Source organism: Phodopus roborovskii, unplaced genomic scaffold (assembly GCF_943737965.1).
Source record: "Phodopus roborovskii unplaced genomic scaffold, PHOROB, whole genome shotgun sequence".
Taxonomy (NCBI): domain Eukaryota; kingdom Metazoa; phylum Chordata; class Mammalia; order Rodentia; family Cricetidae; genus Phodopus; species Phodopus roborovskii.
In genome coordinates, this window is record NW_026126514.1 from 13,915,397 (window position 1) to 14,056,593 (window position 141,197).

Sequence of the window (141,197 nt, forward strand, 5' to 3'; positions counted from 1 at the left end):
TTGCAGAGAAGGAGTGATAAGAAAAGGGGTTAAGACCAGGCTACAGAAACTCACAGAGACAGTTGACCTGAACAAGGGGAAACTAATGGACCCCCAGACTGATAGCTGGGAAACCAGCATTGGACTAACCAAGACCCCCTGAACATGGGTCTTAGTTAGAGGCCTGGGCAGTCTAAGGGATCTCTGACAGTGGAACCAGGATGTATTCCTGGTGCACAAAAGGACTTTGGAAGCATGTTCCCCATGGAGGGATACTCCCCTAACCTAGAGGCAGGAGGGAGAGCCTAGTCCCTACTCCAAATGACTTGACAGATTTTGATGATCCCTCCTGGAAGGCATCAGTCTCCCTGTGGAGTGGGGAGTGGGATGGGAGAGGGTTCGGGGGGGCATGGGAGGGAGGGAGAGGGAACTGGGATTGATAAGTAAAATAAGAAAAAATAATATATATATGTATAATAAACACTTAATCTATAGTTTTGACTGCTTAGCTGACAAATAAGTTACAAGAATAGTTACCAGGTCAAATCTTCCCCTGAACTCTGAAGGGATGGGAATGCCTCAGATGTTATAAGGCAATCAGAATGCCTCTACATCCAGACTGACAGTTTTATTCATTGTCTAGCTTTAGTAAACTGCCCCTCATTATCATGGGTGGCTTGCTATCTGATGGCTTCCTTTATCAGAAAAGCTATATTAAGTACTCCAGTCTATTCTTAATCACAGGACAGCCAAATCAGTACGGAGACATGAATATTCAGTGAATGTTTGGAGAGATGACAAAATGCAGAAGCACAGGGAAGTAGTGAGAAACAGACAACAGGGGAAAGAATCATCTGTAGGGATAGAGTCAAAGGTAAGCGGTAGGTGAGGATGCTTTTCCTCTGCTCACATTCTTTTCCTCTCCACCCATAGGGGAACATCTTTTTAGAGCAGGCACAAAGCTGTCTTGCCCTATTTTCAGCAAAAATGCTTCCTGCTGGCTCAGCACCAGGGTCATCAGAACAGAGACATGTCTGATGAAACAGGACTCTGCTGTTTGGATAGATTGTGTTAACCCCAAACACATGCTACCTGCAAAGGATTTCTTTGATGACAGCCTAAAGCATCTTCCTTTGAACATTTTTACTTTGCATTCAAACTGTTTTTTTTTTCTGATCTGTTTTTTCTTATTAATATCTTGAAACTCCCTTATTACTGAAGGCCAGAGACAGCACTCTCAATCTGGAACTGCGTGTGTCCTTTCTCTCGTTTCTGGTTTTCGGTGTTTTAATCCATGAGTGAATCAACTGCACAAGAAACTGTGTATTCAGCTTCCCCATCCCTCCTCCACTTATTCTGAAACCACTCCGTGTGCCCCAGGGACAGAGAAGAAATGCTGGCAACATTTTCCATGATTTACTTCTGTTTCTAGAAAATTTCTAAAACATAACTTCTGAAGTTTTTTCCTTCCTAACAGCTATTTTGGTCCATGGGGGAAATGACCAGAAACTAGGAAGTTAGAAAATTGCATATTGTAGAGTGTCTTTCATAAGGGTCCTAATTGGAACTTTTTTTTTCCCTTCACAGTTTTACATCAGGTGGTAGTGGTGGTGAGAGAAAGGTGGCAGGGAAATGCCTTCTAAATTGCTTTTGGCTCATATGATTTTAATGAAAATAGTACAATAGAAGTCCCTGTGTAGGTATAAGTGAATCGTGTGTGTGTGTGTGTGTGTGTGTGTGTGTGTGTGTGTGTGTGTGTGTGTGCACAAGTGTGGGCATGTGCATGTATGTCATAGGACAATGTCAGTGTTGGTCCTTGGATACCTTCCACTTTTTGTTTGAGATAGTGTTTCTCTTGGTCTGGAACTTCCCCGTATAGACCAGGTTAGCTGGACTTAGAACTCCAGAGCTCCATCCCTCTCTGCCATCCATCTCACCATGACTGAGGTTACAGGCACATGCTGTCATGCCTAGCTTTTTATATGGATTCCAGAGATCCAAACTCAGGTAGCCAGGCTTGTGAAGCAAATGTTTTGAACTACCTTTCAATCCCCCCAAAACTATATAACACTGCATCTAAATTTAACATGTGAAGACTTTTTTCTTTTCAGCATCCCTTAAACAATCTAGCATAACAACTGCATAGTATTTATATTTTCTTAGATAGTGAGTAATCTAGAGATGTCTAGAAGTATAAGGGAGTGTGATGGCTAATCTGCACATTCAACTCCAAAGGAATTAGACTCATCCAGAAAAAACATATTTGGGATGTTTAGGAGGGTTTATTCAGAGAGTTTTAACCCAGCCAAGAAGATCCACCCTGAATGTAAGTGGCACCATGCCAGAGGCTAGGGTTCCAGGCTAAGTAAAAAGGGAAAAGAGGAAACGTGAAAAGTGAACTGAATCTTGACTTTTTCTTTCTCAGCTCCTGGTTGGTACCATAAACCAAGCTGGGCCTGTGGCTGTGCCTTCTTTGCTGTATTGACAGCATTCTTTGGAACTATGAGGCAAAACAAACCCCTCCTCCTGTAAGTTGCTTTCTTGTCCATATTTGGTTGTACCAATGAGGAAAGTTAATGGATACAGAATATCAATGCTGCCAGTGGAATTGTTTCTGTAGCTACTTGAATGTGGCCTTTGGAATTGTTTGGCACCAGAAATTTATGATAGTTTGTTTCCTAGCCTGGAGAAGCTCTAGACTTATAACTTATAAGAAAAGCTTGATGGACACTGCTCAACTATGTTCATAGCAGTTTTATTTCTTTTTAAAAGTTTTTTATTCATCATTTAAAAATTTTATTTTACATAGCAATCACAGTTTTCCCTTCCTCCTCTTCTACCATTCCCTTACTCTACCTCCATTCTACCCTGCTCCTCCCCCAATCCACTCTTCCTTCACCTCCATTCAGGTAGAGTAAGGTCTTCCATGGGAATCAACAAAGCATGGCATATCAAGTTGAGGCAGGACTAGGCTCCTCATTCTTGCATCAAGGCTGAACAAGACATTCCACCACAGGGAATGGATTCCAAAGAGCCAGCTCATGCATCAGGGACAGGTTCCACTGCTAGGGGCTCCACAAAAGACCAAGCTACACAACTGTCACCCAGAGGGCCTAGGTTGGTCCCATGCTGGCTTCCTAGCTGTTCGTCCAGAGTCTATGAGCTCCCACAATCTTTGGTCAGCTGTGTCTGTGGGTTTCCCTGTCATGACCCCCCCCCACTTTGCTCATATAATCCCTACACCCTCTCTTCATCTGGACCCCTGGAGGTTTGGCTGTGAATCTCTGCATTTACTTCCATCAGGTACTGAATGAAGGTTCCATGGTGATAGTTAGGGTAGAAAGTTTTATTTGTAATAGCCTGAAATTTGAAATAACTTAGGTGTCCCTCAACTGAGGAATGGATAATAAAATGTACATTTACACAATGGAGTATTACTCAGCTGTAAAAAGCAATGGCATCATGAAATTTGTAGGCAAATGAATGAAACTAGAAAAAAAAATCATCTAGAGTGAGGTAACTCAGACCCAGAAAGATAAACATGTTATATAATTACTTATAAGTGGATATTAGCTGTTTAGTAGAGGATAATCACACTATAATTCACATACCCAGAGAGGCTAAGTAACAAGGAGAGTTCAAGGGGTAATGCATAGATCTCTCTGGGAAGGGGGAATATAATAGATTTTGTAGGTGGACTGGGGGAAAGTGGGAATGGGAACAGGGGTGATCAGGTCAGGGGGATGGAGGGAAAAGATACTGGGAGAGACTCTGGAATTGAGGGACCTTTGGGGGAAATGTGGATACCTAGTACCAGGGAAACTTCCTGGAATCTGTGAGGGTTACCCTAGTGAAGATTCCTAGTAATGGAAGATACAGAACCTGAAATCTTTTGTAGCCAGGCAAGGCTTCCAGTGGTGGGACTGAGACCCCAACATGGCCACAAAAACTTTGACCTACAATTTGTCCTGCTTTCAAGATATTCTGGGATAAAAGCTGCCATAGAACTTTCGGGAGTGATCAAGCAATGACTGGCCCAGCTTGAGACCCATGCCTGACACTGTGTTGACTAAGAAGACTTAGTCAGGGGAGGAATTGACGAGAGAAAAGAGAAGAGAAGAGATAGAGAAGAGAGAGTGCATAAAAGTAGGAGCCATTATAGGTTTGAAGAGAAAACTGAACCTAGAGAAATGTCCAGAGACCTACAAGACTGACCCCAACTAACAATTTGAAGGGCTATCATAAATGCCCTTCCCTGATAATAAGATCAACGACTAACTTATCCACCATCATAGAGCCCTCATCTAGTAGCTGATGGAAACAGAAGCCGACACCCACAACTAAACACTGAGCCGAACTTGAATCCAGATGCAGAGAGGACAAGACCAGGTTGCAGAAACACATAGAGACAGCTGATCTGAACAAGGGGGAGCTAATGGGCCCCCAGACTGATATCTGGGAATCCAGCATGGGACTGACTCAGACCCCCTGAACATGGGACTCAGCTAGAAGTCCTGGGGAGTCAAAGGGACCTCAGACAATGGAACCAGGATGTATGCCTGGTGCACAAAAGGACTTTGGGAGCACATTCCCCATGAAGGGATAGTCTCTTAATCTAGAGACAGGAGAGAAGGCCTAGTTCCTACTCCAAATGACTTGACAGATTTAGATAACCCCCTCCTGGAGGGCATCACCCTACATGTGGAATGGGGGTGGGTGGGAGGGGAAGGTGGTTGAGAGAGGGGCATGAGAGGGTGGGAGAGAGGGAAAGAGAAGAAAAGAGAGAGAGAGGAAGGGAGAGGGAACTGGGATCGATATGTAAAATAGATAAAAAATTGTTATGTCATGTTTGGTTGCTATCCCTGGGAGGGCTGATTGTTTCTGAAGGGAAATGGAGGAGGAGTGAATCTGGGGGATAAAGGAGGTGGGGAGATGGGAGGAAAGGAGAGGAGGGGAAACTGCAGTTAAGATGTAATATATGAGAAAATACATAAATTTTAAAAAGAGAAGAGCTTGAGGGTGGGAATATGGAAGAACAGCATACCAATAAATTGTTATAGAGTGTGTTAATGAGATCTAAGAGCAGAATGAAAACTCTATGTAACTGGATCAGAGTCCTTCCTGTTACATTTTGGCAAGAAATCTAGCCTCATTATGTCCATGTCTTGATAATTTGAGTGACAATGGATTTAAAAAACACAGGTTAGTTTGTTTAGTGGAGGGGATTCAATACAGAATAGCATTCAGGCTGTGGTATGGTCACTGTCCACTGCTCTTTTTCTTTGTTTATAGTGAAAGAAAGCAGCAACGTATAAAAAATGTGTAGTTTGGGGGAAGAAAAGAGCATTTGTCAGGTTAAAAAAAATAGGATAAGAAGAGTACAGAGAAAGCATCTGAGGTTGTTAATAATGTTATTAAAATTAATAGTTGTGCTTGTACTGGGGGGCCATTGGAGGAAAAGTTCCTTAAGGGCAACACTACTCTTGAAGAGTCTAGTGTATAAAAATGCAAATTACTTTGAAAGAACAATGAAAGAATGTACTGAAGGGGTTCCCTACTCAAAACCAATCATCTAGGACAGTGTTTTCTCAGATTCCCAGTCTCTTGGATGAAAAGAGGCACAGAGGTAGAGGGGCAAGGCCATATTTAAAGTTGGTGGCAGAATTCAGTAGTGCCATCCATATACTGCTGGTTTTGTAGTCATGTAAAATGGAGGAATTACAGTCATAGAGACTTGCATCAAGGTTTCAGAAAGCCACTGAGATCATGGCTTGTATGGCATGGTGAGAAACTCTACAAGAAGGCCCTGGGAAGCCATTCCATGAAGCTGAGAAGATGAAGCATACGTTGCAGTAGAGATTCTAGGATGGTGGAGATGCCAGGACCACACAATATATTGTAGGCAGCAGAACTTGTTACATGGAATTGGAGTTATAGTATATTGATTTGACTTACAAGGTTATTTCAACCCAGATGTTTCCACCAAAAGCCCTAGATGTCTGACACTGAGCTGTGGGGCTTGGTGTTTGCCCTACTGGGGTTCCATTTTGCTTTGTTTGATATTTTCTTGCTCTTCCCCCATTCTTCTCTTTGTGAATGGGAATGTTAATTCTGTGCAATTGTATGTTGGAATATGTAACTTAGTTTTCGTTTTCTAGGTGCTTAGTTAGGGTTTCTATTGCTGTGAATAGATGTTATGACCACAGCAACTCTTATAAAGAAACATTTAATTGGTGGCTGTCTTACAGTTCAGAGATTTAGTCTATCATCATCATGGTGGGAACCATAGGGGAACACAGGCAGACATGGTACTGGAAAGGTAGCTGAGAGTTTTATATTCAGATTGGTAGACAGCAGGAAGAGAGAGTTAGACAACTGAGCCTAGCTTGAGATCCTGAAACCTCAAAGACTACCTCCAGTGACACATTTCCACCAATAAAGCCACATCTATCCCATCAAGGCCACACCTTCTAATAGTGCCACTCCATATGGACCTTTGGGGGCCATTTTTATTCAAACCACACAGAGGGACCTATAGCTAATGGATTTTCTTTTGTGCATCTCAGAGATACTTCAAATATCAGAAACTATTACAATTATTGAAACTGTTATCATCATGGGAACTTTTAAAACATGAATACATGCATTTCATATCATGAGATGGCTATGCATTTATGAATGCCAAGAGTAGAACATTACAACCTAAAATGATGTGTTTTGGGTATAAAGTTGGTAAACATGGACTTGTGATGGTTAATCTTCACTGACAGTCTGACTTGATTTGGAATCACTTAGGAGATATAACTCTGGGTGAGTGTGTGGGGATGTTTCCAGAGAGGTTTAAGAGGGGGAGGAAACACCCTGAATGTTGGCAGTAGTATACCAGGGTCTGACGTCCTGGACTAAATGAAAAGGTGAAACTAGAAAGCCTGGTAAGCACCACCATTCATCTGTCTCCTCTTCTTGACTGTGGGTGCCATGAGATCAGCCCCTTCAAGCTCCCACCATTTTGTCTTTCTACCACAATGGATGGTATCCCTTCTTAATCTGTGAACCAACAACCTTTTCCCTCTTCTGCAGGTATTTTGTTACAGCAAAGATACAAAAAACAAAAAACAAAACAAAACAAAACAAAAAAACAACTAATAAAGAGCGGATGTGTAAGGGTTACATACAAATGCTAAGCTATTACATTCTTTTATTATATGTGTATGATAATTTTGCTTGTGTGTATGTTTGTACACTATGTTTATGCTGGTACCTGTGGGGGTCAGAAGAGGGCTTTGGCTCCCCTTGAACTGGAGTTTACAGTCAGTTGTGAGCCATCATGCAGTTGCTGGGGCTTGAACATGGGTTTTCTGGAAGAGTAGCCATTGTGTGCTCTCTCTCTCTCTAAAATTAAATTTATTTTCAAGAAGTATATTTTGGTTCTATTTCCCTCTCCTTCTCAACTCTCTACCCACACAACTTTATGCTTTTCCCTCCTCTTTCTTCAAAATAAAACACAACAAAGCTGCAAAACAGAAAAAGGAAAATAAAAACAAACAAGAAGATTAAAAAAAAATCCCAAACAGGTAAAGTGGAAGAAAAGCACTCTATGCCACAAACAGACAAACAAATGAACGAACATGAGATTTGTTTTGTGTTGGCTAGCTACTCCTGGATGTATGTGCTGCCCAAGAGTGTGGTGATATACATAGTGACACTCCACTGGAAGAAACTGATTTTCCTATTGCCAGTGGGTGTCAGTTGCATGTACCTTCTTGATTGGGGTGAGAACCCATGTCCTCTTCCTTTCAGGCAGCCAGTGCTTTTAACTGCTGAGCCATCTCTGTCTAAGGTAAGAACCTTGGGCAACCAAGAACTTTATATACACAGTGTCCTATCCTGTTGTATCCTATGATGTGTCCCTAGAATATCTATGTTATGAAGTACAATGTAGATGCTACACAAATAATTTTTATGTGGTATTATTCAGGGATTAAAGGCAAGAAAAATGTCTCCAATATTAATGTGATTAAATTATTTTTGACTCACAATTTTTGAGTTTATAGATAGAGAACTGGTAAGTACAGGCTATAATTATTCAACACAGTCTGGGAAAAGGCATTGTGTAGTTCACAGAAACGAGTGCATAGAAACCAGGTTTGTTTTCTTAGACAAAGCTTGGCTCACTTTCACTGTGACCTCAGTTACAGAAGAGTTAACAATTAAAGCCTCTCTCAGCCTGTTGTCATCTCCTTTTCTTGGTGTGGAATGATGGAGGTGACACCTTGCTAGAGAGAATTCATGTCCAGAAACATTCGAGAGATGAGTGGCTCATAGCCCGGGAGCCCTATTTACCAGACCGGTGAAGACAGCCTTGATTCTCATTTGGTTAATCAGCAATTCTTCTCTGTAGCAGAGGTAATTATAGCAAACAGTAGTTAGGCAAGAAATAAAAAAGGCTTGAGGTGAGGCTGTTATGACTCTGGCAATATCATTTAAGATTTAATAATGACATTTGGTACTTTATTATAGAGAAGTACCACGCCGACCAGCTGACATCAGCATGGAGGCTTGTTCTCATTAGCTTTATGGCTGACAGGGCTGTGACTTTTAATTTTTGCCCTTCACCTCCCTGTGAAAGTCCCAGTACATAGAGCGGAGAAAAGCATTAACTTTCCAGAAGGCTTCAGTGATTGGAATCTTGTACTCATAGATTTTCTTTTGAAGCTAGATGTAGAAAAGAAAAATAGCGCTTTGAAGGAGTTGTAACTGAGGTAGGGATGGTATATTTGAGTATTAACTTAGGAAAGAGTGATTAGAAACTCAGACAAAAGTAAGTCATTATCTAAAGGGTAACTGGATCCTAAAATCTCTTAGGATTTTAAATTAAAGTTTAATTAAAAAATTAATTAAAATGTTGTTTTCATATGGTAGAAGTATATTCATATTTATGAGAAGTTGGTTTAAATTATGTAAGAATATTATTTTTCTTTAGTGGGAGGACTTTTACATTTAAGTATTACAATATTTCTGAAATGTTGCCTAAGTTCCTTTTGTATTAATGCTAGGCGATTTAACCAAGTTTTATTCTTTTTCTTTTTCAGGTGCTCTGTTTTACTTGTAGGAGAGGATTTCCTGTTAAGCCATTCCAACAGATAGTTTGGAAATGTATTTGGCGATTTTTTTGTTCCCCAAACAAGAAGCATAACTTACTACAGAAACCACATCCGTGGTAATAGGAGATCCACAGAAAAACAATTGAACACGCCAGTCAAGGATGTGTTGGGAACAGGTCAGAAAAGGGAATACATGTGACCACGTGTTGCATAGGAGAATATTCCAGATGGACGATGGAATAGCAAACACTATTCAGCAGCGCATGGTCTGATGACCCGAGGGTTGAAAAACAGTACAACATTGCCCAATGATGAACACTTCTCTTTTAAGAGCCATGCTTTGTTGATTACAGATTAAATGGCATCGCCGAGATTAAATGGCATTGCCAAGATTAAACAGCACCGCATTCTACAAACTTGAGTTCATGGCCTGTGCAAAAGTCACAGGCTATTTCGTTCGAACCATGGTCTAACCCCACAGAACCAGTCAGTTTCTGATGCAGACAGTGCTCGGGAGTGAAGTTAAGCGTTGTGGACAGGAGGCAGGGCTGCAGATTCGAAGCCTGGCTTCTAGATTCATTCCAGTGTGTGGTGTGACTAGTTAGACATGTCTAGCTGGACGCAGAGAAACTTCTTGGGTTTCGGCGACCTCCCTGGTGGAGTAATATGTGTTCCACCAGCTGCTGAAGTTCTGTGGGCAGTGTGTGATATGCTACAGTACTATGGGTGTTGTGAAGGCATATCTAAGGCCAGCTACCACGGAACTTTGCCGCCTCTGCTTCTAGTTTTTTTTTTTTTTTCCCCGCTATAGGGTTTCCCTGTATTGCTTTGGAGCCAGCCTTGGAACTAGCTCAGCAGACAAGGCTGACCTCGAACTCACAGAGATCCACCTGCCTCTGCCTTCTGAGTGCTGGGATTAAAGGCATGCACCATCAACACCCAGCCTCTGCTTCCAGTTTAATGCTCAGCTTGCTCCTTTGTCTTAAAACCTGTAATGTTAAGCCTGGCAGTGGTGGCACACACCTTTAATCCCAGGACTTGGGAGGAAGAGGCAGGAAGGAGCATCTCTGAGTTTGAGACCAGCCTGGTCTACAGATCAAGTTCCTGGATAGCCAGGGCCACAAAGAGGAAACTTTGTCTCAAAAAAACCAAACCAAACAAAGTCCTAAAAAACAAACAATCAAAAAACCTCTAACGTTGGTAATATAGGTGAAACATAGCGGGGATATTCTAACTGGTAAGTTTCGATGCTGACACAGAGACACAGAATCATTTCGGGGAGGAAATGAAAGCTTATCTATCACACAGTATTAAAAGAAGTCAAAGGGATTTAATAGACTAAACAAAAATCAAGTCTGTTGTTACTTCCATGTCATCAAGATTCAGCATTCTTCAGGAAGCAGGTTTTGTTTTTCGAGTTTGGAATGTGAAGAGAGATGCTGGGGATGTCCTGAAGTGTGACTCTGGGGGCTCAGAGTTCTGTGACAGCTCAAATAGCATGTTTTTTCAATATGACCAGTAGGTGGCACCAACAACACACCTTAAACTGCTTTTGACTTTGGCAATGAATTTCTTGTAGACAAATTTGCTCAGGGGCCACAAAAGGAGAACCTACTTTCACACTAATCCCTCAAGGAAATATTCTGGATACGTAGCTGAAGTTGTTAAAAAAATATGGTTGGGTTTGTGCATTATAATCTCAAAAATATAAATTAAAAGCACTTATAGTTGATCAATAACAAAATCTTGATATTAACGGGATAGTCAATGAGGTTTCTATACATGTACATATTTAAACATTGTATAATGTTTAAGTCAGGGTAGAATGCTTCCTCAAGTAATCATCATTACTGTATGGTAAACACTGTCAAGATTCTTTTAGTTTTTTGAAATGTACAGAAGTTTACTGTTATCTATGGTTGCCCTACTGTGCATGGCACACCAGGGTTTCTCAGTCCTAACTCTAACTTAGTGCCCTCTGACAAGCCACTCTCCCCTGCTGTTGGCAACTACCACTTTGTCTTATAGCTGAGTTGAAATGTTTTTCTTGATAGTAGGTCTACTTGATTTAATCAGCAGCTTGATAGTCATAGAAAAACCATATTGATTTATGTACAACTTTTACACACAGGTGTTACTCTTTTTTGGAGCTTTCCCCCTTGTAAACATGATGTTTGTAGTCTAAGTTTTAAATTGCTTTTCTTTCCATGGTTGACACTTGGTAGATACGTTAAAGTTCTCCGGGGGGGGGGGGGAACCAATGCAGGAGATTCTATTTCAACCTGTCTTCTCTCTCTCTCTCTCTCTCTCTCTCTCTCTCTTCATTCATCTATCATCTATCCATCATGTCTATTTATCTTCAATCTATTCTGTAATCTATCTCTTTCTTTGTATCTATCCACCTTTCATCTATTTACCTATCATTCATCATCAATCTGTCCCCTATATATCTAAGTAATTGTGTAACTATCATCCATCTATCTTCTATAATCTTGAATGCATACTAATTATTTCCTACAGGCTTCAAATCCAGGCAAGTCAGTGGTAGGTTTGAGGGACTAAAGACAGGACAGATCACAATGTAAATTCTAGTCAGCATAGTACAAAGGCTTGAGAACCAGGATCTATGAAGGCAGGGGAAAAGTGCTGTCCAAGCAAAGGCAATCAAGGAGAAAAAGAGAAAATCCAACTTTTGTCCTCTTTTCTATTCAAACTCCCAATGGATTGGATAATGGTCACTTACACTGTCTGAGGCATCTGCTTTACTCTGTCCACTGATCCAAATTTTAATCTGTTCCAGGAACATTGCACAGATAAAACCAGAAATAGTGTTTTATCAGATATTTAGGCATTTCCATTAACCAACTAAGTTGGCATATAAAATATCGGAACACAATAAATATGTACTGGCATTCTTTATTATTAGAAAGCCATCTTCTACTCTGTAAATTGTCCCAAATATCCATTTGTAAGTGAAATAAACATTTCTGTAATATCATTTAGCATGGAAAAAGAACTTCTCTCTCTTTCTCTGGCTTCTCTCACTGAACTATATTTCCAGATCTTTTTTTTTTTTTTTAACTTTTTAAAAGGTTTATTAATGTACATTAATTATATATGATAGTGGGTTCATTATGACATTCTCATATGTGTACATATTGTATTTTGTTCATATTCACACACATATGTTACCCTCTCATACATCCCTCCCAGTTCTGCTAATCTTCCTTTTTCCAACTAGCCCCACTCTGCTATCACCACATGTGACAATGAACATCCCAATGAACGTCTTCCTTTCTTCCATGAAGTGATAACTACTTATAAATTCTCAGGTAGGGCTCCACATATCTTTCTTCCTGTTGTAAAAGGTTTCTGACTGGCTTAATCTAGTAACGATCTCATGCAGAAAAACACTGTAGCTCTGAGTTCAAGCGTGCAACAGCCATATTGTGTCAAGTGAGACAAAACTCCTTCTTACTCTGGCACTTACATTCTTTCCTCTTCCTTTGTGATATCGCTGAGCCTTGGAGGGGGTGATGTGTAGATTTTATTTATGATTGGACATTCCAAAGTCATTTATACTCATAGTTATACATCTTTGCAGTCACCACTGCCATTTAAAAAATGTTTTGTGTCATCTATTCCTCCCCTGACTTATTCTTCCTATCCCCACATGCTTTTCTCTTCTCCCCTTCTTTTTCTCCTAGTTCCCTCTCTACTCTCTGCCCCCTCCCAATATGCTCAGGAGATTGTGTTCCTTTCTCCTTCTGTGAGGGATCTTGTATGAATCTCTTAGGTTCCTCTTTGTATCCTAGTTTCTCTGGCGGTGTGAATTATAGGCTGGTGATGATCCTTTGCTCTATGTCATAGAGAGAGAGAGAGAGAGAGAGAGAGAGAGAGAGAGAGAGAGAGCATAAAAGAGGGAGCCATTATAGGTTTGAAGAGAAAACTGACTCTAGAGAATAATGTCCAGAGACCTACAAGACTGATCCCAACTAACAATTTGAGCAACAGTGGAAAGGCTACCATAAATGCCCTTCCCTGATAATGAGATTAACAACTAACTAACTAACTAACCATCATAGAGCCTTCATGTAGTAGCTGATGGAAACAAAAGCAGACACCCAAAGCTAAACATTGAGCCGAACTGGAATCCAGGAGCACAGACAGAGGACAAGACCAGGTTACAGAAACCCACAGAGACAGCTGACCTGGGAGCTAATGGGCTCCCAGACTGATAGTGGGGAAACCAGCATTGGACTGACTCAGACCCCCTGAACATGGGTCTCAGCTAGAAGTCCTGGACAGTCAAAGGGACCTCAGACAATGGAACTAGGATGTATGCCTGGTGCACAAAAGGACTTTGGGAGCACATCCCCCATGGAGGGATACTCCCTTAACCTAGAGGCAGGAGGGAGGGCCTAGTCCCTATTCCAAAGGACTTGTTGATCCCTCCTGGAAGGCATCACCTCCCTGTTGAGTGGGGGGGGAATGGGATGGGAGAGTGGTGGTGGGGGCATGGGAGGGAGGGAGAGAAGGAAGGTGGGAGTTAGGGAAGGAGAGGGAACTGGGGTCATTATGTAAAATAAGAAAAAAATAAAAAAATTTTCTTGTGCTAATATTTTCATGTTTTCATTGTGTGTATGTGAGTGTGTCCGTGTGTGTGTGTGTGTGTGTGTGTGTGTGTGTGTTTATATATCATACATTCATAGGAACATATTTTTTCTCATTTATATGAGAGTAAAGATATTGTCTCATATAATGAGAGTACCTTCATCAAATTTAGGAAATTCAGTATTGACTTAATTCTATTACCTAATTGAAAGATCATTTTCAAAATGCGTCTACTCTTTCAATACATGCTGTAAATTGCCTTTATTATGTTTAGGTATATCTCTTGTGTCTCCAAGAGTTTTATCATGAAGGAGTATTAGATCTTGTCAAAGGCCATTTCATTTCTACATATAATGAAATAATCATGTGATTTTTTTTCAGTTTGTTTATATGGTGGATTATATTTACTGATTTTTACATATTGAATCATCTCTGCATGTCTGAGGTGAAGCTTACTTGATCATGGTGGATGATTCATTTGATGTGTTCTTGGATTTGGATTTCACATATTTATTGAGTAGTTGAGTAGTTTTGCATAAGTGTTCATAATGGAAATTGGTCTATATATATCTTTCTTTGTTGAGTCTTTATGTGGTTTGGATATCACAGTAACTGTAGCCCCATAAAATGAATTAGACAATGCTTTCTGTTTCAATTTTGTGGAATGATTTAAGGAATATTGACATGAACTCTTCTTTGAAAGTCTGGTAGAATTCTGTACTAAAACGTTCTAGCCCTGAGCTTTTTTTTTTGGTTAGATTTTTAATGATTGCTTCTATTTCACTCAGGATTATAGTTATATTTAAACTGTTTATTTACTCTTGATGTAACATTGGTAAGTGGTACCCATCAAGAAAATCTTCCATTTCTTTTATATTTTTTCCAATTTGGTGGAATACAGGTTTTTAAAATATGTTCTTATAATTCTCTGGATTTCCTTGTCTGTTGTTCTGTCTCCCTTTTCATTTCTTGTTTTGTTAATTTGGATCCACTCTCTGTATTTCTTACTTATTATGGATAAATGTTTGTCTATCATGTTGATTTTCTCAAAGAACCAACTCTTTGTTTTATTGATTCTTGTATTGTTCTCTTTCTATTTTATTGATTTCAGTCCTCAGGTTGGCTATTTCTTGCCCTTGGGTGTGCTTACTTCATTTTATTCTAGAGCTTTCAAGTGTGCTGCTAAGTTGCTAGCATGAGATCTCACCAGTATTTTTCTAGGTCCTCAGTGCTATGAACTTTCCTATCAGCACCGCTTTAATTTTGTTGAATAAGCTTGGATATGCTGCGTTTTCTTTGAATTCTAGAAAGTCTTTAATTTCTTCTTTATTTCTGCCTTGACCCAGTTTATATTCAGTATACAGTTCCTAAGTTTCCATGAATGTGTAAGTTTTCCCTGTTTTTGATACCTAGCTTTAATCTATGGTAGATTGATAGGATTCAGGGTGCTATTTCTACTTCCTTGTATCTGTTGAGACCTGTTTTGCATCTGAGTATATGGTCACTTTTGGAGGAAGTTCCATGAGGTGCAGAGTAGGTGTATTCTTTGTGTTTGGGTGAAATGTTCTGTAAAATATCTGTTAGGCCCATTTGGTTTACTATGTATGTTATCTCCAGTATTCATCTGTTTAGTTTTGTCTTGTTGACCAGTCAATTGGTGTGAGTTGGGTATTAAAGTGAGGGTCAGTGTGTGATTAAGCTGTAATAGTATATTTCTTTTACAAACTTAGGTGCCCTTTTGTTTGAAGCATAGCTGTTAAGAATTGAAAATGTCATTTTGGTGGATTTTTCATATGATGAACATGTAATAGCTTCCATATCTCTTTTGGCTAGTTTTGGTTTGAAGTCTTTTTATTAGATATTAAAATGCCTATACCAGCTTGCTTCTTAGGTCTATTTGCTTAGAATATCTTTTTCCAACCCTTCATCTGGAGGTAATGTCATTCTTTGGTATTGAGGCATATTTCTTGGATGAAGCAGAAGGATGGGTTCCATTTTTGCATCCTAGTTTTTGCCTTTTTATTGGGGAATTGAGACAATTGTTATTGAGAGATAACAATGATTATTGATTCCCATTATTTTATTGTTGGTGGTGATGGCAGTGGTAGTTGTATGTGTGTGTGTTTCCCGTCTTTTGATTTTGCTGGTGTGAAATTATTTATTTCCTATGTTTCCATGTGTATAATTAACCTCCTTAAGTTGGACTTGTCATTCTAGCACCTTCTATAGGGCTGGATTTGTAGATAGATACTGTTTAAATTTGACTTTATCATGAATTATCTTGTTTTCCCCACCTATGGTAATTGAAAGTTTTATTGGGTATAGTAGTCTGGGGAGGCATCTGTGGTCTTTTAGAGTCTGCAGGACATCTGTCCAACTCTTTCTGGCTTTTAGAGTCTCTGTTGAGAAGTTGAGTATAAATCTAATATGTTTGCCTTTATATGTTACTTGTTCTTTGCCACTTTTAATATTTTTTGTTCTGTATGTCTACAATATTGATTATTTTTTGCATTTAATATTTTTATTTAAATTAGAAACAATCTTATTTTATATACCAATCCCAGCCCCTCTTTCTCCTATTCTTCCATGCCCCCCCCCCCACAAACCTCCATCCCATCCCTCTTCTGCTCCATAGAAAGGGTGAGGCCTTCTACGGGGGATCATCAAAGTCTGCACATCATTTGGGGCAGAGCCTAGGCCCTCCCCTGTGTGTCTAGGCTGAGAGAGTACCCCTCTATGGGGAGTTGGCTCCCAATGTCCAATCGTATACCAGGTATGAAAGCTGTTCCATTACCAGGGGCCCTACAGACTGCCCAGGCCTCCTAAATGACACCCACCTGCAGAGGGCCTGATTCCATCCTCTGCTGGTTTCCAAGCTGTCAGTCTGGGGTCCATGAGCTCCCCCTCGTTCAGGTCAGCTGTTTCTGTGGGTTTTCCCAGCATGGTCTTAACCCTTTGCTCACTAATCATTCCTCTCTACAACTGAATTCCAGGAATTCGGCTCAGTGCTTACCTATGGATATCTCTGCTTCTATTTCCATCAGCTGGATGGTGGCTCTCTGATGGCATATAAAGTAGTCATAAATCTCATTATATGGGTAGGGCATTTAAGATAGCCTCTCCACTATTGCTTTGACTCCTAGTTGGGGATCTTTGGACATTTCCCTAGTGCCAGATTTCTCTTTAAACCTATAATGGCTCCCTCTACTGATGTGTTTCTTTTCTTGCTCTCCTCTGTTCATTTCCCCGTTCAATCTTTTTGATCCCTCATGCCCTCCTCTTCTCCTGTCCTTATTCTCCTCCCCCCTCTTCTCTCCATACATGCTCCCAATTTGTTTAGGAGCTCTTTTCCCTTTCCCTTTCTCCATTGGACCATGTATTTCTTTTCTTTTTGGTTTATAATTTATACATCATAGCTCTCCTTTTTTTCCCTATTTTTTAAAAATCAATTTATTTTTTACATTCCAATCCCAGTTTTCCCTCCCTCTTCTCCTCCAACTCCCCTCACTCCCCCTCCCATTCTGCTCCCCAGAGAGGGTAAGGCCTCCACTAGGAAAACTCCTAAGTCCTCTCATCTTGTTGAGGCAAGACCAAGGCACCTCTCCACCCCCACATGCCTGTGTATAGACTGGGTAAGGCATTTCTCTATATAGAATGGGCTTCACTAAGTCAGTTTGTGCATTAGTGTTAGATCTTGGACTCACTGCCAGTGTCCTCATATATTGTCCCAGCCACAACATTGTCATTAATATTAAGAGAATCTAGTTCAGTCTTATGCAGGTTCCCCATTTGTCAGACCTGAATCAGTGATCTCTCACTAGCTTGGGACAGCTGATTCTGTGGGTTTTTCCATCATGGTCTTGACTCCTTTTTTCATATTATTGCTCCTCCCTCACTTCAATTGTACTCTAGGAGCTTGGCCCAATGGTTAGTTTTGGATTTCTGCATCTGCTTCCATCCCTTTTTGGAAGAGGGCTCTAGCTTCTCTGGGGTTGTGGATTATAGGTTGGGTATCTTTTGCTTTATGTCTGGTATCCACTTATGAGTGAGTACATACTCTATTTGTCTTTCTGGTTCTGGGTTACCTCACTCTGGAAGTTTTCTTTCTTTCTTTTTTTTTAGTTCTGTCCATTTGCCTGAAAATTTTGGGATACCATTTATTCTTACTGCTGAGTAGTACTACATTGTGTAAATGTACCACAATTTCTTTATCCATTTTTCAGTTGAAGGGCATCTAGGTTGTTTCCAAGATCTGGCTATTACAAATAATGTTGCTTTGAACATAGTTCTCGTGGCATGAATGTGTGTCTCCTTTGTGTATATGCCCAACCATAGTATTGCTGGGTCTTGAGGTAGGTTGATCCCTAATTTTCTGAGAAATCACCATACTGATTTTCACAGTGGCTATACAAGTTTGCACTCCCACCAGCAATGGAGGAGTGTTCCTCGTTCTTTATATCCTCTCCTGCATAAGCTGTCAGTAATGTTTTTGATCTTAGCCATTCTGATCCGTGTAAGATGGATTCTCAGAGTGGTTTTGATTTGCATTTCCCTGGTGTCTAAAGATGTTGAGCATTTCCTTAAGTATCTTTTCACCATTTGAGATTGTTCTGTTGAGAATTATCTGTCTAGATCTGTACCCATTTTTTATTGGATTATTTGGTAGTTTGATGTCTAGTTTCTTGAGTTCTGTGTATATTTTGGAGAACAACCCTTTGTCAGATTAGGGTTGGTGAAGATCTTTTTCTGTTCTGTAGAGAGTCGTTTTGTCCTGTTGACCATGTTCTTTGCTTTACAGAAGCTTCTCAGTTTCAGGAAGGGACCATGTATTTCTCTTTTACAAGTCCTCCGTGTTTCCTAGCTTCTCTGGTGGTGTGAATTGTAGGCTGCTAATCCTCTGCTCTATGTCTAATATCCTTATATGAGTGAGTACATACCATGTTTGTCTTTCTGTGACTGGGTTACCTCACTTAGGATGGTTTCTTCTATTTCCATTCATTTGACTTTGAACTTCAAGATTTCATTGTTTTTGTTTTTCCACTGAGTAGTATTCTATTGTGTAAATGTATCACATTTTCTTCAGCCATTCTTCGGTTGAGGGGTGTCTAGGTTGCTTCCAGGTTCTGGCTATTACAAATAAGGCTGCTATGAACATAGTTGAACAGATGTTGCTGCTTGAATGTGCATCCTTTGGCTATATACCTAAGAATGGAATTATTGGATTGTGAGGTAGACTGATTGCCATTTTCCAGCGAAAGCGCCATACTGATGTCTGAAGTGGTTTTACAAGTTTGCACTCCCACCAGCAATGAAGGAGCATTCCCCTTTCTCCAGTCCTCTCCAGTATAAACTGTCTTTGGTGTTTTTGATTTTAGCCATTCTGATAGGAGTAAGATGGTATCTCAGAGTTGTTTTGATTTGCATTTCCCTGATAGCTAAGGATATTGAGCACTTTATTAAGCATCTTTCAGTCATTTTAGAGTCCTTGATTGAGAATTCTCTATTTACTTCTGTAACCCATTTTTTAATTGGATTATTTGGTGTTTTTGGTAACTAGCTTCTTGAGTTCTTTATATATTTTGGATATCAGCCCTCTCTTAGATGTGGGCTTGGTGAAGAACCTTTCCCATTCTGTGGGCTGCCATTTTGTCTTGTTGACTATGTCCTTTGCCTTACAGAAGCTTCTTAGTTTCAGAAGGTCCCACTTATTAATTGTTGATCTCAGTGTCTATGTTACTGGTGTTATTTATGTTCAGGAAGCAGTCTCTTGTATCAATTCATTCAAGGGTACCTCCCACTTTCTCTTCTAAGAGGTTCAGTGTGGCTGGATTTATGTTGAGGTCTTTGATCCATTTGGACTTAAATTTTGTGCATGGTTATAGATAAGGATCTATCTACAGTCTTCTACACACCAGAATCTAGTTATGCCAGCACCATTTGTTGAAGATGCTTTTCCCCCCATTGTATAAATTTAGCTTCTTTGAGGTGTGTGGGTTGATATCAGGGTTTTCAATTTGATTCCATTGGTCTACCTGTCTAATTTTGTGCCAGTGCCTAATTGTATTCAGGACTATAGTTTGAAGTCAGGGATGGCGATGCCCCTGGAAGTCCCTTTATTCTACAGGGTTGTTTTGCTTATCCCAGGTCTTTTGTTTTTCCATATAAAGTTAGGAATTGTTCTTTCAAGGTCTGTGAAAAATTGCACTGGGATTTTAATGGCAATTGTAGCTTGTTTATATGGTGGATTACATTGATGGATTTTCATTGTTGAACCATCCCTGTATCTCTGGGATGAACCGTAGTTGGTCATGGTGGATGATTTCTCTGATGTGTTCTTGGATTCAATTTGCCAGTATTTTATTGAGTATTTTTGACTCAATGCTTATGAGGGATATTGGTCTGTAATACTTTATCTCAGTTGTATCTTTGTGAGACTTGGGTACCAGGGTAATTGTAGCCCCGTAAAAAGAATTTGGCAATGACCCTTCTGCTTCTATTGTATGGAATAATTCGAGGAGCATTGGTATTAGCTGTTCTTTGAATTTATTGTAGAATTCTGCACTGAAATAATCTGGCCCTGGGCTTTTTTTTTGGGGGGGGGAGACTTTTGATGACTGCTTCTATTTCATTAGGGGTTATAAGTCTATTTAAATTGTTTATCTGTTCTTGATTTAATTTTGGTAAGTTATATCTATCCAGAAAATTGTCCATTTCCTTTAATTTTTCCTATTTTGTGGAGTATAGGTTGTCAAAATATGACCTGAAGATTCTCTGGATTTCCTCAGTGATTTTGTTATTTTGCATGTTCTCTCTCTGCCTTTTGGTTAGTTTGGATAAAGGTTTGTCTATCTTGTTGATTTTCTGGAAGAACCAACCCTTTGTTACATTGATTCTTTGTATTGTTTTCTTTGTTCCTACTTTGTTGATTTCAACTCTCCACTTGATTATTTCCTGGCATATACTTTTCCTGGGTGAGTTTGCTTCTTTTTGTTCTAGAGCTTTCAGTTGTATTGTTAATTCTCTAGTATGACTATTCTGTATTTTCTACATATGGGAACTTAGCGCTATGAACTTTCCTCTTAGAACTGCTTTCAAAGTGTCCCGAAATTTGGGTATGCTGTGTCTTCATTCTCATTGAATTCTAGGAAGTCTTCAAATTTTTCTTTTTCTCCTTGTTCCAGGAATGGTGCAATTGTATATTGTTCAGTTTTCATGAGTTTGTAGGGTTTCTGCAATTTGTGTTGTTGTTGATTTCTAACTTTAAAACATAGTGGTCTGATAAGATACAGAGGGTTATTCCAATATTTTTGTACTTACTGAGATTGCTATGTTGCAGAATATGTGGTTAATTTTAGAGAAGGTTCCATGTGGCACTGAGAAGAGGGTATATTCTTTTGTGTTTGGATGGAATGTTTTATACATGTCTGTTAAAACCAATTGTGTCATAATTTCTCTTAGTTCCTTTGTTTCTTTAAGTTTCTGTTTGGTTGTCCTGTGTAGTGGTGAGAGTGGGGTGTTGAAGTCTCTCACTATAAGTGTGAGAGTTATTTTTGTATGATTTGAGTTTTAACAATGTTTCTTTTACGAATGTGGATGTCTTTGTATTTGGGGCATAGATACTCAGAATTGAGGCTTCATCTTGATGGATTTTTCCTGTGATGAATATAAAATGTATAAAATGACCTTCTTCATCTGTTTTGGTTGATTTTAGTTTGAAGTCTATTTTGTTAGATATTAGGATTGCCACGTATGCTTGCCTCTTGGGTCTGTTTGATTGGAAAATCTTTTCCTTATCCTTAAGTGTAAGTTGACATCTGTCTTTGAAGTTGAGGTGTGTTTTTGTATGCAGCAGAAGGATGGATTGTGTCTTCATATCCATTCCATTAGCCTATGTCTTTATAGGTGAGTTAAGACCATTAGTATTGAGGGATATTAAAGACCATGATTGTTAATTCTTGTTTGTTTTGAATTTGTTGTGTTGTTGGTATTGTATGTGGATCCCCCCTGTTTTTCTTTTGGATGTTGGTAATGTGGAATTATCCATTGCCTATGTTTTTGTGAGTGTAGTTAGCTTCCTTGGGTTGGAGTTTTCCTTCCAGAACTTTCTGTAGGGATGGATTAATGAATATGTATTGTGTAAATCTAGTTTTGTCATGGAATTTCTTGTTTTCTTCATCTATAGTGATTGAAAGCTTTGCTGGGTATAATAGTCTGGTCTGGCATCTGTGGTCTCTTTGTGTTTTTAGAATATCAATTTAAGACCTTTCAGGCTTTCAGAGTTTCCATAGAGTAATCAGGTATAATTCTGACAGGTTTGCTTGCTTTATATGTTATTTGGCCTTTTTCCCTTGCTGCTCTTAATATTCTTTATTCTGTATGTTTGGTTTTTTGATTGCCATGTGGCAAGGGTACTTTTTCTTGTGGTCCACTTTGTTTGGTGTTCTGTAATCTTCTTGTATTTTTATTGGCATATCTTTCTTTAGGTTGGGAAAGTTTTCTTCTATGATTTGGAGTAATTTGTGTTCTGCACTTTTGAGCTGGGTTTTTTCACCTTCTTCAATTTATTCTTAGGTTTGGCCTTTTCACAGTGTCCCATATTCCTGGATATTTTGTGTTAGGGATTTTTTTGGACTAAAGATTTTCTTTGGTTGATGAATCTGTTTCTCCCAGTGTATCTTCAGTGCCTGAGATTCTCTCTTCCATCTCTTGTATTCTGAAGTTCCTGATCATTTACCCAGCTTTTCTATTTCCAGCATTCTCCTTGACTGTGTTTTTTTTTTTTTTTTTTTTTTTTTTTTTTTGTTGTTGTCTCTATTTCAGCTTTCTAGCCTGCACTGTTTGAATTGTTCCCCTCACTTGTTTTGTTTTGTTTTTCTTGGCTTTCCTTATTTTCTTTAAGAGATTATTTTATTTCTTGCAATTTTTTTTTGGTTTGTCTTTTCCTCCATTTATTGATTCTTTTGTTTGTTTTTTCCATTGACTTACGGATTTTCTTGTTTCCTTTTGAGTGTCTCTATCATCTTCATAAAGTTGTTTTTAGAGTCATTCTTTCTGCTTCATCTGTGTTGGGATGTTCAGGTGTTGCTGGTGTGGCATCTCTAGACTCTGGTTCCATCATACTGATTTTATGTTGTTGAATGTGGTCTTATACTGTCATCTTCCCATCCCTTCTTCCAGTGGGTGCCAGAGGGGTCTCTACCTCTCCTGGTGGGTACGGGTCCAAGATTCTCTTCTGGTGGGTACAAGCATGTCCAATGCTCTGATGACTTTCCTCTTCTTGTGGGTGGAGGCAGGATTGGCACTTTGAAGTAGGCAGATTCTGGATGGCCTGGTCTGCTGGGACAGGTTCCCCTGTGTGCAGTCTCCAGTCCTCAGGAGGCTCCAAACCTCGTATTTTGATTATTAATGTAGTGACAGGACTTTCTTTTCTGGTCTTATGTGTTTGATTTTCTGTAACTTCTTGTATCTTTATAGGCATTTCCTTCTTTAGATTAAGAAAAATTTCTTATACAAGATTGTTGAAAATATTTTCTGGGCCTTTGCCCTGGAATTCTTTGCCTTTTTTTTTATTCCAATTATCCTTAGGCTTCATTTTTTCATGGTGTCCCAGATTTCCTACATGCTTGTATCAAGAGTTTTTTAGATTTAACATATTCATTGACTGATGTATCCACTTCTTTCTATTGTATCTTCAGCCCCTAAGATTCTTTCTTCCATTTCTTGTATTCTGTTGGTGAAGCATGCCTCTGTAGTTCCTATTTGAATCCCTAAAATTTTTATTTTCAGAATCCCTTGAGTTTATGCCTTCTTTATTGATTCTATTTTTATTTCTAGGTCTTGAGCAATTTCATTCAACTTTTTTTTAATTTTTAAAATTATTTATTTATTTTTACTTTTATTGAGTCTTTGTGGAGTTCACACCATGTATTCTGACCCCACATATCTTCTTGCCCCTTGCACCTGTTTTTTGGCTTTATTTAAGGGATTTATTCATTTCCTTCAATTGTTTGTGGTTTACTGATTTTTTTTAAAAATGAGATTTATTTATTTCCTGCATTGGTTTGTTTGTGTTTTCCTGGATTTTTTAAAGGGATTGATCAATTTTCTCTTTTAGGACTTCTATTATTGTTATATAGTTGGTGTAAGGTATTTTTGTGTGCCAGCTATGTTGGGATATTCAGGGTCTGCTATGGTAGTACAATTATGCTCTAGTGGAGGCATATTGCCCTGGTTGTTATTGATTGTGTTTAAATACTGGATGATGAAAAGTCTAGGTGCTGATTTCTGGATTTGTCTTTGTTGGGTAGGTGTTTTGTTCCTTATTTTCTATGGGGTTTTGGAGAGTTTTATGGCTCCATGTTGCCTGTTTTCCTGGCCTGTTTACAGGGAATACCTGCTGGTATGGGAAGCTGGGATGAGTGGAGGGAATGAATGAAGGTTGGAGGAGGAGGTCTTTGCCTATTGGGCATGGGGTCAGAGAGGAAAAGGAGATCACTGTGGGTTTCTTGCTACAGAGCTGGGGATGAGATTGGCTGAATTGGATCTCAAGAGCAGTAGGAGAGGTGTGGGTCTGCATGTAGCCTATCTGTTACCCTGGAGGAACTGCCCTTGGGTTAGCAGTGATGGCCTGCTGGAGTTGGGGTCTGGGTTAAAGAAACAAGTGGGATGAGAGAAGTTAGGACAGGATGTCCTGTGGGGTATACAGGTGAACAGATGTAAAAGAAGGTTACAACTGGTGTTTTGTTGCAGCAGTAGGCAGGAGTCTGGGGAACAGAGAGACTGGAGAGCATCTGCAGGCAGCCGTACTGATTTTCTGGCAGGTGCAACCTATTGTTTAGCAAAGGGGGGGTACTACCATTATAAAAAGAAGCTTCTCTGACCAAAACTGGCAGTATCAGTAACCTATGGGTACAAACAGTTATTTACAAGGCAACTGGCAGACATATCATGTTCATTTAGCAAAACAATTGTTTAGTCTTCCCACTAGGTCTTATTAATTTCTTAGCTATGGGCTTTTGATTCGATGTACAGTAACAGATGAGATTTCTTTCCCATGAAGCACGCATCAAAAAAAATCAGAAATTTGTTGGTTTCCTCCACAACACTATCGTACCAGTGTGTTCATATTGTTTGCCTGGTAGGTATTGTTACATATGGAATCTGCAGTTGAATAGGAAATGACCAAATACTTCAAGGAGTTAGCAAGGAGGTAGATAGGCATAAAAGGAGGAAAGGAAGATTAAGGTCCTACATGAAAGAGAATAATAATCCCATCTGGCAATGAGATAAATTTCCCATACAACATCCAGAAAGGGCTAAACGTACAAGACCATTCATTAATCATGGCTGACTACCAAGTCAAGCCATATTTTGTTTTCCCATTTCAGTTGAACAACACCATCTGTTTTAGGGGGTACTTTCAGTCTGGGCAGAGGAACCAAATGTGGTGAAGGGGATCAAAGGGGAAACTGTTCTGGGGGCCCTATAATGGAGTAGCTCAGAGTCTGCTTGGTAATCTATAAGCTCTGGTAACTCCCTGTTTCCTGATAGGCTGCTTTCTGTTCTTTGTTTTCTACCTCAATAAATTTCCATTGTTTCCTTTCCTTAATATTTACTTCTTTGTTCCTGGATGTTTGAGTCTTTGTTTGCCCCTGGGAAAAATCTAGACACTTAACCAACCATGGCATTGGCATTCTTGCAAAAATACTTGTGTTTCATGCTGATATACTTAAAACAACAATAGCAACAAACCCTCAAACTTCTACTTTTTACTTTCTCCCAATGTTCTTGTCTCTACTCAGTCAATTTCAAGCTTCAGAAGAAATGTGAAGTGGCAGAATAAGAAATAGATATACATCGTTAAAGCTTTGAATTTTGTGTTTCAAGTTCTTTGTGCACAAAGAGGGTATATGGAAACAGAGCAAATGTGTATCACAAGCTAGGAAGATCACACAGGTGTATAGCATCCTACCAGTCTATAGAACATTCCTTAGGATAAGAGAAAGGAAGGTACAGTGGCATAGTGGGCCCAATGAAAGAGGGAGCTGGCAAGCCTTTCCCCGCCAATGTTATGAGGGTGTTGCACTTCTCTAAAGAAGAAAATGGAAATCCCATTGATCATATGGATCTCTCCCTCACAGTTAAATATGAAAATGGCAGAGATAGAAGTTGAGAGGAAAACATCCTTAGAAACACTGGGTGTTCCTGAACATGGGTCTCAGTTAGAAAGCCTGAGCTGTCTAAGGGACCTCTGACAGTGGAACCAGGATGTATCCCTGGTGCATGAAAGGACTTTGGGAGCACATTGCCCATGGAGGGATACTCCCCTAACCTAGAGGCAGGAGGGGGGCCTAGTCCCTACTCCAAATGACTTGACAGATTTTGATGATCCCTCCTGAAAGGCATCACCCTCCCTGTGGAGTGGGGGGGGATGGAATGGGAGGGTGGTGGAGGAGGGCATGGGAGGGAGGGAAAGTGAACTGGGATTGATATGTAAAATAAGAAAAAAAAAAAAAAGAAACACTGGGTGTTATAGTAACACACTTGTGTGGGCTGGAGTAAGCCTTACTAATAACATCTCAAACCCACCATGCTTCAGTACTTCACAGAGGTTTGGGAAATGGTGAGACTGTGTTCATAGAGATCACAGAGTTGAAGGATTGTGGAGGGAAGGAGGGAAGTGGAAATAGAGTATGTTGACTAGGTTTCATGCCCCCCCTTTTTTTTTCAGGACTTAGTATCTTAGGATTCTTCCAGTAAGTCCTGCTTCCTTTAAATACCTTTGGTAAATAGTGCTGTAAGTGACCTTCTTGGAATTTGTATGACATGCAAATTCTCTCATAGGCCATGCTATTAATCTGTCTTTTATAGGGTTAACAAGAACATAGATTTATGCCTCAGATCATGAAGATAATAAATAATAAATAAATAAAATAGTATTAAATTAATAATTGTCAAGTAAATGTGTGACTAAATAAGTATAGAAGTATAGCATTATTACCACATCTTGAATCATAGTAGCGGAATCACATTGGGGTTCTATGTCAAAACCTCTCATGTTTAAGTATTCTTCAAATATTACATATGCAAACCTAAATTTAAAGTCATATACACTTGTCTATATGTATGTATACTTATGTAAATGTATGTCACAAGACTAAAAATAGGATCATGATGGGGAGGAACTGACCTTAAAGGTGCTGGAAAGCAGGGAGATTAACATAATATAGGTAACAAGAAGGAGAATCCAGGACAACATGGAGAAGAAAGAATGCAGTGGGGTTGGGGAAAGGATCCAAGGAGAGTCAATGAAACAAGAAACTGGAGAACAAAGTACTATGTCACATATGCATGAAGGTGCTATGATGAAACTCATTACTGTGTATGCTATCCCAAACAATTAATAAAAAAAATACAAGTCTTCAGTTGACTGTAGGAGTTGGAGATTTCTTTCTTTTCTTATCTTGGTATAAATTTAAGCATAAAGGCCACCGGAATCAAGTCAAGAGTATTTACTATGACATTATGTTCCACTGTTATTGAAACATTAGGTTGCACATGGATCTGTATGGCATCAGGAACTTATGTAATCATAATCTTTCCTTTCTTTTTTTTTTTTAAATAATGTTGGTCAGTTTATTTTTAAATGTTGGGTTGCTACAAATTTTGTAACATGGAATAAACCAACAGCAAGAATAATTTTTAGAAATATCAACTCAAGTTCTTTCAGAATGATTTATTTTTTTGTAAAAAAGAAAACATATTCAACAAATGGTGCTGGTATAACTGGCTGTCACCATGTAGAAGAATGAAAATAGATCCATATCTATCACTATGCACAAAACTCAAGTCTGAATGGATCAAAGATCTCAATATAAATCTATCATTTGAACCTCATAAAAGAGAAAGTGGGAAAGACATTTGAACACATAGGCACAGGAGACCATTTCCTAAATAGGATACCAGTAGCACAAACTCTGAGAGAAACAATCCATATATGGGACCTCCTGAAACTGAGAAGCTTCTGTAAAACAAATAACATGGTCAACAAAATGGCTTCCTACAGAATAGGAAAAGATCTTCACTAACCCTACATCTGACAGAGAGCTGATCTCCAAAATATACAAAGACCTCAAGAAATTAGAAATCAAACTACCAAATAATCCAATTAAAAATGGGGTACAAATCTAAATAGAGAATTCTCAACAGGACAATCTCAAATGGCAGAAAAACACTTAAGGAAATGCTCAACATCCTTAGTCATCAGGGAAATGCAAATCAAAACCATTCTGAGAATCCATCTTACACTGATCAGAATGGCTAAAATCAAAAACACCAATGACAGCTTATGCTGGAGAGGATGTGGACAAAGGGGGATACTCCTTCACTACTGGTGGGAATGCAAACTTGTACAGCTGTGGTGGAAGTCAGTATGGTGATTTCTCAGAAAATTAGGGATCAACCTACCTCAAGACCCAGCAATACCACTGTTTGCATATACCTGAAGGAGGCACATTCACACAAGGACATTTGCTCATTATGTTCATAGCAACATTATTAGTAGTAGCCAGATCTTGGAAACAGCCTAGATGCCTCTCAACTGAAGACTGGATAAAGAAAATGTGGTATATTTACACAATGGAGTACTACTCAGAGGCAACAATGACACCCTAAAATTCATAGGCAAATAGACAGAACTAGAAAAACAAAAACCCATCCTAAGTGAGGTAACCCAAAACCAGAAAGACAAATATAGTACTCACTCATAAGTGGATACCAGGTATAAAGCAAAAGATACCCAGACTACAATCCACAACCATAGAGACACTTGAATCCTCTTGCAGAAACAGATGGTAGCAGACGCAGAAAGCCACAACTAATCAATGGACCAAGCTCTTGGAGTACAATCGAAGTGAGGGAGGAGCGATAATATGAACAAAGGAATCAAGACCATGATGGGGAAACCCACAGAATCAGCTAACCTGAGCTAGTGAGAGATCACTGACTGAGGTCTGACAAATGCGGAACCAGCATAAGACCAAACTAGGCACACCATTGGTGACAATGGTGTGACTGGGACAATATATGAGGTCACTGACAGTAGGTCCAAGACCTAGCACTAATGCACGAACTGACTTAGTGGAGCCCATTCTCTATGGAGAGATACCTTGCCCAGCCTAGACACAGGGGTGTGGGGGTGGAGAGGTGCCTTGGTCCTTCCTCAACTGGATAATGGGACAGACTTAGGAGACTACCTAGTGGAGGCCTTACCTTCTCCATGAAACAGATGGGAGGAGGGGGGAGTGAGGGGAGCGGGAGGAGAGGAGGGACGAGGAACTAGGATTGGTATATGAAAATAAATTAATAAAAAAGGTACTAGTGGATTTTAGACATACAGCAAAGGATCACCAGCCTACAATAAACACCACCAGAGAAGCTAGGAAGCAAGGAGAGCCCTAAGAGAGACATACATGGTCCCCCACAGGAGGGGAAAGGGACAAGATCTCCTGAGCAAATTGGGAGCATTGGAGGAGGGGAGAGGGAGTTAGCAAAAAGAGAAGGGGAGAAGATGAGGGGAGAGGAGAGCATGAGGCAGGGAAAGGCTAGAAATGAGCAAGAGAAGAGATACCATAATAGAGGGAGCCATTATAGGTATAAAGAGAAATCTGGCACTTGAGAAATGTTCACAGATCTACAAGGATGACACCAACTAATAATCTATGCAATAGTGGAGAGGCTACTTTAAATGCCCTTCCCTGATAATGAGATTGATGACTATCTTATATGCCATCCTAGAGCCTTCATCCAGTAATTAATGGAAGGAGATGCAGACACCTACAGGTAAACACTGAGCCAAACTCCTGGAATTCAGTTGCAGAGAGGGAGGAATGATGAGCAAAGGGATTAAGAACAGACTGTAGAAACCCACAGAAACAGATGACCTGAACAAGGGGTAGCTCATGGTCCCCAGTCTGAGAGCCGGGAAACCAGAATAGAACTGACCCAGATCCCCTGAATGTGGGTCTCAGTTAGGAGGACTGAGCAGTCTATGGTGCCTCTGGTAATGGTTCAGTATTTATCCCTAGTATATGAATGGACTTTGGGAGTCATTCCATATAGGGGGATACTCTCTCAGCCTAGACACATGGTGGATGGCCTAAATGATATGACAGACTTTGAATATCCCCCATGGAAAGCCTCACCCTCCCTGGGGAGCAAAAAGGGGATTGGATGGGGGTTGGGAGGAGGACAGGTAAGAGGGTGAGGGAACTGGGATTTACATGTAAAACAAGCTTGTTGCAAATTTAAATAGAAAAATATTATCAAAACAGAAAAAAGATATTAGTTCAAAAATGATTTCACTTTGTGGTGTGTGTTTGTGTGTGTGTGTATTTGTGTATATGCATGTGAGCACATGCACACGTGAGTATAGGTGCCTGCAGAAGCCAGAGGCTAGAGGTGTTGGATTCCCCTTGGAGCTGGAGTTGCAGGTGGTTTGATCTGCCTAGCATATGTGCTGGGAGCTGAACTCTGGTCCTCTTCAACAGCAGAATGTGTTCTTAACCACTGAGCCATCTCTCCAGCTCCCACAAGTCACATTGAGAGCCACATTGTATAGCTCATTCTGGCTTCAAAATCATTATTCTACTGCCTCTATCATCCAATGTTCCAATTACTGACTATATCACTATGTCCATATAATTTATAAGTTTTAAATATCTTTTATTACAATATATTATTATTTTATATCTTTCTATATTATGTCTACTTAATAAATTAAACTTTATTATAAATACTTTTGTATAGAAAAACAACACATTTATTTTTTTTCATAATCTATAATTTTAGCATCTGAGAAACATCTTTAGAATGTATCCCTCAAACATAAGCAGACTGTCACATAATAAGATGTCTCAACATCTGGCTGTGTTTAACTCAATGGATCAGTGTTTAATCACTGACTAAGTTACATTGTCAAAGTCACAATGTAAGACTAAAAAAATAGATGGTTGTATCAGAGAAGTTTATTGGATTACATATAATGACTAGCCTTTAAGGAATTTCCATTTGTGTAGTGTTCATAAAAGTCACTGAAAAAGCTTTTGCAACTGTGTGGCTGTTTAATGCTGAGCTTTATTCATATAACTTAGCTAAGGGAATAGTTTACATTTAATTGGATGTACAAGCAAGTATGAGTGCCCAACTGCTTTGAGTAAGCCAGATATTAAGAGTTTTTTCCCCAAGATGTGAAACATATAACAGTACTCTAATTTATTCATTTTGGAAAAGAGTTATTTGGACCAGTATAAAGTAACTTTTATTAGAAAAAGAGTAAAGACATAATTTCAAAATATCTAATAAAATTCTGATATACTTATTGGTAGGTACAGTCTACATACACTGTAGTTGTCCTGAGTCCTCAGTAATTATTGATAATACATAAGAATCCTATGACCCTAAAACTAGGGAGTCTTTGAATTTGAAAAAATGAAATGTAGTTTGCTGATCAGCAGAAGGCCAGCTGTGTAAGCATCTTTTGGGCTGAAAATTAGTGCTGAGAATTAGAGACTTGTCTTAGTCACTGTTCTATTGCTGTGAAGAGATCTCTTAAAAAGAAAAGCTTTTAATTGGGGGTTTGGTCCATTATTATCATGGTAGGGATCATGGTGGCATATATGTAGGCAGGAGAAGTAGCTGAGAACTTTATATCCAAATTGATGGCAGCAATCAGAGGGAGAGGGAGAGAGAGAGGCAGAGAGACAGAGACTGATGGGAGATGTCATTCTGTAAATATGTTTCTCATACTGGTTAAAGAATAAAGAACTTTTGGCCAATAGGAAAGCAATATATGCAGGACTAGGAGACAAGGAGGAAAGAGGAAGTAGTAAGGAGGAGTCAACATGGAGAGACAGGAGAGAGCATAACACCAGCCCCCCATTCTCCAGTAATATGAGACCACATGGAAATACTTAGAATAATAGAAATAGGTTAATAATTAAGACAGAGCTAGCCAATAAGAAACTAGTAACTGGCCAACAGTGTAATATCAAATACAGTGTCTCTCTGTGTGTTAATTGGGGCTGGACAAGACCCAGCGGCAGGGGAAAAACTACTTGTAACAAGAGACAGAGAGAGACAGAGACACACACACAGAGACTGGGTCTGGCTTGGGCTTTTGAAACCTCAAAGTCCACCCTTGGTGACATACCACTTACAACAAGGCCACATCTTCTAATCCTTGTAAACAGTTCATCTACTGGAGACTAATCACTCAAATATATGAGTCTATAGGGGGCAATTCATATGAGCACACCAATGAGAACCTTACAGAGGATTTGACTAGCTGCAAAAGAAGGGTGGAGAACATACAATGGGAAAACTCAGGGATGGGAGAGTTGAGATCTGACAAAGAGGGTAATCAGGTTAGAGAGAAGGGAGAGAATCAGGTTATCAGAGTTTCATAAATCATGATATGAGGCTGGACTTTACTGTATATATGGCAGTTCACTTGAGAGTCAAAGGCAAGGTGGTAACATCATCCACGGTCTTGAATACAGCACTTTTTCCTCTATGTGAAGTCTAGACTATAGATGTTTAGAATGACAGAGTCACGTGTTAGAAGGTAGTAGTAGAAACCCAGAAGAAAGAGAACAGGGAGATGTACTGTTTAGCAATAGACATAATATCAATGATAGTCACCTTTGATTTGAAGATAGAAATGATCGACAAGTAGATATGAGTTATGAGAGAAATACATCAAGTAGTGTTTGGACGAACAACTGAGTGGTGGCCATTTGCTGATTGTAGGAAGACTGGAGAGTAATCTTTTTTTTCAGCAAGGGTAGAGGAAAGGAATAAAGAGCTATTTTGCATTAGTAAGTTCAAATCCCTACTGTTTCTACATTTAAAAACTTGCCACGCTTTGGCTAAGAGAGGTTATATAACTTTTCATAAGCCAGTAGCCTATAAGAGGTGAAGGGCAAGTACCCCAACCATTCCAATTCTAGAACCTACTTTCTCACACACTAAAATGACAAAAACAAAACCAACCAACTAATAACCAACCAACCAACCAACCAACCAACCAAAAAACAAACCAAAATATACTTGGGTTCTGGCAGGGTGGGGTGCTTCAGTGATCTGTTTAGAGTGGCCAACTATATAGCACGTCAGCCCTACCTCCCCATCTCATTATACTTGTCCATGACTTGCCCTCTCTCAGAGATGAGACTTAAGACTTCATGGTTTGGCTCCTGCTGTCTCTTCAGCCTTATGTCACATCACTTATCTTCATTTTTGTTCCAAGACACCAATCTCTCTTCTGCTCTTGAAATGTGACAAACCCATTTCTGAAGTAGGTCTTTTGCACTTTCTACTCCTTGCCTGGGGTATGATGCTTTTTTCCTCAGTAATTTGTCTGGCTGGCTCATTTTTATCCTTCAGTCTGAGATGGATGTCTAACAGGGAGAACTCCTTTATTAATTTTCTCATTGATACGCTTGTATTCACAACCTGTCGTAGCACTTTATTGCCCCACAGATTTTTTTTTAAAAAATTACACGTTTATTTGCTTCGGTACTCTCATGCCATGGCCAGCATATCTGTGTGCAATACTGGAATTGGAATGGAGGGTAATGGTAAAGAGAGACACAGAATCTGGGTTCACTTCAAGAGTGAACAACTTTTGTCTTTCCCCATTGCTTTTTATATGCCACTTATCTAGATAACAGAGATCCCACTGCAAGCACAGCTTGAGCAAACTGTATCTTTGTATCCCATTCTTTGCATTCTTCCTTTTGGCTTTGTTCTGTTCCCAAAGACATTGGGCCTTATTCCATGCCTGAAGTTTTTCAAAGTAATGGTCTTCACCTGGGTCAGGGTTTGTGCTTGAAAAAGGAACTGGAGACCATTTAAACACCAATACTTCTATAACATGTATCTTCACCACCAGAATGTGAGTGTTAAGAGGGTAGGCACAATGATCATATTCATTTCTTGGACCTTAGAGCCCAAGTAATTTCTGGAGCAGAGTATACATTAGATAAACACACAAGTGTTGAGTGAGTAAAGGAAACACTTTAAAATTGGTAAAGAAACAGCTATTTACAAATTGATATAGAGAGGGAGTGCTTAACTCTACTTATTTATAAATGCTGAACAGGATCAATCTGGGAGGAGTGGTTGACTAAAATGTCTTCCAGTCAAATTTTCAGCTATGTGAACTGATTGAACTCCTACATTTTGATTTATCACCTTGGTTAATAAGACTGATAACTTAAGTATTAACAGACATCCTATTACTATTCAAAGGTAAATATTCCTGGGAGGGTAGACATGATGAGTGCTATATACTTTGTAGTTGAAATCAGTTTCTTTTGTAATAAGATGGAAAGAGCAGGAGTTAACTCTAAGTGGTTACCACACATCTAGACAATGTCAAAACACCAAATGGCTGAAGTGAGAGAGAATCCAAAGGTGAGTGAAAGGCAAAGACAGGTTCACCTCCAACCACTTTTCTCTGTTTTAGCCAAGAGTGAGCCTGGTAATCAAATGATGTGCAACACATCAGATCTAGAACTTAGTTCATGAAACACCAAAGTCAGTTATTTAAAGTGCCCCACCCCATGAATTCAGCAGCAAAGACACTTTATTCCTAGAGATGTAACTGATACAACTTTGCGGGAGAATATATGCATTACTGAAATGGTAGAAGTAGGCACTTACCTAATTTACCCTTGATGATGAATAACAGGGGTTTAGAGATTAATATCTTTCAGACTTATTTTCTGTTAAATGAAAATGTAGACACTATCATTTGAGTTTGACTAGAATGGAAAACATCTTTCCAGGGTTTATTAGCCTTCCAGCTGTGAATTTTGCAAATTAATGTTTGTTTTCATTCTTATAGTTTTGGCAATTGTTTTCTATTCTAAAGGTAAAGGTGTTGATTTGGAAATAAATCACCTCTGTTATCATCAGTTTAAGACATTAATATGTAACCAATATGTCCTATAAAGTGAAAAAAATTATGACTTTTGGGAACATCTCTCACTGTTAGTAATGCTATTTATGTGACTACTTAGCAGAAGCAAACTTTTTTTTTCTTAATTTCAGAGCACTATGTTTAAATTTTAATTTTATATAGTTCCCTTCACATTGGGCTTGGCATGCAACGATGTGACATATTTTCTTCAGTGTTGGCCCACTGTGAACATTCATTAGTTTTTAGAATGCTTTAAAATCTTGGTCAAGTTAACAGAATCATCACCAAATATGAGGACTTGTTTTAAATTATAATTTGAAATTTAAAGGTGCAAGCTTTCCATACTCCACCTTTTCCTGTGTTTCTGAGACAGACCATAGGCCATGTACACTGAGATGCTCTTTACATATGTGAAACATGCATGTGGATGAATGAAACAAAGGCCTGGTAAATGAGACTTAAGAATCTAAGTCATTCTCTGTCCTAGTTAGGGTTACTAGTGCTGTGATAAAATACCATGATCAAAATTTTTCAGAGGAAAAGGTTTATTTGGCTTCTAGAAACCTGGATAGGAACTCAAATTGATCAGGAACATGGAGGCAGAAATTGATGCAGAAGCCATGGAGGAGTGCTGCTTTCTGGCTTCCTCTACTTGGCTTGCTCAGTCTACTTTCTAATGGAACCCATGACCACCAGCCCAGGAGTAGCACCATGCACAATGGGTTTGGCCCTCTCAAATCAATCACCAATTAAGAGAATATGCAACAGGCTCTTTTGTACAGCCTGATCTTGATTTTATGGAAGCAGTTTTTCAGTTGAGGTACCCTCTTCTCCAATGACTCTAGCCTGTTTCAAGTTGACATAAAACTAGCCAGCATACTTCCTTATGTTCTTTTGGTTAGTACTTTCCCCTACTGGATCCAGAATGTTAATTATTAGTATAATGCCCCCCCCCCAATTAAGCAACTTAAAGTAACATGAAGAAATAGGGAGCAAATGTTATGTCTTACCAGTAATATTAAACTATATATCCTCAGCAAGTTCTGCTGTACTCTTTCTCAGTAGTTAGAATTGTTGTGAATCCAGACGTTGCCAGTATGAAAACATTTCTATTCCATTGGTAGCAGGGTTGGGTGAATCAGCAATTTGTCTTTGTCACATTCTCTGAGTTTGTATTCCTACCACAGGATAATACAGCCAACAACATACATCTATAGCTGTTTCTGATTCCTGAACCAGGGCATGAAAATAGACTGCTCCTAAATATAAAAGGAGTATTATGATTTCAACTTTATTATAAGCAAGTGAGCCAGCGTGTTGAAAATGGTGGCTGTAAATCAGGACCTTATAAGCTTCTGAGCTTAGGTCTTGGTCTTTCTTACTAGCCAGAAGGGACTTGGGAAATATTTTGTATAATGCTTTTATAGTGTTATTGACAGTGATAGACTCAGTTTACATGCTAAGTCAGTCTCTCCCTCTTTTATACTTGACACCTAGAGACATTTCCAGTGTACCAGAGACATCACAATGCATTCATTGGAGGTTAGTTGAACAGTAATAAATCATATCATAGAGTTTCACAAGCCAAACACTCTCCTTTAGCTCTAATCCGTACGAGGGCCACAGCTAATATTTCATCTTGCTTTATAGTCCTTTGTGGTTTCTCTGTAGTTGCACTTCTAAAGGCCCAAAGCATTTGGAGTCTTAGATCTTCAGAGATACATCATGTACCTCAACATTTTCTTTGATTTGGAAGCAGAGAAATGTTTAAATGGAAGTTATTGAACAAGAGGACCATAGCACAGACAAGGTGTCATCTTAGAAGAGATAATAATGAACTTTCATCTTAAGAATAATGCCTTAGTGGGCAGAATAAAGCTTTCAGTGGGTTCACAGCATTGCCTTGTTCAAAGTACCTTGATTGCATTTTTGTACTTTTCTTAAAAATAAAATACGACTTATATGACTGAAGTACATAAAAGCCCTGAATACGCAAAACTGAAGACATTCAGCATGGCTTAATGTAACAAGGGAGCAGTCGGCACTTTGGAATGCTATCACCCTATGTAAAATTTGCTTTCTCTGTAGCTCCTTCCTGTGAGACAGAATATACCATTCTTCTGTGGTCTCTAACTCTTTGAACCATAAGTTGGAGATGCTGTTAGTCTTCGATGTTTAACAATATCAAAGTGCCAATTTGGTCTAATGATTCATAGACATAATATGCGACAGGGAAAGTTAACTGTATATCCTGAAGGTTTGGATTTATTATCTTTCTTAAAAGATGACACTGCCACCAACTCATGCCTTCTGATTATAAAGTTGACAAATACCTAGAAATATGAACCGTCACCCTTCAGAAGTACCATTTAGTTAACTTTGACATTTCTTTCAAAAAATTTTGAAAGTTATACATTTTAGGTAATGTTTTAGAATTTTATTTATGAAAGGACTAATTTATTTTATTTTATATGTATGGGTGTTTTGTCTGCATGTTGTTTGTACATCTCATGCATGCCTGATGCTCACTGAGGGTGTTGGACCCCCTGGAAGTGGAGTTACAGATGGTTCTGAACCCCCATGCAGGTGCTGGGAACTGAATCTTGGTTCTTTGTGAGAGCAGCGAATGCTGTTGCCCGCTGAGCTATCTCTCCCATTTTTAAAATGTAAGACTCTTAGAAATAGAATCATTGTATGAGAAATAATTCATATTCTAGAGTTTTATTTTTTTTTTGGCGGGGTGTTTTACCAGGGATTGAATCTAGGTGCTCATACATGCAAGTATTCTACCACTGAGCCCTATATTGTTGTTTCTGAGACAGTGTCTTGTGTAGGCTGTGCTTGCCAAGAACTTGCTATGTAGTTTAGGCTGGCCTTGAATTTGCAATCCTTCCAGAGCCTGCTGAATGCTGGCTGTAAATACAGGTGTATTTACTGGGCTGATCATCTTAACATTTGCACTATTTTTAAAATTTTGGCTTCTTTTGGATAATGATCAATTTAATGGCTGGTAAATTTTTAGTATTTTTTATTAAATTACATTTAATATAATGATTACATTGAAATAATTTAAAAATTGTCTCAGAAACTCAATGCCTTTGTGTCTAAATATATAACTTAATCACCTATGTCAATTTGTATTTGATAACTTGAGTTTAAAAGACATTTCAATAGATTTGAGTTCGGATATTAGGTTCTCTCACATGCCCTGATTAAATGCCCTGAAAGTCATCAGAGGGCATTGTTATACATGAAGTAATACTGATACATCTTACATGAGATTGAATGACTTAAATAATCCACACTTAGAGTCTGATCTTACTGATTGAACTCCACTTCAACATGAAGCTGAGAAACATTGATTTCTTCTTTACCTTAATTAGGGAAAATGTCCTAGTGAGATGTCCTTCTTTTCCTCCCTTCTAATTCTTGTTTTCATTTTTGGTATTTTTTTTTATTTAATTGATTAATTTATTTTTCATCCTGACAAGTCTCCCCTCCTTCCTCTCCTTCCACTTCCTCCCCTCTCCCCTCTGCCACCCAATTTACCCCTCTTCTGTTTTCACACAGAAAGGGTTAGACTTCCCACAGACATCAGCAAAACATGGCATATCAAGCTTCTTTAAGACCAAGCACCCGCCCTGCACTCAGGCTGTGCAAAGGAATCCAGCATGAGGAATAGGTCTGACTTATTTCTCTTTCAAAAATTTTCTTTCCTTTTTTGAGACTATAGTATAATTAATTACATCATTTTCCCTTCCCTTTCCTCCCTCCAAACTCTCTCACCCACTTTTTTATCTTTCAAATTCATGACCTCTTTATTCATTAGTTGTTGTTACATAGAACAATTATTCCTAAATATGTAAGTATAACATGCCGATGTCCATAGTGACTGCACCAGTGTAAGTATGAATATGGTCTTTTCTCTATATATCCACATCAGTATTTTTGTCATTTGCTTTCTTGATTGTTGCTGTCTGACTGGTGTGAAATGGAATCTCAATGTAGCTTTTATTTCCATTTTTCTAATATGTAAAGATGTTGAACATTTTAAAAAGAAAATATATGGACTAGGACTGGGGAGATTGCTCAGTGGTTAAGAGCACCGAGTGCTCTTCCAGAAGACCTCATGGTAGCTCCCAGCCCTCTGTAAGCCCAGTACCATGAGACCCAGAACCTTCTTCTGGCCTCTATGGGCACTGCCTGCAAATGATGCACAGACCATACATGCAGGAAAGCAGCCACACACACAGAATTCAAATGTAAGAAGTTCACATACATTGTCCATTTGTACTTCTTTGGAGAACTATCTATTCATTTGTCCATTTTGTCATATTGATTAGATAATATGTTTGATGTTTAGTATTTTGATTTAATATATTCTAAATACAGTAAGTTGTCAGCCTACAGACTAAAGAAGGCCTTTGGGGGCTTAATGCTTCTTGGTTTATGCTGTTCTTATTAAGGTTAAATTTCATTAACTTGGTTGAAGGCACCAAAAATGTACAAAAAATAAATTTGTACATTTGGGTACAAATATTGTACTCATTAAAAACTAACTAAAAACAAGTCCTGTCCACAAATAAAGTGAACAACAGCAGTGACATCAATGAAAAGACCTTAACAAACCTAGTAGAGTTGAGATCATCTAAGATTAAAAGATAAGACATTAGCATATGGCATGTATCTCCTTAGCCCATACATTAATTACTATATACCATTAATTACATTTGTACTGTTTTGAGTTGTTCATAGAACATAATCCAATGATTGACAATGCTATTTAAATATTCTTTATGTGGTTTGACTGAAAATACACTGGTATGGGAAGTTTGCATGAGGAATTTTAATTTCAGGTTTAGGAAGGAGGGACTGAGGATCCTCACCAGGAATTTTTAAGGGTGTTATAGACACTCAAATTTTAGCAGATTATGATTGTAAACTTGAGAATCAACTTTATATCAATTAATTTTAGTCAGAAATATTTACTCAATAATTTAGACTCAGTGCCAATGACAGTAGTTTTCCTGATGTTTAAAACAACTAATTTAAAGAGCTAGCTTTATAGACAGGCATTGTGACACATGCCTTTAACCCCAGCACTTGTGATCCAGAGGCAGGTATATCTCTGTGAGTTTAAGGCTAGCTTAGACTACATAAAGAGTTTCAGGACATTCAGGGATACACAGAGAAACCCTGTTTCAAAAAAATTACTTTGAGATCCAATGTTACTGCTATTTTAGACACATGAAAGAAAAGGTAAGGCAGCCCTTTCACATTCACCATATGCAAACAATCCCTGTGTTATGAGCACTTTCCTGCCAGCCTGGTCCCAGAGCCATGTCAGTCCCAAAATAACACAAAGAGACTCTATTAGTTATAATGCAGTTTGCCAATGCCTAGAGCTTCTTACTGGCTAGCTCAGTCTAAATGATTAACCCAGTTAATAATATATGTATTTCTACATGGTCTTATCTTACTGAGAATGCCAGATTTCTATCCTCTCCATCAGAGATCACATCATGACTCTCCAATATCCTACCTCTCCCAGAATCCTCCTTGTTTCCTAATCCTGCCTATCTTGTTTTCCTATTGGCTAACAGTGCTTTATTCATTAGCCAATAAGGGAAAACTATTTATAGAATGACATTCCCATCATCTCCTCTTTTCTATCTAAAATAAAAAGAAGGGTTTTAACTTTAACATAGTAAAACATATAACAGACCAGTTATCAAATGAGAACTAGAGCTAATATTTAGTCCATTAGCATTTAGCAAGATTTAAAGAAAATATTTCATCATATATCCTATCTTTGTGAGTCTAAGACTTTATAGGTAACTTACCTTTAATCCTAAGTAAGAAAAACTATAACCATAACTATCTGTCTTCAACTCCATCAAAGACCACAGAAGGATAGTATATAAACTCTAGAAATGACAGAGACATCTCAGTGCCTGGTCAGTCACCAGAAGTTCTTCTGTAATGTTCTATCTTTGGCTCATAGGCTATAGTGTGTCTGTCAGACTCCTCAGCAAAACAGAAATTTTCAAAGTGTCCACTTGTATTGGCAGTCACTTTACTCTGTGTCTTGCAGAATGTCTGGCACACACTTTAAGAAGTAGAAACCCTATTAGCACTGCGTATCTTGTTTTAGCAGTCACTTGCCTGTGGGTCCTGCAAATCTACTTTATAAAGCATAGAGTTAAAAAGTCTAGACAAGAGCAGAAAGTCGTCTCTGCAACCACCAGGGAAGGGTGGATTTCTGACAGTAAGAGGTTTAAGTCTGTCTGGAGAGAAGCCCCCTCTGTCAGCAGCGGGCCTCGGTTGTGCCCCCACAGCATATCCTTTGTAGTACTTCTGGTACCACTCTCGGTATTCCCTCTCCGGTTCTCGGTGGTAGCGTTCTTCCTCAAATGGGTCTCTACTTTCGACACTCGGTCCGTAACAGGCTTTAATGCCATAAGGGGGTGGAACTTCTCTGCATCTATTAAAATACTGACGTTCTGTTTCTCCTTGAGGTCTGTTAGGCTTCCTGGGAGACTGACCCCCTCCTTCCCCCCAAATGCTTAGGGAGATCTTGCACGATAACGTCTATGTCTATGTGGAGGTGACCTTGACCTCGATCGGTGATCTGCACGTCCACGAGATCTGGACCGTGAACGATAATTGCGGCTCTTGCCTCTGCCTCTCCTGGGGTATGGGGGTGATGGTGAAAGGGAGCGAGAGTGTGAGCGGCTGAAGGATCGAGAGCAAGAGCCTGACCTTGTCAAGCCAGATCTTGATTTCAAGCAAGGGTATGAACTTCTCGAATACGATGAAGCACTAGAGGGCGATGTAGACTCTTCCTTTCGTCCTGGTTGTGCTCCATAGAATTCTTCCCTGGTCAAAGGTGGTGCTTGCGCGGTAGGGAGGGCGTTTGAATGAGCAGTCTGAGCCCCCGACGAAACCCAAAGCGTTGATATGTTGGCGAGAGCTGCGGGAGATCCTGCAGGAGGAAACTGAGGAGAAAACTGTGCGGGAGGTACACCCGGAGGAAGAGGGAGCGCATCGGGAGGCGGCGCATACAAAGGAGGCGGTGGTACCGGTACAAAGACTGGAGTTGCCGGTAGTGACGGGTCTTGAGGGCCCTGTGATCTTTCGCTGTGGCATCGCCCGCGGTTGATACTTCTGTAACAATTTCTTTCCCCTCTTCTAATGGGCTGTGGCGGAGAAACCAGGTAGCCGAGTTTGTTGGAACGTCCCCAACCTGGTGGACCACCACCTGGACGAGCAGTATTTATTCTTACTGGACCGGTTGTGGGGATCAGCTGTCCACCTGATGGTGACTGTCCCAGCAATGATGGAGCTCCAAGGGCAGGCACTCGGTGACCCTTCCACCCTCCCACGAGTGCAGCGCTTGCCATTGAGCAGGCTCCCTCCGAGTGTTCCCATGCGAGGGCGGCAGCTGGCGATAATGTAGTATCAGAATCCCGGACAGGGCCCTCTGACTTTTCCGAATGGACCGAGACAGTCGCTGCTGCAGTTCTATCGGGTCCTGGAGCTGGGGCAGGAGACGGATTTCCAGGCACAGGAGGAGCCAAGCAAGATGGATTTGAAGGGAACGACGACGCTACGGAGGGAGTTGGACGACGAGAGGAGGAAGACGCCCCTGGAGTCATGGAAGGATCCTGCTGTCTTGATATTGGAGACCTCATCAGAGGCTGCGGGGTCCGCTGGGCGCGTGGTCTTGGTGGTGGTAATGGGCGTGGGGGTGGCCGTACCTGTTGTCGCAGTCTTATTGGACAGCCAGTCCCGTTTTTGAAGTTATCAATAGCCTGCCGTAAAAACTTGTTGGCCGTCAAGGCATCAGGAGAAACTTCGTTTTGCTGACACGTTGGACATGTATGGTCATCCGACTCCAGGAGTGCCGTCCGGATACACTCATCACAGTAACTGTTTCCACAGCATGGGATGAGAGCAGCATCAGTCATAAGGTCCTTGCAGATGAGGCACAGAAGCTCCTCTGGGATAGGATCATCGTCTGAAGATGATGACGATGACCGCTCCTCTGGCAAGAAGGGTGGTTTTACTTTCTTCCCAATTGCATGGGCCTCTGCATTTATCTTTGGCACTGCGTATTTTCCAGTGTTCGTAAGCATCGCGCCTTTTATGTTGGGATCCTTCACTTCCATCATAAAACTTGTGGGAATTCCACTGCTCCTTTTTATCCTACGGCCGGGTTCAAAGTCCTTATTCCCGTTTGTTGGGCAATCCTTGATATAATGGCCAGGCTTGCCGCAACGAAAGCAGGTATAAGATGGAGGTAGTGGACCTACAGCTTTCTTCGTGTAGTTGATTGGGTCGTATCTATGGCCAGATTGCACCATCACAGCTTGGATTTTATCTTCCTCGGCAGCCTTGGCTTCAGCCAGATTGGCGGTCCTTGTAAGCAGGGCCAGAGAAATAGACGCAGGAGAGCCATCGGTTGCTTTGGTTGTTCCCATCCCTCGTTCACTTCGACTTTTAACACAGGTCTTGCTTGTGGACTTCACACCTGCCGCAGGAATTCTTCTGACAATTACAGATGAATTTTTAGGAATGAGCGCAGTATCCTCAGGATAGTCTTCTTTAGTCTGTGCGTTGCTGATCTGCAGATCGCTATGAGCAGCTTTCAGCTTTTCTCTGCTCATAATCTTCTTCTTTAAGTCGCAGAGGGAGATATGGAGCCCATCAAAGGTGACGATGTCGTAGTGGAGTTTAGAGGAAAACTTATAGTGCACACAGGACATGGTGGCAAAGGATTCCTTGTGCTAGGCACCCTGCTGACGGCTGACGATGGGCAGCAGCTCTGGGGCCCAGTGGTCTCGGCCTGAAGTGTGGGCCTGAAGGTGGCCCCGGGGCTCCGAGGTAACTCTTGTCTACAAAGACCAGGCCGGAAAGTCCAAGAATCCAGAAGTTGTTCGGTCCACAAGGCTCAGTGTCTCACTTGATCTTCAGGAGACGCTGGAGTCCCAACGAAGTACAAGGTTCTAATGCCGGTGAAGGCGTGCACTTGCTAGCAAGGACAGAGCAAGCAGACAGATAGCAAGAGCTTCCTTCTTGCATCTTCTTATATATGCTCCCAGCCGAAGGCATTATGCAGATTAAGGGTGTCACCTCCCACCTCAAGACCCGGATGAGAAGCTCAACTTCCGCCATTTTGAATTTGATCGAATTGAATGAAGATTCAATCAAATTGACAACCAAGAATAGGCCACCCTCTCTTACCCTCAGCTTTTTTATTTTGTTTTATTTTATTTTATTTTTGGTCTTTATGTTTTCTTTTCTCCTTTCTTTCTTTCCTTCTTTTGAGGCTGTTTTATTTTTTATTTTTTTATTGGGTTTTGCTGTATTTTTTCTTATTTTTACATATCGATCCCACACCCCTCTCCCTCCCTCCCTTTACCCATTCTATCCACCCCTCCATCAACTCCACACAGTGGGCGATGACTTCCAGGAGTGTTCAACCAAATCTGTCAAACCATTCTAAGTAGGGACTAGGCCCACTTCCAGGCCTCTAAGCTAAGCTAAGGTAGTATTGCTCCATGGAGAATGTGATACCAAAGTCATTTGGCGCACCTGGGATACATCATCCTGGTTCCATCAGACAGGTTTTTTTTTTTTTTTTTTTTGTGCAGCCTTAACTGTCCTAGAAGTAACTTTTTACAACAGGCTGACCTTGATCACATACACCTGGTACACCTGGTTTTTTTTTTTTTTTTGACTTTTAACTGTTAAATTACTCTCATTCAGCAAGTGAACCCAGGATTGCTTAACAAGTAAAAAAATAGATTATATTTACTTACCTAGGTTTACAATTACCTTATTGGTCACACAAAGACATTAACTAAATCAGTAAAGTAAAATTTGTATTTCTTACTGTGAAGGTAGCCAATAGCTACAGAACACTACTCTTGATTTAGGGTGAAAGGTTCCCAGTCAAAGCCCAGCTTGGTACCCTTGATGTGTATAGAGTGGAAGAGCAGATTCCTTAGCAGTAACCATACATGAGATATTATCAGTATCATCAATTATTTACACTATCAATATACTCTAAAGTTTCCACTTAAACACTTTCAACACAAAGACAAAGGCACCCTATCTTGATGCTCACTCTGCCTACTCAGTTTTCAGTCTTTTTTGCAAACTTTTATTCTTCTTTGTCACTCAGAAGAAGACATAATTTGTTGTAGGCTAGGACCAGGCACATATGCAGGTTTAAGTCCTTGGTTCTCTTCTTGTAAAGACCCTGCCATCTTAGAGACCCAGTTTTTATCACCTCACCTAATCATAGTTACCTCCCGCAGGACACCATCAACTAAGTACCATATGGACCCTACACACCAAACAAAGTGCAAAGTTACAGGGTGCCTTGCTCTCTCTCTCTCTCTCTCTCTCTCTCTCTCTCTCTCTCTCTCTGTCTCTCTCTCTTTCTCTCTCTGTCTATCTCTGTTTTCTCTTTCTGTCTGTGTGTCTCTGTGTGTGTGTGTGTGTGTCGCTCTGTCCATCTTCATGTCTCTACCTCTCTATCCCCCACTCCCTCTCTCTCGTTGGTCTTTCAAGACAGGATTTATCTGTGTAGTCCTCGTTTTCCTGGAACTCACTCTGTAGACCAGGCTGTTCTCAAACTCACTCTGATCTGTGTACCTCTGCCTCCCAAGTGCTGGAAAGAAAGGTGTGTGTGTGTGCCACTGCTGCCGAGCCGGTGTAAACTTTTTACATTCAAATAATTTGGTTTTCATTTTTCTTTGTGGATTGTATATTGAGTACAAGTTTTTATTGTCATCCTTGGAATTGTACATTTCACTGGTTACAGTTCCATGTTAAACATTTATTTGGAAAATACAGAGTAAGTGTCTATAAAGTGTTTGATAGAATTAAATAATCTTACCATTGCTATTTGGAAAAGGAAAGAACTTTGGGGAGAATATTCTGGACAAGGAAATTTTATTCATATATTTATTTAGTTTTCTTATTTTACATATTGAGCCCAGTCTCCTCTCCCTCCCCCTCTCCCACCTTCCCGTGCCCCCCAAACCACCCTTTCATCCCATTCCAACCCCCACTCCACATGTAGTGTGATGCCTTCCAGGAGGGGCCCTCTACATCTGTCAGGTCATCTGGAGTAGGGACTAGGCCCTCCCATCCTGCCTCTAGGTTAAGGGAGTATCCCCTGTCCCTCCCCGCCCCCCTCACATGGGTAACGTGCTGCCACAGTCCTTTTGTTTTGTTTTTTTTTTTTTATGCATATAGAGTCTTTTTTATTTAATTTTATATAACAAAGTCCAATTAAATGAAAACAAACATTTATACACAATATTTGGGAATTTGGGCGTCGTTCTTTCCCAACTACTTCCTGCTGGTAAGGGGCGCTGTCTTGGGGGATTCGAAGAAGATTCAGATATCCTAGCTGTAGGCCACAGTCCTTTTGTGCACCAGGGCATACATCCTGGTGGCACTGTCAGATGTCCCTTAGACTGCCCAGGCCTTCTCACTGAGGCCCATGTTCAGGGGTTCAGAGTCGGTCCAATGCTGGGTTCCCAGCGACCAGTGTGGGGGTCCATTAGCTCCCCCTGGTTCAGGTCAGCGGTCTCTCTGGGTTTCTGTAGCCTGGGTTTCCTTATCACTCCCCCACTCTTTGCATCTGGTTTCCAGTTCCGCTCAGTGCTTAGCTGTGGGTGTCTGCATCTGTTTCCATCAGCTACTAGGTGAGGGCTCTGTGATGGTAGATAAACGTTAGTTGTCAATCTCATTGTCAGGGAAGGGCATTTAAGGAGCCTTTCTGCCTTTTGCTGGGGTTGTTAGTCGGGGGGTGGGGGGGTTCATCCTTGTAGGTCTCTGGACGTTTCTCTCGAATCAGTATTCTCTTCAAACCAAACCTACGATGGCTCCCTCTTTGATGGTGTGTCTACCTCTTTCTCTTTTTATTTCGCTCGTCAAAATCTTCATCTCTATTCTTTTCCTCCGCCTTCCTCTTTCTTTTTCCTCCCTTGTGAACAAGTAGTGTGCTTTTCTCAGGCTTCTTGGCCTTTTCATCCTCACCAGCCGGCTTTTCTGGCTGGATGTCTTTGGTAGAGTCCCTTGTCACCTTCTCCTTCTTGACTGGCTCTGTCTCGAGGTGTCCCTTTACAGATTTAGAGTGGGCTCTTCTGGGAGTTCCGGTGACATCGTCATCCTTCTGAAATGATGGTGACGCTTTTGCAGAGCCGGTCTTTGCACCGTCTTCTTTGGCGTTTTTAAGTGGAGGTTCGGACCAAGGAGCTTTTCCAGGCTCCCCGTCTTCTTTGTCTTGGGGTCCTTTAGAAGTTCTTAAAACTTTTTCTTTCTTGGCTTGAGCAGAGCCATCGCTTTTCCGTTTGGTCTCATCACTCTTTCGGTTTGGCTTACCGTTTTCTCTCTTGTCTCTTTCAGATACTGATTCGCAAGTGACAGATTCTGCTCCCATGGGTTCATCCCTAACAGGGGTAGCATCCTCTCTCCTTGGGAGGAAAACGAGTGTTTCTGTCTTAGTGTCATCAGCACGAGATGACTCTCTGGATGTCCCGGAAGGCTCTAACAGCTCGTGGGCCAGGACGCTCTCACTCTCCTCCCCCTTTCTTCCTTTTCTGTGTTTCTCGGGCTTGTTTCCTTTATCGTCGCCGGCAACGTTCTCCCACTCCTGTGCTTCTGCATTATCTTTCCGATTGTGATTCTCTCTCGATGACAGCTTTTCTGGATAGCTGCCACCTAGATTTCTAGTTCTGTGACTTCGTCCAGCACGACAGTCGTCTCTGCGCCCCCCAGGGAAGGGTGGATTTCTGACAGTAGGAGGTTTAAGCCTTTCTGGAGAGAAGCCCCCTCTGTCAGCAGCGGGCCTCGGCTGTGCCCCCACAGCATATCCTTTGTAGTACTTCCGGTACCACTCTCGGTATTCCCTCTCCGGTTCTCGGTGGTAGCGTTCTTTCTCAAATGGGTCTCTCCTTTCGACACTCGGTCCGGAACAGGCTTTATTGCCATAAGGGGGTGGAACTTCTCTGCATCTATTAAAATACTGACGTTCTGTTTCTCCTTGATGTCCATTCGGCTTCCTGGGAGACTGACCCCCAAAGGCTTGAGGAGATCTTGCACGATAACGTCTATGTCTATGTGGAGGCGACCTTGACCTCGATCGGTGATCACCACGTCCGCGAGATCTGGACCGTGAACGAAAATTGCGGCTCTTGCCTCTGCCTCTCCTCGGGTATGGGGGTGATGGTGAAAGGGAGCGAGAGTGTGAGCGGCTGAAGGATCGAGAGCAAGAGCCTGACCTTGTCAAGCCAGATCTTGATTTCAAGCAAGGGTATGAACTTCTTGAATACGATGAACCACTAGAGGGCGATGTAGACCCTCCCTTTAGTTGTGGTGGCGCTCTATAGAATTCTTCCCTGGTCACAGGTGGTGCTTGCGCGGTAGGGAGGGCGTTTGAATGAGCAGTCTGAGCCCCTGACGAAACCCAAAGCGTTGATATGTTGGCGAGAGCTGCGGGAGATCCTGCAGGAGGAAACTGAGGAGAAAACTGTGCGGGAGGTACACCCGGGAGGAAGAGGGAGCGCATCGGGAGGCGGCGCATACAAAGGAGGCGGTGGTACGGGTACAAAGACTGGAGTTGCCGGTAGTGACGGGTCTTGAGGGCCCTGTGATCTTTCGCTGTGGCGTCGCCCGCGGTTGATACTTCTGTAACAATTTCTTTCCCCTCTTCTAATGGGCTGTGGTGGAGAAACCGGGTAGCCGAGTTTGTTGGAACGTCCCCAACCTGGTGGACCACCACCTGGACGAGCAGTATTTATTCTTACTGGACCGGTTGTGGGGATCAGCTGTCCACCTGATGGTGACTGTCCCAGCAATGATGGAGCTCCAAGGGCAGGCACTCGGTGACCCTTCCACCCTCCCACGAGTGCAGCGCTTGCCATTGAGCAGGCTCCCTCCGAGTGTTCCCATGCGAGGGCGGCAGCTGGCGATAATGTAGTATCAGAATCCCGGACAGGGCCCTCTGACTTTTCCGAATGGACCGAGACAGTCGCTGCTGCAGTTCTATCGGGTCCTGGAGCTGGGGCAGGAGACGGATTTCCAGGCACAGGAGGAGCCAAGCAAGATGGATTTGAAGGGAACGACGACGCTACGGAGGGAGTTGGACGACGAGAGGAGGAAGACGCCCCTGGAGTCATGGAAGGATCCTGCTGTCTTGATATTGGAGACCTCATCAGAGGCTGCGGGGTCCGCTGGGCGCGTGGTCTTGGTGGTGGTAATGGGCGTGGGGGTGGCCGTACCTGTTGTCGCAGTCTTATTGGACAGCCAGTCCCGTTTTTGAAGTTATCAATAGCCTGCCGTAAAAACTTGTTGGCCGTCAAGGCATCAGGAGAAACTTCGTTTTGCTGACACGTTGGACATGTATGGTCATCCGACTCCAGGAGTGCCGTCCGGATACACTCATCACAGTAACTGTTTCCACAGCATGGGATGAGAGCAGCATCAGTCATAAGGTCCTTGCAGATGAGGCACAGAAGCTCCTCTGGGATAGGATCATCGTCTGAAGATGATGACGATGACCGCTCCTCTGGCAAGAAGGGTGGTTTTACTTTCTTCCCAATTGCATGGGCCTCTGCATTTATCTTTGGCACTGCGTATTTTCCAGTGTTCGTAAGCATCGCGCCTTTTATGTTGGGATCCTTCACTTCCATCATAAAACTTGTGGGAATTCCACTGCTCCTTTTTATCCTACGGCCGGGTTCAAAGTCCTTATTCCCGTTTGTTGGGCAATCCTTGATATAATGGCCAGGCTTGCCGCAACGAAAGCAGGTATAAGATGGAGGTAGTGGACCTACAGCTTTCTTCGTGTAGTTGATTGGGTCGTATCTATGGCCAGATTGCACCATCACAGCTTGGATTTTATCTTCCTCGGCAGCCTTGGCTTCAGCCAGATTGGCGGTCCTTGTAAGCAGGGCCAGAGAAATAGACGCAGGAGAGCCATCGGTTGCTTTGGTTGTTCCCATCCCTCGTTCACTTCGACTTTTAACACAGGTCTTGCTTGTGGACTTCACACCTGCCGCAGGAATTCTTCTGACAATTACAGATGAATTTTTAGGAATGAGCGCAGTATCCTCAGGATAGTCTTCTTTAGTCTGTGCGTTGCTGATCTGCAGATCGCTATGAGCAGCTTTCAGCTTTTCTCTGCTCATAATCTTCTTCTTTAAGTCGCAGAGGGAGATATGGAGCCCATCAAAGGTGACGATGTCGTAGTGGAGTTTAGAGGAAAACTTATAGTGCACACAGGACATGGTGGCAAAGGATTCCTTGTGCTAGGCACCCTGCTGACGGCTGACGATGGGCAGCAGCTCTGGGGCCCAGTGGTCTCGGCCTGAAGTGTGGGCCTGAAGGTGGCCCCGGGGCTCCGAGGTAACTCTTGTCTACAAAGACCAGGCCGGAAAGTCCAAGAATCCAGAAGTTGTTCGGTCCACAAGGCTCAGTGTCTCACTTGATCTTCAGGAGACGCTGGAGTCCCAACGAAGTACAAGGTTCTAATGCCGGTGAAGGCGTGCACTTGCTAGCAAGGACAGAGCAAGCAGACAGATAGCAAGAGCTTCCTTCTTGCATCTTCTTATATATGCTCCCAGCCGAAGGCATTATGCAGATTAAGGGTGTCACCTCCCACCTCAAGACCCGGATGAGAAGCTCAACTTCCGCCATTTTGAATTTGATCGAATTGAATGAAGATTCAATCAAATTGACAACCAAGAATAGGCCACCCTCTCTTACCCTCAGCTTTTTTATTTTGTTTTATTTTATTTTATTTTTGGTCTTTATGTTTTCTTTTCTCCTTTCTTTCTTTCCTTCTTTTGAGGCTGTTTTATTTTTTATTTTTTTATTGGGTTTTGCTGTATTTTTTCTTATTTTTACATATCGATCCCACACCCCTCTCCCTCCCTCCCTTTACCCATTCTATCCACCCCTCCATCAACTCCACACAGTGGGCGATGACTTCCAGGAGTGTTCAACCAAATCTGTCAAACCATTCTAAGTAGGGACTAGGCCCACTTCCAGGCCTCTAAGCTAAGCTAAGGTAGTATTGCTCCATGGAGAATGTGATACCAAAGTCATTTGGCGCACCTGGGATACATCATCCTGGTTCCATCAGACAGGTTTTTTTTTTTTTTTTTGTGCAGCCTTAACTGTCCTAGAAGTAACTTTTTACAACAGGCTGACCTTGATCACATACACCTGGTACACCTGGTTTTTTTTTTTTTTTGACTTTTAACTGTTAAATTACTCTCATTCAGCAAGTGAACCCAGGATTGCTTAACAAGTAAAAAAATAGATTATATTTACTTACCTAGGTTTACAATTACCTTATTGGTCACACAAAGACATTAACTAAATCAGTAAAGTAAAATTTGTATTTCTTACTGTGAAGGTAGCCAATAGCTACAGAACACTACTCTTGATTTAGGGTGAAAGGTTCCCAGTCAAAGCCCAGCTTGGTACCCTTGATGTGTATAGAGTGGAAGAGCAGATTCCTTAGCAGTAACCATACATGAGATATTATCAGTATCATCAATTATTTACACTATCAATATACTCTAAAGTTTCCACTTAAACACTTTCAACACAAAGACAAAGGCACCCTATCTTGATGCTCACTCTGCCTACTCAGTTTTCAGTCTTTTTTGCAAACTTTTATTCTTCTTTGTCACTCAGAAGAAGACATAATTTGTTGTAGGCTAGGACCAGGCACATATGCAGGTTTAAGTCCTTGGTTCTCTTCTTGTAAAGACCCTGCCATCTTAGAGACCCAGTTTTTATCACCTCACCTAATCATAGTTACCTCCCGCAGGACACCATCAACTAAGTACCATATGGACCCTACACACCAAACAAAGTGCAAAGTTACAGGGTGCCTTGCTCTCTCTCTCTCTCTCTCTCTCTCTCTCTCTCTCTCTCTGTCTCTCTCTCTTTCTCTCTCTGTCTATCTCTGTTTTCTCTTTCTGTCTGTGTGTCTCTGTGTGTGTGTGTGTGTGTCGCTCTGTCCATCTTCATGTCTCTACCTCTCTATCCCCCACTCCCTCTCTCTCGTTGGTCTTTCAAGACAGGATTTATCTGTGTAGTCCTCGTTTTCCTGGAACTCACTCTGTAGACCAGGCTGTTCTCAAACTCACTCTGATCTGTGTACCTCTGCCTCCCAAGTGCTGGAAAGAAAGGTGTGTGTGTGTGCCACTGCTGCCGAGCCGGTGTAAACTTTTTACATTCAAATAATTTGGTTTTCATTTTTCTTTGTGGATTGTATATTGAGTACAAGTTTTTATTGTCATCCTTGGAATTGTACATTTCACTGGTTACAGTTCCATGTTAAACATTTATTTGGAAAATACAGAGTAAGTGTCTATAAAGTGTTTGATAGAATTAAATAATCTTACCATTGCTATTTGGAAAAGGAAAGAACTTTGGGGAGAATATTCTGGACAAGGAAATTTTATTCATATATTTATTTAGTTTTCTTATTTTACATATTGAGCCCAGTCTCCTCTCCCTCCCCCCTCTCCCACCTTCCCGTGCCCCCCAAACCACCCTTTCATCCCATTCCAACCCCCACTCCACATGTAGTGTGATGCCTTCCAGGAGGGGCCCTCTACATCTGTCAGGTCATCTGGAGTAGGGACTAGGCCCTCCCATCCTGCCTCTAGGTTAAGGGGAGTATCCCCTGTCCCTCCCCGCCCCCTCACATGGGTAACGTGCTGCCACAGTCCTTTTGTTTTGTTTTTTTTTTTATGCATATAGAGTCTTTTTTATTTAATTTTATATAACAAAGTCCAATTAAATGAAAACAAACATTTATACACAATATTTGGGAATTTGGGCGTCGTTCTTTCCCAACTACTTCCTGCTGGTAAGGGGCGCTGTCTTGGGGGATTCGAAGAAGATTCAGATATCCTAGCTGTAGGCCACAGTCCTTTTGTGCACCAGGGCATACATCCTGGTGGCACTGTCAGATGTCCCTTAGACTGCCCAGGCCTTCTCACTGAGGCCCATGTTCAGGGGTTCAGAGTCGGTCCAATGCTGGGTTCCCAGCGACCAGTGTGGGGGTCCATTAGCTCCCCCTGGTTCAGGTCAGCGGTCTCTCTGGGTTTCTGTAGCCTGGGTTTCCTTATCACTCCCCCACTCTTTGCATCTGGTTTCCAGTTCCGCTCAGTGCTTAGCTGTGGGTGTCTGCATCTGTTTCCATCAGCTACTAGGTGAGGGCTCTGTGATGGTAGATAAACGTTAGTTGTCAATCTCATTGTCAGGGAAGGGCATTTAAGGAGCCTTTCTGCCTTTTGCTGGGGTTGTTAGTCGGGGGGTGGGGGGGTTCATCCTTGTAGGTCTCTGGACGTTTCTCTCGAATCAGTATTCTCTTCAAACCAAACCTACGATGGCTCCCTCTTTGATGGTGTGTCTACCTCTTTCTCTTTTTATTTCGCTCGTCAAAATCTTCATCTCTATTCTTTTCCTCCGCCTTCCTCTTTCTTTTTCCTCCCTTGTGAACAAGTAGTGTGCTTTTCTCAGGCTTCTTGGCCTTTTCATCCTCACCAGCCGGCTTTTCTGGCTGGATGTCTTTGGTAGAGTCCCTTGTCACCTTCTCCTTCTTGACTGGCTCTGTCTCGAGGTGTCCCTTTACAGATTTAGAGTGGGCTCTTCTGGGAGTTCCGGTGACATCGTCATCCTTCTGAAATGATGGTGACGCTTTTGCAGAGCCGGTCTTTGCACCGTCTTCTTTGGCGTTTTTAAGTGGAGGTTCGGACCAAGGAGCTTTTCCAGGCTCCCCGTCTTCTTTGTCTTGGGGTCCTTTAGAAGGTCTTAAAACTTTTTCTTTCTTGGCTTGAGCAGAGCCATCGCTTTTCCGTTTGGTCTCATCACTCTTTCGGTTTGGCTTACCGTTTTCTCTCTTGTCTCTTTCAGATACTGATTCGCAAGTGACAGATTCTGCTCCCATGGGTTCATCCCTAACAGGGGTAGCATCCTCTCTCCTTGGGAGGAAAACGAGTGTTTCTGTCTTAGTGTCATCAGCACGAGATGACTCTCTGGATGTCCCGGAAGGCTCTAACAGCTCGTGGGCCAGGACGCTCTCACTCTCCTCCCCCTTTCTTCCTTTTCTGTGTTTCTCGGGCTTGTTTCCTTTATCGTCGCCGGCAACGTTCTCCCACTCCTGTGCTTCTGCATTATCTTTCCGATTGTGATTCTCTCTCGATGACAGCTTTTCTGGATAGCTGCCACCTAGATTTCTAGTTCTGTGACTTCGTCCAGCACGACAGTCGTCTCTGCGCCCCCCAGGGAAGGGTGGATTTCTGACAGTAGGAGGTTTAAGCCTTTCTGGAGAGAAGCCCCCTCTGTCAGCAGCGGGCCTCGGCTGTGCCCCCACAGCATATCCTTTGTAGTACTTCCGGTACCACTCTCGGTATTCCCTCTCCGGTTCTCGGTGGTAGCGTTCTTTCTCAAATGGGTCTCTCCTTTCGACACTCGGTCCGGAACAGGCTTTATTGCCATAAGGGGGTGGAACTTCTCTGCATCTATTAAAATACTGACGTTCTGTTTCTCCTTGATGTCCATTCGGCTTCCTGGGAGACTGACCCCCAAAGGCTTGAGGAGATCTTGCACGATAACGTCTATGTCTATGTGGAGGCGACCTTGACCTCGATCGGTGATCACCACGTCCGCGAGATCTGGACCGTGAACGAAAATTGCGGCTCTTGCCTCTGCCTCTCCTCGGGTATGGGGGTGATGGTGAAAGGGAGCGAGAGTGTGAGCGGCTGAAGGATCGAGAGCAAGAGCCTGACCTTGTCAAGCCAGATCTTGATTTCAAGCAAGGGTATGAACTTCTTGAATACGATGAACCACTAGAGGGCGATGTAGACCCTCCCTTTAGTTGTGGTGGCGCTCTATAGAATTCTTCCCTGGTCACAGGTGGTGCTTGCGCGGTAGGGAGGGCGTTTGAATGAGCAGTCTGAGCCCCTGACGAAACCCAAAGCGTTGATATGTTGGCGAGAGCTGCGGGAGATCCTGCAGGAGGAAACTGAGGAGAAAACTGTGCGGGAGGTACACCCGGAGGAAGAGGGAGCGCATCGGGAGGCGGCGCATACAAAGGAGGCGGTGGTACGGGTACAAAGACTGGAGTTGCCGGTAGTGACGGGTCTTGAGGGCCCTGTGATCTTTCGCTGTGGCGTCGCCCGCGGTTGATACTTCTGTAACAATTTCTTTCCCCTCTTCTAATGGGCTGTGGTGGAGAAACCGGGTAGCCGAGTTTGTTGGAACGTCCCCAACCTGGTGGACCACCACCTGGACGAGCAGTATTTATTCTTACTGGACCGGTTGTGGGGATCAGCTGTCCACCTGATGGTGACTGTCCCAGCAATGATGGAGCTCCAAGGGCAGGCACTCGGTGACCCTTCCACCCTCCCACGAGTGCAGCGCTTGCCATTGAGCAGGCTCCCTCCGAGTGTTCCCATGCGAGGGCGGCAGCTGGCGATAATTTAGTATCAGAATCCCGGAGAGGGCCCTCTGACTTTTCCGAATGGACCGAGACAGTCGCTGCTGCAGTTCTATCGGGTCCTGGAGCTGGGGCAGGAGACGGATTTCCAGGCACAGGAGGAGCCAAGCAAGATGGATTTGAAGGGAACGACGACGCTACGGAGGGAGTTGGACGACGAGAGGAGGAAGACGCGCCCTGGAGTCATGGAAGGATCCTGCTGTCTTGATATTGGAGACCTCATCAGAGGCTGCGGGGTCCGCTGGGCGCGTGGTCTTGGTGGTGGTAATGGGCGTGGGGGTGGCCGTACCTGTTGTCGCAGTCTTATTGGATAGCCAGTCCCGTTTTTGAAGTTCTCAATAGCCTGCCGTAAAAACTTGTTGGCCGTCAAGGCATCAGGAGAAACTTCGTTTTGCTGACACGTTGGACATGTATGGTCATCCGACTCCAGGAGTGCCGTCCGGATACACTCATCACAGTAACTGTTTCCACAGCAGGGGATGAGAGCAGCGTCAGTCATAAGGTCCTTGCAGATGAGGCACAGAAGCTCCTCTGGGATAGGATCATCGTCTGAAGATGATGACGATGACCGCTCCTCTGGCAAGAAGGGTGGCTTCTCTTTCTTCCCAATTGCATAGGCCTCTGCATCTATCTTTGGTATTGCGTATTTTCCAGTGTTCGTAAGCATCGCGCCTTTTATGCTGGGATCCTTCACTTCCATCATAAAACTTGTGGGAATTCCACTGCTCCTTTTGATCCTACGGCCAGGTTCAAAGTCCTTATCCCCGTTTGTTGGGCAATCCTTAATATAATGGCCAGGCTTGCCGCAACGAAAGCAGGTATAAGATGGAGGTGGTGGACCTACAGCTTTCTTCGTGTAGTTGACTGGGTCGTATCGATGGCCAGATTGCGCCATCATTGCTTGGATTTTATCTTCCTCGGCAGCATTGGCTTCAGCCAGATTGGCGGTCCTTGTAAGCTGGGCCAGAGAAATAGACGCAGGAGAGCCATCGATTGCTTTTGTAGTTCCCATCCCTCGTTCACTTCGACTTTTAACATAGGTCCTGCTTGTGGACTTCACACCTGCCGCAGGAATTCTTCTGACAATTACAGATGAATTTTTAGGAATGAGCGCAGTATCCTCAGGATAGTCTTCTTTCGTCTGTGCGTTGCTGATCTGCAGATCGCTATGGGTAGCTTTCAGCTTTTCTCTGCTCATAATCTTCTTCTTTAAGTCGCAGAGGGAGATATGGAGCCCATCAAAGGTGACGATGTCGTAGTGGAGTTTAGAGGAAAATTTATAGTGCACACAGGACATGGTGGCAAAGGATTCCTTGTGCTAGGCACCCTGCTGACGGCTGACGATTGCAGGGGTCTCGGCCTGAAGTGTGGGCCTGAAGGTGGCCCCGGGGCTCCGAGGTAACTCTTGTCTACAAAGACCAGGCCGGAAAGTCCAAGAATCCAGAAGTTGTTCGGTCCACGAGGCCCAGTGTTTCGCTTGATCTTCAGGAGCCGCTGGAGCCGCAAGGAACTACAAGGTTCTAATGCGGGTGAAGGCGTGCACTTGCTAGCAAGGCCAGAGCAAGCAGACAGAAAGCAACAGCTTCCTTCTTGCACCTTCTTATATATGCTCCCAGCAGAAGGCATTATGCAGATTAAGGGTGTCACCTCCCACCTCAAGACCCAGATGAGAAGCTCCAATTCCGCCATTTTGAATTAAATTGACAACCAAGAATAGGTCATCCTCTCTTACCCTCAGCTTTTTTATTTTACTTTATTTTTGGGCTTTTCGTTTTCCCTTTTTCTTCCTTCCTTCCTTCCTTCCCTTCTTCCTTCCTTCCTTCCTTCCTTCCTTCCTTTCTTTCTTTCTTCCTTCCTTTCTTTCTTTGTTTCTTACTTTTTGTCTTTCTCTCACTCCCTCTAACTCTCTGTGTGTCTGTTGGTCGGTGTTTCTGTCTTTGCTTCCTTCTTTTGAGGCTGTTTTATTTAATTTTTTTATTGGGTTTTGCTGTATTTTTTCTTATTTTTACATATCGATCCCACACCCCTCTCCCTCCCTCCCTTTACCCATTCTATCCACCCCTCCATCAACTCCACAGAGTTGGCGATGACTTCCAGGAGTGTTCAACCAAATCTGTCAAACCATTCTAAGTAGGGACTAGGCCCACTTCCCGGCCTCTAAGCTAAGGTAGTATTGCTCCATGGAGAATGTGATACCAAAGTCATTTGGCGCACCTGGGATACATCATCCTGGTTCCATCAGGCAGGTTTTTTTTTTTTTTTTTTTGTGCAGCCTTAACTGTCCTAGAAGTAACTTTTTACAACAGGCTGACGTTGATCACATACACCTGGTACACCTGGTTTTTTTTTTTTTTTTTTTTTTTTTTTTTTTTTGACTTTTAACTGTTAAATTACTCTCATTCAGCAAGTGAACCCAGGATTGCTTAACAAGTAAAAAAATAGATTATATTTACTTACCGAGGTTTACAATTACCTTATTGGTCACACAAAGACATTAACTAAATCAGTAAAGTAAAATTTGTATTTCTTACTGTGAAGGTAGCCAATAGCTACAGAACACTACTCTTGATTTAGGGTGAAAGGTTCCCAGTCAAAGCCCAGCTTGGTACCCTTGATGTGTATAGAGTGGAAGAGCAGATTCCTTAGCAGTAACCATACATGAGATATTATCAGTATCATCAATTATTTACACTATCAATATACTCTAAAGTTTCCACTTAAACACTTTCAAACACAAAGACAAAGGCACCCTATCTTGATGCTCACTCTGCCTACTCAGTTTTCAGTCTTTTTTGCAAACTTTTATTCTTCTTTGTCACTCAGAAGAAGACATAATTTGTTGTAGGCTAGGACCAGGCACATATGCAGGTTTAAGTCCTTGGTTCTCTTCTTGTAAAGACCCTGCCATCTTAGAGACCCAGTTTTTATCACCTCACCTAATCATAGTTACCTCCCGCAGGACACCATCAACTAAGTACCATATGGACCCTACACACCAAACAAAGTGCAAAGTTACAGGGTCCCTTGCGCTCTCTCTCTATCTCTCTCTCTCACTTTCTCTCTCTGTCTATCTCTGTTTTCTCTTTCTGTCTCTCTCTGTGTGTGTGTGTGTGTGTGTATCGCTCTGTCCATCTCCATGTCTCTACCTCTCTATCCCCCACTCCCTCTCTCTCGTTGGTCTTTCAAGACAGGATTTATCTGTGTAGTCCTCGTTTTCCTGGAACTCACTCTGTAGACCAGGCTGTTCTCAAACTCACTCTGATCTGTGTACCTCTGCCTCCCAAGTGCTGGAAAGAAAGGTGTGTGTGTGTGCCACTGCTGCCGAGCCGGTGTAAACTTTTTACATTCAAATAATTTGGTTTTCATTTTTCTTTGTGGATTGTATATTGAGTACAAGTTTTTATTGTCATCCTTGGAATTGTACATTTCACTGGTTACAGTTCCATGTTAAACATTTATTTGGAAAATACAGAGTAAGTGTCTATAAAGTGTTTGATAGAATTAAATAATCTTACCATTGCTATTTGGAAAAGGAAAGAACTTTGGGGAGAATATTCTGGACAAGGAAATTTTATTCATATATTTATTTAGTTTTCTTATTTAACATATTGAGCCCAGTCTCCTCTCCCTCCCCCTCTCCCACCTTCCCGTGCCCCCCAAACCACCCTTTCATCCCATTCCAACCCCCACTCCACATGTAGTGTGATGCCTTCCAGGAGGGGCCCTCTACATCTGTCAGGTCATCTGGAGTAGGGACTAGGCCCTCCCATCCTGCCTCTAGGTTAAGGGAGTATCCCCTGTCCCTCCCCGCCCCCTCACATGGGTAACGTGCTGCCACAGTCCTTTTGTTTTTTTTTTTTTTTTTTTATGCATATAGAGTCTTTTTTATTTAATTTTATATAACAAAGTCCAATTAAATGAAAACAAACATTTATACACAATATTTGGGAATTTGGGCGTCGTTCTTTCCCAACTACTTCCTGCTGGTAAGGGGCGCTGTCTTGGGGGATTCGAAGAAGATTCAGATATCCTAGCTGTAGGCCACAGTCCTTTTGTGCACCAGGGCATACATCCTGGTGGCACTGTCAGATGTCCCTTAGACTGCCCAGGCCTTCTCACTGAGGCCCATGTTCAGGGGTTCAGAGTCGGTCCAATGCTGGGTTCCCAGCGACCAGTGTGGGGGTCCATTAGCTCCCCCTGGTTCAGGTCAGCGGTCTCTCTGGGTTTCTGTAGCCTGGGTTTCCTTATCACTCCCCCACTCTTTGCATCTGGTTTCCAGTTCCGCTCAGTGCTTAGCTGTGGGTGTCTGCATCTGTTTCCATCAGCTACTAGGTGAGGGCTCTGTGATGGTAGATAAACGTTAGTTGTCAATCTCATTGTCAGGGAAGGGCATTTAAGGAGCCTTTCTGCCTTTTGCTGGGGTTGTTAGTCGGGGGGGGGGGGGGTTCATCCTTGTAGGTCTCTGGACGTTTCTCTCGAATCAGTATTCTCTTCAAACCAAACCTACGATGGCTCCCTCTTTGATGGTGTGTCTACCTCTTTCTCTTTTTATTTCGCTCGTCAAAATCTTCATCTCTATTCTTTTCCTCCGCCTTCCTCTTTCTTTTTCCTCCCTTGTGAACAAGTAGTGTGCTTTTCTCAGGCTTCTTGGCCTTTTCATCCTCACCAGCCGGCTTTTCTGGCTGGATGTCTTTGGTAGAGTCCCTTGTCACCTTCTCCTTCTTGACTGGCTCTGTCTCGAGGTGTCCCTTTACAGATTTAGAGTGGGCTCTTCTGGGAGTTCCGGTGACATCGTCATCCTTCTGAAATGATGGTGACGCTTTTGCAGAGCCGGTCTTTGCACCGTCTTCTTTGGCGTTTTTAAGTGGAGGTTCGGACCAAGGAGCTTTTCCAGGCTCCCCGTCTTCTTTGTCTTGGGGTCCTTTAGAAGGTCTTAAAACTTTTTCTTTCTTGGCTTGAGCAGAGCCATCGCTTTTCCGTTTGGTCTCATCACTCTTTCGGTTTGGCTTACCGTTTTCTCTCTTGTCTCTTTCAGATACTGATTCGCAAGTGACAGATTCTGCTCCCATGGGTTCATCCCTAACAGGGGTAGCATCCTCTCTCCTTGGGAGGAAAACGAGTGTTTCTGTCTTAGTGTCATCAGCACGAGATGACTCTCTGGATGTCCCGGAAGGCTCTAACAGCTCGTGGGCCAGGACGCTCTCACTCTCCTCCCCCTTTCTTCCTTTTCTGTGTTTCTCGGGCTTGTTTCCTTTATCGTCGCCGGCAACGTTCTCCCACTCCTGTGCTTCTGCATTATCTTTCCGATTGTGATTCTCTCTCGATGACAGCTTTTCTGGATAGCTGCCACCTAGATTTCTAGTTCTGTGACTTCGTCCAGCACGACAGTCGTCTCTGCGCCCCCCAGGGAAGGGTGGATTTCTGACAGTAGGAGGTTTAAGCCTTTCTGGAGAGAAGCCCCCTCTGTCAGCAGCGGGCCTCGGCTGTGCCCCCACAGCATATCCTTTGTAGTACTTCCGGTACCACTCTCGGTATTCCCTCTCCGGTTCTCGGTGGTAGCGTTCTTTCTCAAATGGGTCTCTCCTTTCGACACTCGGTCCGGAACAGGCTTTATTGCCATAAGGGGGTGGAACTTCTCTGCATCTATTAAAATACTGACGTTCTGTTTCTCCTTGATGTCCATTCGGCTTCCTGGGAGACTGACCCCCAAAGGCTTGAGGAGATCTTGCACGATAACGTCTATGTCTATGTGGAGGCGACCTTGACCTCGATCGGTGATCACCACGTCCGCGAGATCTGGACCGTGAACGAAAATTGCGGCTCTTGCCTCTGCCTCTCCTCGGGTATGGGGGTGATGGTGAAAGGGAGCGAGAGTGTGAGCGGCTGAAGGATCGAGAGCAAGAGCCTGACCTTGTCAAGCCAGATCTTGATTTCAAGCAAGGGTATGAACTTCTTGAATACGATGAACCACTAGAGGGCGATGTAGACCCTCCCTTTAGTTGTGGTGGCGCTCTATAGAATTCTTCCCTGGTCACAGGTGGTGCTTGCGCGGTAGGGAGGGCGTTTGAATGAGCAGTCTGAGCCCCTGACGAAACCCAAAGCGTTGATATGTTGGCGAGAGCTGCGGGAGATCCTGCAGGAGGAAACTGAGGAGAAAACTGTGCGGGAGGTACACCCGGAGGAAGAGGGAGCGCATCGGGAGGCGGCGCATACAAAGGAGGCGGTGGTACGGGTACAAAGACTGGAGTTGCCGGTAGTGACGGGTCTTGAGGGCCCTGTGATCTTTCGCTGTGGCGTCGCCCGCGGTTGATACTTCTGTAACAATTTCTTTCCCCTCTTCTAATGGGCTGTGGTGGAGAAACCGGGTAGCCGAGTTTGTTGGAACGTCCCCAACCTGGTGGACCACCACCTGGACGAGCAGTATTTATTCTTACTGGACCGGTTGTGGGGATCAGCTGTCCACCTGATGGTGACTGTCCCAGCAATGATGGAGCTCCAAGGGCAGGCACTCGGTGACCCTTCCACCCTCCCACGAGTGCAGCGCTTGCCATTGAGCAGGCTCCCTCCGAGTGTTCCCATGCGAGGGCGGCAGCTGGCGATAATTTAGTATCAGAATCCCGGAGAGGGCCCTCTGACTTTTCCGAATGGACCGAGACAGTCGCTGCTGCAGTTCTATCGGGTCCTGGAGCTGGGGCAGGAGACGGATTTCCAGGCACAGGAGGAGCCAAGCAAGATGGATTTGAAGGGAACGACGACGCTACGGAGGGAGTTGGACGACGAGAGGAGGAAGACGCCCCTGGAGTCATGGAAGGATCCTGCTGTCTTGATATTGGAGACCTCATCAGAGGCTGCGGGGTCCGCTGGGCGCGTGGTCTTGGTGGTGGTAATGGGCGTGGGGGTGGCCGTACCTGTTGTCGCAGTCTTATTGGATAGCCAGTCCCGTTTTTGAAGTTCTCAATAGCCTGCCGTAAAAACTTGTTGGCCGTCAAGGCATCAGGAGAAACTTCGTTTTGCTGACACGTTGGACATGTATGGTCATCCGACTCCAGGAGTGCCGTCCGGATACACTCATCACAGTAACTGTTTCCACAGCAGGGGATGAGAGCAGCGTCAGTCATAAGGTCCTTGCAGATGAGGCACAGAAGCTCCTCTGGGATAGGATCATCGTCTGAAGATGATGACGATGACCGCTCCTCTGGCAAGAAGGGTGGCTTCTCTTTCTTCCCAATTGCATAGGCCTCTGCATCTATCTTTGGTATTGCGTATTTTCCAGTGTTCGTAAGCATCGCGCCTTTTATGCTGGGATCCTTCACTTCCATCATAAAACTTGTGGGAATTCCACTGCTCCTTTTGATCCTACGGCCAGGTTCAAAGTCCTTATCCCCGTTTGTTGGGCAATCCTTAATATAATGGCCAGGCTTGCCGCAACGAAAGCAGGTATAAGATGGAGGTGGTGGACCTACAGCTTTCTTCGTGTAGTTGACTGGGTCGTATCGATGGCCAGATTGCGCCATCATTGCTTGGATTTTATCTTCCTCGGCAGCATTGGCTTCAGCCAGATTGGCGGTCCTTGTAAGCTGGGCCAGAGAAATAGACGCAGGAGAGCCATCGATTGCTTTTGTAGTTCCCATCCCTCGTTCACTTCGACTTTTAACATAGGTCCTGCTTGTGGACTTCACACCTGCCGCAGGAATTCTTCTGACAATTACAGATGAATTTTTAGGAATGAGCGCAGTATCCTCAGGATAGTCTTCTTTCGTCTGTGCGTTGCTGATCTGCAGATCGCTATGGGTAGCTTTCAGCTTTTCTCTGCTCATAATCTTCTTCTTTAAGTCGCAGAGGGAGATATGGAGCCCATCAAAGGTGACGATGTCGTAGTGGAGTTTAGAGGAAAATTTATAGTGCACACAGGACATGGTGGCAAAGGATTCCTTGTGCTAGGCACCCTGCTGACGGCTGACGATTGCAGGGGTCTCGGCCTGAAGTGTGGGCCTGAAGGTGGCCCCGGGGCTCCGAGGTAACTCTTGTCTACAAAGACCAGGCCGGAAAGTCCAAGAATCCAGAAGTTGTTCGGTCCACGAGGCCCAGTGTTTCGCTTGATCTTCAGGAGCCGCTGGAGCCGCAAGGAACTACAAGGTTCTAATGCGGGTGAAGGCGTGCACTTGCTAGCAAGGCCAGAGCAAGCAGACAGAAAGCAACAGCTTCCTTCTTGCACCTTCTTATATATGCTCCCAGCAGAAGGCATTATGCAGATTAAGGGTGTCACCTCCCACCTCAAGACCCAGATGAGAAGCTCCAATTCCGCCATTTTGAATTAAATTGACAACCAAGAATAGGTCATCCTCTCTTACCCTCAGCTTTTTTATTTTACTTTATTTTTGGGCTTTTCGTTTTCCCTTTTTCTTCCTTCCTTCCTTCCTTCCCTTCTTCCTTCCTTCCTTCCTTCCTTCCTTCCTTTCTTTCTTTCTTCCTTCCTTTCTTTCTTTGTTTCTTACTTTTTGTCTTTCTCTCACTCCCTCTAACTCTCTGTGTGTCTGTTGGTCGGTGTTTCTGTCTTTGCTTCCTTCTTTTGAGGCTGTTTTATTTAATTTTTTTATTGGGTTTTGCTGTATTTTTTCTTATTTTTACATATCGATCCCACACCCCTCTCCCTCCCTCCCTTTACCCATTCTATCCACCCCTCCATCAACTCCACAGAGTTGGCGATGACTTCCAGGAGTGTTCAACCAAATCTGTCAAACCATTCTAAGTAGGGACTAGGCCCACTTCCCGGCCTCTAAGCTAAGGTAGTATTGCTCCATGGAGAATGTGATACCAAAGTCATTTGGCGCACCTGGGATACATCATCCTGGTTCCATCAGGCAGGTTTTTTTTTTTTTTTTTTTTTGTGCAGCCTTAACTGTCCTAGAAGTAACTTTTTACAACAGGCTGACGTTGATCACATACACCTGGTACACCTGGTTTTTTTTTTTTTTTTTTTTTTTTTTTTTTGACTTTTAACTGTTAAATTACTCTCATTCAGCAAGTGAACCCAGGATTGCTTAACAAGTAAAAAAATAGATTATATTTACTTACCGAGGTTTACAATTACCTTATTGGTCACACAAAGACATTAACTAAATCAGTAAAGTAAAATTTGTATTTCTTACTGTGAAGGTAGCCAATAGCTACAGAACACTACTCTTGATTTAGGGTGAAAGGTTCCCAGTCAAAGCCCAGCTTGGTACCCTTGATGTGTATAGAGTGGAAGAGCAGATTCCTTAGCAGTAACCATACATGAGATATTATCAGTATCATCAATTATTTACACTATCAATATACTCTAAAGTTTCCACTTAAACACTTTCAAACACAAAGACAAAGGCACCCTATCTTGATGCTCACTCTGCCTACTCAGTTTTCAGTCTTTTTTGCAAACTTTTATTCTTCTTTGTCACTCAGAAGAAGACATAATTTGTTGTAGGCTAGGACCAGGCACATATGCAGGTTTAAGTCCTTGGTTCTCTTCTTGTAAAGACCCTGCCATCTTAGAGACCCAGTTTTTATCACCTCACCTAATCATAGTTACCTCCCGCAGGACACCATCAACTAAGTACCATATGGACCCTACACACCAAACAAAGTGCAAAGTTACAGGGTCCCTTGCGCTCTCTCTCTATCTCTCTCTCTCACTTTCTCTCTCTGTCTATCTCTGTTTTCTCTTTCTGTCTCTCTCTGTGTGTGTGTGTGTGTGTGTATCGCTCTGTCCATCTCCATGTCTCTACCTCTCTATCCCCCACTCCCTCTCTCTCGTTGGTCTTTCAAGACAGGATTTATCTGTGTAGTCCTCGTTTTCCTGGAACTCACTCTGTAGACCAGGCTGTTCTCAAACTCACTCTGATCTGTGTACCTCTGCCTCCCAAGTGCTGGAAAGAAAGGTGTGTGTGTGTGCCACTGCTGCCGAGCCGGTGTAAACTTTTTACATTCAAATAATTTGGTTTTCATTTTTCTTTGTGGATTGTATATTGAGTACAAGTTTTTATTGTCATCCTTGGAATTGTACATTTCACTGGTTACAGTTCCATGTTAAACATTTATTTGGAAAATACAGAGTAAGTGTCTATAAAGTGTTTGATAGAATTAAATAATCTTACCATTGCTATTTGGAAAAGGAAAGAACTTTGGGGAGAATATTCTGGACAAGGAAATTTTATTCATATATTTATTTAGTTTTCTTATTTAACATATTGAGCCCAGTCTCCTCTCCCTCCCCCTCTCCCACCTTCCCGTGCCCCCCAAACCACCCTTTCATCCCATTCCAACCCCCACTCCACATGTAGTGTGATGCCTTCCAGGAGGGGCCCTCTACATCTGTCAGGTCATCTGGAGTAGGGACTAGGCCCTCCCATCCTGCCTCTAGGTTAAGGGAGTATCCCCTGTCCCTCCCCGCCCCCTCACATGGGTAACGTGCTGCCACAGTCCTTTTGTTTTTTTTTTTTTTTTTATGCATATAGAGTCTTTTTTATTTAATTTTATATAACAAAGTCCAATTAAATGAAAACAAACATTTATACACAATATTTGGGAATTTGGGCGTCGTTCTTTCCCAACTACTTCCTGCTGGTAAGGGGCGCTGTCTTGGGGGATTCGAAGAAGATTCAGATATCCTAGCTGTAGGCCACAGTCCTTTTGTGCACCAGGGCATACATCCTGGTGGCACTGTCAGATGTCCCTTAGACTGCCCAGGCCTTCTCACTGAGGCCCATGTTCAGGGGTTCAGAGTCGGTCCAATGCTGGGTTCCCAGCGACCAGTGTGGGGGTCCATTAGCTCCCCCTGGTTCAGGTCAGCGGTCTCTCTGGGTTTCTGTAGCCTGGGTTTCCTTATCACTCCCCCACTCTTTGCATCTGGTTTCCAGTTCCGCTCAGTGCTTAGCTGTGGGTGTCTGCATCTGTTTCCATCAGCTACTAGGTGAGGGCTCTGTGATGGTAGATAAACGTTAGTTGTCAATCTCATTGTCAGGGAAGGGCATTTAAGGAGCCTTTCTGCCTTTTGCTGGGGTTGTTAGTCGGGGGGTGGGGGGTTCATCCTTGTAGGTCTCTGGACGTTTCTCTCGAATCAGTATTCTCTTCAAACCAAACCTACGATGGCTCCCTCTTTGATGGTGTGTCTACCTCTTTCTCTTTTTATTTCGCTCGTCAAAATCTTCATCTCTATTCTTTTCCTCCGCCTTCCTCTTTCTTTTTCCTCCCTTGTGAACAAGTAGTGTGCTTTTCTCAGGCTTCTTGGCCTTTTCATCCTCACCAGCCGGCTTTTCTGGCTGGATGTCTTTGGTAGAGTCCCTTGTCACCTTCTCCTTCTTGACTGGCTCTGTCTCGAGGTGTCCCTTTACAGATTTAGAGTGGGCTCTTCTGGGAGTTCCGGTGACATCGTCATCCTTCTGAAATGATGGTGACGCTTTTTGCAGAGCCGGTCTTTGCACCGTCTTCTTTGGCGTTTTTAAGTGGAGGTTCGGACCAAGGAGCTTTTCCAGGCTCCCCGTCTTCTTTGTCTTGGGGTCCTTTAGAAGGTCTTAAAACTTTTTCTTTCTTGGCTTGAGCAGAGCCATCGCTTTTCCGTTTGGTCTCATCACTCTTTCGGTTTGGCTTACCGTTTTCTCTCTTGTCTCTTTCAGATACTGATTCGCAAGTGACAGATTCTGCTCCCATGGGTTCATCCCTAACAGGGGTAGCATCCTCTCTCCTTGGGAGGAAAACGAGTGTTTCTGTCTTAGTGTCATCAGCACGAGATGACTCTCTGGATGTCCCGGAAGGCTCTAACAGCTCGTGGGCCAGGACGCTCTCACTCTCCTCCCCCTTTCTTCCTTTTCTGTGTTTCTCGGGCTTGTTTCCTTTATCGTCGCCGGCAACGTTCTCCCACTCCTGTGCTTCTGCATTATCTTTCCGATTGTGATTCTCTCTCGATGACAGCTTTTCTGGATAGCTGCCACCTAGATTTCTAGTTCTGTGACTTCGTCCAGCACGACAGTCGTCTCTGCGCCCCCCAGGGAAGGGTGGATTTCTGACAGTAGGAGGTTTAAGCCTTTCTGGAGAGAAGCCCCCTCTGTCAGCAGCGGGCCTCGGCTGTGCCCCCACAGCATATCCTTTGTAGTACTTCCGGTACCACTCTCGGTATTCCCTCTCCGGTTCTCGGTGGTAGCGTTCTTTCTCAAATGGGTCTCTCCTTTCGACACTCGGTCCGGAACAGGCTTTATTGCCATAAGGGGGTGGAACTTCTCTGCATCTATTAAAATACTGACGTTCTGTTTCTCCTTGATGTCCATTCGGCTTCCTGGGGAGACTGACCCCCAAAGGCTTGAGGAGATCTTGCACGATAACGTCTATGTCTATGTGGAGGCGACCTTGACCTCGATCGGTGATCACCACGTCCGCGAGATCTGGACCGTGAACGAAAATTGCGGCTCTTGCCTCTGCCTCTCCTCGGGTATGGGGGTGATGGTGAAAGGGAGCGAGAGTGTGAGCGGCTGAAGGATCGAGAGCAAGAGCCTGACCTTGTCAAGCCAGATCTTGATTTCAAGCAAGGGTATGAACTTCTTGAATACGATGAACCACTAGAGGGCGATGTAGACCCTCCCTTTAGTTGTGGTGGCGCTCTATAGAATTCTTCCCTGGTCACAGGTGGTGCTTGCGCGGTAGGGAGGGCGTTTGAATGAGCAGTCTGAGCCCCTGACGAAACCCAAAGCGTTGATATGTTGGCGAGAGCTGCGGGAGATCCTGCAGGAGGAAACTGAGGAGAAAACTGTGCGGGAGGTACACCCGGAGGAAGAGGGAGCGCATCGGGAGGCGGCGCATACAAAGGAGGCGGTGGTACGGGTACAAAGACTGGAGTTGCCGGTAGTGACGGGTCTTGAGGGCCCTGTGATCTTTCGCTGTGGCGTCGCCCGCGGTTGATACTTCTGTAACAATTTCTTTCCCCTCTTCTAATGGGCTGTGGCGGAGAAACCGGGTAGCCGAGTTTGTTGGAACGTCCCCAACCTGGTGGACCACCACCTGGACGAGCAGTATTTATTCCTACTGGACCGGTTGTGGGGATCAGCTGTCCACCTGATGGTGACTGTCCCAGCAATGATGGAGCTCCAAGGGCAGGCACTCGGTGACCCTTCCACCCTCCCACGAGTGCAGCGCTTGCCATTGAGCAGGCTCCCTCCGAGTGTTCCCATGCGAGGGCGGCAGCTGGCGATAATTTAGTATCAGAATCCCGGACAGGGCCCTCTGACTTTTCCGAATGGACCGAGACAGTCGCTGCTGCAGTTCTATCGGGTCCTGGAGCTGGGGCAGGAGACGGATTTCCAGGCACAGGAGGAGCCAAGCAAGATGGATTTGAAGGGAACGACGACGCTACGGAGGGAGTTGGACGACGAGAGGAGGAAGACGCCCCTGGAGTCATGGAAGGATCCTGCTGTCTTGATATTGGAGACCTCATCAGAGGCTGCGGGGTCCGCTGGGCGCGTGGTCTTGGTGGTGGTAATGGGCGTGGGGGTGGCCGTACCTGTTGTCGCAGTCTTATTGGACAGCCAGTCCCGTTTTTGAAGTTATCAATAGCCTGCCGTAAAAACTTGTTGGCCGTCAAGGCATCAGGAGAAACTTCGTTTTGCTGACACGTTGGACATGTATGGTCATCCGACTCCAGGAGTGCCGTCCGGATACACTCATCACAGTAACTGTTTCCACAGCATGGGATGAGAGCAGCATCAGTCATAAGGTCCTTGCAGATGAGGCACAGAAGCTCCTCTGGGATAGGATCATCGTCTGAAGATGATGACGATGACCGCTCCTCTGGCAAGAAGGGTGGTTTTACTTTCTTCCCAATTGCATGGGCCTCTGCATTTATCTTTGGCACTGCGTATTTTCCAGTGTTCGTAAGCATTGCGCCTTTTATGTTGGGATCCTTCACTTCCATCATAAAACTTGTGGGAATTCCACTGCTCCTTTTTATCCTACGGCCGGGTTCAAAGTCCTTATTCCCGTTTGTTGGGCAATCCTTGATATAATGGCCAGGCTTGCCGCAACGAAAGCAGGTATAAGATGGAGGTAGTGGACCTACAGCTTTCTTCGTGTAGTTGATTGGGTCGTATCTATGGCCAGATTGCACCATCACAGCTTGGATTTTATCTTCCTCGGCAGCCTTGGCTTCAGCCAGATTGGCGGTCCTTGTAAGCAGGGCCAGAGAAATAGACGCAGGAGAGCCATCGGTTGCTTTGGTTGTTCCCATCCCTCGTTCACTTCGACTTTTAACACAGGTCTTGCTTGTGGACTTCACACCTGCCGCAGGAATTCTTCTGACAATTACAGATGAATTTTTAGGAATGAGCGCAGTATCCTCAGGATAGTCTTCTTTAGTCTGTGCGTTGCTGATCTGCAGATCGCTATGAGCAGCTTTCAGCTTTTCTCTGCTCATAATCTTCTTCTTTAAGTCGCAGAGGGAGATATGGAGCCCATCAAAGGTGACGATGTCGTAGTGGAGTTTAGAGGAAAACTTATAGTGCACACAGGACATGGTGGCAAAGGATTCCTTGTGCTAGGCACCCTGCTGACGGCTGACGATGGGCAGCAGCTCTGGGGCCCAGTGGTCTCGGCCTGAAGTGTGGGCCTGAAGGTGGCCCCGGGGCTCCGAGGTAACTCTTGTCTACAAAGACCAGGCCGGAAAGTCCAAGAATCCAGAAGTTGTTCGGTCCACAAGGCTCAGTGTCTCACTTGATCTTCAGGAGACGCTGGAGTCCCCAAGGAAGTACAAGGTTCTAATGCCGGTGAAGGCGTGCACTTGCTAGCAAGGACAGAGCAAGCAGACAGATAGCAAGAGCTTCCTTCTTGCATCTTCTTATATATGCTCCCAGCCGAAGGCATTATGCAGATTAAGGGTGTCACCTCCCACCTCAAGACCCGGATGAGAAGCTCAACTTCCGCCATTTTGAATTTGATCGAATTGAATGAAGATTCAATCAAATTGACCAACCAAGAATAGGCCCCACCCTCTCTTACCCTCAGCTTTTTTATTTTGTTTTATTTTATTTTATTTTTGGTCTTTATGTTTTCTTTTCTCCTTTCTTTCTTTCCTTCTTTTGAGGCTGTTTTATTTTTTATTTTTTTATTGGGTTTTGCTGTATTTTTTTCTTATTTTTACATATCGATCCCACACCCCTCTCCCTCCCTCCCTTTACCCATTCTATCCACCCCTCCATCAACTCCACACAGTGGGCGATGACTTCCAGGAGTGTTCAACCAAATCTGTCAAACCATTCTAAGTAGGGACTAGGCCCACTTCCAGGCCTCTAAGCTAAGCTAAGGTAGTATTGCTCCATGGAGAATGTGATACCAAAGTCATTTGGCGCACCTGGGATACATCATCCTGGTTCCATCAGACAGGTTTTTTTTTTTTTTTTTTGTGCAGCCTTAACTGTCCTAGAAGTAACTTTTTACAACAGGCTGACCTTGATCACATACACCTGGTACACCTGGTTTTGTTTTTTTTTTTTGACTTTTAACTGTTAAATTACTCTCATTCAGCAAGTGAACCCAGGATTGCTTAACAAGTAAAAAAATAGATTATATTTACTTACCGAGGTTTACAATTACCTTATTGGTCACACAAAGACATTAACTAAATCAGTAAAGTAAAATTTGTATTTCTTACTGTGAAGGTAGCCAATAGCTACAGAACACTACTCTTGATTTAGGGTGAAAGGTTCCCAGTCAAAGCCCAGCTTGGTACCCTTGATGTGTATAGAGTGGAAGAGCAGATTCCTTAGCAGTAACCATACATGAGATATTATCAGTATCATCAATTATTTACACTATCAATATACTCTAAAGTTTCCACTTAAACACTTTCAAACACAAAGACAAAGGCACCCTATCTTGATGCTCACTCTGCCTACTCAGTTTTCAGTCTTTTTTGCAAACTTTTATTCTTCTTTGTCACTCAGAAGAAGACATAATTTGTTGTAGGCTAGGACCAGGCACATATGCAGGTTTAAGTCCTTGGTTCTCTTCTTGTAAAGACCCTGCCATCTTAGAGACCCAGTTTTTATCACCTCACCTAATCATAGTTACCTCCCGCAGGACACCATCAACTAAGTACCATATGGACCCTACACACCAAACAAAGTGCAAAGTTACAGGGTGCCTTGCTCTCTCTCTCTCTCTCTCTCTCTCTCTCTCTCCTCTCTCTCTGTCTATCTCTGTTTTTCTCCTCTCTTTCTTTCTGTCTGTGTGTCTCTGTGTGTGTGTGTGTGTGTTCGCTCTGTCCATCTCCATGTCTCTACCTCTCTATCCCCCACTCCCTCTCTCTCGTTGGTCTTTCAAGACAGGATTTATCTGTGTAGTCCTCGTTTTCCTGGAACTCACTCTGTAGACCAGGCTGTTCTCAAACTCACTCTGATCTGTGTACCTCTGCCTCCCAAGTGCTGGAAAGAAAGGTGTGTGTGTGTGCCACTGCTGCCGAGCCGGTGTAAACTTTTTACATTCAAATAATTTGGTTTTCATTTTTCTTTGTGGATTGTATATTGAGTACAAGTTTTTATTGTCATCCTTGGAATTGTACATTTCACTGGTTACAGTTCCATGTTAAACATTTATTTGGAAAATACAGAGTAAGTGTCTATAAAGTGTTTGATAGAATTAAATAATCTTACCATTGCTATTTGGAAAAGGAAAGAACTTTGGGGAGAATATTCTGGACAAGGAAATTTTATTCATATATTTATTTAGTTTTCTTATTTTACATATTGAGCCCAGTCTCCTCTCCCTCCCCCTCTCCCACCTTCCCGTGCCCCCCAAACCACCCTTTCATCCCATTCCAACCCCCACTCCACATGTAGTGTGATGCCTTCCAGGAGGGGCCCTCTACATCTGTCAGGTCATCTGGAGTAGGGACTAGGCCCTCCCATCCTGCCTCTAGGTTAAGGGGAGTATCCCCTGTCCCTCCCCGCCCCCTCACATGGGTAACGTGCTGCCACAGTCCTTTTGTTTTTTTTTTTTTTTATGCATATAGAGTCTTTTTTATTTAATTTTATATAACAAAGTCCAATTAAATGAAAACAAACATTTATACACAATATTTGGGAATTTGGGCGTCGTTCTTTCCCAACTACTTCCTGCTGGTAAGGGGCGCTGTCTTGGGGGATTCGAAGAAGATTCAGATATCCTAGCTGTAGGCCACAGTCCTTTTGTGCACCAGGGCATACATCCTGGTGGCACTGTCAGATGTCCCTTAGACTGCCCAGGCCTTCTCACTGAGGCCCATGTTCAGGGGTTCAGAGTCGGTCCAATGCTGGGTTCCCAGCGACCAGTGTGGGGGTCCATTAGCTCCCCCTGGTTCAGGTCAGCGGTCTCTCTGGGTTTCTGTAGCCTGGGTTTCCTTATCACTCCCCCACTCTTTGCATCTGGTTTCCAGTTCCGCTCAGTGCTTAGCTGTGGGTGTCTGCATCTGTTTCCATCAGCTACTAGGTGAGGGCTCTGTGATGGTAGATAAACGTTAGTTGTCAATCTCATTGTCAGGGAAGGGCATTTAAGGAGCCTTTCTGCCTTTTGCTGGGGTTGTTAGTCGGGGGGGTGGGGGGTTCATCCTTGTAGGTCTCTGGACGTTTCTCTCGAATCAGTATTCTCTTCAAACCAAACCTACGATGGCTCCCTCTTTGATGGTGTGTCTACCTCTTTCTCTTTTTATTTCGCTCGTCAAAATCTTCATCTCTATTCTTTTCCTCCGCCTTCCTCTTTCTTTTTCCTCCCTTGTGAACAAGTAGTGTGCTTTTCTCAGGCTTCTTGGCCTTTTCATCCTCACCAGCCGGCTTTTCTGGCTGGATGTCTTTGGTAGAGTCCCTTGTCACCTTCTCCTTCTTGACTGGCTCTGTCTCGAGGTGTCCCTTTACAGATTTAGAGTGGGCTCTTCTGGGAGTTCCGGTGACATCGTCATCCTTCTGAAATGATGGTGACGCTTTTGCAGAGCCGGTCTTTGCACCGTCTTCTTTGGCGTTTTTAAGTGGAGGTTCGGACCAAGGAGCTTTTCCAGGCTCCCCGTCTTCTTTGTCTTGGGGTCCTTTAGAAGGTCTTAAAACTTTTTCTTTCTTGGCTTGAGCAGAGCCATCGCTTTTCCGTTTGGTCTCATCACTCTTTCGGTTTGGCTTACCGTTTTCTCTCTTGTCTCTTTCAGATACTGATTCGCAAGTGACAGATTCTGCTCCCATGGGTTCATCCCTAACAGGGGTAGCATCCTCTCTCCTTGGGAGGAAAACGAGTGTTTCTGTCTTAGTGTCATCAGCACGAGATGACTCTCTGGATGTCCCGGAAGGCTCTAACAGCTCGTGGGCCAGGACGCTCTCACTCTCCTCCCCCTTTCTTCCTTTTCTGTGTTTCTCGGGCTTGTTTCCTTTATCGTCGCCGGCAACGTTCTCCCACTCCTGTGCTTCTGCATTATCTTTCCGATTGTGATTCTCTCTCGATGACAGCTTTTCTGGATAGCTGCCACCTAGATTTCTAGTTCTGTGACTTCGTCCAGCACGACAGTCGTCTCTGCGCCCCCCAGGGAAGGGTGGATTTCTGACAGTAGGAGGTTTAAGCCTTTCTGGAGAGAAGCCCCCTCTGTCAGCAGCGGGCCTCGGCTGTGCCCCCACAGCATATCCTTTGTAGTACTTCCGGTACCACTCTCGGTATTCCCTCTCCGGTTCTCGGTGGTAGCGTTCTTTCTCAAATGGGTCTCTCCTTTCGACACTCGGTCCGGAACAGGCTTTATTGCCATAAGGGGGTGGAACTTCTCTGCATCTATTAAAATACTGACGTTCTGTTTCTCCTTGATGTCCATTCGGCTTCCTGGGAGACTGACCCCCAAAGGCTTGAGGAGATCTTGCACGATAACGTCTATGTCTATGTGGAGGCGACCTTGACCTCGATCGGTGATCACCACGTCCGCGAGATCTGGACCGTGAACGAAAATTGCGGCTCTTGCCTCTGCCTCTCCTCGGGTATGGGGGTGATGGTGAAAGGGAGCGAGAGTGTGAGCGGCTGAAGGATCGAGAGCAAGAGCCTGACCTTGTCAAGCCAGATCTTGATTTCAAGCAAGGGTATGAACTTCTTGAATACGATGAACCACTAGAGGGCGATGTAGACCCTCCCTTTAGTTGTGGTGGCGCTCTATAGAATTCTTCCCTGGTCACAGGTGGTGCTTGCGCGGTAGGGAGGGCGTTTGAATGAGCAGTCTGAGCCCCTGACGAAACCCAAAGCGTTGATATGTTGGCGAGAGCTGCGGGAGATCCTGCAGGAGGAAACTGAGGAGAAAACTGTGCGGGAGGTACACCCGGAGGAAGAGGGAGCGCATCGGGAGGCGGCGCATACAAAGGAGGCGGTGGTACGGGTACAAAGACTGGAGTTGCCGGTAGTGACGGGTCTTGAGGGCCCTGTGATCTTTCGCTGTGGCGTCGCCCGCGGTTGATACTTCTGTAACAATTTCTTTCCCCTCTTCTAATGGGCTGTGGCGGAGAAACCGGGTAGCCGAGTTTGTTGGAACGTCCCCAACCTGGTGGACCACCACCTGGACGAGCAGTATTTATTCCTACTGGACCGGTTGTGGGGATCAGCTGTCCACCTGATGGTGACTGTCCCAGCAATGATGGAGCTCCAAGGGCAGGCACTCGGTGACCCTTCCACCCTCCCACGAGTGCAGCGCTTGCCATTGAGCAGGCTCCCTCCGAGTGTTCCCATGCGAGGGCGGCAGCTGGCGATAATTTAGTATCAGAATCCCAGACAGGGCCCTCTGACTTTTCCGAATGGACCGAGACAGTCGCTGCTGCAGTTCTATCGGGTCCTGGAGCTGGGGCAGGAGACGGATTTCCAGGCACAGGAGGAGCCAAGCAAGATGGATTTGAAGGGAACGACGACGCTACGGAGGGAGTTGGACGACGAGAGGAGGAAGACGCCCCTGGAGTCATGGAAGGATCCTGCTGTCTTGATATTGGAGACCTCATCAGAGGCTGCGGGGTCCGCTGGGCGCGTGGTCTTGGTGGTGGTAATGGGCGTGGGGGTGGCCGTACCTGTTGTCGCAGTCTTATTGGATAGCCAGTCCCGTTTTTGAAGTTCTCAATAGCCTGCCGTAAAAACTTGTTGGCCGTCAAGGCATCAGGAGAAACTTCGTTTTGCTGACACGTTGGACATGTATGGTCATCCGACTCCAGGAGTGCCGTCCGGATACACTCATCACAGTAACTGTTTCCACAGCAGGGGATGAGAGCAGCGTCAGTCATAAGGTCCTTGCAGATGAGGCACAGAAGCTCCTCTGGGATAGGATCATCGTCTGAAGATGATGACGATGACCGCTCCTCTGGCAAGAAGGGTGGCTTCTCTTTCTTCCCAATTGCATAGGCCTCTGCATCTATCTTTGGTATTGCGTATTTTCCAGTGTTCGTAAGCATCGCGCCTTTTATGCTGGGATCCTTCACTTCCATCATAAAACTTGTGGGAATTCCACTGCTCCTTTTGATCCTACGGCCAGGTTCAAAGTCCTTATCCCCGTTTGTTGGGCAATCCTTAATATAATGGCCAGGCTTGCCGCAACGAAAGCAGGTATAAGATGGAGGTGGTGGACCTACAGCTTTCTTCGTGTAGTTGACTGGGTCGTATCGATGGCCAGATTGCGCCATCATTGCTTGGATTTTATCTTCCTCGGCAGCATTGGCTTCAGCCAGATTGGCGGTCCTTGTAAGCTGGGCCAGAGAAATAGACGCAGGAGAGCCATCGATTGCTTTTGTAGTTCCCATCCCTCGTTCACTTCGACTTTTAACATAGGTCCTGCTTGTGGACTTCACACCTGCCGCAGGAATTCTTCTGACAATTACAGATGAATTTTTAGGAATGAGCGCAGTATCCTCAGGATAGTCTTCTTTCGTCTGTGCGTTGCTGATCTGCAGATCGCTATGGGTAGCTTTCAGCTTTTCTCTGCTCATAATCTTCTTCTTTAAGTCGCAGAGGGAGATATGGAGCCCATCAAAGGTGACGATGTCGTAGTGGAGTTTAGAGGAAAATTTATAGTGCACACAGGACATGGTGGCAAAGGATTCCTTGTGCTAGGCACCCTGCTGACGGCTGACGATTGCAGCAGCTCTGGGGCCCAGGGGTCTCGGCCTGAAGTGTGGGCCTGAAGGTGGCCCCGGGGCTCCGAGGTAACTCTTGTCTACAAAGACCAGGCCGGAAAGTCCAAGAATCCAGAAGTTGTTCGGTCCACGAGGCCCAGTGTTTCGCTTGATCTTCAGGAGCCGCTGGAGCCGCAAGGAACTACAAGGTTCTAATGCGGGTGAAGGCGTGCACTTGCTAGCAAGGCCAGAGCAAGCAGACAGAAAGCAACAGCTTCCTTCTTGCACCTTCTTATATATGCTCCCAGCAGAAGGCATTATGCAGATTAAGGGTGTCACCTCCCACCTCAAGACCCGGATGAGAAGCTCCAATTCCGCCATTTTGAATTAAATTGACAACCAAGAATAGGTCATCCTCTCTTACCCTCAGCTTTTTTATTTTACTTTATTTTTGGGCTTTTCGTTTTCCCTTTTTCTTCCTTCCTTCCTTCCTTCCCTTCTTCCTTCCTTCCTTCCTTTCTTTCTTTCTTTCTTCCTTTCTTTCTTTGTTTCTTACTTTTTGTCTTTCTCTCACTCCCTCTAACTCTCTGTGTGTCTGTTGGTCGGTGTTTCTGTCTTTGCTTCCTTCTTTTGAGGCTGTTTTATTTTTTATTTTTTTATTGGGTTTTGCTGTATTTTTTCTTATTTTTACATATCGATCCCACACCCCTCTCCCTCCCTCCCTTTACCCATTCTATCCACCCCTCCATCAACTCCACAGAGTGGGCGATGACTTCCAGGAGTGTTCAACCAAATCTGTCAAACCATTCTAAGTAGGGACTAGGCCCACTTCCCGGCCTCTAAGCTAAGGTAGTATTGCTCCATGGAGAATGTGATACCAAAGTCATTTGGCGCACCTGGGATACATCATCCTGGTTCCATCAGGCAGGTTTTTTTTTTTTTGTGCAGCCTTAACTGTCCTAGAAGTAACTTTTTACAACAGGCTGACCTTGATCACATACACCTGGTACACCTGGTTTTTTTTTTTTTTTTGACTTTTAACTGTTAAATTACTCTCATTCAGCAAGTGAACCCAGGATTGCTTAACAAGTAAAAAAATAGATTATATTTACTTACCGAGGTTTACAATTACCTTATTGGTCACACAAAGACATTAACTAAATCAGTAAAGTAAAATTTGTATTTCTTACTGTGAAGGTAGCCAATAGCTACAGAACACTACTCTTGATTTAGGGTGAAAGGTTCCCAGTCAAAGCCCAGCTTGGTACCCTTGATGTGTATAGAGTGGAAGAGCAGATTCCTTAGCAGTAACCATACATGAGATATTATCAGTATCATCAATTATTTACACTATCAATATACTCTAAAGTTTCCACTTAAACACTTTCAAACACAAAGACAAAGGCACCCTATCTTGATGCTCACTCTGCCTACTCAGTTTTCAGTCTTTTTTGCAAACTTTTATTCTTCTTTGTCACTCAGAAGAAGACATAATTTGTTGTAGGCTAGGACCAGGCACATATGCAGGTTTAAGTCCTTGGTTCTCTTCTTGTAAAGACCCTGCCATCTTAGAGACCCAGTTTTTATCACCTCACCTAATCATAGTTACCTCCCGCAGGACACCATCAACTAAGTACCATATGGACCCTACACACCAAACAAAGTGCAAAGTTACAGGGTCCCTTGCGCTCTCTCTCTCTCTCTCTCTCTCTCTCTTTCTCTCTCTGTCTATCTCTGTTTTCTCTTTCTGTCTCTCTCTGTGTGTGTGTGTGTGTGTATCGCTCTGTCCATCTCCATGTCTCTACCTCTCTATCCCCCACTCCCTCTCTCTCGTTGGTCTTTCAAGACAGGATTTATCTGTGTAGTCCTCGTTTTCCTGGAACTCACTCTGTAGACCAGGCTGTTCTCAAACTCACTCTGATCTGTGTACCTCTGCCTCCCAAGTGCTGGAAAGAAAGGTGTGTGTGTGTGCCACTGCTGCCGAGCCGGTGTAAACTTTTTACATTCAAATAATTTGGTTTTCATTTTTCTTTGTGGATTGTATATTGAGTACAAGTTTTTATTGTCATCTTGGAATTGTACATTTCACTGGTTACAGTTCCATGTTAAACATTTATTTGGAAAATACAGAGTAAGTGTCTATAAAGTGTTTGATAGAATTAAATAATCTTACCATTGCTATTTGGAAAAGGAAAGAACTTTGGGGAGAATATTCTGGACAAGGAAATTTTATTCATATATTTATTTAGTTTTCTTATTTAACATATTGAGCCCAGTCTCCTCTCCCTCCCCCCTCTCCCACCTTCCCGTGCCCCCCAAACCACCCTTTCATCCCATTCCAACCCCCACTCCACATGTAGTGTGATGCCTTCCAGGAGGGGCCCTCTACATCTGTCAGGTCATCTGGAGTAGGGACTAGGCCCTCCCATCCTGCCTCTAGGTTAAGGGGAGTATCCCCTGTCCCTCCCCGCCCCCTCACATGGGTAACGTGCTGCCACAGTCCTTTTGTTTTGTTTTTTTTTTTATGCATATAGAGTCTTTTTTATTTAATTTTATATAACAAAGTCCAATTAAATGAAAACAAACATTTATACACAATATTTGGGAATTTGGGCGTCGTTCTTTCCCAACTACTTCCTGCTGGTAAGGGGCGCTGTCTTGGGGGATTCGAAGAAGATTCAGATATCCTAGCTGTAGGCCACAGTCCTTTTGTGCACCAGGGCATACATCCTGGTGGCACTGTCAGATGTCCCTTAGACTGCCCAGGCCTTCTCACTGAGGCCCATGTTCAGGGGTTCAGAGTCGGTCCAATGCTGGGTTCCCAGCGACCAGTGTGGGGGTCCATTAGCTCCCCCTGGTTCAGGTCAGCGGTCTCTCTGGGTTTCTGTAGCCTGGGTTTCCTTATCACTCCCCCACTCTTTGCATCTGGTTTCCAGTTCCGCTCAGTGCTTAGCTGTGGGTGTCTGCATCTGTTTCCATCAGCTACTAGGTGAGGGCTCTGTGATGGTAGATAAACGTTAGTTGTCAATCTCATTGTCAGGGAAGGGCATTTAAGGAGCCTTTCTGCCTTTTGCTGGGGTTGTTAGTCGGGGGGTGGGGGGGTTCATCCTTGTAGGTCTCTGGACGTTTCTCTCGAATCAGTATTCTCTTCAAACCAAACCTACGATGGCTCCCTCTTTGATGGTGTGTCTACCTCTTTCTCTTTTTATTTCGCTCGTCAAAATCTTCATCTCTATTCTTTTCCTCCGCCTTCCTCTTTCTTTTTCCTCCCTTGTGAACAAGTAGTGTGCTTTTCTCAGGCTTCTTGGCCTTTTCATCCTCACCAGCCGGCTTTTCTGGCTGGATGTCTTTGGTAGAGTCCCTTGTCACCTTCTCCTTCTTGACTGGCTCTGTCTCGAGGTGTCCCTTTACAGATTTAGAGTGGGCTCTTCTGGGAGTTCCGGTGACATCGTCATCCTTCTGAAATGATGGTGACGCTTTTGCAGAGCCGGTCTTTGCACCGTCTTCTTTGGCGTTTTTAAGTGGAGGTTCGGACCAAGGAGCTTTTCCAGGCTCCCCGTCTTCTTTGTCTTGGGGTCCTTTAGAAGGTCTTAAAACTTTTTCTTTCTTGGCTTGAGCAGAGCCATCGCTTTTCCGTTTGGTCTCATCACTCTTTCGGTTTGGCTTACCGTTTTCTCTCTTGTCTCTTTCAGATACTGATTCGCAAGTGACAGATTCTGCTCCCATGGGTTCATCCCTAACAGGGGTAGCATCCTCTCTCCTTGGGAGGAAAACGAGTGTTTCTGTCTTAGTGTCATCAGCACGAGATGACTCTCTGGATGTCCCGGAAGGCTCTAACAGCTCGTGGGCCAGGACGCTCTCACTCTCCTCCCCCTTTCTTCCTTTTCTGTGTTTCTCGGGCTTGTTTCCTTTATCGTCGCCGGCAACGTTCTCCCACTCCTGTGCTTCTGCATTATCTTTCCGATTGTGATTCTCTCTCGATGACAGCTTTTCTGGATAGCTGCCACCTAGATTTCTAGTTCTGTGACTTCGTCCAGCACGACAGTCGTCTCTGCGCCCCCCAGGGAAGGGTGGATTTCTGACAGTAGGAGGTTTAAGCCTTTCTGGAGAGAAGCCCCCTCTGTCAGCAGCGGGCCTCGGCTGTGCCCCCACAGCATATCCTTTGTAGTACTTCCGGTACCACTCTCGGTATTCCCTCTCCGGTTCTCGGTGGTAGCGTTCTTTCTCAAATGGGTCTCTCCTTTCGACACTCGGTCCGGAACAGGCTTTATTGCCATAAGGGGGTGGAACTTCTCTGCATCTATTAAAATACTGACGTTCTGTTTCTCCTTGATGTCCATTCGGCTTCCTGGGAGACTGACCCCCAAAGGCTTGAGGAGATCTTGCACGATAACGTCTATGTCTATGTGGAGGCGACCTTGACCTCGATCGGTGATCACCACGTCCGCGAGATCTGGACCGTGAACGAAAATTGCGGCTCTTGCCTCTGCCTCTCCTCGGGTATGGGGGTGATGGTGAAAGGGAGCGAGAGTGTGAGCGGCTGAAGGATCGAGAGCAAGAGCCTGACCTTGTCAAGCCAGATCTTGATTTCAAGCAAGGGTATGAACTTCTTGAATACGATGAACCACTAGAGGGCGATGTAGACCCTCCCTTTAGTTGTGGTGGCGCTCTATAGAATTCTTCCCTGGTCACAGGTGGTGCTTGCGCGGTAGGGAGGGCGTTTGAATGAGCAGTCTGAGCCCCTGACGAAACCCAAAGCGTTGATATGTTGGCGAGAGCTGCGGGAGATCCTGCAGGAGGAAACTGAGGAGAAAACTGTGCGGGAGGTACACCCGGAGGAAGAGGGAGCGCATCGGGAGGCGGCGCATACAAAGGAGGCGGTGGTACGGGTACAAAGACTGGAGTTGCCGGTAGTGACGGGTCTTGAGGGCCCTGTGATCTTTCGCTGTGGCGTCGCCCGCGGTTGATACTTCTGTAACAATTTCTTTCCCCTCTTCTAATGGGCTGTGGCGGAGAAACCGGGTAGCCGAGTTTGTTGGAACGTCCCCAACCTGGTGGACCACCACCTGGACGAGCAGTATTTATTCCTACTGGACCGGTTGTGGGGATCAGCTGTCCACCTGATGGTGACTGTCCCAGCAATGATGGAGCTCCAAGGGCAGGCACTCGGTGACCCTTCCACCCTCCCACGAGTGCAGCGCTTGCCATTGAGCAGGCTCCCTCCGAGTGTTCCCATGCGAGGGCGGCAGCTGGCGATAATTTAGTATCAGAATCCCGGACAGGGCCCTCTGACTTTTCCGAATGGACCGAGACAGTCGCTGCTGCAGTTCTATCGGGTCCTGGAGCTGGGGCAGGAGACGGATTTCCAGGCACAGGAGGAGCCAAGCAAGATGGATTTGAAGGGAACGACGACGCTACGGAGGGAGTTGGACGACGAGAGGAGGAAGACGCCCCTGGAGTCATGGAAGGATCCTGCTGTCTTGATATTGGAGACCTCATCAGAGGCTGCGGGGTCCGCTGGGCGCGTGGTCTTGGTGGTGGTAATGGGCGTGGGGGTGGCCGTACCTGTTGTCGCAGTCTTATTGGATAGCCAGTCCCGTTTTTGAAGTTCTCAATAGCCTGCCGTAAAAACTTGTTGGCCGTCAAGGCATCAGGAGAAACTTCGTTTTGCTGACACGTTGGACATGTATGGTCATCCGACTCCAGGAGTGCCGTCCGGATACACTCATCACAGTAACTGTTTCCACAGCAGGGGATGAGAGCAGCGTCAGTCATAAGGTCCTTGCAGATGAGGCACAGAAGCTCCTCTGGGATAGGATCATCGTCTGAAGATGATGACGATGACCGCTCCTCTGGCAAGAAGGGTGGCTTCTCTTTCTTCCCAATTGCATAGGCCTCTGCATCTATCTTTGGTATTGCGTATTTTCCAGTGTTCGTAAGCATCGCGCCTTTTATGCTGGGATCCTTCACTTCCATCATAAAACTTGTGGGAATTCCACTGCTCCTTTTGATCCTACGGCCAGGTTCAAAGTCCTTATCCCCGTTTGTTGGGCAATCCTTAATATAATGGCCAGGCTTGCCGCAACGAAAGCAGGTATAAGATGGAGGTGGTGGACCTACAGCTTTCTTCGTGTAGTTGACTGGGTCGTATCGATGGCCAGATTGCGCCATCATTGCTTGGATTTTATCTTCCTCGGCAGCATTGGCTTCAGCCAGATTGGCGGTCCTTGTAAGCTGGGCCAGAGAAATAGACGCAGGAGAGCCATCGATTGCTTTTGTAGTTCCCATCCCTCGTTCACTTCGACTTTTAACATAGGTCCTGCTTGTGGACTTCACACCTGCCGCAGGAATTCTTCTGACAATTACAGATGAATTTTTAGGAATGAGCGCAGTATCCTCAGGATAGTCTTCTTTCGTCTGTGCGTTGCTGATCTGCAGATCGCTATGGGTAGCTTTCAGCTTTTCTCTGCTCATAATCTTCTTCTTTAAGTCGCAGAGGGAGATATGGAGCCCATCAAAGGTGACGATGTCGTAGTGGAGTTTAGAGGAAAATTTATAGTGCACACAGGACATGGTGGCAAAGGATTCCTTGTGCTAGGCACCCTGCTGACGGCTGACGATTGCAGCAGCTCTGGGGCCCAGGGGTCTCGGCCTGAAGTGTGGGCCTGAAGGTGGCCCCGGGGCTCCGAGGTAACTCTTGTCTACAAAGACCAGGCCGGAAAGTCCAAGAATCCAGAAGTTGTTCGGTCCACGAGGCCCAGTGTTTCGCTTGATCTTCAGGAGCCGCTGGAGCCGCAAGGAACTACAAGGTTCTAATGCGGGTGAAGGCGTGCACTTGCTAGCAAGGCCAGAGCAAGCAGACAGAAAGCAACAGCTTCCTTCTTGCACCTTCTTATATATGCTCCCAGCAGAAGGCATTATGCAGATTAAGGGTGTCACCTCCCACCTCAAGACCCGGATGAGAAGCTCCAATTCCGCCATTTTGAATTAAATTGACAACCAAGAATAGGTCATCCTCTCTTACCCTCAGCTTTTTTATTTTACTTTATTTTTGGGCTTTTCGTTTTCCCTTTTTCTTCCTTCCTTCCTTCCTTCCCTTCTTCCTTCCTTCCTTCCTTCCTTCCTTTCTTTCTTTCTTTCTTCCTTTCTTTCTTTGTTTCTTACTTTTTGTCTTTCTCTCACTCCCTCTAACTCTCTGTGTGTCTGTTGGTCGGTGTTTCTGTCTTTGCTTCCTTCTTTTGAGGCTGTTTTATTTTTTATTTTTTTATTGGGTTTTGCTGTATTTTTTCTTATTTTTACATATCGATCCCACACCCCTCTCCCTCCCTCCCTTTACCCATTCTATCCACCCCTCCATCAACTCCACAGAGTGGGCGATGACTTCCAGGAGTGTTCAACCAAATCTGTCAAACCATTCTAAGTAGGGACTAGGCCCACTTCCCGGCCTCTAAGCTAAGGTAGTATTGCTCCATGGAGAATGTGATACCAAAGTCATTTGGCGCACCTGGGATACATCATCCTGGTTCCATCAGGCAGGTTTTTTTTTTTTTTGTGCAGCCTTAACTGTCCTAGAAGTAACTTTTTACAACAGGCTGACCTTGATCACATACACCTGGTACACCTGGTTTTTTTTTGACTTTTAACTGTTAAATTACTCTCATTCAGCAAGTGAACCCAGGATTGCTTAACAAGTAAAAAAATAGATTATATTTACTTACCGAGGTTTACAATTACCTTATTGGTCACACAAAGACATTAACTAAATCAGTAAAGTAAAATTTGTATTTCTTACTGTGAAGGTAGCCAATAGCTACAGAACACTACTCTTGATTTAGGGTGAAAGGTTCCCAGTCAAAGCCCAGCTTGGTACCCTTGATGTGTATAGAGTGGAAGAGCAGATTCCTTAGCAGTAACCATACATGAGATATTATCAGTATCATCAATTATTTACACTATCAATATACTCTAAAGTTTCCACTTAAACACTTTCAAACACAAAGACAAAGGCACCCTATCTTGATGCTCACTCTGCCTACTCAGTTTTCAGTCTTTTTTGCAAACTTTTATTCTTCTTTGTCACTCAGAAGAAGACATAATTTGTTGTAGGCTAGGACCAGGCACATATGCAGGTTTAAGTCCTTGGTTCTCTTCTTGTAAAGACCCTGCCATCTTAGAGACCCAGTTTTTATCACCTCACCTAATCATAGTTACCTCCCGCAGGACACCATCAACTAAGTACCATATGGACCCTACACACCAAACAAAGTGCAAAGTTACAGGGTCCCTTGCTCTCTCTCTCTCTCTCTCTCTCTCTCTTTCTCTCTCTGTCTATCTCTGTTTTCTCTTTCTGTCTCTCTCGTGTGTGTGTGTGTGTGTGTGTATCGCTCTGTCCATCTCCATGTCTCTACCTCTCTATCCCCCACTCCCTCTCTCTCGTTGGTCTTTCAAGACAGGATTTATCTGTGTAGTCCTCGTTTTCCTGGAACTCACTCTGTAGACCAGGCTGTTCTCAAACTCACTCTGATCTGTGTACCTCTGCCTCCCAAGTGCTGGAAAGAAAGGTGTGTGTGTGTGCCACTGCTGCCGAGCCGGTGTAAACTTTTTACATTCAAATAATTTGGTTTTCATTTTTCTTTGTGGATTGTATATTGAGTACAAGTTTTTATTGTCATCTTGGAATTGTACATTTCACTGGTTACAGTTCCATGTTAAACATTTATTTGGAAAATACAGAGTAAGTGTCTATAAAGTGTTTGATAGAATTAAATAATCTTACCATTGCTATTTGGAAAAGGAAAGAACTTTGGGGAGAATATTCTGGACAAGGAAATTTTATTCATATATTTATTTAGTTTTCTTATTTAACATATTGAGCCCAGTCTCCTCTCCCTCCCCCCTCTCCCACCTTCCCGTGCCCCCCAAACCACCCTTTCATCCCATTCCAACCCCCACTCCACATGTAGTGTGATGCCTTCCAGGAGGGGCCCTCTACATCTGTCAGGTCATCTGGAGTAGGGACTAGGCCCTCCCATCCTGCCTCTAGGTTAAGGGAGTATCCCCTGTCCCTCCCCGCCCCCTCACATGGGTAACGTGCTGCCACAGTCCTTTTGTTTTTTTTTTTTTTTTTATGCATATAGAGTCTTTTTTATTTAATTTTATATAACAAAGTCCAATTAAATGAAAACAAACATTTATACACAATATTTGGGAATTTGGGCGTCGTTCTTTCCCAACTACTTCCTGCTGGTAAGGGGCGCTGTCTTGGGGGATTCGAAGAAGATTCAGATATCCTAGCTGTAGGCCACAGTCCTTTTGTGCACCAGGGCATACATCCTGGTGGCACTGTCAGATGTCCCTTAGACTGCCCAGGCCTTCTCACTGAGGCCCATGTTCAGGGGTTCAGAGTCGGTCCAATGCTGGGTTCCCAGCGACCAGTGTGGGGGTCCATTAGCTCCCCCTGGTTCAGGTCAGCGGTCTCTCTGGGTTTCTGTAGCCTGGGTTTCCTTATCACTCCCCCACTCTTTGCATCTGGTTTCCAGTTCCGCTCAGTGCTTAGCTGTGGGTGTCTGCATCTGTTTCCATCAGCTACTAGGTGAGGGCTCTGTGATGGTAGATAAACGTTAGTTGTCAATCTCATTGTCAGGGAAGGGCATTTAAGGAGCCTTTCTGCCTTTTGCTGGGGTTGTTAGTCGGGGGGTGGGGGGGTTCATCCTTGTAGGTCTCTGGACGTTTCTCTCGAATCAGTATTCTCTTCAAACCAAACCTACGATGGCTCCCTCTTTGATGGTGTGTCTACCTCTTTCTCTTTTTATTTCGCTCGTCAAAATCTTCATCTCTATTCTTTTCCTCCGCCTTCCTCTTTCTTTTTCCTCCCTTGTGAACAAGTAGTGTGCTTTTCTCAGGCTTCTTGGCCTTTTCATCCTCACCAGCCGGCTTTTCTGGCTGGATGTCTTTGGTAGAGTCCCTTGTCACCTTCTCCTTCTTGACTGGCTCTGTCTCGAGGTGTCCCTTTACAGATTTAGAGTGGGCTCTTCTGGGAGTTCCGGTGACATCGTCATCCTTCTGAAATGATGGTGACGCTTTTGCAGAGCCGGTCTTTGCACCGTCTTCTTTGGCGTTTTTAAGTGGAGGTTCGGACCAAGGAGCTTTTCCAGGCTCCCCGTCTTCTTTGTCTTGGGGTCCTTTAGAAGGTCTTAAAACTTTTTCTTTCTTGGCTTGAGCAGAGCCATCGCTTTTCCGTTTGGTCTCATCACTCTTTCGGTTTGGCTTACCGTTTTCTCTCTTGTCTCTTTCAGATACTGATTCGCAAGTGACAGATTCTGCTCCCATGGGTTCATCCCTAACAGGGGTAGCATCCTCTCTCCTTGGGAGGAAAACGAGTGTTTCTGTCTTAGTGTCATCAGCACGAGATGACTCTCTGGATGTCCCGGAAGGCTCTAACAGCTCGTGGGCCAGGACGCTCTCACTCTCCTCCCCCTTTCTTCCTTTTCTGTGTTTCTCGGGCTTGTTTCCTTTATCGTCGCCGGCAACGTTCTCCCACTCCTGTGCTTCTGCATTATCTTTCCGATTGTGATTCTCTCTCGATGACAGCTTTTCTGGATAGCTGCCACCTAGATTTCTAGTTCTGTGACTTCGTCCAGCACGACAGTCGTCTCTGCGCCCCCCAGGGAAGGGTGGATTTCTGACAGTAGGAGGTTTAAGCCTTTCTGGAGAGAAGCCCCCTCTGTCAGCAGCGGGCCTCGGCTGTGCCCCCACAGCATATCCTTTGTAGTACTTCCGGTACCACTCTCGGTATTCCCTCTCCGGTTCTCGGTGGTAGCGTTCTTTCTCAAATGGGTCTCTCCTTTCGACACTCGGTCCGGAACAGGCTTTATTGCCATAAGGGGGTGGAACTTCTCTGCATCTATTAAAATACTGACGTTCTGTTTCTCCTTGATGTCCATTCGGCTTCCTGGGAGACTGACCCCCAAAGGCTTGAGGAGATCTTGCACGATAACGTCTATGTCTATGTGGAGGCGACCTTGACCTCGATCGGTGATCACCACGTCCGCGAGATCTGGACCGTGAACGAAAATTGCGGCTCTTGCCTCTGCCTCTCCTCGGGTATGGGGGTGATGGTGAAAGGGAGCGAGAGTGTGAGCGGCTGAAGGATCGAGAGCAAGAGCCTGACCTTGTCAAGCCAGATCTTGATTTCAAGCAAGGGTATGAACTTCTTGAATACGATGAACCACTAGAGGGCGATGTAGACCCTCCCTTTAGTTGTGGTGGCGCTCTATAGAATTCTTCCCTGGTCACAGGTGGTGCTTGCGCGGTAGGGAGGGCGTTTGAATGAGCAGTCTGAGCCCCTGACGAAACCCAAAGCGTTGATATGTTGGCGAGAGCTGCGGGAGATCCTGCAGGAGGAAACTGAGGAGAAAACTGTGCGGGAGGTACACCCGGAGGAAGAGGGAGCGCATCGGGAGGCGGCGCATACAAAGGAGGCGGTGGTACGGGTACAAAGACTGGAGTTGCCGGTAGTGACGGGTCTTGAGGGCCCTGTGATCTTTCGCTGTGGCGTCGCCCGCGGTTGATACTTCTGTAACAATTTCTTTCCCCTCTTCTAATGGGCTGTGGCGGAGAAACCGGGTAGCCGAGTTTGTTGGAACGTCCCCAACCTGGTGGACCACCACCTGGACGAGCAGTATTTATTCCTACTGGACCGGTTGTGGGGATCAGCTGTCCACCTGATGGTGACTGTCCCAGCAATGATGGAGCTCCAAGGGCAGGCACTCGGTGACCCTTCCACCCTCCCACGAGTGCAGCGCTTGCCATTGAGCAGGCTCCCTCCGAGTGTTCCCATGCGAGGGCGGCAGCTGGCGATAATTTAGTATCAGAATCCCGGACAGGGCCCTCTGACTTTTCCGAATGGACCGAGACAGTCGCTGCTGCAGTTCTATCGGGTCCTGGAGCTGGGGCAGGAGACGGATTTCCAGGCACAGGAGGAGCCAAGCAAGATGGATTTGAAGGGAACGACGACGCTACGGAGGGAGTTGGACGACGAGAGGAGGAAGACGCCCCTGGAGTCATGGAAGGATCCTGCTGTCTTGATATTGGAGACCTCATCAGAGGCTGCGGGGTCCGCTGGGCGCGTGGTCTTGGTGGTGGTAATGGGCGTGGGGGTGGCCGTACCTGTTGTCGCAGTCTTATTGGATAGCCAGTCCCGTTTTTGAAGTTCTCAATAGCCTGCCGTAAAAACTTGTTGGCCGTCAAGGCATCAGGAGAAACTTCGTTTTGCTGACACGTTGGACATGTATGGTCATCCGACTCCAGGAGTGCCGTCCGGATACACTCATCACAGTAACTGTTTCCACAGCAGGGGATGAGAGCAGCGTCAGTCATAAGGTCCTTGCAGATGAGGCACAGAAGCTCCTCTGGGATAGGATCATCGTCTGAAGATGATGACGATGACCGCTCCTCTGGCAAGAAGGGTGGCTTCTCTTTCTTCCCAATTGCATAGGCCTCTGCATCTATCTTTGGTATTGCGTATTTTCCAGTGTTCGTAAGCATCGCGCCTTTTATGCTGGGATCCTTCACTTCCATCATAAAACTTGTGGGAATTCCACTGCTCCTTTTGATCCTACGGCCAGGTTCAAAGTCCTTATCCCCGTTTGTTGGGCAATCCTTAATATAATGGCCAGGCTTGCCGCAACGAAAGCAGGTATAAGATGGAGGTGGTGGACCTACAGCTTTCTTCGTGTAGTTGACTGGGTCGTATCGATGGCCAGATTGCGCCATCATTGCTTGGATTTTATCTTCCTCGGCAGCATTGGCTTCAGCCAGATTGGCGGTCCTTGTAAGCTGGGCCAGAGAAATAGACGCAGGAGAGCCATCGATTGCTTTTGTAGTTCCCATCCCTCGTTCACTTCGACTTTTAACATAGGTCCTGCTTGTGGACTTCACACCTGCCGCAGGAATTCTTCTGACAATTACAGATGAATTTTTAGGAATGAGCGCAGTATCCTCAGGATAGTCTTCTTTCGTCTGTGCGTTGCTGATCTGCAGATCGCTATGGGTAGCTTTCAGCTTTTCTCTGCTCATAATCTTCTTCTTTAAGTCGCAGAGGGAGATATGGAGCCCATCAAAGGTGACGATGTCGTAGTGGAGTTTAGAGGAAAATTTATAGTGCACACAGGACATGGTGGCAAAGGATTCCTTGTGCTAGGCACCCTGCTGACGGCTGACGATTGCAGCAGCTCTGGGGCCCAGGGGTCTCGGCCTGAAGTGTGGGCCTGAAGGTGGCCCCGGGGCTCCGAGGTAACTCTTGTCTACAAAGACCAGGCCGGAAAGTCCAAGAATCCAGAAGTTGTTCGGTCCACGAGGCCCAGTGTTTCGCTTGATCTTCAGGAGCCGCTGGAGCCGCAAGGAACTACAAGGTTCTAATGCGGGTGAAGGCGTGCACTTGCTAGCAAGGCCAGAGCAAGCAGACAGAAAGCAACAGCTTCCTTCTTGCACCTTCTTATATATGCTCCCAGCAGAAGGCATTATGCAGATTAAGGGTGTCACCTCCCACCTCAAGACCCGGATGAGAAGCTCCAATTCCGCCATTTTGAATTAAATTGACAACCAAGAATAGGTCATCCTCTCTTACCCTCAGCTTTTTTATTTTACTTTATTTTTGGGCTTTTCGTTTTCCCTTTTTCTTCCTTCCTTCCTTCCTTCCCTTCTTCCTTCCTTCCTTCCTTTCTTTCTTTCTTTCTTTCTTCCTTTCTTTCTTTGTTTCTTACTTTTTGTCTTTCTCTCACTCCCTCTAACTCTCTGTGTGTCTGTTGGTCGGTGTTTCTGTCTTTGCTTCCTTCTTTTGAGGCTGTTTTATTTTTTATTTTTTTATTGGGTTTTGCTGTATTTTTTCTTATTTTTACATATCGATCCCACACCCCTCTCCCTCCCTCCCTTTACCCATTCTATCCACCCCTCCATCAACTCCACAGAGTGGGCGATGACTTCCAGGAGTGTTCAACCAAATCTGTCAAACCATTCTAAGTAGGGACTAGGCCCACTTCCCGGCCTCTAAGCTAAGGTAGTATTGCTCCATGGAGAATGTGATACCAAAGTCATTTGGCGCACCTGGGATACATCATCCTGGTTCCATCAGGCAGGTTTTTTTTTTTTTTGTGCAGCCTTAACTGTCCTAGAAGTAACTTTTTACAACAGGCTGACCTTGATCACATACACCTGGTACACCTGGTTTTTTTTTTTTTTTTTTTGACTTTTAACTGTTAAATTACTCTCATTCAGCAAGTGAACCCAGGATTGCTTAACAAGTAAAAAAATAGATTATATTTACTTACCGAGGTTTACAATTACCTTATTGGTCACACAAAGACATTAACTAAATCAGTAAAGTAAAATTTGTATTTCTTACTGTGAAGGTAGCCAATAGCTACAGAACACTACTCTTGATTTAGGGTGAAAGGTTCCCAGTCAAAGCCCAGCTTGGTACCCTTGATGTGTATAGAGTGGAAGAGCAGATTCCTTAGCAGTAACCATACATGAGATATTATCAGTATCATCAATTATTTACACTATCAATATACTCTAAAGTTTCCACTTAAACACTTTCAAACACAAAGACAAAGGCACCCTATCTTGATGCTCACTCTGCCTACTCAGTTTTCAGTCTTTTTTGCAAACTTTTATTCTTCTTTGTCACTCAGAAGAAGACATAATTTGTTGTAGGCTAGGACCAGGCACATATGCAGGTTTAAGTCCTTGGTTCTCTTCTTGTAAAGACCCTGCCATCTTAGAGACCCAGTTTTTATCACCTCACCTAATCATAGTTACCTCCCGCAGGACACCATCAACTAAGTACCATATGGACCCTACACACCAAACAAAGTGCAAAGTTACAGGGTCCCTTGCGCTCTCTCTCTCTCTCTCTCTCTCTCCTCTTTCTCTCTCTGTCTATCTCTGTTTTCTCTTTCTGTCTCTCTCGTGTGTGTGTGTGTGTGTGTATCGCTCTGTCCATCTCCATGTCTCTACCTCTCTATCCCCCACTCCCTCTCTCTCGTTGGTCTTTCAAGACAGGATTTATCTGTGTAGTCCTCGTTTTCCTGGAACTCACTCTGTAGACCAGGCTGTTCTCAAACTCACTCTGATCTGTGTACCTCTGCCTCCCAAGTGCTGGAAAGAAAGGTGTGTGTGTGTGCCACTGCTGCCGAGCCGGTGTAAACTTTTTACATTCAAATAATTTGGTTTTCATTTTTCTTTGTGGATTGTATATTGAGTACAAGTTTTTATTGTCATCTTGGAATTGTACATTTCACTGGTTACAGTTCCATGTTAAACATTTATTTGGAAAATACAGAGTAAGTGTCTATAAAGTGTTTGATAGAATTAAATAATCTTACCATTGCTATTTGGAAAAGGAAAGAACTTTGGGGAGAATATTCTGGACAAGGAAATTTTATTCATATATTTATTTAGTTTTCTTATTTAACATATTGAGCCCAGTCTCCTCTCCCTCCCCCCTCTCCCACCTTCCCGTGCCCCCCAAACCACCCTTTCATCCCATTCCAACCCCCACTCCACATGTAGTGTGATGCCTTCCAGGAGGGGCCCTCTACATCTGTCAGGTCATCTGGAGTAGGGACTAGGCCCTCCCATCCTGCCTCTAGGTTAAGGGAGTATCCCCTGTCCCTCCCCGCCCCCTCACATGGGTAACGTGCTGCCACAGTCCTTTTGTTTTGTTTTTTTTTTTTATGCATATAGAGTCTTTTTTATTTAATTTTATATAACAAAGTCCAATTAAATGAAAACAAACATTTATACACAATATTTGGGAATTTGGGCGTCGTTCTTTCCCAACTACTTCCTGCTGGTAAGGGGCGCTGTCTTGGGGGATTCGAAGAAGATTCAGATATCCTAGCTGTAGGCCACAGTCCTTTTGTGCACCAGGGCATACATCCTGGTGGCACTGTCAGATGTCCCTTAGACTGCCCAGGCCTTCTCACTGAGGCCCATGTTCAGGGGTTCAGAGTCGGTCCAATGCTGGGTTCCCAGCGACCAGTGTGGGGGTCCATTAGCTCCCCCTGGTTCAGGTCAGCGGTCTCTCTGGGTTTCTGTAGCCTGGGTTTCCTTATCACTCCCCCACTCTTTGCATCTGGTTTCCAGTTCCGCTCAGTGCTTAGCTGTGGGTGTCTGCATCTGTTTCCATCAGCTACTAGGTGAGGGCTCTGTGATGGTAGATAAACGTTAGTTGTCAATCTCATTGTCAGGGAAGGGCATTTAAGGAGCCTTTCTGCCTTTTGCTGGGGTTGTTAGTCGGGGGGTGGGGGGTTCATCCTTGTAGGTCTCTGGACGTTTCTCTCGAATCAGTATTCTCTTCAAACCAAACCTACGATGGCTCCCTCTTTGATGGTGTGTCTACCTCTTTCTCTTTTTATTTCGCTCGTCAAAATCTTCATCTCTATTCTTTTCCTCCGCCTTCCTCTTTCTTTTTCCTCCCTTGTGAACAAGTAGTGTGCTTTTCTCAGGCTTCTTGGCCTTTTCATCCTCACCAGCCGGCTTTTCTGGCTGGATGTCTTTGGTAGAGTCCCTTGTCACCTTCTCCTTCTTGACTGGCTCTGTCTCGAGGTGTCCCTTTACAGATTTAGAGTGGGCTCTTCTGGGAGTTCCGGTGACATCGTCATCCTTCTGAAATGATGGTGACGCTTTTGCAGAGCCGGTCTTTGCACCGTCTTCTTTGGCGTTTTTAAGTGGAGGTTCGGACCAAGGAGCTTTTCCAGGCTCCCCGTCTTCTTTGTCTTGGGGTCCTTTAGAAGGTCTTAAAACTTTTTCTTTCTTGGCTTGAGCAGAGCCATCGCTTTTCCGTTTGGTCTCATCACTCTTTCGGTTTGGCTTACCGTTTTCTCTCTTGTCTCTTTCAGATACTGATTCGCAAGTGACAGATTCTGCTCCCATGGGTTCATCCCTAACAGGGGTAGCATCCTCTCTCCTTGGGAGGAAAACGAGTGTTTCTGTCTTAGTGTCATCAGCACGAGATGACTCTCTGGATGTCCCGGAAGGCTCTAACAGCTCGTGGGCCAGGACGCTCTCACTCTCCTCCCCCTTTCTTCCTTTTCTGTGTTTCTCGGGCTTGTTTCCTTTATCGTCGCCGGCAACGTTCTCCCACTCCTGTGCTTCTGCATTATCTTTCCGATTGTGATTCTCTCTCGATGACAGCTTTTCTGGATAGCTGCCACCTAGATTTCTAGTTCTGTGACTTCGTCCAGCACGACAGTCGTCTCTGCGCCCCCCAGGGAAGGGTGGATTTCTGACAGTAGGAGGTTTAAGCCTTTCTGGAGAGAAGCCCCCTCTGTCAGCAGCGGGCCTCGGCTGTGCCCCCACAGCATATCCTTTGTAGTACTTCCGGTACCACTCTCGGTATTCCCTCTCCGGTTCTCGGTGGTAGCGTTCTTTCTCAAATGGGTCTCTCCTTTCGACACTCGGTCCGGAACAGGCTTTATTGCCATAAGGGGGTGGAACTTCTCTGCATCTATTAAAATACTGACGTTCTGTTTCTCCTTGATGTCCATTCGGCTTCCTGGGAGACTGACCCCCAAAGGCTTGAGGAGATCTTGCACGATAACGTCTATGTCTATGTGGAGGCGACCTTGACCTCGATCGGTGATCACCACGTCCGCGAGATCTGGACCGTGAACGAAAATTGCGGCTCTTGCCTCTGCCTCTCCTCGGGTATGGGGGTGATGGTGAAAGGGAGCGAGAGTGTGAGCGGCTGAAGGATCGAGAGCAAGAGCCTGACCTTGTCAAGCCAGATCTTGATTTCAAGCAAGGGTATGAACTTCTTGAATACGATGAACCACTAGAGGGCGATGTAGACCCTCCCTTTAGTTGTGGTGGCGCTCTATAGAATTCTTCCCTGGTCACAGGTGGTGCTTGCGCGGTAGGGAGGGCGTTTGAATGAGCAGTCTGAGCCCCTGACGAAACCCAAAGCGTTGATATGTTGGCGAGAGCTGCGGGAGATCCTGCAGGAGGAAACTGAGGAGAAAACTGTGCGGGAGGTACACCCGGAGGAAGAGGGAGCGCATCGGGAGGCGGCGCATACAAAGGAGGCGGTGGTACGGGTACAAAGACTGGAGTTGCCGGTAGTGACGGGTCTTGAGGGCCCTGTGATCTTTCGCTGTGGCGTCGCCCGCGGTTGATACTTCTGTAACAATTTCTTTCCCCTCTTCTAATGGGCTGTGGCGGAGAAACCGGGTAGCCGAGTTTGTTGGAACGTCCCCAACCTGGTGGACCACCACCTGGACGAGCAGTATTTATTCTTACTGGACCGGTTGTGGGGATCAGCTGTCCACCTGATGGTGACTGTCCCAGCAATGATGGAGCTCCAAGGGCAGGCACTCGGTGACCCTTCCACCCTCCCACGAGTGCAGCGCTTGCCATTGAGCAGGCTCCCTCCGAGTGTTCCCATGCGAGGGCGGCAGCTGGCGATAATTTAGTATCAGAATCCCGGACAGGGCCCTCTGACTTTTCCGAATGGACCGAGACAGTCGCTGCTGCAGTTCTATCGGGTCCTGGAGCTGGGGCAGGAGACGGATTTCCAGGCACAGGAGGAGCCAAGCAAGATGGATTTGAAGGGAACGACGACGCTACGGAGGGAGTTGGACGACGAGAGGAGGAAGACGCCCCTGGAGTCATGGAAGGATCCTGCTGTCTTGATATTGGAGACCTCATCAGAGGCTGCGGGGTCCGCTGGGCGCGTGGTCTTGGTGGTGGTAATGGGCGTGGGGGTGGCCGTACCTGTTGTCGCAGTCTTATTGGATAGCCAGTCCCGTTTTTGAAGTTCTCAATAGCCTGCCGTAAAAACTTGTTGGCCGTCAAGGCATCAGGAGAAACTTCGTTTTGCTGACACGTTGGACATGTATGGTCATCCGACTCCAGGAGTGCCGTCCGGATACACTCATCACAGTAACTGTTTCCACAGCAGGGGATGAGAGCAGCGTCAGTCATAAGGTCCTTGCAGATGAGGCACAGAAGCTCCTCTGGGATAGGATCATCGTCTGAAGATGATGACGATGACCGCTCCTCTGGCAAGAAGGGTGGCTTCTCTTTCTTCCCAATTGCATAGGCCTCTGCATCTATCTTTGGTATTGCGTATTTTCCAGTGTTCGTAAGCATCGCGCCTTTTATGCTGGGATCCTTCACTTCCATCATAAAACTTGTGGGAATTCCACTGCTCCTTTTGATCCTACGGCCAGGTTCAAAGTCCTTATCCCCGTTTGTTGGGCAATCCTTAATATAATGGCCAGGCTTGCCGCAACGAAAGCAGGTATAAGATGGAGGTGGTGGACCTACAGCTTTCTTCGTGTAGTTGACTGGGTCGTATCGATGGCCAGATTGCGCCATCATTGCTTGGATTTTATCTTCCTCGGCAGCATTGGCTTCAGCCAGATTGGCGGTCCTTGTAAGCTGGGCCAGAGAAATAGACGCAGGAGAGCCATCGATTGCTTTTGTAGTTCCCATCCCTCGTTCACTTCGACTTTTAACATAGGTCCTGCTTGTGGACTTCACACCTGCCGCAGGAATTCTTCTGACAATTACAGATGAATTTTTAGGAATGAGCGCAGTATCCTCAGGATAGTCTTCTTTCGTCTGTGCGTTGCTGATCTGCAGATCGCTATGGGTAGCTTTCAGCTTTTCTCTGCTCATAATCTTCTTCTTTAAGTCGCAGAGGGAGATATGGAGCCCATCAAAGGTGACGATGTCGTAGTGGAGTTTAGAGGAAAATTTATAGTGCACACAGGACATGGTGGCAAAGGATTCCTTGTGCTAGGCACCCTGCTGACGGCTGACGATTGCAGCAGCTCTGGGGCCCAGGGGTCTCGGCCTGAAGTGTGGGCCTGAAGGTGGCCCCGGGGCTCCGAGGTAACTCTTGTCTACAAAGACCAGGCCGGAAAGTCCAAGAATCCAGAAGTTGTTCGGTCCACGAGGCCCAGTGTTTCGCTTGATCTTCAGGAGCCGCTGGAGCCGCAAGGAACTACAAGGTTCTAATGCGGGTGAAGGCGTGCACTTGCTAGCAAGGCCAGAGCAAGCAGACAGAAAGCAACAGCTTCCTTCTTGCACCTTCTTATATATGCTCCCAGCAGAAGGCATTATGCAGATTAAGGGTGTCACCTCCCACCTCAAGACCCGGATGAGAAGCTCCAATTCCGCCATTTTGAATTAAATTGACAACCAAGAATAGGTCATCCTCTCTTACCCTCAGCTTTTTTATTTTACTTTATTTTTGGGCTTTTCGTTTTCCCTTTTTCTTCCTTCCTTCCTTCCTTCCCTTCTTCCTTCCTTCCTTCCTTTCTTTCTTTCTTTCTTTCTTCCTTTCTTTCTTTGTTTCTTACTTTTTGTCTTTCTCTCACTCCCTCTAACTCTCTGTGTGTCTGTTGGTCGGTGTTTCTGTCTTTGCTTCCTTCTTTTGAGGCTGTTTTATTTTTTATTTTTTTATTGGGTTTTGCTGTATTTTTTCTTATTTTTACATATCGATCCCACACCCCTCTCCCTCCCTCCCTTTACCCATTCTATCCACCCCTCCATCAACTCCACAGAGTGGGCGATGACTTCCAGGAGTGTTCAACCAAATCTGTCAAACCATTCTAAGTAGGGACTAGGCCCACTTCCCGGCCTCTAAGCTAAGGTAGTATTGCTCCATGGAGAATGTGATACCAAAGTCATTTGGCGCACCTGGGATACATCATCCTGGTTCCATCAGGCAGTTTTTTTTTTTTTTGTGCAGCCTTAACTGTCCTAGAAGTAACTTTTTACAACAGGCTGACCTTGATCACATACACCTGGTACACCTGGTTTTTTTTTTTTTTTTTGACTTTTAACTGTTAAATTACTCTCATTCAGCAAGTGAACCCAGGATTGCTTAACAAGTAAAAAAATAGATTATATTTACTTACCGAGGTTTACAATTACCTTATTGGTCACACAAAGACATTAACTAAATCAGTAAAGTAAAATTTGTATTTCTTACTGTGAAGGTAGCCAATAGCTACAGAACACTACTCTTGATTTAGGGTGAAAGGTTCCCAGTCAAAGCCCAGCTTGGTACCCTTGATGTGTATAGAGTGGAAGAGCAGATTCCTTAGCAGTAACCATACATGAGATATTATCAGTATCATCAATTATTTACACTATCAATATACTCTAAAGTTTCCACTTAAACACTTTCAAACACAAAGACAAAGGCACCCTATCTTGATGCTCACTCTGCCTACTCAGTTTTCAGTCTTTTTTGCAAACTTTTATTCTTCTTTGTCACTCAGAAGAAGACATAATTTGTTGTAGGCTAGGACCAGGCACATATGCAGGTTTAAGTCCTTGGTTCTCTTCTTGTAAAGACCCTGCCATCTTAGAGACCCAGTTTTTATCACCTCACCTAATCATAGTTACCTCCCGCAGGACACCATCAACTAAGTACCATATGGACCCTACACACCAAACAAAGTGCAAAGTTACAGGGTCCCTTGCGCTCTCTCTCTCTCTCTCTCTCTCTCTCTCTTTCTCTCTCTGTCTATCTCTGTTTTCTCTTTCTGTCTCGGTGTGTGTGTGTGTGTGTGTGTGTATCGCTCTGTCCATCTCCATGTCTCTACCTCTCTATCCCCCACTCCCTCTCTCTCGTTGGTCTTTCAAGACAGGATTTATCTGTGTAGTCCTCGTTTTCCTGGAACTCACTCTGTAGACCAGGCTGTTCTCAAACTCACTCTGATCTGTGTACCTCTGCCTCCCAAGTGCTGGAAAGAAAGGTGTGTGTGTGTGCCACTGCTGCCGAGCCGGTGTAAACTTTTTACATTCAAATAATTTGGTTTTCATTTTTCTTTGTGGATTGTATATTGAGTACAAGTTTTTATTGTCATCTTGGAATTGTACATTTCACTGGTTACAGTTCCATGTTAAACATTTATTTGGAAAATACAGAGTAAGTGTCTATAAAGTGTTTGATAGAATTAAATAATCTTACCATTGCTATTTGGAAAAGGAAAGAACTTTGGGGAGAATATTCTGGACAAGGAAATTTTATTCATATATTTATTTAGTTTTCTTATTTAACATATTGAGCCCAGTCTCCTCTCCCTCCCCCTCTCCCACCTTCCCGTGCCCCCCAAACCACCCTTTCATCCCATTCCAACCCCCACTCCACATGTAGTGTGATGCCTTCCAGGAGGGGCCCTCTACATCTGTCAGGTCATCTGGAGTAGGGACTAGGCCCTCCCATCCTGCCTCTAGGTTAAGGGAGTATCCCCTGTCCCTCCCCGCCCCCTCACATGGGTAACGTGCTGCCACAGTCCTTTTGTTTTGTTTTTTTTTATGCATATAGAGTCTTTTTTATTTAATTTTATATAACAAAGTCCAATTAAATGAAAACAAACATTTATACACAATATTTGGGAATTTGGGCGTCGTTCTTTCCCAACTACTTCCTGCTGGTAAGGGGCGCTGTCTTGGGGGATTCGAAGAAGATTCAGATATCCTAGCTGTAGGCCACAGTCCTTTTGTGCACCAGGGCATACATCCTGGTGGCACTGTCAGATGTCCCTTAGACTGCCCAGGCCTTCTCACTGAGGCCCATGTTCAGGGGTTCAGAGTCGGTCCAATGCTGGGTTCCCAGCGACCAGTGTGGGGGTCCATTAGCTCCCCCTGGTTCAGGTCAGCGGTCTCTCTGGGTTTCTGTAGCCTGGGTTTCCTTATCACTCCCCCACTCTTTGCATCTGGTTTCCAGTTCCGCTCAGTGCTTAGCTGTGGGTGTCTGCATCTGTTTCCATCAGCTACTAGGTGAGGGCTCTGTGATGGTAGATAAACGTTAGTTGTCAATCTCATTGTCAGGGAAGGGCATTTAAGGAGCCTTTCTGCCTTTTGCTGGGGTTGTTAGTCGGGGGGGTGGGGGGTTCATCCTTGTAGGTCTCTGGACGTTTCTCTCGAATCAGTATTCTCTTCAAACCAAACCTACGATGGCTCCCTCTTTGATGGTGTGTCTACCTCTTTCTCTTTTTATTTCGCTCGTCAAAATCTTCATCTCTATTCTTTTCCTCCGCCTTCCTCTTTCTTTTTCCTCCCTTGTGAACAAGTAGTGTGCTTTTCTCAGGCTTCTTGGCCTTTTCATCCTCACCAGCCGGCTTTTCTGGCTGGATGTCTTTGGTAGAGTCCCTTGTCACCTTCTCCTTCTTGACTGGCTCTGTCTCGAGGTGTCCCTTTACAGATTTAGAGTGGGCTCTTCTGGGAGTTCCGGTGACATCGTCATCCTTCTGAAATGATGGTGACGCTTTTGCAGAGCCGGTCTTTGCACCGTCTTCTTTGGCGTTTTTAAGTGGAGGTTCGGACCAAGGAGCTTTTCCAGGCTCCCCGTCTTCTTTGTCTTGGGGTCCTTTAGAAGGTCTTAAAACTTTTTCTTTCTTGGCTTGAGCAGAGCCATCGCTTTTCCGTTTGGTCTCATCACTCTTTCGGTTTGGCTTACCGTTTTCTCTCTTGTCTCTTTCAGATACTGATTCGCAAGTGACAGATTCTGCTCCCATGGGTTCATCCCTAACAGGGGTAGCATCCTCTCTCCTTGGGAGGAAAACGAGTGTTTCTGTCTTAGTGTCATCAGCACGAGATGACTCTCTGGATGTCCCGGAAGGCTCTAACAGCTCGTGGGCCAGGACGCTCTCACTCTCCTCCCCCTTTCTTCCTTTTCTGTGTTTCTCGGGCTTGTTTCCTTTATCGTCGCCGGCAACGTTCTCCCACTCCTGTGCTTCTGCATTATCTTTCCGATTGTGATTCTCTCTCGATGACAGCTTTTCTGGATAGCTGCCACCTAGATTTCTAGTTCTGTGACTTCGTCCAGCACGACAGTCGTCTCTGCGCCCCCCAGGGAAGGGTGGATTTCTGACAGTAGGAGGTTTAAGCCTTTCTGGAGAGAAGCCCCCTCTGTCAGCAGCGGGCCTCGGCTGTGCCCCCACAGCATATCCTTTGTAGTACTTCCGGTACCACTCTCGGTATTCCCTCTCCGGTTCTCGGTGGTAGCGTTCTTTCTCAAATGGGTCTCTCCTTTCGACACTCGGTCCGGAACAGGCTTTATTGCCATAAGGGGGTGGAACTTCTCTGCATCTATTAAAATACTGACGTTCTGTTTCTCCTTGATGTCCATTCGGCTTCCTGGGAGACTGACCCCCAAAGGCTTGAGGAGATCTTGCACGATAACGTCTATGTCTATGTGGAGGCGACCTTGACCTCGATCGGTGATCACCACGTCCGCGAGATCTGGACCGTGAACGAAAATTGCGGCTCTTGCCTCTGCCTCTCCTCGGGTATGGGGGTGATGGTGAAAGGGAGCGAGAGTGTGAGCGGCTGAAGGATCGAGAGCAAGAGCCTGACCTTGTCAAGCCAGATCTTGATTTCAAGCAAGGGTATGAACTTCTTGAATACGATGAACCACTAGAGGGCGATGTAGACCCTCCCTTTAGTTGTGGTGGCGCTCTATAGAATTCTTCCCTGGTCACAGGTGGTGCTTGCGCGGTAGGGAGGGCGTTTGAATGAGCAGTCTGAGCCCCTGACGAAACCCAAAGCGTTGATATGTTGGCGAGAGCTGCGGGAGATCCTGCAGGAGGAAACTGAGGAGAAAACTGTGCGGGAGGTACACCCGGAGGAAGAGGGAGCGCATCGGGAGGCGGCGCATACAAAGGAGGCGGTGGTACGGGTACAAAGACTGGAGTTGCCGGTAGTGACGGGTCTTGAGGGCCCTGTGATCTTTCGCTGTGGCGTCGCCCGCGGTTGATACTTCTGTAACAATTTCTTTCCCCTCTTCTAATGGGCTGTGGCGGAGAAACCGGGTAGCCGAGTTTGTTGGAACGTCCCCAACCTGGTGGACCACCACCTGGACGAGCAGTATTTATTCTTACTGGACCGGTTGTGGGGATCAGCTGTCCACCTGATGGTGACTGTCCCAGCAATGATGGAGCTCCAAGGGCAGGCACTCGGTGACCCTTCCACCCTCCCACGAGTGCAGCGCTTGCCATTGAGCAGGCTCCCTCCGAGTGTTCCCATGCGAGGGCGGCAGCTGGCGATAATTTAGTATCAGAATCCCGGACAGGGCCCTCTGACTTTTCCGAATGGACCGAGACAGTCGCTGCTGCAGTTCTATCGGGTCCTGGAGCTGGGGCAGGAGACGGATTTCCAGGCACAGGAGGAGCCAAGCAAGATGGATTTGAAGGGAACGACGACGCTACGGAGGGAGTTGGACGACGAGAGGAGGAAGACGCCCCTGGAGTCATGGAAGGATCCTGCTGTCTTGATATTGGAGACCTCATCAGAGGCTGCGGGGTCCGCTGGGCGCGTGGTCTTGGTGGTGGTAATGGGCGTGGGGGTGGCCGTACCTGTTGTCGCAGTCTTATTGGATAGCCAGTCCCGTTTTTGAAGTTCTCAATAGCCTGCCGTAAAAACTTGTTGGCCGTCAAGGCATCAGGAGAAACTTCGTTTTGCTGACACGTTGGACATGTATGGTCATCCGACTCCAGGAGTGCCGTCCGGATACACTCATCACAGTAACTGTTTCCACAGCAGGGGATGAGAGCAGCGTCAGTCATAAGGTCCTTGCAGATGAGGCACAGAAGCTCCTCTGGGATAGGATCATCGTCTGAAGATGATGACGATGACCGCTCCTCTGGCAAGAAGGGTGGCTTCTCTTTCTTCCCAATTGCATAGGCCTCTGCATCTATCTTTGGTATTGCGTATTTTCCAGTGTTCGTAAGCATCGCGCCTTTTATGCTGGGATCCTTCACTTCCATCATAAAACTTGTGGGAATTCCACTGCTCCTTTTGATCCTACGGCCAGGTTCAAAGTCCTTATCCCCGTTTGTTGGGCAATCCTTAATATAATGGCCAGGCTTGCCGCAACGAAAGCAGGTATAAGATGGAGGTGGTGGACCTACAGCTTTCTTCGTGTAGTTGACTGGGTCGTATCGATGGCCAGATTGCGCCATCATTGCTTGGATTTTATCTTCCTCGGCAGCATTGGCTTCAGCCAGATTGGCGGTCCTTGTAAGCTGGGCCAGAGAAATAGACGCAGGAGAGCCATCGATTGCTTTTGTAGTTCCCATCCCTCGTTCACTTCGACTTTTAACATAGGTCCTGCTTGTGGACTTCACACCTGCCGCAGGAATTCTTCTGACAATTACAGATGAATTTTTAGGAATGAGCGCAGTATCCTCAGGATAGTCTTCTTTCGTCTGTGCGTTGCTGATCTGCAGATCGCTATGGGTAGCTTTCAGCTTTTCTCTGCTCATAATCTTCTTCTTTAAGTCGCAGAGGGAGATATGGAGCCCATCAAAGGTGACGATGTCGTAGTGGAGTTTAGAGGAAAATTTATAGTGCACACAGGACATGGTGGCAAAGGATTCCTTGTGCTAGGCACCCTGCTGACGGCTGACGATTGCAGCAGCTCTGGGGCCCAGGGGTCTCGGCCTGAAGTGTGGGCCTGAAGGTGGCCCCGGGGCTCCGAGGTAACTCTTGTCTACAAAGACCAGGCCGGAAAGTCCAAGAATCCAGAAGTTGTTCGGTCCACGAGGCCCAGTGTTTCGCTTGATCTTCAGGAGCCGCTGGAGCCGCAAGGAACTACAAGGTTCTAATGCGGGTGAAGGCGTGCACTTGCTAGCAAGGCCAGAGCAAGCAGACAGAAAGCAACAGCTTCCTTCTTGCACCTTCTTATATATGCTCCCAGCAGAAGGCATTATGCAGATTAAGGGTGTCACCTCCCACCTCAAGACCCGGATGAGAAGCTCCAATTCCGCCATTTTGAATTAAATTGACAACCAAGAATAGGTCATCCTCTCTTACCCTCAGCTTTTTTATTTTACTTTATTTTTGGGCTTTTCGTTTTCCCTTTTTCTTCCTTCCTTCCTTCCTTCCCTTCTTCCTTCCTTCCTTCCTTCCTTTCTTTCTTTCTTTCTTCCTTTCTTTCTTTGTTTCTTACTTTTTGTCTTTCTCTCACTCCCTCTAACTCTCTGTGTGTCTGTTGGTCGGTGTTTCTGTCTTTGCTTCCTTCTTTTGAGGCTGTTTTATTTTTTATTTTTTTATTGGGTTTTGCTGTATTTTTTCTTATTTTTACATATCGATCCCACACCCCTCTCCCTCCCTCCCTTTACCCATTCTATCCACCCCTCCATCAACTCCACAGAGTGGGCGATGACTTCCAGGAGTGTTCAACCAAATCTGTCAAACCATTCTAAGTAGGGACTAGGCCCACTTCCCGGCCTCTAAGCTAAGGTAGTATTGCTCCATGGAGAATGTGATACCAAAGTCATTTGGCGCACCTGGGATACATCATCCTGGTTCCATCAGGCAGGTTTTTTTTTTTTTGTGCAGCCTTAACTGTCCTAGAAGTAACTTTTTACAACAGGCTGACCTTGATCACATACACCTGGTACACCTGGTTTTTTTTTTTTTTTTTTTTTGACTTTTAACTGTTAAATTACTCTCATTCAGCAAGTGAACCCAGGATTGCTTAACAAGTAAAAAAATAGATTATATTTACTTACCGAGGTTTACAATTACCTTATTGGTCACACAAAGACATTAACTAAATCAGTAAAGTAAAATTTGTATTTCTTACTGTGAAGGTAGCCAATAGCTACAGAACACTACTCTTGATTTAGGGTGAAAGGTTCCCAGTCAAAGCCCAGCTTGGTACCCTTGATGTGTATAGAGTGGAAGAGCAGATTCCTTAGCAGTAACCATACATGAGATATTATCAGTATCATCAATTATTTACACTATCAATATACTCTAAAGTTTCCACTTAAACACTTTCAAACACAAAGACAAAGGCACCCTATCTTGATGCTCACTCTGCCTACTCAGTTTTCAGTCTTTTTTGCAAACTTTTATTCTTCTTTGTCACTCAGAAGAAGACATAATTTGTTGTAGGCTAGGACCAGGCACATATGCAGGTTTAAGTCCTTGGTTCTCTTCTTGTAAAGACCCTGCCATCTTAGAGACCCAGTTTTTATCACCTCACCTAATCATAGTTACCTCCCGCAGGACACCATCAACTAAGTACCATATGGACCCTACACACCAAACAAAGTGCAAAGTTACAGGGTCCCTTGCGCTCTCTCTCTCTCTCTCTCTCTCTCTCTCTCTTTCTCTCTCTGTCTATCTCTGTTTTCTCTTTCTGTCTCTCTGTGTGTGTGTGTGTGTGTGTGTATCGCTCTGTCCATCTCCATGTCTCTACCTCTCTATCCCCCACTCCCTCTCTCTCGTTGGTCTTTCAAGACAGGATTTATCTGTGTAGTCCTCGTTTTCCTGGAACTCACTCTGTAGACCAGGCTGTTCTCAAACTCACTCTGATCTGTGTACCTCTGCCTCCCAAGTGCTGGAAAGAAAGGTGTGTGTGTGTGCCACTGCTGCCGAGCCGGTGTAAACTTTTTACATTCAAATAATTTGGTTTTCATTTTTCTTTGTGGATTGTATATTGAGTACAAGTTTTTATTGTCATCTTGGAATTGTACATTTCACTGGTTACAGTTCCATGTTAAACATTTATTTGGAAAATACAGAGTAAGTGTCTATAAAGTGTTTGATAGAATTAAATAATCTTACCATTGCTATTTGGAAAAGGAAAGAACTTTGGGGAGAATATTCTGGACAAGGAAATTTTATTCATATATTTATTTAGTTTTCTTATTTAACATATTGAGCCCAGTCTCCTCTCCCTCCCCCTCTCCCACCTTCCCGTGCCCCCCAAACCACCCTTTCATCCCATTCCAACCCCCACTCCACATGTAGTGTGATGCCTTCCAGGAGGGGCCCTCTACATCTGTCAGGTCATCTGGAGTAGGGACTAGGCCCTCCCATCCTGCCTCTAGGTTAAGGGAGTATCCCCTGTCCCTCCCCGCCCCCTCACATGGGTAACGTGCTGCCACAGTCCTTTTGTTTTTTTTTTTTTTTTATGCATATAGAGTCTTTTTTATTTAATTTTATATAACAAAGTCCAATTAAATGAAAACAAACATTTATACACAATATTTGGGAATTTGGGCGTCGTTCTTTCCCAACTACTTCCTGCTGGTAAGGGGCGCTGTCTTGGGGGATTCGAAGAAGATTCAGATATCCTAGCTGTAGGCCACAGTCCTTTTGTGCACCAGGGCATACATCCTGGTGGCACTGTCAGATGTCCCTTAGACTGCCCAGGCCTTCTCACTGAGGCCCATGTTCAGGGGTTCAGAGTCGGTCCAATGCTGGGTTCCCAGCGACCAGTGTGGGGGTCCATTAGCTCCCCCTGGTTCAGGTCAGCGGTCTCTCTGGGTTTCTGTAGCCTGGGTTTCCTTATCACTCCCCCACTCTTTGCATCTGGTTTCCAGTTCCGCTCAGTGCTTAGCTGTGGGTGTCTGCATCTGTTTCCATCAGCTACTAGGTGAGGGCTCTGTGATGGTAGATAAACGTTAGTTGTCAATCTCATTGTCAGGGAAGGGCATTTAAGGAGCCTTTCTGCCTTTTGCTGGGGTTGTTAGTCGGGGGGTGGGGGGGTTCATCCTTGTAGGTCTCTGGACGTTTCTCTCGAATCAGTATTCTCTTCAAACCAAACCTACGATGGCTCCCTCTTTGATGGTGTGTCTACCTCTTTCTCTTTTTATTTCGCTCGTCAAAATCTTCATCTCTATTCTTTTCCTCCGCCTTCCTCTTTCTTTTTCCTCCCTTGTGAACAAGTAGTGTGCTTTTCTCAGGCTTCTTGGCCTTTTCATCCTCACCAGCCGGCTTTTCTGGCTGGATGTCTTTGGTAGAGTCCCTTGTCACCTTCTCCTTCTTGACTGGCTCTGTCTCGAGGTGTCCCTTTACAGATTTAGAGTGGGCTCTTCTGGGAGTTCCGGTGACATCGTCATCCTTCTGAAATGATGGTGACGCTTTTGCAGAGCCGGTCTTTGCACCGTCTTCTTTGGCGTTTTTAAGTGGAGGTTCGGACCAAGGAGCTTTTCCAGGCTCCCCGTCTTCTTTGTCTTGGGGTCCTTTAGAAGGTCTTAAAACTTTTTCTTTCTTGGCTTGAGCAGAGCCATCGCTTTTCCGTTTGGTCTCATCACTCTTTCGGTTTGGCTTACCGTTTTCTCTCTTGTCTCTTTCAGATACTGATTCGCAAGTGACAGATTCTGCTCCCATGGGTTCATCCCTAACAGGGGTAGCATCCTCTCTCCTTGGGAGGAAAACGAGTGTTTCTGTCTTAGTGTCATCAGCACGAGATGACTCTCTGGATGTCCCGGAAGGCTCTAACAGCTCGTGGGCCAGGACGCTCTCACTCTCCTCCCCCTTTCTTCCTTTTCTGTGTTTCTCGGGCTTGTTTCCTTTATCGTCGCCGGCAACGTTCTCCCACTCCTGTGCTTCTGCATTATCTTTCCGATTGTGATTCTCTCTCGATGACAGCTTTTCTGGATAGCTGCCACCTAGATTTCTAGTTCTGTGACTTCGTCCAGCACGACAGTCGTCTCTGCGCCCCCCAGGGAAGGGTGGATTTCTGACAGTAGGAGGTTTAAGCCTTTCTGGAGAGAAGCCCCCTCTGTCAGCAGCGGGCCTCGGCTGTGCCCCCACAGCATATCCTTTGTAGTACTTCCGGTACCACTCTCGGTATTCCCTCTCCGGTTCTCGGTGGTAGCGTTCTTTCTCAAATGGGTCTCTCCTTTCGACACTCGGTCCGGAACAGGCTTTATTGCCATAAGGGGGTGGAACTTCTCTGCATCTATTAAAATACTGACGTTCTGTTTCTCCTTGATGTCCATTCGGCTTCCTGGGAGACTGACCCCCAAAGGCTTGAGGAGATCTTGCACGATAACGTCTATGTCTATGTGGAGGCGACCTTGACCTCGATCGGTGATCACCACGTCCGCGAGATCTGGACCGTGAACGAAAATTGCGGCTCTTGCCTCTGCCTCTCCTCGGGTATGGGGGTGATGGTGAAAGGGAGCGAGAGTGTGAGCGGCTGAAGGATCGAGAGCAAGAGCCTGACCTTGTCAAGCCAGATCTTGATTTCAAGCAAGGGTATGAACTTCTTGAATACGATGAACCACTAGAGGGCGATGTAGACCCTCCCTTTAGTTGTGGTGGCGCTCTATAGAATTCTTCCCTGGTCACAGGTGGTGCTTGCGCGGTAGGGAGGGCGTTTGAATGAGCAGTCTGAGCCCCTGACGAAACCCAAAGCGTTGATATGTTGGCGAGAGCTGCGGGAGATCCTGCAGGAGGAAACTGAGGAGAAAACTGTGCGGGAGGTACACCCGGAGGAAGAGGGAGCGCATCGGGAGGCGGCGCATACAAAGGAGGCGGTGGTACGGGTACAAAGACTGGAGTTGCCGGTAGTGACGGGTCTTGAGGGCCCTGTGATCTTTCGCTGTGGCGTCGCCCGCGGTTGATACTTCTGTAACAATTTCTTTCCCCTCTTCTAATGGGCTGTGGCGGAGAAACCGGGTAGCCGAGTTTGTTGGAACGTCCCCAACCTGGTGGACCACCACCTGGACGAGCAGTATTTATTCTTACTGGACCGGTTGTGGGGATCAGCTGTCCACCTGATGGTGACTGTCCCAGCAATGATGGAGCTCCAAGGGCAGGCACTCGGTGACCCTTCCACCCTCCCACGAGTGCAGCGCTTGCCATTGAGCAGGCTCCCTCCGAGTGTTCCCATGCGAGGGCGGCAGCTGGCGATAATTTAGTATCAGAATCCCGGACAGGGCCCTCTGACTTTTCCGAATGGACCGAGACAGTCGCTGCTGCAGTTCTATCGGGTCCTGGAGCTGGGGCAGGAGACGGATTTCCAGGCACAGGAGGAGCCAAGCAAGATGGATTTGAAGGGAACGACGACGCTACGGAGGGAGTTGGACGACGAGAGGAGGAAGACGCCCCTGGAGTCATGGAAGGATCCTGCTGTCTTGATATTGGAGACCTCATCAGAGGCTGCGGGGTCCGCTGGGCGCGTGGTCTTGGTGGTGGTAATGGGCGTGGGGGTGGCCGTACCTGTTGTCGCAGTCTTATTGGATAGCCAGTCCCGTTTTTGAAGTTCTCAATAGCCTGCCGTAAAAACTTGTTGGCCGTCAAGGCATCAGGAGAAACTTCGTTTTGCTGACACGTTGGACATGTATGGTCATCCGACTCCAGGAGTGCCGTCCGGATACACTCATCACAGTAACTGTTTCCACAGCAGGGGATGAGAGCAGCGTCAGTCATAAGGTCCTTGCAGATGAGGCACAGAAGCTCCTCTGGGATAGGATCATCGTCTGAAGATGATGACGATGACCGCTCCTCTGGCAAGAAGGGTGGCTTCTCTTTCTTCCCAATTGCATAGGCCTCTGCATCTATCTTTGGTATTGCGTATTTTCCAGTGTTCGTAAGCATCGCGCCTTTTATGCTGGGATCCTTCACTTCCATCATAAAACTTGTGGGAATTCCACTGCTCCTTTTGATCCTACGGCCAGGTTCAAAGTCCTTATCCCCGTTTGTTGGGCAATCCTTAATATAATGGCCAGGCTTGCCGCAACGAAAGCAGGTATAAGATGGAGGTGGTGGACCTACAGCTTTCTTCGTGTAGTTGACTGGGTCGTATCGATGGCCAGATTGCGCCATCATTGCTTGGATTTTATCTTCCTCGGCAGCATTGGCTTCAGCCAGATTGGCGGTCCTTGTAAGCTGGGCCAGAGAAATAGACGCAGGAGAGCCATCGATTGCTTTTGTAGTTCCCATCCCTCGTTCACTTCGACTTTTAACATAGGTCCTGCTTGTGGACTTCACACCTGCCGCAGGAATTCTTCTGACAATTACAGATGAATTTTTAGGAATGAGCGCAGTATCCTCAGGATAGTCTTCTTTCGTCTGTGCGTTGCTGATCTGCAGATCGCTATGGGTAGCTTTCAGCTTTTCTCTGCTCATAATCTTCTTCTTTAAGTCGCAGAGGGAGATATGGAGCCCATCAAAGGTGACGATGTCGTAGTGGAGTTTAGAGGAAAATTTATAGTGCACACAGGACATGGTGGCAAAGGATTCCTTGTGCTAGGCACCCTGCTGACGGCTGACGATTGCAGCAGCTCTGGGGCCCAGGGGTCTCGGCCTGAAGTGTGGGCCTGAAGGTGGCCCCGGGGCTCCGAGGTAACTCTTGTCTACAAAGACCAGGCCGGAAAGTCCAAGAATCCAGAAGTTGTTCGGTCCACGAGGCCCAGTGTTTCGCTTGATCTTCAGGAGCCGCTGGAGCCGCAAGGAACTACAAGGTTCTAATGCGGGTGAAGGCGTGCACTTGCTAGCAAGGCCAGAGCAAGCAGACAGAAAGCAACAGCTTCCTTCTTGCACCTTCTTATATATGCTCCCAGCAGAAGGCATTATGCAGATTAAGGGTGTCACCTCCCACCTCAAGACCCGGATGAGAAGCTCCAATTCCGCCATTTTGAATTAAATTGACAACCAAGAATAGGTCATCCTCTCTTACCCTCAGCTTTTTTATTTTACTTTATTTTTGGGCTTTTCGTTTTCCCTTTTTCTTCCTTCCTTCCTTCCTTCCCTTCTTCCTTCCTTCCTTCCTTTCTTTCTTTCTTTCTTTCTTCCTTTCTTTCTTTGTTTCTTACTTTTTGTCTTTCTCTCACTCCCTCTAACTCTCTGTGTGTCTGTTGGTCGGTGTTTCTGTCTTTGCTTCCTTCTTTTGAGGCTGTTTTATTTTTTATTTTTTTATTGGGTTTTGCTGTATTTTTTCTTATTTTTACATATCGATCCCACACCCCTCTCCCTCCCTCCCTTTACCCATTCTATCCACCCCTCCATCAACTCCACAGAGTGGGCGATGACTTCCAGGAGTGTTCAACCAAATCTGTCAAACCATTCTAAGTAGGGACTAGGCCCACTTCCCGGCCTCTAAGCTAAGGTAGTATTGCTCCATGGAGAATGTGATACCAAAGTCATTTGGCGCACCTGGGATACATCATCCTGGTTCCATCAGGCAGGTTTTTTTTTTTTTTGTGCAGCCTTAACTGTCCTAGAAGTAACTTTTTACAACAGGCTGACCTTGATCACATACACCTGGTACACCTGGTTTTTTTTTTGACTTTTTTTTTTTTTTTTTTAACTGTTAAATTACTCTCATTCAGCAAGTGAACCCAGGATTGCTTAACAAGTAAAAAAATAGATTATATTTACTTACCGAGGTTTACAATTACCTTATTGGTCACACAAAGACATTAACTAAATCAGTAAAGTAAAATTTGTATTTCTTACTGTGAAGGTAGCCAATAGCTACAGAACACTACTCTTGATTTAGGGTGAAAGGTTCCCAGTCAAAGCCCAGCTTGGTACCCTTGATGTGTATAGAGTGGAAGAGCAGATTCCTTAGCAGTAACCATACATGAGATATTATCAGTATCATCAATTATTTACACTATCAATATACTCTAAAGTTTCCACTTAAACACTTTCAAACACAAAGACAAAGGCACCCTATCTTGATGCTCACTCTGCCTACTCAGTTTTCAGTCTTTTTTGCAAACTTTTATTCTTCTTTGTCACTCAGAAGAAGACATAATTTGTTGTAGGCTAGGACCAGGCACATATGCAGGTTTAAGTCCTTGGTTCTCTTCTTGTAAAGACCCTGCCATCTTAGAGACCCAGTTTTTATCACCTCACCTAATCATAGTTACCTCCCGCAGGACACCATCAACTAAGTACCATATGGACCCTACACACCAAACAAAGTGCAAAGTTACAGGGTCCCTTGCTCTCTCTCTCTCTCTCTGTCTCTCTCTTTCTCTCTCTGTCTATCTCTTTTTTTCTCTTTCGTGTCTCGTGTGTGTGTGTGTGTGTGTGTGTATCGCTCTGTCCATCTCCATGTCTCTACCTCTCTATCCCCCACTCCCTCTCTCTCGTTGGTCTTTCAAGACAGGATTTATCTGTGTAGTCCTCGTTTTCCTGGAACTCACTCTGTAGACCAGGCTGTTCTCAAACTCACTCTGATCTGTGTACCTCTGCCTCCCAAGTGCTGGAAAGAAAGGTGTGTGTGTGTGCCACTGCTGCCGAGCCGGTGTAAACTTTTTACATTCAAATAATTTGGTTTTCATTTTTCTTTGTGGATTGTATATTGAGTACAAGTTTTTATTGTCATCTTGGAATTGTACATTTCACTGGTTACAGTTCCATGTTAAACATTTATTTGGAAAATACAGAGTAAGTGTCTATAAAGTGTTTGATAGAATTAAATAATCTTACCATTGCTATTTGGAAAAGGAAAGAACTTTGGGGAGAATATTCTGGACAAGGAAATTTTATTCATATATTTATTTAGTTTTCTTATTTAACATATTGAGCCCAGTCTCCTCTCCCTCCCCCCTCTCCCACCTTCCCGTGCCCCCCAAACCACCCTTTCATCCCATTCCAACCCCCACTCCACATGTAGTGTGATGCCTTCCAGGAGGGGCCCTCTACATCTGTCAGGTCATCTGGAGTAGGGACTAGGCCCTCCCATCCTGCCTCTAGGTTAAGGGGAGTATCCCCTGTCCCTCCCCGCCCCCTCACATGGGTAACGTGCTGCCACAGTCCTTTTGTTTTGTTTTTTTTTTTATGCATATAGAGTCTTTTTTATTTAATTTTATATAACAAAGTCCAATTAAATGAAAACAAACATTTATACACAATATTTGGGAATTTGGGCGTCGTTCTTTCCCAACTACTTCCTGCTGGTAAGGGGCGCTGTCTTGGGGGATTCGAAGAAGATTCAGATATCCTAGCTGTAGGCCACAGTCCTTTTGTGCACCAGGGCATACATCCTGGTGGCACTGTCAGATGTCCCTTAGACTGCCCAGGCCTTCTCACTGAGGCCCATGTTCAGGGGTTCAGAGTCGGTCCAATGCTGGGTTCCCAGCGACCAGTGTGGGGGTCCATTAGCTCCCCCTGGTTCAGGTCAGCGGTCTCTCTGGGTTTCTGTAGCCTGGGTTTCCTTATCACTCCCCCACTCTTTGCATCTGGTTTCCAGTTCCGCTCAGTGCTTAGCTGTGGGTGTCTGCATCTGTTTCCATCAGCTACTAGGTGAGGGCTCTGTGATGGTAGATAAACGTTAGTTGTCAATCTCATTGTCAGGGAAGGGCATTTAAGGAGCCTTTCTGCCTTTTGCTGGGGTTGTTAGTCGGGGGGTGGGGGGGGTTCATCCTTGTAGGTCTCTGGACGTTTCTCTCGAATCAGTATTCTCTTCAAACCAAACCTACGATGGCTCCCTCTTTGATGGTGTGTCTACCTCTTTCTCTTTTTATTTCGCTCGTCAAAATCTTCATCTCTATTCTTTTCCTCCGCCTTCCTCTTTCTTTTTCCTCCCTTGTGAACAAGTAGTGTGCTTTTCTCAGGCTTCTTGGCCTTTTCATCCTCACCAGCCGGCTTTTCTGGCTGGATGTCTTTGGTAGAGTCCCTTGTCACCTTCTCCTTCTTGACTGGCTCTGTCTCGAGGTGTCCCTTTACAGATTTAGAGTGGGCTCTTCTGGGAGTTCCGGTGACATCGTCATCCTTCTGAAATGATGGTGACGCTTTTGCAGAGCCGGTCTTTGCACCGTCTTCTTTGGCGTTTTTAAGTGGAGGTTCGGACCAAGGAGCTTTTCCAGGCTCCCCGTCTTCTTTGTCTTGGGGTCCTTTAGAAGGTCTTAAAACTTTTTCTTTCTTGGCTTGAGCAGAGCCATCGCTTTTCCGTTTGGTCTCATCACTCTTTCGGTTTGGCTTACCGTTTTCTCTCTTGTCTCTTTCAGATACTGATTCGCAAGTGACAGATTCTGCTCCCATGGGTTCATCCCTAACAGGGGTAGCATCCTCTCTCCTTGGGAGGAAAACGAGTGTTTCTGTCTTAGTGTCATCAGCACGAGATGACTCTCTGGATGTCCCGGAAGGCTCTAACAGCTCGTGGGCCAGGACGCTCTCACTCTCCTCCCCCTTTCTTCCTTTTCTGTGTTTCTCGGGCTTGTTTCCTTTATCGTCGCCGGCAACGTTCTCCCACTCCTGTGCTTCTGCATTATCTTTCCGATTGTGATTCTCTCTCGATGACAGCTTTTCTGGATAGCTGCCACCTAGATTTCTAGTTCTGTGACTTCGTCCAGCACGACAGTCGTCTCTGCGCCCCCCAGGGAAGGGTGGATTTCTGACAGTAGGAGGTTTAAGCCTTTCTGGAGAGAAGCCCCCTCTGTCAGCAGCGGGCCTCGGCTGTGCCCCCACAGCATATCCTTTGTAGTACTTCCGGTACCACTCTCGGTATTCCCTCTCCGGTTCTCGGTGGTAGCGTTCTTTCTCAAATGGGTCTCTCCTTTCGACACTCGGTCCGGAACAGGCTTTATTGCCATAAGGGGGTGGAACTTCTCTGCATCTATTAAAATACTGACGTTCTGTTTCTCCTTGATGTCCATTCGGCTTCCTGGGAGACTGACCCCCAAAGGCTTGAGGAGATCTTGCACGATAACGTCTATGTCTATGTGGAGGCGACCTTGACCTCGATCGGTGATCACCACGTCCGCGAGATCTGGACCGTGAACGAAAATTGCGGCTCTTGCCTCTGCCTCTCCTCGGGTATGGGGGTGATGGTGAAAGGGAGCGAGAGTGTGAGCGGCTGAAGGATCGAGAGCAAGAGCCTGACCTTGTCAAGCCAGATCTTGATTTCAAGCAAGGGTATGAACTTCTTGAATACGATGAACCACTAGAGGGCGATGTAGACCCTCCCTTTAGTTGTGGTGGCGCTCTATAGAATTCTTCCCTGGTCACAGGTGGTGCTTGCGCGGTAGGGAGGGCGTTTGAATGAGCAGTCTGAGCCCCTGACGAAACCCAAAGCGTTGATATGTTGGCGAGAGCTGCGGGAGATCCTGCAGGAGGAAACTGAGGAGAAAACTGTGCGGGAGGTACACCCGGAGGAAGAGGGAGCGCATCGGGAGGCGGCGCATACAAAGGAGGCGGTGGTACGGGTACAAAGACTGGAGTTGCCGGTAGTGACGGGTCTTGAGGGCCCTGTGATCTTTCGCTGTGGCGTCGCCCGCGGTTGATACTTCTGTAACAATTTCTTTCCCCTCTTCTAATGGGCTGTGGCGGAGAAACCGGGTAGCCGAGTTTGTTGGAACGTCCCCAACCTGGTGGACCACCACCTGGACGAGCAGTATTTATTCTTACTGGACCGGTTGTGGGGATCAGCTGTCCACCTGATGGTGACTGTCCCAGCAATGATGGAGCTCCAAGGGCAGGCACTCGGTGACCCTTCCACCCTCCCACGAGTGCAGCGCTTGCCATTGAGCAGGCTCCCTCCGAGTGTTCCCATGCGAGGGCGGCAGCTGGCGATAATTTAGTATCAGAATCCCGGACAGGGCCCTCTGACTTTTCCGAATGGACCGAGACAGTCGCTGCTGCAGTTCTATCGGGTCCTGGAGCTGGGGCAGGAGACGGATTTCCAGGCACAGGAGGAGCCAAGCAAGATGGATTTGAAGGGAACGACGACGCTACGGAGGGAGTTGGACGACGAGAGGAGGAAGACGCCCCTGGAGTCATGGAAGGATCCTGCTGTCTTGATATTGGAGACCTCATCAGAGGCTGCGGGGTCCGCTGGGCGCGTGGTCTTGGTGGTGGTAATGGGCGTGGGGGTGGCCGTACCTGTTGTCGCAGTCTTATTGGATAGCCAGTCCCGTTTTTGAAGTTCTCAATAGCCTGCCGTAAAAACTTGTTGGCCGTCAAGGCATCAGGAGAAACTTCGTTTTGCTGACACGTTGGACATGTATGGTCATCCGACTCCAGGAGTGCCGTCCGGATACACTCATCACAGTAACTGTTTCCACAGCAGGGGATGAGAGCAGCGTCAGTCATAAGGTCCTTGCAGATGAGGCACAGAAGCTCCTCTGGGATAGGATCATCGTCTGAAGATGATGACGATGACCGCTCCTCTGGCAAGAAGGGTGGCTTCTCTTTCTTCCCAATTGCATAGGCCTCTGCATCTATCTTTGGTATTGCGTATTTTCCAGTGTTCGTAAGCATCGCGCCTTTTATGCTGGGATCCTTCACTTCCATCATAAAACTTGTGGGAATTCCACTGCTCCTTTTGATCCTACGGCCAGGTTCAAAGTCCTTATCCCCGTTTGTTGGGCAATCCTTAATATAATGGCCAGGCTTGCCGCAACGAAAGCAGGTATAAGATGGAGGTGGTGGACCTACAGCTTTCTTCGTGTAGTTGACTGGGTCGTATCGATGGCCAGATTGCGCCATCATTGCTTGGATTTTATCTTCCTCGGCAGCATTGGCTTCAGCCAGATTGGCGGTCCTTGTAAGCTGGGCCAGAGAAATAGACGCAGGAGAGCCATCGATTGCTTTTGTAGTTCCCATCCCTCGTTCACTTCGACTTTTAACATAGGTCCTGCTTGTGGACTTCACACCTGCCGCAGGAATTCTTCTGACAATTACAGATGAATTTTTAGGAATGAGCGCAGTATCCTCAGGATAGTCTTCTTTCGTCTGTGCGTTGCTGATCTGCAGATCGCTATGGGTAGCTTTCAGCTTTTCTCTGCTCATAATCTTCTTCTTTAAGTCGCAGAGGGAGATATGGAGCCCATCAAAGGTGACGATGTCGTAGTGGAGTTTAGAGGAAAATTTATAGTGCACACAGGACATGGTGGCAAAGGATTCCTTGTGCTAGGCACCCTGCTGACGGCTGACGATTGCAGCAGCTCTGGGGCCCAGGGGTCTCGGCCTGAAGTGTGGGCCTGAAGGTGGCCCCGGGGCTCCGAGGTAACTCTTGTCTACAAAGACCAGGCCGGAAAGTCCAAGAATCCAGAAGTTGTTCGGTCCACGAGGCCCAGTGTTTCGCTTGATCTTCAGGAGCCGCTGGAGCCGCAAGGAACTACAAGGTTCTAATGCGGGTGAAGGCGTGCACTTGCTAGCAAGGCCAGAGCAAGCAGACAGAAAGCAACAGCTTCCTTCTTGCACCTTCTTATATATGCTCCCAGCAGAAGGCATTATGCAGATTAAGGGTGTCACCTCCCACCTCAAGACCCGGATGAGAAGCTCCAATTCCGCCATTTTGAATTAAATTGACAACCAAGAATAGGTCATCCTCTCTTACCCTCAGCTTTTTTATTTTACTTTATTTTTGGGCTTTTCGTTTTCCCTTTTTCTTCCTTCCTTCCTTCCTTCCCTTCTTCCTTCCTTCCTTCCTTCCTTCCTTCTTTCTTTCTTCCTTCCTTTCTTTCTTTGTTTCTTACTTTTTGTCTTTCTCTCACTCCCTCTAACTCTCTGTGTGTCTGTTGGTCGGTGTTTCTGTCTTTGCTTCCTTCTTTTGAGGCTGTTTTATTTTTTATTTTTTTATTGGGTTTTGCTGTATTTTTTCTTATTTTTACATATCGATCCCACACCCCTCTCCCTCCCTCCCTTTACCCATTCTATCCACCCCTCCATCAACTCCACAGAGTGGGCGATGACTTCCAGGAGTGTTCAACCAAATCTGTCAAACCATTCTAAGTAGGGACTAGGCCCACTTCCCGGCCTCTAAGCTAAGGTAGTATTGCTCCATGGAGAATGTGATACCAAAGTCATTTGGCGCACCTGGGATACATCATCCTGGTTCCATCAGGCAGGTTTTTTTTTTTTGTGCAGCCTTAACTGTCCTAGAAGTAACTTTTTACAACAGGCTGACCTTGATCACATACACCTGGTACACCTGGTTTTTTTTTTTTTTTTTTTGACTTTTAACTGTTAAATTACTCTCATTCAGCAAGTGAACCCAGGATTGCTTAACAAGTAAAAAAATAGATTATATTTACTTACCGAGGTTTACAATTACCTTATTGGTCACACAAAGACATTAACTAAATCAGTAAAGTAAAATTTGTATTTCTTACTGTGAAGGTAGCCAATAGCTACAGAACACTACTCTTGATTTAGGGTGAAAGGTTCCCAGTCAAAGCCCAGCTTGGTACCCTTGATGTGTATAGAGTGGAAGAGCAGATTCCTTAGCAGTAACCATACATGAGATATTATCAGTATCATCAATTATTTACACTATCAATATACTCTAAAGTTTCCACTTAAACACTTTCAAACACAAAGACAAAGGCACCCTATCTTGATGCTCACTCTGCCTACTCAGTTTTCAGTCTTTTTTGCAAACTTTTATTCTTCTTTGTCACTCAGAAGAAGACATAATTTGTTGTAGGCTAGGACCAGGCACATATGCAGGTTTAAGTCCTTGGTTCTCTTCTTGTAAAGACCCTGCCATCTTAGAGACCCAGTTTTTATCACCTCACCTAATCATAGTTACCTCCCGCAGGACACCATCAACTAAGTACCATATGGACCCTACACACCAAACAAAGTGCAAAGTTACAGGGTCCCTTGCGCTCTCTCTCTCTCTCTCTCTCTCTCTCTTTCTCTCTCTGTCTATCTCTGTTTTCTCTTTCTGTCTCTCTGTGTGTGTGTGTGTGTGTGTGTGTATCGCTCTGTCCATCTCCATGTCTCTACCTCTCTATCCCCCACTCCCTCTCTCTCGTTGGTCTTTCAAGACAGGATTTATCTGTGTAGTCCTCGTTTTCCTGGAACTCACTCTGTAGACCAGGCTGTTCTCAAACTCACTCTGATCTGTGTACCTCTGCCTCCCAAGTGCTGGAAAGAAAGGTGTGTGTGTGTGCCACTGCTGCCGAGCCGGTGTAAACTTTTTACATTCAAATAATTTGGTTTTCATTTTTCTTTGTGGATTGTATATTGAGTACAAGTTTTTATTGTCATCTTGGAATTGTACATTTCACTGGTTACAGTTCCATGTTAAACATTTATTTGGAAAATACAGAGTAAGTGTCTATAAAGTGTTTGATAGAATTAAATAATCTTACCATTGCTATTTGGAAAAGGAAAGAACTTTGGGGAGAATATTCTGGACAAGGAAATTTTATTCATATATTTATTTAGTTTTCTTATTTAACATATTGAGCCCAGTCTCCTCTCCCTCCCCCTCTCCCACCTTCCCGTGCCCCCCAAACCACCCTTTCATCCCATTCCAACCCCCACTCCACATGTAGTGTGATGCCTTCCAGGAGGGGCCCTCTACATCTGTCAGGTCATCTGGAGTAGGGACTAGGCCCTCCCATCCTGCCTCTAGGTTAAGGGAGTATCCCCTGTCCCTCCCCGCCCCCTCACATGGGTAACGTGCTGCCACAGTCCTTTTGTTTTGTTTTTTTTTTTATGCATATAGAGTCTTTTTTATTTAATTTTATATAACAAAGTCCAATTAAATGAAAACAAACATTTATACACAATATTTGGGAATTTGGGCGTCGTTCTTTCCCAACTACTTCCTGCTGGTAAGGGGCGCTGTCTTGGGGGATTCGAAGAAGATTCAGATATCCTAGCTGTAGGCCACAGTCCTTTTGTGCACCAGGGCATACATCCTGGTGGCACTGTCAGATGTCCCTTAGACTGCCCAGGCCTTCTCACTGAGGCCCATGTTCAGGGGTTCAGAGTCGGTCCAATGCTGGGTTCCCAGCGACCAGTGTGGGGGTCCATTAGCTCCCCCTGGTTCAGGTCAGCGGTCTCTCTGGGTTTCTGTAGCCTGGGTTTCCTTATCACTCCCCCACTCTTTGCATCTGGTTTCCAGTTCCGCTCAGTGCTTAGCTGTGGGTGTCTGCATCTGTTTCCATCAGCTACTAGGTGAGGGCTCTGTGATGGTAGATAAACGTTAGTTGTCAATCTCATTGTCAGGGAAGGGCATTTAAGGAGCCTTTCTGCCTTTTGCTGGGGTTGTTAGTCGGGGGGTGGGGGGGTTCATCCTTGTAGGTCTCTGGACGTTTCTCTCGAATCAGTATTCTCTTCAAACCAAACCTACGATGGCTCCCTCTTTGATGGTGTGTCTACCTCTTTCTCTTTTTATTTCGCTCGTCAAAATCTTCATCTCTATTCTTTTCCTCCGCCTTCCTCTTTCTTTTTCCTCCCTTGTGAACAAGTAGTGTGCTTTTCTCAGGCTTCTTGGCCTTTTCATCCTCACCAGCCGGCTTTTCTGGCTGGATGTCTTTGGTAGAGTCCCTTGTCACCTTCTCCTTCTTGACTGGCTCTGTCTCGAGGTGTCCCTTTACAGATTTAGAGTGGGCTCTTCTGGGAGTTCCGGTGACATCGTCATCCTTCTGAAATGATGGTGACGCTTTTGCAGAGCCGGTCTTTGCACCGTCTTCTTTGGCGTTTTTAAGTGGAGGTTCGGACCAAGGAGCTTTTCCAGGCTCCCCGTCTTCTTTGTCTTGGGGTCCTTTAGAAGGTCTTAAAACTTTTTCTTTCTTGGCTTGAGCAGAGCCATCGCTTTTCCGTTTGGTCTCATCACTCTTTCGGTTTGGCTTACCGTTTTCTCTCTTGTCTCTTTCAGATACTGATTCGCAAGTGACAGATTCTGCTCCCATGGGTTCATCCCTAACAGGGGTAGCATCCTCTCTCCTTGGGAGGAAAACGAGTGTTTCTGTCTTAGTGTCATCAGCACGAGATGACTCTCTGGATGTCCCGGAAGGCTCTAACAGCTCGTGGGCCAGGACGCTCTCACTCTCCTCCCCCTTTCTTCCTTTTCTGTGTTTCTCGGGCTTGTTTCCTTTATCGTCGCCGGCAACGTTCTCCCACTCCTGTGCTTCTGCATTATCTTTCCGATTGTGATTCTCTCTCGATGACAGCTTTTCTGGATAGCTGCCACCTAGATTTCTAGTTCTGTGACTTCGTCCAGCACGACAGTCGTCTCTGCGCCCCCCAGGGAAGGGTGGATTTCTGACAGTAGGAGGTTTAAGCCTTTCTGGAGAGAAGCCCCCTCTGTCAGCAGCGGGCCTCGGCTGTGCCCCCACAGCATATCCTTTGTAGTACTTCCGGTACCACTCTCGGTATTCCCTCTCCGGTTCTCGGTGGTAGCGTTCTTTCTCAAATGGGTCTCTCCTTTCGACACTCGGTCCGGAACAGGCTTTATTGCCATAAGGGGGTGGAACTTCTCTGCATCTATTAAAATACTGACGTTCTGTTTCTCCTTGATGTCCATTCGGCTTCCTGGGAGACTGACCCCCAAAGGCTTGAGGAGATCTTGCACGATAACGTCTATGTCTATGTGGAGGCGACCTTGACCTCGATCGGTGATCACCACGTCCGCGAGATCTGGACCGTGAACGAAAATTGCGGCTCTTGCCTCTGCCTCTCCTCGGGTATGGGGGTGATGGTGAAAGGGAGCGAGAGTGTGAGCGGCTGAAGGATCGAGAGCAAGAGCCTGACCTTGTCAAGCCAGATCTTGATTTCAAGCAAGGGTATGAACTTCTTGAATACGATGAACCACTAGAGGGCGATGTAGACCCTCCCTTTAGTTGTGGTGGCGCTCTATAGAATTCTTCCCTGGTCACAGGTGGTGCTTGCGCGGTAGGGAGGGCGTTTGAATGAGCAGTCTGAGCCCCTGACGAAACCCAAAGCGTTGATATGTTGGCGAGAGCTGCGGGAGATCCTGCAGGAGGAAACTGAGGAGAAAACTGTGCGGGAGGTACACCCGGAGGAAGAGGGAGCGCATCGGGAGGCGGCGCATACAAAGGAGGCGGTGGTACGGGTACAAAGACTGGAGTTGCCGGTAGTGACGGGTCTTGAGGGCCCTGTGATCTTTCGCTGTGGCGTCGCCCGCGGTTGATACTTCTGTAACAATTTCTTTCCCCTCTTCTAATGGGCTGTGGCGGAGAAACCGGGTAGCCGAGTTTGTTGGAACGTCCCCAACCTGGTGGACCACCACCTGGACGAGCAGTATTTATTCTTACTGGACCGGTTGTGGGGATCAGCTGTCCACCTGATGGTGACTGTCCCAGCAATGATGGAGCTCCAAGGGCAGGCACTCGGTGACCCTTCCACCCTCCCACGAGTGCAGCGCTTGCCATTGAGCAGGCTCCCTCCGAGTGTTCCCATGCGAGGGCGGCAGCTGGCGATAATTTAGTATCAGAATCCCGGACAGGGCCCTCTGACTTTTCCGAATGGACCGAGACAGTCGCTGCTGCAGTTCTATCGGGTCCTGGAGCTGGGGCAGGAGACGGATTTCCAGGCACAGGAGGAGCCAAGCAAGATGGATTTGAAGGGAACGACGACGCTACGGAGGGAGTTGGACGACGAGAGGAGGAAGACGCCCCTGGAGTCATGGAAGGATCCTGCTGTCTTGATATTGGAGACCTCATCAGAGGCTGCGGGGTCCGCTGGGCGCGTGGTCTTGGTGGTGGTAATGGGCGTGGGGGTGGCCGTACCTGTTGTCGCAGTCTTATTGGATAGCCAGTCCCGTTTTTGAAGTTCTCAATAGCCTGCCGTAAAAACTTGTTGGCCGTCAAGGCATCAGGAGAAACTTCGTTTTGCTGACACGTTGGACATGTATGGTCATCCGACTCCAGGAGTGCCGTCCGGATACACTCATCACAGTAACTGTTTCCACAGCAGGGGATGAGAGCAGCGTCAGTCATAAGGTCCTTGCAGATGAGGCACAGAAGCTCCTCTGGGATAGGATCATCGTCTGAAGATGATGACGATGACCGCTCCTCTGGCAAGAAGGGTGGCTTCTCTTTCTTCCCAATTGCATAGGCCTCTGCATCTATCTTTGGTATTGCGTATTTTCCAGTGTTCGTAAGCATCGCGCCTTTTATGCTGGGATCCTTCACTTCCATCATAAAACTTGTGGGAATTCCACTGCTCCTTTTGATCCTACGGCCAGGTTCAAAGTCCTTATCCCCGTTTGTTGGGCAATCCTTAATATAATGGCCAGGCTTGCCGCAACGAAAGCAGGTATAAGATGGAGGTGGTGGACCTACAGCTTTCTTCGTGTAGTTGACTGGGTCGTATCGATGGCCAGATTGCGCCATCATTGCTTGGATTTTATCTTCCTCGGCAGCATTGGCTTCAGCCAGATTGGCGGTCCTTGTAAGCTGGGCCAGAGAAATAGACGCAGGAGAGCCATCGATTGCTTTTGTAGTTCCCATCCCTCGTTCACTTCGACTTTTAACATAGGTCCTGCTTGTGGACTTCACACCTGCCGCAGGAATTCTTCTGACAATTACAGATGAATTTTTAGGAATGAGCGCAGTATCCTCAGGATAGTCTTCTTTCGTCTGTGCGTTGCTGATCTGCAGATCGCTATGGGTAGCTTTCAGCTTTTCTCTGCTCATAATCTTCTTCTTTAAGTCGCAGAGGGAGATATGGAGCCCATCAAAGGTGACGATGTCGTAGTGGAGTTTAGAGGAAAATTTATAGTGCACACAGGACATGGTGGCAAAGGATTCCTTGTGCTAGGCACCCTGCTGACGGCTGACGATTGCAGCAGCTCTGGGGCCCAGGGGTCTCGGCCTGAAGTGTGGGCCTGAAGGTGGCCCCGGGGCTCCGAGGTAACTCTTGTCTACAAAGACCAGGCCGGAAAGTCCAAGAATCCAGAAGTTGTTCGGTCCACGAGGCCCAGTGTTTCGCTTGATCTTCAGGAGCCGCTGGAGCCGCAAGGAACTACAAGGTTCTAATGCGGGTGAAGGCGTGCACTTGCTAGCAAGGCCAGAGCAAGCAGACAGAAAGCAACAGCTTCCTTCTTGCACCTTCTTATATATGCTCCCAGCAGAAGGCATTATGCAGATTAAGGGTGTCACCTCCCACCTCAAGACCCGGATGAGAAGCTCCAATTCCGCCATTTTGAATTAAATTGACAACCAAGAATAGGTCATCCTCTCTTACCCTCAGCTTTTTTATTTTACTTTATTTTTGGGCTTTTCGTTTTCCCTTTTTCTTCCTTCCTTCCTTCCTTCCCTTCTTCCTTCCTTCCTTCCTTCCTTTCTTTCTTTCTTTCTTCCTTTCTTTCTTTGTTTCTTACTTTTTGTCTTTCTCTCACTCCCTCTAACTCTCTGTGTGTCTGTTGGTCGGTGTTTCTGTCTTTGCTTCCTTCTTTTGAGGCTGTTTTATTTTTTATTTTTTTATTGGGTTTTGCTGTATTTTTTCTTATTTTTACATATCGATCCCACACCCCTCTCCCTCCCTCCCTTTACCCATTCTATCCACCCCTCCATCAACTCCACAGAGTGGGCGATGACTTCCAGGAGTGTTCAACCAAATCTGTCAAACCATTCTAAGTAGGGACTAGGCCCACTTCCCGGCCTCTAAGCTAAGGTAGTATTGCTCCATGGAGAATGTGATACCAAAGTCATTTGGCGCACCTGGGATACATCATCCTGGTTCCATCAGGCAGTTTTTTTTTTTTTTTGTGCAGCCTTAACTGTCCTAGAAGTAACTTTTTACAACAGGCTGACCTTGATCACATACACCTGGTACACCTGGTTTTTTTTTTTTTTTTTTTTTTTGACTTTTAACTGTTAAATTACTCTCATTCAGCAAGTGAACCCAGGATTGCTTAACAAGTAAAAAAATAGATTATATTTACTTACCGAGGTTTACAATTACCTTATTGGTCACACAAAGACATTAACTAAATCAGTAAAGTAAAATTTGTATTTCTTACTGTGAAGGTAGCCAATAGCTACAGAACACTACTCTTGATTTAGGGTGAAAGGTTCCCAGTCAAAGCCCAGCTTGGTACCCTTGATGTGTATAGAGTGGAAGAGCAGATTCCTTAGCAGTAACCATACATGAGATATTATCAGTATCATCAATTATTTACACTATCAATATACTCTAAAGTTTCCACTTAAACACTTTCAAACACAAAGACAAAGGCACCCTATCTTGATGCTCACTCTGCCTACTCAGTTTTCAGTCTTTTTTGCAAACTTTTATTCTTCTTTGTCACTCAGAAGAAGACATAATTTGTTGTAGGCTAGGACCAGGCACATATGCAGGTTTAAGTCCTTGGTTCTCTTCTTGTAAAGACCCTGCCATCTTAGAGACCCAGTTTTTATCACCTCACCTAATCATAGTTACCTCCCGCAGGACACCATCAACTAAGTACCATATGGACCCTACACACCAAACAAAGTGCAAAGTTACAGGGTCCCTTGCTCTCTCTCTCTCTCTCTCTCTCTCTCTCTTTCTCTCTCTGTCTATCTCTGTTTTCTCTTTCTGTCTCTCTGTGTGTGTGTGTGTGTGTGTGTATCGCTCTGTCCATCTCCATGTCTCTACCTCTCTATCCCCCACTCCCTCTCTCTCGTTGGTCTTTCAAGACAGGATTTATCTGTGTAGTCCTCGTTTTCCTGGAACTCACTCTGTAGACCAGGCTGTTCTCAAACTCACTCTGATCTGTGTACCTCTGCCTCCCAAGTGCTGGAAAGAAAGGTGTGTGTGTGTGCCACTGCTGCCGAGCCGGTGTAAACTTTTTACATTCAAATAATTTGGTTTTCATTTTTCTTTGTGGATTGTATATTGAGTACAAGTTTTTATTGTCATCTTGGAATTGTACATTTCACTGGTTACAGTTCCATGTTAAACATTTATTTGGAAAATACAGAGTAAGTGTCTATAAAGTGTTTGATAGAATTAAATAATCTTACCATTGCTATTTGGAAAAGGAAAGAACTTTGGGGAGAATATTCTGGACAAGGAAATTTTATTCATATATTTATTTAGTTTTCTTATTTAACATATTGAGCCCAGTCTCCTCTCCCTCCCCCTCTCCCACCTTCCCGTGCCCCCCAAACCACCCTTTCATCCCATTCCAACCCCCACTCCACATGTAGTGTGATGCCTTCCAGGAGGGGCCCTCTACATCTGTCAGGTCATCTGGAGTAGGGACTAGGCCCTCCCATCCTGCCTCTAGGTTAAGGGGAGTATCCCCTGTCCCTCCCCGCCCCCTCACATGGGTAACGTGCTGCCACAGTCCTTTTGTTTTGTTTTTTTTTTTATGCATATAGAGTCTTTTTTATTTAATTTTATATAACAAAGTCCAATTAAATGAAAACAAACATTTATACACAATATTTGGGAATTTGGGCGTCGTTCTTTCCCAACTACTTCCTGCTGGTAAGGGGCGCTGTCTTGGGGGATTCGAAGAAGATTCAGATATCCTAGCTGTAGGCCACAGTCCTTTTGTGCACCAGGGCATACATCCTGGTGGCACTGTCAGATGTCCCTTAGACTGCCCAGGCCTTCTCACTGAGGCCCATGTTCAGGGGTTCAGAGTCGGTCCAATGCTGGGTTCCCAGCGACCAGTGTGGGGGTCCATTAGCTCCCCCTGGTTCAGGTCAGCGGTCTCTCTGGGTTTCTGTAGCCTGGGTTTCCTTATCACTCCCCCACTCTTTGCATCTGGTTTCCAGTTCCGCTCAGTGCTTAGCTGTGGGTGTCTGCATCTGTTTCCATCAGCTACTAGGTGAGGGCTCTGTGATGGTAGATAAACGTTAGTTGTCAATCTCATTGTCAGGGAAGGGCATTTAAGGAGCCTTTCTGCCTTTTGCTGGGGTTGTTAGTCGGGGGGTGGGGGGGTTCATCCTTGTAGGTCTCTGGACGTTTCTCTCGAATCAGTATTCTCTTCAAACCAAACCTACGATGGCTCCCTCTTTGATGGTGTGTCTACCTCTTTCTCTTTTTATTTCGCTCGTCAAAATCTTCATCTCTATTCTTTTCCTCCGCCTTCCTCTTTCTTTTTCCTCCCTTGTGAACAAGTAGTGTGCTTTTCTCAGGCTTCTTGGCCTTTTCATCCTCACCAGCCGGCTTTTCTGGCTGGATGTCTTTGGTAGAGTCCCTTGTCACCTTCTCCTTCTTGACTGGCTCTGTCTCGAGGTGTCCCTTTACAGATTTAGAGTGGGCTCTTCTGGGAGTTCCGGTGACATCGTCATCCTTCTGAAATGATGGTGACGCTTTTGCAGAGCCGGTCTTTGCACCGTCTTCTTTGGCGTTTTTAAGTGGAGGTTCGGACCAAGGAGCTTTTCCAGGCTCCCCGTCTTCTTTGTCTTGGGGTCCTTTAGAAGGTCTTAAAACTTTTTCTTTCTTGGCTTGAGCAGAGCCATCGCTTTTCCGTTTGGTCTCATCACTCTTTCGGTTTGGCTTACCGTTTTCTCTCTTGTCTCTTTCAGATACTGATTCGCAAGTGACAGATTCTGCTCCCATGGGTTCATCCCTAACAGGGGTAGCATCCTCTCTCCTTGGGAGGAAAACGAGTGTTTCTGTCTTAGTGTCATCAGCACGAGATGACTCTCTGGATGTCCCGGAAGGCTCTAACAGCTCGTGGGCCAGGACGCTCTCACTCTCCTCCCCCTTTCTTCCTTTTCTGTGTTTCTCGGGCTTGTTTCCTTTATCGTCGCCGGCAACGTTCTCCCACTCCTGTGCTTCTGCATTATCTTTCCGATTGTGATTCTCTCTCGATGACAGCTTTTCTGGATAGCTGCCACCTAGATTTCTAGTTCTGTGACTTCGTCCAGCACGACAGTCGTCTCTGCGCCCCCCAGGGAAGGGTGGATTTCTGACAGTAGGAGGTTTAAGCCTTTCTGGAGAGAAGCCCCCTCTGTCAGCAGCGGGCCTCGGCTGTGCCCCCACAGCATATCCTTTGTAGTACTTCCGGTACCACTCTCGGTATTCCCTCTCCGGTTCTCGGTGGTAGCGTTCTTTCTCAAATGGGTCTCTCCTTTCGACACTCGGTCCGGAACAGGCTTTATTGCCATAAGGGGGTGGAACTTCTCTGCATCTATTAAAATACTGACGTTCTGTTTCTCCTTGATGTCCATTCGGCTTCCTGGGAGACTGACCCCCAAAGGCTTGAGGAGATCTTGCACGATAACGTCTATGTCTATGTGGAGGCGACCTTGACCTCGATCGGTGATCACCACGTCCGCGAGATCTGGACCGTGAACGAAAATTGCGGCTCTTGCCTCTGCCTCTCCTCGGGTATGGGGGTGATGGTGAAAGGGAGCGAGAGTGTGAGCGGCTGAAGGATCGAGAGCAAGAGCCTGACCTTGTCAAGCCAGATCTTGATTTCAAGCAAGGGTATGAACTTCTTGAATACGATGAACCACTAGAGGGCGATGTAGACCCTCCCTTTAGTTGTGGTGGCGCTCTATAGAATTCTTCCCTGGTCACAGGTGGTGCTTGCGCGGTAGGGAGGGCGTTTGAATGAGCAGTCTGAGCCCCTGACGAAACCCAAAGCGTTGATATGTTGGCGAGAGCTGCGGGAGATCCTGCAGGAGGAAACTGAGGAGAAAACTGTGCGGGAGGTACACCCGGAGGAAGAGGGAGCGCATCGGGAGGCGGCGCATACAAAGGAGGCGGTGGTACGGGTACAAAGACTGGAGTTGCCGGTAGTGACGGGTCTTGAGGGCCCTGTGATCTTTCGCTGTGGCGTCGCCCGCGGTTGATACTTCTGTAACAATTTCTTTCCCCTCTTCTAATGGGCTGTGGCGGAGAAACCGGGTAGCCGAGTTTGTTGGAACGTCCCCAACCTGGTGGACCACCACCTGGACGAGCAGTATTTATTCTTACTGGACCGGTTGTGGGGATCAGCTGTCCACCTGATGGTGACTGTCCCAGCAATGATGGAGCTCCAAGGGCAGGCACTCGGTGACCCTTCCACCCTCCCACGAGTGCAGCGCTTGCCATTGAGCAGGCTCCCTCCGAGTGTTCCCATGCGAGGGCGGCAGCTGGCGATAATTTAGTATCAGAATCCCGGACAGGGCCCTCTGACTTTTCCGAATGGACCGAGACAGTCGCTGCTGCAGTTCTATCGGGTCCTGGAGCTGGGGCAGGAGACGGATTTCCAGGCACAGGAGGAGCCAAGCAAGATGGATTTGAAGGGAACGACGACGCTACGGAGGGAGTTGGACGACGAGAGGAGGAAGACGCCCCTGGAGTCATGGAAGGATCCTGCTGTCTTGATATTGGAGACCTCATCAGAGGCTGCGGGGTCCGCTGGGCGCGTGGTCTTGGTGGTGGTAATGGGCGTGGGGGTGGCCGTACCTGTTGTCGCAGTCTTATTGGATAGCCAGTCCCGTTTTTGAAGTTCTCAATAGCCTGCCGTAAAAACTTGTTGGCCGTCAAGGCATCAGGAGAAACTTCGTTTTGCTGACACGTTGGACATGTATGGTCATCCGACTCCAGGAGTGCCGTCCGGATACACTCATCACAGTAACTGTTTCCACAGCAGGGGATGAGAGCAGCGTCAGTCATAAGGTCCTTGCAGATGAGGCACAGAAGCTCCTCTGGGATAGGATCATCGTCTGAAGATGATGACGATGACCGCTCCTCTGGCAAGAAGGGTGGCTTCTCTTTCTTCCCAATTGCATAGGCCTCTGCATCTATCTTTGGTATTGCGTATTTTCCAGTGTTCGTAAGCATCGCGCCTTTTATGCTGGGATCCTTCACTTCCATCATAAAACTTGTGGGAATTCCACTGCTCCTTTTGATCCTACGGCCAGGTTCAAAGTCCTTATCCCCGTTTGTTGGGCAATCCTTAATATAATGGCCAGGCTTGCCGCAACGAAAGCAGGTATAAGATGGAGGTGGTGGACCTACAGCTTTCTTCGTGTAGTTGACTGGGTCGTATCGATGGCCAGATTGCGCCATCATTGCTTGGATTTTATCTTCCTCGGCAGCATTGGCTTCAGCCAGATTGGCGGTCCTTGTAAGCTGGGCCAGAGAAATAGACGCAGGAGAGCCATCGATTGCTTTTGTAGTTCCCATCCCTCGTTCACTTCGACTTTTAACATAGGTCCTGCTTGTGGACTTCACACCTGCCGCAGGAATTCTTCTGACAATTACAGATGAATTTTTAGGAATGAGCGCAGTATCCTCAGGATAGTCTTCTTTCGTCTGTGCGTTGCTGATCTGCAGATCGCTATGGGTAGCTTTCAGCTTTTCTCTGCTCATAATCTTCTTCTTTAAGTCGCAGAGGGAGATATGGAGCCCATCAAAGGTGACGATGTCGTAGTGGAGTTTAGAGGAAAATTTATAGTGCACACAGGACATGGTGGCAAAGGATTCCTTGTGCTAGGCACCCTGCTGACGGCTGACGATTGCAGCAGCTCTGGGGCCCAGGGGTCTCGGCCTGAAGTGTGGGCCTGAAGGTGGCCCCGGGGCTCCGAGGTAACTCTTGTCTACAAAGACCAGGCCGGAAAGTCCAAGAATCCAGAAGTTGTTCGGTCCACGAGGCCCAGTGTTTCGCTTGATCTTCAGGAGCCGCTGGAGCCGCAAGGAACTACAAGGTTCTAATGCGGGTGAAGGCGTGCACTTGCTAGCAAGGCCAGAGCAAGCAGACAGAAAGCAACAGCTTCCTTCTTGCACCTTCTTATATATGCTCCCAGCAGAAGGCATTATGCAGATTAAGGGTGTCACCTCCCACCTCAAGACCCGGATGAGAAGCTCCAATTCCGCCATTTTGAATTAAATTGACAACCAAGAATAGGTCATCCTCTCTTACCCTCAGCTTTTTTATTTTACTTTATTTTTGGGCTTTTCGTTTTCCCTTTTTCTTCCTTCCTTCCTTCCTTCCCTTCTTCCTTCCTTCCTTCCTTTCTTTCTTTCTTTCTTTCCTTCCTTTCTTTCTTTGTTTCTTACTTTTTGTCTTTCTCTCACTCCCTCTAACTCTCTGTGTGTCTGTTGGTCGGTGTTTCTGTCTTTGCTTCCTTCTTTTGAGGCTGTTTTATTTTTTATTTTTTTATTGGGTTTTGCTGTATTTTTTCTTATTTTTACATATCGATCCCACACCCCTCTCCCTCCCTCCCTTTACCCATTCTATCCACCCCTCCATCAACTCCACAGAGTGGGCGATGACTTCCAGGAGTGTTCAACCAAATCTGTCAAACCATTCTAAGTAGGGACTAGGCCCACTTCCCGGCCTCTAAGCTAAGGTAGTATTGCTCCATGGAGAATGTGATACCAAAGTCATTTGGCGCACCTGGGATACATCATCCTGGTTCCATCAGGCAGGTTTTTTTTTTTTGTGCAGCCTTAACTGTCCTAGAAGTAACTTTTTACAACAGGCTGACCTTGATCACATACACCTGGTACACCTGGTTTTTTTTTTTTTTTTTTTTGACTTTTAACTGTTAAATTACTCTCATTCAGCAAGTGAACCCAGGATTGCTTAACAAGTAAAAAAATAGATTATATTTACTTACCGAGGTTTACAATTACCTTATTGGTCACACAAAGACATTAACTAAATCAGTAAAGTAAAATTTGTATTTCTTACTGTGAAGGTAGCCAATAGCTACAGAACACTACTCTTGATTTAGGGTGAAAGGTTCCCAGTCAAAGCCCAGCTTGGTACCCTTGATGTGTATAGAGTGGAAGAGCAGATTCCTTAGCAGTAACCATACATGAGATATTATCAGTATCATCAATTATTTACACTATCAATATACTCTAAAGTTTCCACTTAAACACTTTCAAACACAAAGACAAAGGCACCCTATCTTGATGCTCACTCTGCCTACTCAGTTTTCAGTCTTTTTTGCAAACTTTTATTCTTCTTTGTCACTCAGAAGAAGACATAATTTGTTGTAGGCTAGGACCAGGCACATATGCAGGTTTAAGTCCTTGGTTCTCTTCTTGTAAAGACCCTGCCATCTTAGAGACCCAGTTTTTATCACCTCACCTAATCATAGTTACCTCCCGCAGGACACCATCAACTAAGTACCATATGGACCCTACACACCAAACAAAGTGCAAAGTTACAGGGTCCCTTGCGCTCTCTCTCTCTCTCTCTCTCTCTCTCTTTCTCTCTCTGTCTATCTCTGTTTTCTCTTTCTGTCTCTCTGTGTGTGTGTGTGTGTGTGTGTGTATCGCTCTGTCCATCTCCATGTCTCTACCTCTCTATCCCCCACTCCCTCTCTCTCGTTGGTCTTTCAAGACAGGATTTATCTGTGTAGTCCTCGTTTTCCTGGAACTCACTCTGTAGACCAGGCTGTTCTCAAACTCACTCTGATCTGTGTACCTCTGCCTCCCAAGTGCTGGAAAGAAAGGTGTGTGTGTGTGCCACTGCTGCCGAGCCGGTGTAAACTTTTTACATTCAAATAATTTGGTTTTCATTTTTCTTTGTGGATTGTATATTGAGTACAAGTTTTTATTGTCATCTTGGAATTGTACATTTCACTGGTTACAGTTCCATGTTAAACATTTATTTGGAAAATACAGAGTAAGTGTCTATAAAGTGTTTGATAGAATTAAATAATCTTACCATTGCTATTTGGAAAAGGAAAGAACTTTGGGGAGAATATTCTGGACAAGGAAATTTTATTCATATATTTATTTAGTTTTCTTATTTAACATATTGAGCCCAGTCTCCTCTCCCTCCCCCCTCTCCCACCTTCCCGTGCCCCCCAAACCACCCTTTCATCCCATTCCAACCCCCACTCCACATGTAGTGTGATGCCTTCCAGGAGGGGCCCTCTACATCTGTCAGGTCATCTGGAGTAGGGACTAGGCCCTCCCATCCTGCCTCTAGGTTAAGGGAGTATCCCCTGTCCCTCCCCGCCCCCTCACATGGGTAACGTGCTGCCACAGTCCTTTTGTTTTGTTTTTTTTTTTTTATGCATATAGAGTCTTTTTTATTTAATTTTATATAACAAAGTCCAATTAAATGAAAACAAACATTTATACACAATATTTGGGAATTTGGGCGTCGTTCTTTCCCAACTACTTCCTGCTGGTAAGGGGCGCTGTCTTGGGGGATTCGAAGAAGATTCAGATATCCTAGCTGTAGGCCACAGTCCTTTTGTGCACCAGGGCATACATCCTGGTGGCACTGTCAGATGTCCCTTAGACTGCCCAGGCCTTCTCACTGAGGCCCATGTTCAGGGGTTCAGAGTCGGTCCAATGCTGGGTTCCCAGCGACCAGTGTGGGGGTCCATTAGCTCCCCCTGGTTCAGGTCAGCGGTCTCTCTGGGTTTCTGTAGCCTGGGTTTCCTTATCACTCCCCCACTCTTTGCATCTGGTTTCCAGTTCCGCTCAGTGCTTAGCTGTGGGTGTCTGCATCTGTTTCCATCAGCTACTAGGTGAGGGCTCTGTGATGGTAGATAAACGTTAGTTGTCAATCTCATTGTCAGGGAAGGGCATTTAAGGAGCCTTTCTGCCTTTTGCTGGGGTTGTTAGTCGGGGGGTGGGGGGGTTCATCCTTGTAGGTCTCTGGACGTTTCTCTCGAATCAGTATTCTCTTCAAACCAAACCTACGATGGCTCCCTCTTTGATGGTGTGTCTACCTCTTTCTCTTTTTATTTCGCTCGTCAAAATCTTCATCTCTATTCTTTTCCTCCGCCTTCCTCTTTCTTTTTCCTCCCTTGTGAACAAGTAGTGTGCTTTTCTCAGGCTTCTTGGCCTTTTCATCCTCACCAGCCGGCTTTTCTGGCTGGATGTCTTTGGTAGAGTCCCTTGTCACCTTCTCCTTCTTGACTGGCTCTGTCTCGAGGTGTCCCTTTACAGATTTAGAGTGGGCTCTTCTGGGAGTTCCGGTGACATCGTCATCCTTCTGAAATGATGGTGACGCTTTTGCAGAGCCGGTCTTTGCACCGTCTTCTTTGGCGTTTTTAAGTGGAGGTTCGGACCAAGGAGCTTTTCCAGGCTCCCCGTCTTCTTTGTCTTGGGGTCCTTTAGAAGGTCTTAAAACTTTTTCTTTCTTGGCTTGAGCAGAGCCATCGCTTTTCCGTTTGGTCTCATCACTCTTTCGGTTTGGCTTACCGTTTTCTCTCTTGTCTCTTTCAGATACTGATTCGCAAGTGACAGATTCTGCTCCCATGGGTTCATCCCTAACAGGGGTAGCATCCTCTCTCCTTGGGAGGAAAACGAGTGTTTCTGTCTTAGTGTCATCAGCACGAGATGACTCTCTGGATGTCCCGGAAGGCTCTAACAGCTCGTGGGCCAGGACGCTCTCACTCTCCTCCCCCTTTCTTCCTTTTCTGTGTTTCTCGGGCTTGTTTCCTTTATCGTCGCCGGCAACGTTCTCCCACTCCTGTGCTTCTGCATTATCTTTCCGATTGTGATTCTCTCTCGATGACAGCTTTTCTGGATAGCTGCCACCTAGATTTCTAGTTCTGTGACTTCGTCCAGCACGACAGTCGTCTCTGCGCCCCCCAGGGAAGGGTGGATTTCTGACAGTAGGAGGTTTAAGCCTTTCTGGAGAGAAGCCCCCTCTGTCAGCAGCGGGCCTCGGCTGTGCCCCCACAGCATATCCTTTGTAGTACTTCCGGTACCACTCTCGGTATTCCCTCTCCGGTTCTCGGTGGTAGCGTTCTTTCTCAAATGGGTCTCTCCTTTCGACACTCGGTCCGGAACAGGCTTTATTGCCATAAGGGGGTGGAACTTCTCTGCATCTATTAAAATACTGACGTTCTGTTTCTCCTTGATGTCCATTCGGCTTCCTGGGAGACTGACCCCCAAAGGCTTGAGGAGATCTTGCACGATAACGTCTATGTCTATGTGGAGGCGACCTTGACCTCGATCGGTGATCACCACGTCCGCGAGATCTGGACCGTGAACGAAAATTGCGGCTCTTGCCTCTGCCTCTCCTCGGGTATGGGGGTGATGGTGAAAGGGAGCGAGAGTGTGAGCGGCTGAAGGATCGAGAGCAAGAGCCTGACCTTGTCAAGCCAGATCTTGATTTCAAGCAAGGGTATGAACTTCTTGAATACGATGAACCACTAGAGGGCGATGTAGACCCTCCCTTTAGTTGTGGTGGCGCTCTATAGAATTCTTCCCTGGTCACAGGTGGTGCTTGCGCGGTAGGGAGGGCGTTTGAATGAGCAGTCTGAGCCCCTGACGAAACCCAAAGCGTTGATATGTTGGCGAGAGCTGCGGGAGATCCTGCAGGAGGAAACTGAGGAGAAAACTGTGCGGGAGGTACACCCGGAGGAAGAGGGAGCGCATCGGGAGGCGGCGCATACAAAGGAGGCGGTGGTACGGGTACAAAGACTGGAGTTGCCGGTAGTGACGGGTCTTGAGGGCCCTGTGATCTTTCGCTGTGGCGTCGCCCGCGGTTGATACTTCTGTAACAATTTCTTTCCCCTCTTCTAATGGGCTGTGGCGGAGAAACCGGGTAGCCGAGTTTGTTGGAACGTCCCCAACCTGGTGGACCACCACCTGGACGAGCAGTATTTATTCTTACTGGACCGGTTGTGGGGATCAGCTGTCCACCTGATGGTGACTGTCCCAGCAATGATGGAGCTCCAAGGGCAGGCACTCGGTGACCCTTCCACCCTCCCACGAGTGCAGCGCTTGCCATTGAGCAGGCTCCCTCCGAGTGTTCCCATGCGAGGGCGGCAGCTGGCGATAATTTAGTATCAGAATCCCGGACAGGGCCCTCTGACTTTTCCGAATGGACCGAGACAGTCGCTGCTGCAGTTCTATCGGGTCCTGGAGCTGGGGCAGGAGACGGATTTCCAGGCACAGGAGGAGCCAAGCAAGATGGATTTGAAGGGAACGACGACGCTACGGAGGGAGTTGGACGACGAGAGGAGGAAGACGCCCCTGGAGTCATGGAAGGATCCTGCTGTCTTGATATTGGAGACCTCATCAGAGGCTGCGGGGTCCGCTGGGCGCGTGGTCTTGGTGGTGGTAATGGGCGTGGGGGTGGCCGTACCTGTTGTCGCAGTCTTATTGGATAGCCAGTCCCGTTTTTGAAGTTCTCAATAGCCTGCCGTAAAAACTTGTTGGCCGTCAAGGCATCAGGAGAAACTTCGTTTTGCTGACACGTTGGACATGTATGGTCATCCGACTCCAGGAGTGCCGTCCGGATACACTCATCACAGTAACTGTTTCCACAGCAGGGGATGAGAGCAGCGTCAGTCATAAGGTCCTTGCAGATGAGGCACAGAAGCTCCTCTGGGATAGGATCATCGTCTGAAGATGATGACGATGACCGCTCCTCTGGCAAGAAGGGTGGCTTCTCTTTCTTCCCAATTGCATAGGCCTCTGCATCTATCTTTGGTATTGCGTATTTTCCAGTGTTCGTAAGCATCGCGCCTTTTATGCTGGGATCCTTCACTTCCATCATAAAACTTGTGGGAATTCCACTGCTCCTTTTGATCCTACGGCCAGGTTCAAAGTCCTTATCCCCGTTTGTTGGGCAATCCTTAATATAATGGCCAGGCTTGCCGCAACGAAAGCAGGTATAAGATGGAGGTGGTGGACCTACAGCTTTCTTCGTGTAGTTGACTGGGTCGTATCGATGGCCAGATTGCGCCATCATTGCTTGGATTTTATCTTCCTCGGCAGCATTGGCTTCAGCCAGATTGGCGGTCCTTGTAAGCTGGGCCAGAGAAATAGACGCAGGAGAGCCATCGATTGCTTTTGTAGTTCCCATCCCTCGTTCACTTCGACTTTTAACATAGGTCCTGCTTGTGGACTTCACACCTGCCGCAGGAATTCTTCTGACAATTACAGATGAATTTTTAGGAATGAGCGCAGTATCCTCAGGATAGTCTTCTTTCGTCTGTGCGTTGCTGATCTGCAGATCGCTATGGGTAGCTTTCAGCTTTTCTCTGCTCATAATCTTCTTCTTTAAGTCGCAGAGGGAGATATGGAGCCCATCAAAGGTGACGATGTCGTAGTGGAGTTTAGAGGAAAATTTATAGTGCACACAGGACATGGTGGCAAAGGATTCCTTGTGCTAGGCACCCTGCTGACGGCTGACGATTGCAGCAGCTCTGGGGCCCAGGGGTCTCGGCCTGAAGTGTGGGCCTGAAGGTGGCCCCGGGGCTCCGAGGTAACTCTTGTCTACAAAGACCAGGCCGGAAAGTCCAAGAATCCAGAAGTTGTTCGGTCCACGAGGCCCAGTGTTTCGCTTGATCTTCAGGAGCCGCTGGAGCCGCAAGGAACTACAAGGTTCTAATGCGGGTGAAGGCGTGCACTTGCTAGCAAGGCCAGAGCAAGCAGACAGAAAGCAACAGCTTCCTTCTTGCACCTTCTTATATATGCTCCCAGCAGAAGGCATTATGCAGATTAAGGGTGTCACCTCCCACCTCAAGACCCGGATGAGAAGCTCCAATTCCGCCATTTTGAATTAAATTGACAACCAAGAATAGGTCATCCTCTCTTACCCTCAGCTTTTTTATTTTACTTTATTTTTGGGCTTTTCGTTTTCTCCCTTTTTCTTCCTTCCTTCCTTCCTTCCCTTCTTCCTTCCTTCCTTCCTTTCTTTCTTTCTTTCTTCCTTTCTTTCTTTGTTTCTTACTTTTTGTCTTTCTCTCACTCCCTCTAACTCTCTGTGTGTCTGTTGGTCGGTGTTTCTGTCTTTGCTTCCTTCTTTTGAGGCTGTTTTATTTTTTATTTTTTTATTGGGTTTTGCTGTATTTTTTTCTTATTTTTACATATCGATCCCACACCCCTCTCCCTCCCTCCCTTTACCCATTCTATCCACCCCTCCATCAACTCCACAGAGTGGGCGATGACTTCCAGGAGTGTTCAACCAAATCTGTCAAACCATTCTAAGTAGGGACTAGGCCCACTTCCCGGCCTCTAAGCTAAGGTAGTATTGCTCCATGGAGAATGTGATACCAAAGTCATTTGGCGCACCTGGGATACATCATCCTGGTTCCATCAGGCAGGTTTTTTTTTTTTTGTGCAGCCTTAACTGTCCTAGAAGTAACTTTTTACAACAGGCTGACCTTGATCACATACACCTGGTACACCTGGTTTTTTTTTTTTTTTTTTTTTTTTGACTTTTAACTGTTAAATTACTCTCATTCAGCAAGTGAACCCAGGATTGCTTAACAAGTAAAAAAATAGATTATATTTACTTACCGAGGTTTACAATTACCTTATTGGTCACACAAAGACATTAACTAAATCAGTAAAGTAAAATTTGTATTTCTTACTGTGAAGGTAGCCAATAGCTACAGAACACTACTCTTGATTTAGGGTGAAAGGTTCCCAGTCAAAGCCCAGCTTGGTACCCTTGATGTGTATAGAGTGGAAGAGCAGATTCCTTAGCAGTAACCATACATGAGATATTATCAGTATCATCAATTATTTACACTATCAATATACTCTAAAGTTTCCACTTAAACACTTTCAAACACAAAGACAAAGGCACCCTATCTTGATGCTCACTCTGCCTACTCAGTTTTCAGTCTTTTTTGCAAACTTTTATTCTTCTTTGTCACTCAGAAGAAGACATAATTTGTTGTAGGCTAGGACCAGGCACATATGCAGGTTTAAGTCCTTGGTTCTCTTCTTGTAAAGACCCTGCCATCTTAGAGACCCAGTTTTTATCACCTCACCTAATCATAGTTACCTCCCGCAGGACACCATCAACTAAGTACCATATGGACCCTACACACCAAACAAAGTGCAAAGTTACAGGGTCCCTTGCGCTCTCTCTCTCTCTCTCTCTCTCTCTCTTTCTCTCTCTGTCTATCTCTGTTTTCTCTTTCTGTCTCTCTCTGTGTGTGTGTGTGTGTGTGTATCGCTCTGTCCATCTCCATGTCTCTACCTCTCTATCCCCCACTCCCTCTCTCTCGTTGGTCTTTCAAGACAGGATTTATCTGTGTAGTCCTCGTTTTCCTGGAACTCACTCTGTAGACCAGGCTGTTCTCAAACTCACTCTGATCTGTGTACCTCTGCCTCCCAAGTGCTGGAAAGAAAGGTGTGTGTGTGTGCCACTGCTGCCGAGCCGGTGTAAACTTTTTACATTCAAATAATTTGGTTTTCATTTTTCTTTGTGGATTGTATATTGAGTACAAGTTTTTATTGTCATCTTGGAATTGTACATTTCACTGGTTACAGTTCCATGTTAAACATTTATTTGGAAAATACAGAGTAAGTGTCTATAAAGTGTTTGATAGAATTAAATAATCTTACCATTGCTATTTGGAAAAGGAAAGAACTTTGGGGAGAATATTCTGGACAAGGAAATTTTATTCATATATTTATTTAGTTTTCTTATTTAACATATTGAGCCCAGTCTCCTCTCCCTCCCCCTCTCCCACCTTCCCGTGCCCCCCAAACCACCCTTTCATCCCATTCCAACCCCCACTCCACATGTAGTGTGATGCCTTCCAGGAGGGGCCCTCTACATCTGTCAGGTCATCTGGAGTAGGGACTAGGCCCTCCCATCCTGCCTCTAGGTTAAGGGAGTATCCCCTGTCCCTCCCCGCCCCCTCACATGGGTAACGTGCTGCCACAGTCCTTTTGTTTTGTTTTTTTTTATGCATATAGAGTCTTTTTTATTTAATTTTATATAACAAAGTCCAATTAAATGAAAACAAACATTTATACACAATATTTGGGAATTTGGGCGTCGTTCTTTCCCAACTACTTCCTGCTGGTAAGGGGCGCTGTCTTGGGGGATTCGAAGAAGATTCAGATATCCTAGCTGTAGGCCACAGTCCTTTTGTGCACCAGGGCATACATCCTGGTGGCACTGTCAGATGTCCCTTAGACTGCCCAGGCCTTCTCACTGAGGCCCATGTTCAGGGGTTCAGAGTCGGTCCAATGCTGGGTTCCCAGCGACCAGTGTGGGGGTCCATTAGCTCCCCCTGGTTCAGGTCAGCGGTCTCTCTGGGTTTCTGTAGCCTGGGTTTCCTTATCACTCCCCCACTCTTTGCATCTGGTTTCCAGTTCCGCTCAGTGCTTAGCTGTGGGTGTCTGCATCTGTTTCCATCAGCTACTAGGTGAGGGCTCTGTGATGGTAGATAAACGTTAGTTGTCAATCTCATTGTCAGGGAAGGGCATTTAAGGAGCCTTTCTGCCTTTTGCTGGGGTTGTTAGTCGGGGGGTGGGGGGGTTCATCCTTGTAGGTCTCTGGACGTTTCTCTCGAATCAGTATTCTCTTCAAACCAAACCTACGATGGCTCCCTCTTTGATGGTGTGTCTACCTCTTTCTCTTTTTATTTCGCTCGTCAAAATCTTCATCTCTATTCTTTTCCTCCGCCTTCCTCTTTCTTTTTCCTCCCTTGTGAACAAGTAGTGTGCTTTTCTCAGGCTTCTTGGCCTTTTCATCCTCACCAGCCGGCTTTTCTGGCTGGATGTCTTTGGTAGAGTCCCTTGTCACCTTCTCCTTCTTGACTGGCTCTGTCTCGAGGTGTCCCTTTACAGATTTAGAGTGGGCTCTTCTGGGAGTTCCGGTGACATCGTCATCCTTCTGAAATGATGGTGACGCTTTTGCAGAGCCGGTCTTTGCACCGTCTTCTTTGGCGTTTTTAAGTGGAGGTTCGGACCAAGGAGCTTTTCCAGGCTCCCCGTCTTCTTTGTCTTGGGGTCCTTTAGAAGGTCTTAAAACTTTTTCTTTCTTGGCTTGAGCAGAGCCATCGCTTTTCCGTTTGGTCTCATCACTCTTTCGGTTTGGCTTACCGTTTTCTCTCTTGTCTCTTTCAGATACTGATTCGCAAGTGACAGATTCTGCTCCCATGGGTTCATCCCTAACAGGGGTAGCATCCTCTCTCCTTGGGAGGAAAACGAGTGTTTCTGTCTTAGTGTCATCAGCACGAGATGACTCTCTGGATGTCCCGGAAGGCTCTAACAGCTCGTGGGCCAGGACGCTCTCACTCTCCTCCCCCTTTCTTCCTTTTCTGTGTTTCTCGGGCTTGTTTCCTTTATCGTCGCCGGCAACGTTCTCCCACTCCTGTGCTTCTGCATTATCTTTCCGATTGTGATTCTCTCTCGATGACAGCTTTTCTGGATAGCTGCCACCTAGATTTCTAGTTCTGTGACTTCGTCCAGCACGACAGTCGTCTCTGCGCCCCCCAGGGAAGGGTGGATTTCTGACAGTAGGAGGTTTAAGCCTTTCTGGAGAGAAGCCCCCTCTGTCAGCAGCGGGCCTCGGCTGTGCCCCCACAGCATATCCTTTGTAGTACTTCCGGTACCACTCTCGGTATTCCCTCTCCGGTTCTCGGTGGTAGCGTTCTTTCTCAAATGGGTCTCTCCTTTCGACACTCGGTCCGGAACAGGCTTTATTGCCATAAGGGGGTGGAACTTCTCTGCATCTATTAAAATACTGACGTTCTGTTTCTCCTTGATGTCCATTCGGCTTCCTGGGAGACTGACCCCCAAAGGCTTGAGGAGATCTTGCACGATAACGTCTATGTCTATGTGGAGGCGACCTTGACCTCGATCGGTGATCACCACGTCCGCGAGATCTGGACCGTGAACGAAAATTGCGGCTCTTGCCTCTGCCTCTCCTCGGGTATGGGGGTGATGGTGAAAGGGAGCGAGAGTGTGAGCGGCTGAAGGATCGAGAGCAAGAGCCTGACCTTGTCAAGCCAGATCTTGATTTCAAGCAAGGGTATGAACTTCTTGAATACGATGAACCACTAGAGGGCGATGTAGACCCTCCCTTTAGTTGTGGTGGCGCTCTATAGAATTCTTCCCTGGTCACAGGTGGTGCTTGCGCGGTAGGGAGGGCGTTTGAATGAGCAGTCTGAGCCCCTGACGAAACCCAAAGCGTTGATATGTTGGCGAGAGCTGCGGGAGATCCTGCAGGAGGAAACTGAGGAGAAAACTGTGCGGGAGGTACACCCGGAGGAAGAGGGAGCGCATCGGGAGGCGGCGCATACAAAGGAGGCGGTGGTACGGGTACAAAGACTGGAGTTGCCGGTAGTGACGGGTCTTGAGGGCCCTGTGATCTTTCGCTGTGGCGTCGCCCGCGGTTGATACTTCTGTAACAATTTCTTTCCCCTCTTCTAATGGGCTGTGGCGGAGAAACCGGGTAGCCGAGTTTGTTGGAACGTCCCCAACCTGGTGGACCACCACCTGGACGAGCAGTATTTATTCCTACTGGACCGGTTGTGGGGATCAGCTGTCCACCTGATGGTGACTGTCCCAGCAATGATGGAGCTCCAAGGGCAGGCACTCGGTGACCCTTCCACCCTCCCACGAGTGCAGCGCTTGCCATTGAGCAGGCTCCCTCCGAGTGTTCCCATGCGAGGGCGGCAGCTGGCGATAATTTAGTATCAGAATCCCGGACAGGGCCCTCTGACTTTTCCGAATGGACCGAGACAGTCGCTGCTGCAGTTCTATCGGGTCCTGGAGCTGGGGCAGGAGACGGATTTCCAGGCACAGGAGGAGCCAAG

At 45.6% G+C, this 141,197-nt stretch overlaps 15 protein-coding genes across 15 annotated transcripts in view; all 15 read right to left on the reverse strand.

The window, feature by feature from the left end:
* Positions 1-46,639: 46,639 nt before the first annotated feature.
* Positions 46,640-49,991, reverse strand: LOC127230771 (E3 ubiquitin-protein ligase RBBP6-like; the record flags this gene model as incomplete). Its single annotated transcript, XM_051196065.1, is given in 2 exon segments — positions 46,640-48,253; positions 48,255-49,991. Coding segments are annotated over 2 exon segments (3,351 nt in total), but the record flags the coding sequence as incomplete, so codon positions are not given.
* Positions 49,992-53,173: 3,182 nt separating this feature from the next.
* Positions 53,174-56,525, reverse strand: LOC127230772 (E3 ubiquitin-protein ligase RBBP6-like; the record flags this gene model as incomplete). Its single annotated transcript, XM_051196066.1, is given in 2 exon segments — positions 53,174-55,402; positions 55,404-56,525. Coding segments are annotated over 2 exon segments (3,351 nt in total), but the record flags the coding sequence as incomplete, so codon positions are not given.
* A 3,268-nt stretch (positions 56,526-59,793) lies between these two features.
* Positions 59,794-63,144, reverse strand: LOC127230773 (E3 ubiquitin-protein ligase RBBP6-like; the record flags this gene model as incomplete). The annotated part of the gene is made up of 1 exon (XM_051196067.1): positions 59,794-63,144. A coding segment is annotated over exon 1 (3,351 nt), but the record flags the coding sequence as incomplete, so codon positions are not given.
* A 3,264-nt stretch (positions 63,145-66,408) lies between these two features.
* LOC127230774 (E3 ubiquitin-protein ligase RBBP6-like) lies at positions 66,409-69,761 on the reverse strand (the record flags this gene model as incomplete). The annotated part of the gene is given in 3 exon segments (XM_051196068.1): positions 66,409-66,666; positions 66,668-67,540; positions 67,542-69,761. Coding segments are annotated over 3 exon segments (3,351 nt in total), but the record flags the coding sequence as incomplete, so codon positions are not given.
* Positions 69,762-72,942: 3,181 nt separating this feature from the next.
* Positions 72,943-76,293, reverse strand: LOC127230776 (E3 ubiquitin-protein ligase RBBP6-like; the record flags this gene model as incomplete). The annotated part of the gene is made up of 1 exon (XM_051196069.1): positions 72,943-76,293. A coding segment is annotated over exon 1 (3,351 nt), but the record flags the coding sequence as incomplete, so codon positions are not given.
* Positions 76,294-79,542: 3,249 nt separating this feature from the next.
* On the reverse strand, positions 79,543-82,893 carry LOC127230777 (E3 ubiquitin-protein ligase RBBP6-like; the record flags this gene model as incomplete). The annotated part of the gene is made up of 1 exon (XM_051196070.1): positions 79,543-82,893. A coding segment is annotated over exon 1 (3,351 nt), but the record flags the coding sequence as incomplete, so codon positions are not given.
* Positions 82,894-86,145: 3,252 nt separating this feature from the next.
* Positions 86,146-89,496, reverse strand: LOC127230778 (E3 ubiquitin-protein ligase RBBP6-like; the record flags this gene model as incomplete). Its single annotated transcript, XM_051196071.1, has 1 exon — positions 86,146-89,496. A coding segment is annotated over exon 1 (3,351 nt), but the record flags the coding sequence as incomplete, so codon positions are not given.
* A 3,258-nt stretch (positions 89,497-92,754) lies between these two features.
* Positions 92,755-96,105, reverse strand: LOC127230779 (E3 ubiquitin-protein ligase RBBP6-like; the record flags this gene model as incomplete). Its single annotated transcript, XM_051196073.1, has 1 exon — positions 92,755-96,105. A coding segment is annotated over exon 1 (3,351 nt), but the record flags the coding sequence as incomplete, so codon positions are not given.
* A 3,254-nt stretch (positions 96,106-99,359) lies between these two features.
* Positions 99,360-102,710, reverse strand: LOC127230780 (E3 ubiquitin-protein ligase RBBP6-like; the record flags this gene model as incomplete). The annotated part of the gene is made up of 1 exon (XM_051196074.1): positions 99,360-102,710. A coding segment is annotated over exon 1 (3,351 nt), but the record flags the coding sequence as incomplete, so codon positions are not given.
* A 3,262-nt stretch (positions 102,711-105,972) lies between these two features.
* LOC127230781 (E3 ubiquitin-protein ligase RBBP6-like) lies at positions 105,973-109,323 on the reverse strand (the record flags this gene model as incomplete). Its single annotated transcript, XM_051196075.1, has 1 exon — positions 105,973-109,323. A coding segment is annotated over exon 1 (3,351 nt), but the record flags the coding sequence as incomplete, so codon positions are not given.
* A 3,264-nt stretch (positions 109,324-112,587) lies between these two features.
* Positions 112,588-115,938, reverse strand: LOC127230782 (E3 ubiquitin-protein ligase RBBP6-like; the record flags this gene model as incomplete). The annotated part of the gene is made up of 1 exon (XM_051196076.1): positions 112,588-115,938. A coding segment is annotated over exon 1 (3,351 nt), but the record flags the coding sequence as incomplete, so codon positions are not given.
* A 3,260-nt stretch (positions 115,939-119,198) lies between these two features.
* On the reverse strand, positions 119,199-122,549 carry LOC127230783 (E3 ubiquitin-protein ligase RBBP6-like; the record flags this gene model as incomplete). The annotated part of the gene is made up of 1 exon (XM_051196077.1): positions 119,199-122,549. A coding segment is annotated over exon 1 (3,351 nt), but the record flags the coding sequence as incomplete, so codon positions are not given.
* Positions 122,550-125,811: 3,262 nt separating this feature from the next.
* Positions 125,812-129,162, reverse strand: LOC127230784 (E3 ubiquitin-protein ligase RBBP6-like; the record flags this gene model as incomplete). The annotated part of the gene is made up of 1 exon (XM_051196078.1): positions 125,812-129,162. A coding segment is annotated over exon 1 (3,351 nt), but the record flags the coding sequence as incomplete, so codon positions are not given.
* A 3,262-nt stretch (positions 129,163-132,424) lies between these two features.
* Positions 132,425-135,775, reverse strand: LOC127230785 (E3 ubiquitin-protein ligase RBBP6-like; the record flags this gene model as incomplete). The annotated part of the gene is made up of 1 exon (XM_051196079.1): positions 132,425-135,775. A coding segment is annotated over exon 1 (3,351 nt), but the record flags the coding sequence as incomplete, so codon positions are not given.
* Positions 135,776-139,033: 3,258 nt separating this feature from the next.
* LOC127230787 (E3 ubiquitin-protein ligase RBBP6-like) overlaps positions 139,034-141,197 on the reverse strand; it is a gene marked incomplete at its 3' end in the record, with an annotated part of 3,351 nt that continues 1,187 nt past the window's right edge. The window contains exon 1 of the mRNA XM_051196080.1: positions 139,034-141,197. This exon is cut by the window's right edge and continues 1,187 nt beyond it. Within this exon, the coding sequence (XP_051052037.1) occupies positions 139,034-141,197 (2,164 nt within the window).